At 38.7% G+C, this 144,179-nt stretch overlaps 4 protein-coding genes across 10 annotated transcripts; 1 reads left to right on the top strand and 3 right to left on the bottom strand.

Moving 5' to 3' along the window:
- Positions 1 to 34,382: 34,382 nt before the first annotated feature.
- acap2.L (ArfGAP with coiled-coil, ankyrin repeat and PH domains 2 L homeolog) lies at positions 34,383 to 91,245 on the bottom strand. Of its 4 annotated transcripts, XM_018261769.2 has the most exons (24): positions 90,365 to 91,239; positions 79,967 to 80,024; positions 77,925 to 78,044; positions 75,128 to 75,181; positions 74,888 to 74,946; positions 72,644 to 72,827; positions 70,960 to 71,004; positions 66,876 to 66,971; positions 65,592 to 65,666; positions 63,999 to 64,111; positions 63,302 to 63,322; positions 58,170 to 58,221; positions 56,619 to 56,719; positions 55,889 to 55,994; positions 54,097 to 54,299; positions 52,353 to 52,422; positions 50,740 to 50,834; positions 50,314 to 50,498; positions 45,133 to 45,225; positions 42,144 to 42,349; positions 41,562 to 41,671; positions 40,626 to 40,736; positions 39,917 to 39,978; positions 34,383 to 36,520 (listed from the first exon to the last, which is right to left on the bottom strand). In XM_018261769.2, the coding sequence occupies exons 1-24, from the start codon at positions 90,415 to 90,417 to the stop codon at positions 36,417 to 36,419; spliced, it is 2,376 nt and encodes a 791-aa protein (XP_018117258.1). In that variant the 5' UTR covers positions 90,418 to 91,239; the 3' UTR covers positions 34,383 to 36,416. The 4 variants fall into 4 exon arrangements, with proteins under 4 accessions (XP_018117258.1, XP_018117260.1, XP_018117259.1 ...); XM_018261771.2 differs by lacking the exon at positions 45,133 to 45,225 and having other exon boundaries at positions 90,365 to 91,241; XM_018261770.2 differs by lacking the exon at positions 63,302 to 63,322.
- A 13,103-nt stretch (positions 91,246 to 104,348) lies between these two features.
- On the bottom strand, positions 104,349 to 113,877 carry ppp1r2.L (protein phosphatase 1 regulatory inhibitor subunit 2 L homeolog). Of its 2 annotated transcripts, none has more exon segments than NM_001097667.1 (6): positions 104,349 to 105,815; positions 107,756 to 107,909; positions 108,645 to 108,739; positions 109,269 to 109,349; positions 110,112 to 110,219; positions 113,669 to 113,877. In NM_001097667.1, coding segments are annotated over 6 exon segments (567 nt in total). In that variant the 5' UTR covers positions 113,788 to 113,877; the 3' UTR covers positions 104,349 to 105,805.
- Positions 113,878 to 116,338: 2,461 nt separating this feature from the next.
- bdh1b.L (3-hydroxybutyrate dehydrogenase, type 1 B L homeolog) lies at positions 116,339 to 129,632 on the bottom strand. 2 transcript variants are annotated; one of them, XM_018263636.2, is made up of 5 exons: positions 129,414 to 129,632; positions 126,740 to 126,850; positions 119,942 to 120,083; positions 119,299 to 119,451; positions 116,339 to 117,461 (listed from the first exon to the last, which is right to left on the bottom strand). In XM_018263636.2, the coding sequence occupies exons 1-5, from the start codon at positions 129,630 to 129,632 to the stop codon at positions 116,992 to 116,994; spliced, it is 1,095 nt and encodes a 364-aa protein (XP_018119125.1). In that variant the 3' UTR covers positions 116,339 to 116,991. The 2 variants fall into 2 exon arrangements, with proteins under 2 accessions (XP_018119125.1, XP_018119126.1); XM_018263637.2 differs by lacking the exon at positions 129,414 to 129,632 and adding an exon at positions 127,485 to 127,736.
- Positions 126,003 to 137,365, top strand: LOC108716988 (D-beta-hydroxybutyrate dehydrogenase, mitochondrial). Of its 2 annotated transcripts, none has more exons than XM_041563302.1 (7): positions 126,003 to 126,083; positions 131,357 to 131,449; positions 132,926 to 132,998; positions 133,399 to 133,506; positions 134,692 to 134,830; positions 135,452 to 135,604; positions 136,830 to 137,365. In XM_041563302.1, exons 1-7 carry the CDS (start codon positions 126,007 to 126,009, stop codon positions 137,297 to 137,299), a joined length of 1,113 nt encoding a protein of 370 aa, XP_041419236.1. In that variant the 5' UTR covers positions 126,003 to 126,006; the 3' UTR covers positions 137,300 to 137,365. The 2 variants fall into 2 exon arrangements, with proteins under 2 accessions (XP_041419236.1, XP_018119127.1); XM_018263638.2 differs by lacking the exon at positions 126,003 to 126,083 and adding an exon at positions 129,675 to 129,799.
- Positions 137,366 to 144,179: the final 6,814 nt, after the last annotated feature.

Genomic DNA, 144,179 nt, shown 5'->3' with positions numbered 1-144,179 from the left:
GAGTTAGTCAGCAATGTTAAGGGGGGGGGGCACGTAGGACATAACTGTTCAGTGAGTTTGCAGTTGATCCTTAGCATGCAGTTCAGACTCAAAAGCAACAGTTATGGCCCATGTGGCCCCCCTCAAGTCACTGATTGGTTACTGCCTCGTACTCAATCAGTAGAAACCAAGAGAGCTGAAAAGCAGGAAGTAGTGTTCTGGCTATTATGTTAGACACCCAGTCACTCCAGCCTTTATACATTACATTTTTGGCTAACTAACTATATTAGAAACATTTCTTATTTTACATGGGCTATCTATTTTCCCAGTTTTATTTTTACACTGAACAATTCCTTCAAGTACTTGCCGTGGTTTCAGTAAATTAGACTGGGCTTTTTTGTGCTCATTAACAAGCCAAGACAGAACCTCTTTCCCCACTACTGACAACAATCATTTTCACCATATTATTACTATTACTGCAGTTCCACATTTGCACATATCTTTCAAATAATATCTACAGTTTGCTTAGCCACAGGGCCCAGGCAATTGAAAATAATGTGTGTAATCAAGCCAAAAGCCCTGGAAGAAAATGATGGCAGTGAAGATAGATTACCATTGCACGTTTCTCTCTTTATGTTGCCTTGTGCTTGTCTGGTTTTGCTGTGTTACATATACAGAGTACATTTGGCTGCCAGTGATTTATCATGGGAAATGCCACTAACCAGATTTTTATCCACCATGATAAATTCAATGCATTTAAAATGTGTGATAAATATGTATATCTTGTCTGTTGTCTTTTTTTTGGCAGCTCTCCTTTCTAATGCCATACCCTATTATTTCTGTAGCACTCCACCTGACCACTGGGGACAATTACTCTATTCATTAAAACAACGTATTCACTTTTTTTTAACAGGTGTTCTTTTTATTGATTTTGTTTCAACAGGGATGGGGTACAGAAGAGAAAAAGGGGGGGGGGGTTGTATTCACATTTTAATGACATTTGGGCCAGGTTGAAACTAACCAGAACAGTCACAGTGGGCAGAAAATCAGGCAGGTATGAAAATTTAATTGAATACGGACCAGGCATTGGTCTCAGGTCACCCACCAGATCAGCCCATTTTCTACCTGCATGTTGGAGGCCAAATTGGGCCCAACCTCATCAAAAAGTGGAACTGAAAAAGTATGACCATCTTTACAGTGCTTGATGAAATGATAAAATTGATGATTAAACTATAGTTAAGTAAGTAGTTCTTCTCCCCAGAAAAAATTTGGGCCAGGTGGGGAAAAATAAAATGTGTGCTTTCTACACTAAAATAACAGTTATTTTTATACACACTGTGTGCAAACACAACACACATTCCTACTGGCTTCAATACAGAAATACAGCAATGTGGGGGCACAGAAAGAAGCCAGGTAGCGGGGGGAAATTAGCTGGTGATGTGCATGGCCAAAACAGGGAGAACACTAGATTTAAATGTTTACTCATATGAAAACTGATTAGCCATAGAAAGACAATGGAAATCAATTTAGTAATTATGTTTGTTACACTGATACGTTTGGTATAAACTCAATGTAACAATTTCCCCCACTTTCTGTTTGTAAAGAATCTGTTTGTCGCTGTTACTTAATTCCCTATTCCTGCCATGTTTTCCTTGGAAACTTCACAATTACATAATTTTTTGCATGTTCATCTCATATCATTAAACCATCTCAATTGCTTTTTCCGCTAGCTGTTTTTACTGTCATTGTCATATTAACACAGGCTGCCATTATCTCTCTACCTCCGAACGTTATTTGTTCAGTTGCCATTATTTAATAAATGATATCTATAACAACTGCATTGCATTGCAAGAATTAGCCAGTCAGTAAACTTGCTGCTTGATGACATCATAATGGGTGTTCAGAAGTATTGCATTCTGTTGCTGGGATTGGTCACTCACTCTGTGTAACAATGGTTGCATTGTATGATTGAGCTTTATGGATTGCTTTATGCCATCATAATGAATTGCACTCTAACCATGTCACATGACATCCAGTGATTGTTATCAAGGTGTAGTCATCTGAGTTATTCAGTTGTCTACTGATCTGCAAATTGATCCGTCATGACGACAAAAATGAAAACCAATTTTATGATTTTATTGTTGATATTCATACTACCAGTCTATCTATCTGCAAATCAAGGTAACTGGTTTTATTGCCTTTATTGACTGGTTAAATTACTTTACCAGCAAAACAAAGCCACCATTCCAAACTTATACATGGGTTCTTAGTGTGTGTAACTAACTGTTTTTTTCTCTATACAGATTTGGAAAATAAGTTTTTAGAGTATGATGATGATGTGGATACTACTACTGCTGCTAACCCTGTGCCTGGTAAGATTTAAATTGTACCTACTTACTTATATGTTAGTTTTTTTTGCAGTAATCTACTGTACAGTTGCTAGAATATTCTAAATTAATATTTTCCCCTTTTTTTCTTTATTCCCATAGAAATCTCCAGTACCACTTTATCCCTTCCAATCATAACTCGGTATGAAGGTAAGCTTAAATCAGTTATACACCTTAAATCCCTGCTAGCCATGCACTACCCAAATATGCTTGAGGTATCTTCAAGGTATGTTTTCTTTTTTATTAAATGCAGAAACACATGGCATTACAGAGAAGGAAGGTGAGAACGAGGAGGAGGAATATGTGCCAATACATGATGCTGAAGATGAAGAGAACTATGACAGCAAAGAGGATGAAACTCAAAACAGCAGAATCTTGAGTTGTAAGTACCTGTTTTGTGAAAAACGTTTTAATTTTTTTTTTTAAAACGACCCAATTTTCATATTTTTGTAATAAATAATTTTCCTCCTTACTTTCCACAGCATCTGATGAAAGCACCACTCCAGCAATGCTTACAGACAGCGGTAAGCCCATTTTTATATTATGTTACAAACATAAGGGGATATTTACTAAACTCCGAATTCAAAAATCATGAAAAATTTGATTTTTTTTTTAAATAAAATCTGACTTTTCAAATTTTTCTGAATTTATTAAACCCTGAGGATAGAAAAGTCAGAATCTGAAAATTCGGCATCTCAGATGTGTCGAGGTTGCATATAAGTCAATGGGAGGAGTCCCAATGATTTTTTGATGTGCACTGGGTTTCATGCAATACCCTGCAGTTTTCGGGTGACAATGCAAAAAATTGTGAAAATCAGATAAAAAAAATTAGAAAACAAAACTTGAAAAATATATAAAATATCTGAAAAATTGGATTTTTTTTCCTGCAAAGCAAATTTTCTGGAAAATTAATAAATAAGCAAAAAAAAACCCGAGCGGATTCGATCAGAGTTTGTAGCAGAAAATATTGAGATAAATTCAGACATTGATAAATAACCCCCATAGTAACCCACTAATATCCCTTAGATTTCTTGACATAATTATTGTGCTGATGCTTTGGTTTATGAAGGATTTGTTTAACACTTTCTCATCTTATTTCTCTTCAGAAAAAAAAATAAATGTCATCATCTTCGGTTCAGTTTTGGGCAGTGTATGCCTGTTACTGATTCTGGGACCATGCTGCTGTGTTTTGTGCATCACCCGGTTAAATGCGTATGTATTTCATTCATCTATGTAGCTGAAGCACTTTTCTTGAGTTTTTAGAATCATTTGTTCCCCTTTCTTTTTAGTGAAAATGTATGTATCTATGTATGTATCTATGTATGTATGCATATTTGTATCTTAAGCACTTTTCTTGAGTTTCTACAATAAATTTGTCTACTTTCTTTTTAGTGAAAAAGATGAAATGATCCAAGCTGAAGAAGGTAAATATCTAAAAAAAAAGTATATTGTATATAGGGGTTCTTATTTGTAGGAATTAATTATAAGCTCTGTTATACAGGGCCCTCATTACCTCTTGTAGTAGATATGGGTTGTATTATTATATATACTGTAGTTTGTCTGTTCAATGTATAGACCCATTTATTTTATAGTGCTGCAGACTATGTTGGCATTTTCTAAATACTTGTTAATAAAAATACAGTAATTCTAATGAAGTATTTTGCTATCCAGGAAAAATAGGTGATAAGAAAGACCAAGGAGAAACAGAGAAGGAATGCTCATAGAAGATTTTCAAACAAAGATGTCTCCCAGATATTGGCCAGCCCCTCTATGCTGTCACACTGTGAACTCTTGTGAATCATCCAAGGAAACGGAGATAAACTTCTGGTGATCTTGAACATCATTACAATAAAGAATCACCAGCAGACACCTGTCTGTTTTAAGAGGGACTGAAACCACACGATTACACTTATACAATAAATCTGCAACTAGATTTAAGAATGGAATTGGATTATTATCATTATTAGTATTTTATTGCATATCTTTTGTTGGCCAACATAAAAATAAAATGAATGCATACACAAAGCTTTTCAAAATATTCCTTAAGTTAATTCCAAAGTGAATTTTTTTTTTTAAATCTATAAATATAAATGCAAAATTACTGTCCCATATAACAGAAATAATAATAATAAACTTTTCAGCTGTACGGTGATATTGACTTCTTGTTTTTTTTGCACAACATTGAACCTTTATAACAGTAGTGACAATAATTAGATTGGGTTTCAGTGGGTTTTTCTTTTTAGATTCTACATTCTAAATTGCAGAATTTACCGGGGCAACTTACAGCATGGGGGGAGGTTGCAAACATGTGGGACATTAGCAATAATCAGCATAGTTTAAATTTAGGATAGAACATGTTACGCAAATGTACATTTAATGCTTTAAAGGGGTTGTTCACTTTTGAGCTGACTTTTAGTATAATGTAGAAAGTGATATTCTGACACAATTTGCTGTTGGTTTTCATGTTGTATTATTTCTGATTGTATTATTTAGCAGCTCTCCAGTTTGCTATTTCAGCAATCTGGTTGCTACAGTTCAAATCACCCTTGCAAACATGCACTCATTTAGATAAGAGACTGGACAATGAATAGGAGAGGGCCTGAATAGAAAGATGAGTGTTCAAAATTAGCAATAACAATACATTTGTAGCTTTACAGAGCATTTGACCCCATCTGAAAGCTGGAAAGAGTCAGAATAAGAAGGCAAATAATTAAAATAAACTATAAAAATGTATGAGAACAATTGAAAAGTTGCTTAGAATTGGCCATTCCATAAGTGAACCACCCCTTTAACGATGAGGCGAATAGGAACCTGGACAATACAGTCACAGCAGATGTGGTCTACATAGGTTTTTGATATACAGTGACACGGACATATGCTTTTTAAACAAAGGTCTGTTGATAATAGTAATGCTGGTTTCACATGGATAGAAAACTGAGGATTGTGGTGTAGGGTTCTTAGTGGGGGTGCCACACGGTTTAGTATTGGGCCCATTTTTATTTAATTAGTTCCACTTAGGGAATTATCTGCTTTTGCAGATGAAAAACTATGGCCAATTAATTCCATCCAGTATGTGGCATCTTTTCAGGGAGCTCTGCACAAACTGGTAGGCTGGGTGGCTAAGGGGCAGATAAGATGCAATGTTCATAAATGTAAGGTTATGCAAGCCACTTAAACATTCAATTGGATTACGTTAGACACATCTTTGATTGAGAAGGAACTAGGGTTATTTGTGGATATTTAGTGTCAGAAGTTGAAAAGACCAAAAGGTTTTCTCCTGTATTAAAATGGGTATAGATTCACAGGAGTGGAGGGTCATACATGCTCTCTTTACAAAATACTGGTAAAGCCCCATTTAGAATATGCAGTGATGTTTTGGTCTCCAATCCTTAAAAAGGATATTGATGAAATAAGTCACAACAAATGCTACTAAGCTGATAAAGGCAATGAAAGATCTCAGTTATGAGAAAAAAATGGCAAAATAGAGGTGTCTGGGGGGTATGACTAGTTTGTATACATATACAAGACTATCATACAATAAATGGATGCTTTATTGATCTATTTTGACATTTGATATTTTTAAGAAAGGGTTGGATGACTTTTTAGAAAGTGAGACAGTTGATCCAGGTACTGGTCCAGTTGCCCTCTTGTAATCTGGAAGGATTTTTTTTTCCCCATTTTAGGCAAATTGGAAAGGCAGCAGAAGGTTTTCTTTCAACTAAGTCAATTAGCAGTTAGGCAAGTTTCACTCAGGCAAAAAGGTTGAACTTGATAGTTGCGGAAGGATTTGTTTAACACTTTCTTATCTTATTTCTCTTTAGATTTATTTCTCTTCAGAAAAAATAATACATGTCATCATCTTCTGTTTAGTTTTGGACAGTGTATGCCTGTTACTGATTCTGGGACCATGCTGCTGTATTTTGTGTATCGCCGGTTAAATGTGTATGTATTTCATTCATCTATGTAGCTGAAGCACTTTTCTTGAGTATTTTCAATACATTTTTTCTCCTTTCTTTTTAGTGAAGAAGATGAAATGATCCAAGCTTTATAAATAAGGGTTAATAATAATAATTCTAATTAAGTATTTTGTTATTCCGGAGTAATAGGTGATAAGGGAGACAAAGAAGAACCAGAGAAGGAAAGCCCATGGAAGATTTTCAAATTAACAAGGTAAATAGAAAATGAAAGTATTCTACTTAAGAACAGTGAGAGTTACACTATTACTATCTAGTAGTCTTCACAATGCCACCCTGAAACACTATAATGATTTACATGTCAGTGCTTAGATAAACCAGCACCAGAAGCATAGAAATTATAGGCATTAGAAACCATCACAGATGCTATCTTAGTTGCAGTAGCTTTTCTGCCATGCTACTACCAAAGACTGAGACATGCACAGCCCAGGTACAGATAGAACTGCCCATACCCAGGGTCCTTGGTGCCAGCTCAGACAAAAGGATAGAAATGAATGTCATAATGGTGCGTGAGAACACACTTATTTTCAAAGCAGTTATGAGAGATTCGATAATTGAGTGGTACCATTCCACATTAATAACAATATTGCTCCCTTGTTCGTTAGAAGACCATTTTTTAATTTTGCCTTGTCCTTTTAAGATATTCTTTAATGTACCAGCACCTAGTCCAAAATATGTCTGTCTGCTGTTCTGGTGCACACATCCTTTCATGAACTCTATGGGGCAAATTCACTATGCGCCAAAGCGCCTAACGCTAGCGTCAATTCGTATCGTTGGGCATTTTCATTACTTCGCAAATTCACTAATGGACGCTGGCGTAACTTCGCTAGTGTAACTTCGCACCCTTACACCTGGCGAATTTGCGCAACGGACGTAACTACGCAAATTCACTAACGCACGCATTGTTCTGAACGCTACCTTTTACGCTAGACTTCCTTCGCCACCTCAGACCAGGCGAAGCGCAATAGAGTAGATAGGGATTTCTTCAAAAAAAGTTTAAATTTTTACTAAGTCCCAAAAAATGCTGGCGTTTTTTCTATATTATGGGTGATAGGCTGAAAAAAATCGAAAAAAATTTTCTCCTTCCCCCCTACAGTGGGCAAAATAAAAATTTTATTTGATGTTTTGAAGGTTTCCCAGGCATTTGTAGTCCTGCTACATATTCTTCCATTGAAAATTGAATTTCGCGCTGTATGCAAATTAACCATCGCTAGCGTAACTTCGCTTCGCTTAGCGAATCAACGCTAGCGCAACCTTACGCTACCCCTGAGCGCAACTTCGGATTTTACTGAATTTGCAAAGCGCTGGCGAAACTACGCCTGGTGAAGTGCGGGGAAGTGCGGCGAAGTTACGCCTGGCGCAACTACGAGTCTTAGTGAATGTCCCACTATGTCCGGATCCCTAACTGACTTCTACAGCAGTGCTTGTTATTTCATTGTGGTTCCATACTGTGCACAACTCCTTTGCCTTTTTGCTAGCATAGACTGCTGACTGATGTTCTTTTGTCATTCCCAGAACCCAGCTGCCTGTCTGACATCAGCCTGTCCTGTAGATAATCACACTCAGAATTCCTTTGGATCATCCACCAAACTGAGATAATCGTCTGGTGATCTTGAACTTCATAGCAAGAACTCCTCAACAGAAACCTGTTTTAAGAGGGAATGTAAACACATGATTACAATTATACAAAAATTCTGTCTTTCTACAGCCTCAGCAAACTAGAAAGCAAATAAAGGCTGGAATAAAATTGCTGTTATTAGTATTTGTATTACTTAACTCTTGTTAGCCACCACTCCGCTACATGACTAAAGCATGAACATGTCTATGGACATACACCAGTCAAAAAAGAGTGCTGCACCCCTTTCCTTTTAGATCTGGCGCCAGTTGTCAAAGCAATAATTTGGCAATGGTCTTAGGACTTTCTAAATATTTCGGAAAAATAGTTTTTACTATATAAGCATCTGAATACCATTTAACATAGCTCTGGCTAAAATGTAATTTTAAGGTAAACTTGTGGATTCCTCTATATGTAAATGCAATTTTTCACCACAATGTTGTAGAAAATAATCATATATAAACGTTTTAGATGTTTAATGACATTGGCTTCTAGTGTGTATTGTTTAAAGTGGTAACTAGAGGGTGCTGGGCTACTAGCTTCTAGGCCCAGTGTTAGCAAGTTATCTATGAACAAAACTGCTATTTAACTAAATTAAACTTTATTTTATTAGCTGCTAATCTCCAGTTTAGTTCTGTAATGTAATGTCATAAGAGAAAGTAAGGATCCCAGAAAATTGTTCTTGTATTATGGTGTTAATGCATTCCATGTACCTGCTGTGGGCAGTTGGGGGATGACTGCCTCCATCTACTTGCAAGCCTCCAATAAGTTACACTGGGGGAGTTATTTAATAACGGTCAAGTTTGTGAGTTTTTTTATACCTTGAATAAACATAACTCAAATGTTTTCTAATTCATGAAAAAACTTAAAAGGAAAAAACTTGAATCTGTGAAGTGGTAAAAAACCCAAATACTCTAATCGAGTTTTCAGTATTGAAAAAAAACTCACATTGCTCGAATCAATCAAGTTTTCAAGCAAAACCCACAACAACAAAAAAAAATATCATGAAGACTACAAACATCTTCAAATGTCTCAAATTGACTTCGACAGGTTTTAGCTGTAGTATTTTCAGATTCAAGCTATTTCTAGCTTCGGGGTATAATAAATCTCGTTTTTTAAAAAATAACCCTATAAATTCGCCTGAAAAATACCCTTGAAAACTGAAAATTTTCAAGTAAAAATCAACTCAACGTTTAATAAATAACCCCCAAGGTGTCAAACACTATTTTATCAGTTTTTATATCTCCTCATTATATTGCTGCAATACACAAGGTGCCAAAATGGCAATAGCAAAACAAGCTTCATCTCCTGTCTTACCAGCTAAATAAACTCCACTGCCTCTCAACTTCCTATTGTACTGCCCTCTCGACCCCTGGACATCCAACTAGCATCCTTTCCAGTTCCTTCTCTATCTTTCACAACTCCTAGAATTTACACTGTAATACACATGTTTTTGTAGGTTGTGGATCATTAGCAAATCTTTTGTTACGTTAAAGGAAACCTATCATAGTAAATCTTTTTTCCCCCACCAGAAAAATGCCCCTGTGGTGCTTACCCTATATAGGCGTTTACCTATGGTGGCTTAGCAATGTTGTCATTATAAACTAAACTATCACTATAAACAACTATCTTTGTGCAAACACAGGCACTTGCACTGACTAACTGGTGAATAAAACACAGGGCTGGGAAATATGCATTGATCAATCCCCCTAATTTAAATAGCTCTGTAATTACTCCATAAAAATAAATCTTTTAAGTTTAGAAGAAAGGAGATTAAAAATAATGTTGAGCAAACAGAACTATTAATAGTTTGGAACGCAGGGCCACATCTGGTACCTCAAACATACCAAGGATTTACAGACATTTTTATGGAAAAACTGGTTAGCTAAAAGCAAACAAGCCAAATTAATTTTCATACTGCAATAACCTAGGGCACAACTTCATTAGACAAGATGGCTGCTCCTATTTCTTTCTAAATATGAAGAGCCAACTAACTGGCCAGGCTTTCATCCAAAAGCAGAGAAGCTAGTATACACAGTAAGTACAATACATATATGCTATATTTTAGCAGTTTAACAGTTGTGCTATTTACTAAGTCAGTGATGCAGATACAGTAAGACCTTTTTGCATAAAGGTGTGGATATCAAATTATTTTCTTAGTCTTTCCCTTCTCCACAGGGAGAAATACATTCATATATTTCTGTTAAATAAATATATAGCGTGCGTGACTTCAGAAATCCTTATACATTATGGCCTATATATTGAAGATTATATGTTGAAGCTATTCACGGTCAGAACAACTAAAGACTTATTTACATGATCTTACGAAAATCCTTTGTTAGATGGTTCATTCATTCATGGGACTTTTGCCCAATCAATAGACTACAAAGAAACAGAACCAGGCGAGAATACAGCAAAGTGAGGAAGACATGGTACTAGTAAAAGCTGCACTATATAAGAAGGAAGATAACGTTTAAAAAATGCATTTCTAAAAAAATATGTATTAAAGGGGTTGTTTACCTTTAAATTAACTGTTAATATGATGTAGAGCAGGGGTCTCCAACTTTTTTTTACCCATGAGTCACATTCAAATGTAAAAAGAGTTGAGGAGCAACTCAAGCATGAAGAAAATCCCTTGGTATGCTAAATAAGGGCTGTTATTGGATATTTGGTAGCCCTATAGGTACTTGCAGCCGTCAGGAGGCTCTGTTTGGCAGTACACCTGGTTTTTATGCAACCAAAATATGCCTCCAAGCCTGGATGTGAAAAATAAGCATCTGCTTTGAGGCCACTCAGAGCAACATCCAAGGGGTTGGTGAGCAACATGTTGCTCGTGAACCACTGGTTGGGGATGACTGATGTAGAGAGTGAAATTCTGAGACAATTTGCTATTGGTTTTAATTCTTTATTTTTTGTAGCTTTTGACTTATTTAGTTTTTTATTCAGCAGCTCTCCAGTTTGCAATTTCAGCAGTCTGGTTGCTATGGTCCAAATTACCAGGCAACCATGCATTGATTTGAATAAGAGACTGGAATATGAATAGGAGAGGGCCTGAATAGAAAGATGAGGAATACCCAGTAAACGATAATAATACATTTGTAACTGTAACATTACAGAGCATGTTTTTTAGATGGGGGTCAGTGACCCTCATTTGAAAGCTGGAAAGAGTCCGAAGAAGGAGGCAAATATTAAAAAAATATAAAAAAAATTAAAAAAGTATAAAAAATAAATAATGAAGAGCAATTGAAAAGTTGTTCAGAATTAGCCATTCTATAACATACTAAAAGGTAACACTACCCCTTTAAAAATGTAATTCGGGGAGGCTCAAAGTATATTGTTTGTATCTGTGTTCTACGTGAATGCAGACAAGAACAATGTATATCACTGTACAGGAAGAAAACCATAAGCTTGTTTCCAGCCCCATATTGAGTTTTATACGGTAGACAGAAGTGTGCATGTGACATTGGCAACGACATACATCACCTGTACCCAATACACTTGGCTACTTCTTTGAAATGCCCATTTACTTGTACATTTAAAGAATGTCTGGCATTAGATAGGTCTTCAAACACAGGGCTACATTGGAGGTTTTGCAATAAAGGTGCACAGTTTTCTACAGGTCTAATCACTTTAAGCAACCAATGAAGTGGTGGAATTTACTGGTCAGCTGTTTAAAAGCAAACATCTCATTGGTTGCCATGGGTTACTGCTCCTGGGCAACATTTGTGTCTTTTATTTGGGGTAGGTTAATGTCATATGTCCACTGAAAAAAATCACAGGAGCTGTCTCAAGCCTCAGCACAAAGACCATCAAATGACCTTTCTGCCTAAAAATATGTACAAAGGAAATATTCAGTGACCTGATCCAGGTGGAAATTAGTTATAGAAGGGGAGCTGAACTCAGCGTAAGTTCAAGTTCACCTGAACAAGTGTCAGGTGTATCAGTTTGAACTAGGCTAAATAAACACTTTTACTAGTTGACCATTGATTAGTGTTCTTACTATATTTTTGTTGATGTATTCAGGAAAGTAGAGGGACTATTTCCAGCATTTTGCCCATCTGCAAAAAGCCCAGGTGGCAAAACACTCAGCATGGCACAGACATTAGAGTGCCATAAGCCATAGTTCTCCATGCCATACCTCCCAACAGTCCCAATTTTTGCAGGACAAGGACAGTCCCAATTTTGACAGCTCAACCCGCAGTCCCAGGTTTGTTAATGAAATGTCCAGACTTTCTCTTTGATCTGCTTCACCGAGCAGCCAGTAAAAGATACAAAGTTTCTAACTTAATTGGCTTTTGGCAGAGAGCCCAGAATAGATACTTTTGTAACAATCTGAAATAAGCAGGTCTCTTGGGAGAACTATGTAGTTTAAAGGGCAATTCACCTTCATTAGCAAAACTGTAATAACACATAAAAACCACAGAAATGTCTTCAAACTTTCATAACCTGCCAAATTTTGTAAAATGGACATGGTAATTAGGGGGTGTGGGCACAAAATGGTCAACAAAATTTTTGCTCTCAGCAACTCTTTCTGTTTCCAAAATGTTGGAAGGTATGCCTTGTTCCCTATCTTGCAAAGATCATCCTGTAACCCTTTACATAGTGCTGCATTATAGAATCACACAGCAGTTATGTACTATAGTTACAGCATCCTATATCTGAAGTACATCACAGCTTCAGAGCTGCATGATGTAATAACAGTGTTTCTATCATAATAATATAAAATATTTGTGGCCACAGTAATGCAAGGATTTACCTTTAGGCATTATCCAGTGAAGTGCCACAGACAGGAAGAAGATTGAGTCACTGTAATAGGCCCCAGAGCCCAAAACGAAGTGTTTCTGCATGGCTTCCACTATAGGAAACAGTTTCTCTGTCAGGGTAGTGACATCATGGAATATGACCTAAGGAATAAATAACATGTACATGAGGCACTGAGAGGTCAGATAAGCAGAGTAATGCCTAAAAAACATGTAATGATGAAGAAGTGCAGATAGTACTAGAGTACATAGATTAAGCAGGCTCAAAGGGGAAAGTCAACATAAAATGAACCTTTACAACAATGCAGACTACTTGATGGGGGTTACTGACCCTGGCAACCTGACAGCATTTTAAATTTCAGGCTAGACAAAGACACTGAAATCACACATACCGTAACTTTTATACTTAAAGTTAATTCTAAGGTGAAAATGTCAATTTCATTGATGTACATTGAAGAATATATGGCTCAACAAAGTCAGCACATATGTTTATATGTACAATATATGTATATTCTGGTTACCTGAATGTAGTTATAGGGGCAGCAACTGAAGGGTTAAAAAAATGACAAGGTATCAGTGAGTTTAGGAATGAAAAGCGACAGTTTAATAAGCACCAAGTTGGCAATTACTAGTCAGTAGCTAGTAGATAAGCCTCTCTCTCTCTCTCTCTCTCTGAATTACAAGGGTCAGCACAGTACAGAATAGTCCTGAGGAACAAGGAAAGTCACTTTAATAGAACTTATTTGGCACACATTTAGCCTCAGACACGAGGATGTGGAAGGAAGTGGAGGAAGTGCCTTTGACAAAGCCTCTATTCTGAGCCAACCCACCCTCATATGTAGATCTATGTTTGTCCAGTTGCAGTAATTCGTAGCAACAAATAAGATGTTTAGTTGTAAACAGGTGACCAGGAAATGCTGATTGGTTGCTATAGGCGATAAGGACAGTAGTAAACATTGCACCTCATATCACAAACCCCCAGTGCCACTCACTGTAAAATTCATGGTATTGTTATAACAGTAGCATTGCGCCAGTACACTAAGGAGCCTATTTATCATGCTGTGTATAACAGTGGAAAACAGCTTTCTTATTATAACTTCTTTGTGACCATTGAAATTGCTGATCGTTTGATATGGGCAGGGTTGGAATGGGCTAGAGGGAGACCAGAAAAAAACCCTGTAGGCCCCAGCCCTCATAGGCCCCACTGGCCCAGACACACTTATCGGCCACCTAAGTCTAACAGCGCCCTCCTCCCCCGTACGTGGGGGGGCAGAGGGACTTGTGGCATCAGCGTGTGGAGGACATGAATGGGGCCCCCCATACATCAGGTGGGTGTGTGGGGGGCCCTGAGATAGGAGCCCCATTGTGCCGTGGACTCCCAGCACGATGCTGGCTATGGACATTATTAACAATAATGGTTTTCTCCAATGTTTTACACAGCATGATAAATAGGCCCCTAATTCTACAGAACACTTGTTCTAGTGATACTGTAAATGTGCTGTACAGATAAGGGCCAAATTAATTAGGTACTCAAAGAGTACTAGGAGTATTTCAGCAAACAGAGAAAGGAAAGCCACATGGAAATGCCAAAAGCTACCCAACAGGATTGGCTATAAATCAACAACGGAAAGGAATTTCTGCAACCCTTTCCCAGAATGCACTTACTTTCCTTTCCTTACAATAGCGATGGCCTTTATCTCTAAAATGTTTATCTTGGCTTGCAGCACAATCATACATGTGATGACCATTAACTCTATTTCTCACCTTTGCTAAGGAACAGGATATGGACACAATTGGAACACACACATTTATCTAACATAAAAACAATAAAGCAAATGGCTCGTCATTAAGGAAGCACACGTCATAGAGAATGTGCCCACGGCCTCCCTGAGCCATTAATGTAAGCACACTGTCTATCACATCAGAAAGGTCATTTAAGAACATGAAGATCATGCAAAGCTACCTGGTAGTTTTCTTTTAATGTAAAAACACAGCGCCTCGCTCACAAAAGCTTGAGAACTAAAAGTGATTGTGCTTGAACAAGTGCTTCATATAATGCCACTCGAAATGCAATTGAAACAAGTCACCAAACAATCTCATGGGACAGGCAGGATCTTCTGCTCAGTTTGTACAGCAAAAGGAATAGCTGGCATTTTATGATTTCAGTCAATTTTACAAGAATACTTGGAAACGGTTTGCTGCATTTCTGCAATCCACTATACTCCCCAAAACAATGATATATTATATTTAGGGGCATATTTATCAAGGGCCGAATTTAAAGTTTATGGGAGTTTATAAAAACTCCCATAAACTTGACATACTAAAAAAAAACGACCAATCTAAATTTATTTTAAAAAATCAAATTTGGGTAAATAGGATCGACCCGCAAACTCGAATCAAATTCGTTTCAAGTTTTAAAAAAAAAATTCAAACATTTTTCAAAAGTCCACCAAACTACTCTAAATTCCTTCTAGGAGGTCCCCCATAGGCTAAAACACCAATTCGGCAGGTTTTAGATGGTGAATAGTCTAATTTGAATTCTTAAAGAGACAGTACATGATAAATTTCAAATTGTTTTTAAACTCGAATCGAATTTGGACTATTCCCTAGTCAAATTACACTAAAATAAACTCGCAATTCGAATTTTCAATTCGACCCATGATAAATATGCCCCATACTGTAAAAAATAAAAATATTATATCAGTCCTGTAAATTACATCCTTAGCGATGTCATCAGTTATAATTGGTGCTTAATGATGTAATTTCTGTCACATGACTTACTGAAACTTGTGTTATGTACACCCTGTTGTAAAATAGCAGGATATTAGAAGCCACTACAGAGTTCCATGACCTGTATAAAACTTCTTGGCTGTGGCCCTATGTTTTTGTATGATCATGAAAGTCTTCAATAACTTCTAATAGCCTTGTACTTTACAACATGGGGTAAAAGATTAGTCGTCATTTCTCTTAGATGTTTTTTTTTCTCATAGATTTGTTGCCTGCTGTCAGAGCACATCTCAATGAGCAAGCAGGAGTTTTCCTGTGCGTTCCACTTCATTACATGCAGCAAGTCTCAAATGAACTGGAACACTTGAGAAAACCCAAGCATGGTACCTGGTGAGACTATTGGGCATGTCAGGCACATGCTGTAAAGACTTCTCAAACATACTGTATCAGCCAGTTGCTTTCAGCAGCATAAAGGGAATGGCTATATTGATCACCATGAAGGGATTTACACAAAACAATATAGAAAAGCACTTGAAGAACTAGAGAGGTGCTTTCTAAATAACAGTCTACTTATTGTTAAAGTCAAAATATGGGTCAGCAATAATGATGATCACAATGCAAAAGATATTAAAAGGCAGAACCTAACTTAGAGCATGACCCATGTGCTCCAGTTTTATTTTGATTTTTAATATTAATTTTTATATTATTCTAAAGAAACACATATATTTGCTCTATTGCTGAAAAAATAATCAGTACATAAGAGCCATTGATTTGTAAACTACATTCTTAGAAACAGTTCTTAGAAACAGTGCTTAGTGATGTTATTTGTGTCACATCTTTAAGGCTTGTGTATAGTAAAAAAATGACTAACTACCATCTTCAGAATATAAAGATATCAAAAGACCCATTTTGTCTCTAGTCTCCAGTACATGATTATTATCTACTTTACTGGGTTTTTTATCACCTGGGCCCAAATCTTTGCTATGCTAACATTACATTACACATGCCTCCCTGACACATGGGTTCCCACACTCATATAAAAGTGGTATAACCTATCTTGGCCACCCTCATGTGGCTTAGGATATACACCATTAATTTCTTACCATCCACAGGTCCTGAATCCCCTTTGCGAAATGAAAGGGTATTGGGAATTTACCTCTCATGCCAGTGCCTCCGCCTAGTGGGATCCAGGGATACACCTACGGGTGGGCCCCACTAGGAGCAAATGATTAACCACATTGTTGCAGTAAAACAATTTTATATAACTGTAAAAGTAAAATACAATCACATCTCAATACCCTTCAACCATGTGGGGAACTCGTGTGGCAGTCCAACCCTGGCACATCCATAACAGGCTCAGTCCCACACTCCACTCCTGGTGAATCAAGAGAATCTCAGTCCCTTTTCCCCAAGAGCTCTTGAACTTTCCCCAGGTAGCGCTATCTGCCCAAATACCTCTTCTGCTGGACAGGGGTATTGCACCCACGTAGCAGGCACAAGAACAATGCCTGTTTTCTCAAACAGGGGACACATTGGAGCCTTTTACTACCATCCCTCAGACTCACCGGCGGCTCACACAGAGCTGGCACAGACATCCACAGCAATTCAGTCCTGAGACTGGGTTCCAAAGCTTTCCTAGCCGAGCACACAAAACTTCTTAAATCTTTTGGGCATGCTTCAACACTATCCACAGTGTGAACACAACAGAGTCCCTTTTACTGGCATCCATCTCCAGGCATCTCTTATCGTGGTCTGTTATCCCCGAGCCCACACAGGGCATCACCGCCCATGTGGTTTCTCTATAGTTGAGCTCACAAAACTTGGGGTCCCATACCCCAAGCCCCTTAGGGCCATTCAAATTACTTAGGCCCCTTATATCTTGGCTGCAGTCCTGTACTTCTGACTGGAATGAAATCAGGAAGTAAACTGACTGAGCACATGGCTGTTCAGCTATATAAAAAAGTTAAGCAACAGTGACACCTTCTGGCCAAACCAGGAATCTGCCAGGACACTCTGCATTAGGGTCAAAGGTAATCACTCCCCCTCCATTACCCAATTTAGGTCCAGCACTCAGCTGGCCTAGCAGGGGATTTCCAACCATGTGGTGCTTTTAGGACCATAGGGGAACTTAACCTTATGGGTCCTTACATTGGCCATATATGGGATGACATAGAACAGTGCTTTTCAGCTTCTGTAGTACCTACGTGGTAGAGGGCCTATAATGGAAGCCAGTGTTCACCACTCTTTTAAACCACACCTGTTTTAAACCCCACCTATTTTACTACAAGACTAGTCCATATTAATGATGGTAGCACACCCCAAAAAAAATCAAAGGGTTGGTGCTCACTGCAGGAATATCACTCATCATTCACGCTGATGTAGCACACCCTTGGGTGAAGCTAATATGTATGAATAGGTAACTCCAGCACACTCAGTGACACCCCGTATCTTTCTCAGATTAACCATAGCAAGGTAAATGGTGTTTAAACAAGAAGATCCCTTTTTATTATTTAAGAGAAGCAAATGGCAGGGATCTGAATATAAACAGCAATATTTAACATCATGAATATTATAAAACAGTAGCAGTTGAACACTATTATGTACCATATACAGCAAACTATAATGTTGTGTTAACTCCCCTGTCACAGTCCCACATGATTTTTGCACGTTGGGGCCCTTTGGTATTAATCCTCACAAAATCGATGTCTGTTAGTGCTGTTCCTTTAGTTTGTTGGCCAGCAATATAACTCTTGCCACTTAAGTGAAAAACACCATCCTTCCTGGTTAGGAATCACTTGGCAGATGATATAGTTCAGCAACAGCAGGGTTAATGCCTATGGGTTTCACAGTTCCCCAATAGGATAGGGTGATGGAAGTTTTACTCACAGTTTGTGCTCCTAAAACACTGGATCACTTGAGTAACAAATATGAGCAGATATTGAGATGACGCAGGCAGCTCTGTCCTCCAGCAGTGTAATCACCTGGGCCTCTGTGCAGCCTTTTAGGTTGGGACTTTCTCAGCAAACAGCTAGACAGCTTCCTGGGTTCAGGATCTCTGCAGGTGACTTTCTCTCTCTCTCTCTCTGGCAGATTTCTCTCCCCCAAGCAGGAGACACACAGCAGTCAGAAGTTCCCTTGTGTCCCACAGCTCTCTCCTTTACCCCTCAGTCAGAGGGCGGACCCTCCTCCAAAAGCATTTTGCGCTCTTTCTTCTCATTGGTAGTTGCAAGGCCCTTGCATGGTCCTGAACTCTGCTGCATGCTGGGAAAAGTTCTGTTACTGTCCTTGCAAACTCAATAGAAATCCAGGCTCTTATGTGGTGAGTTTCTGTTTATATGTCAGACTTAATTAAGGGTGTTACACGTAAATACATATGCCTCCTACATATGGATAACACAGCACCCTCAGTACATGATTAAACACCATAGGGACCCCTATCAACAATTTCCAAATGCTAACAAACCCCCAGAACAAACCCTACCAGGTTAACGTCCCACAGGCAGCATAGGGCAGGCATGGTATGGCACACACAGAGAGCATAGGACAGGCAGTGCATGGCACACACAAGGCGCATAGGGCAGGCAGAGTATGGCACACACAGGGAGCATATGACAGGCAGAGTATGACACACACAGGGAGCATAAGGCAGGCAGAGTATGGCACACACAGGGAGCATAGAGCAGGTAGAGTATGGCACACACAGGGAGCATAGGGTAGGCAGAGTATGGCACACACAGGGAGCATAGGGCAGGCAGAGTGTGATACACACAGGGAGCATAGCACAGGCAGTGTATGGCATGCACAAGGGGCATAGGGCAGGCAGAGTATGGCACACAGGGAGCATAGGGCAAACAGAGTATGGCACACACAGGAAGCATAGGGCAGGCAGAGTATGACACACACAGGGAGCATAGGGCAAACAGAGTATGACACACACAGTGAGCATAGGGCAGGCAGAGTATGATACACACAGGGAGCATAGGGCAGGCTGAGTATGACACACACAGGGTGTATAGGGTAGGCAGAGTATGACACACACAGGGAGCATAGGGCAGGCAGAGTATGGCACACGCAGGGTGCATAGGGCAGGTGGAGTATGACACAAACACAGGGAGTATAGGGCAAGCAGAGTATGGCACACAGACAGAGTATGATACACACACAAGGAGCATATGGCAGGCAGAGTATGACACAAACACAGGGAGCATAGGGTAGGCACAGTATGGCACACACAGGGAGCATAGGGCAGGCAAAGTATGGCATACAGGGATCGGGCTGCCAGTTGGACAGCACTGACATAGTACAAAATGCAACTGATAAGCCAGTAGACAGACAGATTGCATACAAGGGATAATACATGGTAAGGTTGACCTTTCTATTGATCAGATGGTTCAGACCAAACATTACAAACAGCAGGAAGTCAAGAGGTGTTCCTTATCTATATATAACCCTAATTTGGTTACTGTCTCTTTAAATAGAAATTAACCCTTGGAAATCTGGGGCCCTGAGTCCCTTTTGCATATAAAAAGTACTGGAAACTGGGATTTACAGCACAGTGCCTTGAACTAGGGAACACTGAGGAGCACACCTCAGGGGGAGTTTACACTAGGAAAAATAAATCACACAGTTTGCAGTAAAACAAATATAAACTTTATGTAAAAAATGTATGCAATAACTGTAAATGTAGATCAAACAATATCACTTTGCTCTGAGAAACCTGTGTGGACTATCAACACCTGGCACAGTCTCTCAATGTCACAGTCCCACACTCAGGGTGGATGAATGTAGAATTAATCCAGTCAGTTCAATATCCCTTCCCCAAGAGCATTCCCAGGTAGTGCTATCTGCCCCTTTCCCTTTGAAAGTAGTAGCCGCTCCCATGTGGCAGGTACACAAGCAAGACCTGTCCTCACCCTGGGGAAACACACAGTGGCCAAATTATCCACAGGTAGGAGATAGAAACTGGCTCTCACTGATGCTCAAATATTTTCTCAAAGCAGAACAAAACGCAGCCTTTTCCTTTTTCTTTTCCCTGGAAAATCCTTTGAAGCAGCACTGTCACTCTACACAGATCTGAATCTTTCTGGCTGCTAGAGCATCCCTTTATAAGCTCTGTCTGTAACCCTGTACATTTGGCTCCAAAATCAGGCACTCCCCCTCTCCTATATATATATATATATATATATATATATATATATATATATATATAATATCAAAACAGGGGGTTGTGGGAGCACTCTAAAGGCTTTAAAGTATATATATAAGTATAATAAATGCTATTGCATATGTACCCAAAACAGGGGTTATTTTGTTACAAAGTTATGATCATAAAATTGATAAGCCACCATACCACGTCAAGGTAAACCCCGAATGGCTGGTTGCTGGCTGGGGAGGATTTAGCCCTTAGTGAAAAAACAGCGTTCAACGGACATTGATTACAGGTAATGCTAAAATGCACATAAAATATAAAACAAGTTAGGGACCGCCATTCGGGGTTTACCTTGACGTGGTATGGTGGCTTATCAATTTTATGATCATAACTTTGTAACAAAATAACCCCTGTTTTGGGTACATATGCAATAGCATTTATTATACTTATATATACTTTAAAGCCTTTAGAGTGCTCCCACAACCCCCCTGTTTTGATATTGTATATTTAGCCAGGAGCTGTGGCATAGCTTCAGTGGTTGTAGCACCCCATACCCCCCCTTTAAACTAGTGGTGATCCTATGCTTTTAAAATTGGGCGTTTGTTTTGGGAATATCTCTCCTTTAAAAGCCTGATTGCTGGCTGGGGAGGATTTAGCCCTTAGTGAAAAAACAGCGTTCAACGGACATTGATTACAGGTAATGCTAAAATGCACATAAAATATAAAACAAGTTAGGGACCGCCATTCGGGGTTTACCTTGACGTGGTATGGTGGCTTATCAATTTTATGATCATAACTTTGTAACAAAATAACCCCTGTTTTGGGTACATATGCAATAGCATTTATTATACTTATATATACTTTAAAGCCTTTAGAGTGCTCCCACAACCCCCCTGTTTTGATATTGTATATTTAGCCAGGAGCTGTGGCATAGCTTCAGTGGTTGTAGCACCCCATACCCCCCCTTTAAACTAGTGGTGATCCTATGCTTTTAAAATTGGGCGTTTGTTTTGGGAATATCTCTCCTTTAAAAGCCTGATTGCTGGCTGGGGAGGATTTAGCCCTTAGTGAAAAAACAGCGTTCAACGGACATTGATTACAGGTAATGCTAAAATGCACATAAAATATAAAACAAGTTAGGGACCGCCATTCGGGGTTTACCTTGACGTGGTATGGTGGCTTATCAATTTTATGATCATAACTTTGTAACAAAATAACCCCTGTTTTGGGTACATATGCAATAGCATTTATTATACTTATATATACTTTAAAGCCTTTAGAGTGCTCCCACAACCCCCCTGTTTTGATATTGTATATATATATATATATATATATATATATATATATATATATATAAATGCTATCTATAATACTAGCTGCTATGGTGCATTTGCAGATAAGAGTTCATATAGGGCCTAGTCCCTAAAGCAACCAATATCCATACTACTTGGATATTGCTTGGTAATGGTGGGTCACCATACAAATCCAAAAATCCTACAAGAATGACAGAACTAGAACAGTGATATTGCTTCAATATATAAGTGAAGCAGTGTCTAATTTCATATAACCATGAAGATAACCATCAGAACAGGGCCTTAGTGCTAGAGGAAGAAAACGGTGAAGTCCAAGATGGTGGCTGCAAATGATGGAGAAAGAGATGCTTATTGATGTAGGATATTTAGAGTGAGCGATAGAATTTAGAAAAATTAATATATCAGTTCAGCTTGAGCAAACTAGCAGAACAGGTTGTATAGGTACCTTTCCTTCCCCTTTTATAAGTGCTTGTATAAATTTAAACATGGATGTCATCCATTAAAAAAATGGCAATCACCGGGAGGCTTCATTTTTTCCAGTTGGATGGAGTGGCACTATGTGACCCTTACAAGGGCTATGCGAATAAATGTTCCATTTAACTTTTTAATATTTATTTCCTTGCCACACATTCATATTAACAATCTCAATTCCCTGTCTGGAGATATGCAATAGTAAAGCAATGGGTTTATAATAAACAGGTATACACTCAGTAAGTGACATAGGGGGGGTGATGTGGGGAGGTGGGGCTGTGTGATGTTAGGGGCAGGACTGATGATGTGGAGATCAGTGATTGGCTGATCGCCATGTCATTCACTTCTATGTCCTGTCCGGATTTGGATGTGGCAGCCCTAATATACATAGAGAAGAAAAATTCACCAGACAATCAACAGCAAGTGAAGCGGGGCGGACCCCTGCGTGTTTATTCAAGTCTTGTGATGTAACGTTTCGGGGGCGGGCCCCTTCGTCAGACATCTATTGGAGAGGTGCCGACCTCTTTTCCAGACACCACGCTATTTGACTGGAGAGGCTGGGGAATCAGGAATCCTTTTTGTGAGCCCTAATATACACACATATTTTCAAAATATGATTATTGGTGGTTAAATGCAGTCATTTCCAAAATGAGAACAGTTAAAGTATAATGAAATGGATTGTATGCATTGCACCCTTTATGGCAGTGAAAGGCCTGGCAATCTGAAGATATTTAATGTCTGCTCAATCAATCATGGAATAGATTATTTTAGAAATAGGGCATCACCATAGTGACTAGGCAGTGACATACAAGTTAAGGAGAGGAAAAAGCATGCAAGTGAAAAGAGAATCCTGCTCAATAACAATCTGCAGAAATAACAGCAAAGTGCAAATGCAGGCACCATGCATGTCTGTGTGTGGAGCATTAGAGACACCTATTGGTGGCTTCCAGATTCAAGGTGTCAAAGTCTACAGAAAAAAATGGGCCCATCAACTGTAAGGTGTAAAGGTGGATAATCCCTTGACTCTTGTAGTTGCCTCAGTCCCAAGATCTCTCTCTCGCTCTCTCTCTGTCTCTTCATATCTGAAAATAATGTAGGACAGGTACTTAATATGTTTAGGGCAGAGGCACATGCGAAGATCCGGGGAGATTAGTCTTCCAGCAAAAAAATCGACCTTTCTTCGGGGCTACTAATCTCCCCGAAAAGCCTTCCTGCCGGCTAGAATCTAAATCGCCGGCATGATGGCACTCGGATCACTTCATTTTCCGATGTCGCCCGAAGTTTCCTTGTGAGGCAACTTCGGAAAACAAAGTGCTCCGAGTGTCATCCTACTAGCGATTTAGATTCTAGCGGGCGGGAAGGTTTTTCCAAACCTCACAGTCTCACAGACTTCCTACCTCCCCTCATCCTCAGTTACTCTCTTCCGGGCCTATTAATGTGTGAAAATACATATTAAACAATAGAAGGAAATAGGACTCAGCAATTCAGCAATGTATCTCTTATTCTTGCTGTCACACACTTACTGTAACATGAAAAGGCTGGTCAGTGCACAGAGATAAAGGATGTGGCAAGTACCTAGCTCTCGCTCCAGCAATACAGCCAAGCAAACAAACAGTGCATTATACTATGGCACAGAGAGAGTTCCAGTGTTCTGTATTTTCTTAAGGGATTAACCAGCAATAATGCAGCAGATAGGTTTGGTTTAACTGGCTTCCTATCATCACATCCTGCCCCTCCCAGCATTCATTAGATTTAGGCTTGGCTTGGCTGCCACAGGACACCTGTGTGTGACAATGTGCTGCTCATACAGAATTAACTCCTGGGCAGGAATTAAAGGAAGGATACAATAAAGTGGAGAAATATACTACTTCCATCACATTCACACATTCTGTAACGATACCTGGTGGGCCATTGGGGAAGTGGGGATGCCAGCGATCTTTTGATTAATCAAGCTTACATTGTGTGTCTGACCTCATCATGCTTGGCACGAAATTCAAATATTTAAAGGTGCCTTGTCCTCTTTTTTAATTGACCAAAGTAAGTCTATTGTTAGATAGTTTCTGGGTGCAATTCTGGTTTGATTTACTGTTCCTAGACCCTTGCCCATTCCTGTCTGCTGCCTGAACAGACCATTGCCTGTTACTGACTATTCTTCCTGATCCTGATTCTGTACTGCACTTTCTGACTGGGTATTGACCCCGGAATGTTTCTTCAACTATCATCATCATTTATTTATATGGCGCCATGTTACACAGTGCTTACGCTTACGCTCAACTGCGCTTTGCTTTAACCCAGTTACTCCTGTTACATGTTCGAGTTCCCTTTCCTACCCAGGGGCACCACCAAGTGAATGTATTGACTTACCTGAAACCCTGGAAGGTGCTCCTATCAGCAGAAAACTGCACCAGTCCGGGGTTATACCAGTGAGCACCACAGAGCGATCCTCTTCCGTCTTCCTCTTTCTTCGCGCATCTGCGCATTTGCATTAGGGTGTTACGCTGAACTTTAACTAAAAAGTCGGCTATTTTGTTCAATTGCGCATGCAGCAGCCCCTGGGAATTTTGAAGAAAGAAGAAGCCGGAAGAGGATCGCTCCATGGTGCTCGCTGGTATAAACAACTGCCGGTGCAGTTTTCTGCTGATAGGAGCACCTTCCTGGGGTTTCTGGTAAGTCAACACAATCACTTGGGGGTGCCTAACATTTGGCACCCCCAAGTGTACGAAGCCTTTCCTTCTCCTTTAAAGTGAATTTTCTTTTGAAAACATTAATCTACATTAAAAGTTACCCATAGCTCATGTTGGTCGTTTTTGCTGATAGTTCTGCTTTTGTAAGTAATTGTCACTTGATGTTCCTAAACCTGACTGTTTTGCCAACCTGACTGTCCCTTCTCAACTTGTCAGTTAGAGTTTCTAATGTTAATTGACTCCTGCTGCACAAATATGGCAGCCCCCTCATAGAGGAAAATTATAAACAGAATTCAAATGTTATGATAGATATTAAAAAAGGTTATTTTCAGATGTCAGTATCTCTTTAAGTTCTGGTGGCATAGAGTAGAGAAGGTTTCCTCCCAACTTGAAAGGCAGCTGTTATAGGCAGAAGTGTTAGCCATGAACAGAACCTTGGCATCTGTTCTGGGCTTTGGGATACCGAACGTGACACTTTCTTTATACCTAACAGAAAAGCCAATCAGCGCTGGATTTCTTTTCCGGCCGCGCGGTCCTAGCGCCCGCCTTCCAAGTGCGCCGGCGAAAAAACGCCAGGGCAGCTGGTATAGTTGAACGGGGACGCGAACGTCCCGATAATGCGGCCCCTATTTTTTGCCGCCCTAGGCCCGGGCCTATGCAGCCTTGCCGCAAATCCGGGCCTGAAGCCAATGGTGGTAGATGAGTTAAGGGTTGCTTTGCTGTGTACATAAGCTTTGTAGAAAGGCCAGAACATAGAATGGACTTGTGACTTAAGAGCAGAAAGGATATAAAGAATGAAATGAAAGGGCACTGGCTGAGTGTTATGTTACTGTAACTTTAGCAGCTGAAAGGTGCAGTTGTCTTTTTGTGTGATGCAGCTGAATCACTGCTCTGTTTTATGCTTGGTGGGCTATGGGAAAGCATTCCTGAATGGGGTATGAAGCAGACAAATCACTGTGCGTGCAAGTCTTAGGGATCCATTGCTTAATAAGGTTTAATTTTTCCCAACCTTGTACTCCTGTGCATACAGTATGTAAGGACACTTAATAACTTTTTATACAGTAAGGAAATTGGCAGGAACAAATAAAAGTTTTAGTATATAGTCCACAATAATCTTATAAGGGTATGGAATCTGTTGTCTTGAAACCTGTTATCCAGAAAGCTCCAAATTACAGAAAGGCTATCACGTATAGACTCCAGTATAAGCAAATAATTGTAATTTTTTTTAAATAATTACCATTTTCTCTGTAATATTAAAACAGTAGCTTGTACTTTATCCAAACTAAGATATAATTAAACCTTATTGGAAGCAAAACCAGCCTATTGGGTTTATTTAATGTTTAAATTATTTTTTAGTAGACCAGGTATGGAGATCCAAATTATGGAAAAATATCTTATCTGGAAAACCTCAGGTCCCAAGTATTCAGGATAATAGGTCCCACGTCATTACAATGTTCCAGAGGCTGCAAAAAGGGGCAACGGCAGAGATGTAAGGCCCACTGACTTCTCAGGCTCAGTATAACGAGGGTGATAGGCTATGGCCCAGGTTCCAAAATGCATTGCATCCTGATGAAATTTCTGGGGAAAAGTCACTACTAGTTTTTGGTGTTCGTTGGTCTAATAAAGAATCCAAACTTAGAAATAGTTTGTGTATTTTGTTATGTATATTCTTGTGATGGTGAGATGTATGCAATGAAATTGTGATGTTTTAAACAAAAGGAGACAAGACACATGTATGTACACAGATACACCCAGTTGGGCCGGAATATCTGAGGAATGCAACTAAACCAGAATGTACTACTTGCAACACAAGGCTGAAGCTGAGCAGATGAGCAGTTTTAAAATAACATGGACATGTTCTATCCCTAATATATATAGTGGAATATTTCTAAAAGTAAATAAAATGGTGTAGGGAGGAAATGTGACAAAACAGAGACATCTTGTGGCATTCTCCTGCCATAACAGTATATATAATGTATGAAAATAGTATCTCGTAAAAATATGTATTTTTATATAGGAATATCGCACTAAGGGAAACTTTTCTTTTAAATTGCTGTAGATACTCTCAGTCTGGCATTCTTAATAATCAATCTGATTTTTCCATTCATTCATCTACAACTATTTCTAAAATTCCAATTTTATATGTGAGAGGTTTGCATTGTACAGTCCTGTAGAGGGGCATGAATGGAAGTGGATCCCTCTTTATAGTAAGAATGACAAAATCATTGGAGCTTATCTGATACCTGCCTTATAAACACATGCCCTACACACCAATGTCAGCTTAAAGGGATTCTGTCATGATTTTTATGATGTTGTTTTTATTTCTAAATTACACTGTTTACACTGCAAATAATTCACTCGACAATATAACTTTTCATCCTGAACCAGCAAGTGTATGTTTTTTAAGTTATACTGTTGAAGTGTAGGCAGACATCTCAGGTCATTTGCCTGGTCATGTGCTTTCAGAAAGAGCCAGCACTTTAGGATGGAACTGCTTTCTGACAGGCTGTTGTTTCTCCTACTCAATGTAACCGAATGTGTTGCAGTGGGACCTGGATTTTACTATTGAGTGTTGTTCTTAGATCTACCAGACAGCTGTTATCTTGTGTTAGTGAGCTGCTACATGGTTACCTTCCCATTGTTCTGTTAGTTAGGCTGCTTGGGGGGGGGGGAGTGATATCACTCCAACTTGCAGTACAGCAGTAAAGAGTGACTGAAGTTTATCAGAGCACAAGTCACATGACTGGGGCAGCTGGGAAACTGACAATATGTCTAGCCCCATGTCAGATCTCAAAAATAAATATAAAAAAAATCTGTTTGCTCTTTTGAGAAATGGATTTCAGTGCAATGCATTTTGAAAAAAAAAGTTTTTTTTACCATAACAGTATCCCTTTAAATGGCTGCCCCTATCTACAGCAATTAAGCTTTTGACATCCCTAGTGGTAACTTAAAGAGCCGGATTTCCAGTTTTTAAACCAGAAATTGAGCTTTTCTAGTGCAAGAGACCACACCTGCAGTCTCTGCACTATTGGGATGCAGCCCCCCCCTCTCCGCCTGTTGTCCCCCTCCAGCACAGGAAAGGTAAGCGCTGGGGGCAGCAATTGGCCCTGACGGCATCTTATTTATAGAAACTATAATATTGTATTTAAACTATATAAAACATTTTTAGCAGTGCATTTTCACAGTACAACATACATAACCCTTTCATTTTGTGCTGTTACTGGTCCTTTAAAGTACCCATGATCAGATCAGCTTGTTGTAATTCAAGGTTTTACAGTAAAGACTTTTCATTGTTAATTAATTGCAATTCAACAAACACTCAAGCTCCAGGGGCAAAGCAATGGAACTATAAAATGCTATTATTTCCTATTTGAAAATTACTATTGCCTTTAATATAGCCATTTAGTTAAAGCAAAGATTTATATTCCTAACTTCAAAATTTCTGTTACATATTAATGATATATTTTCCAATAAAAAAAATGAAAATGGCTGCTGCATATCCAGTAAAATGATGTCCCTCTTTTGTCTTTCACTCAATGCCTCAATGTGCACTTACAATCCATCTTAAAGGACAAGGAAACCCATAATAGAAATGTTCACCGGAAAGAGCACATAAACCAATCTGTGAACAAATTCCTTAGTAGCTTAGAGCTAGGTGATTTTAAAGGGGGTTGATCTTGCTCATTTCTGTTGATATCTCATTTCCAGACACTAAAACTCAGACCTGACCCATGTACAGAATCAGCATATATGAGAATTTTTGAATAACCATCGCCTTTTGCAAATGCTTGAGTTAAGTAGGCAATGGGGGGGGTGCTATCCCAATCTTCCCTACACCTGCTTTCCCCACTAATCCCTTCTTTTGCTCTGCACATGGACTTCCATCCTTCTCATTAGTCTTCTTTCAGCAGTGGTCTCTTCTACAACAGAGCTACCTTTTACTTAGTTGGCATTGGAGGGTGTGAGTTGAAATTGCTGTATATTGTGTTTGAAGGTCAGCATGATGCAGACAGTTGATTTTACCCCATCCTTGACTAAGGTTTCTCACATCTGCATTCTGGAGATCAAGACGCATGACACTTGCCAAACTCTTGATAACATTGTGCACAGTAGACACAGAAAAAACATGAAGGTCTCTGGAAATGAACTTGTAGCCTTGAGATTGCCCATGCTTTATTACAATTTTCTGTTTCTTCTCCAAATAGAGTGCTTTGCTTTTTTTTCCCTTTTCTCCATGTTTTGTGTGGTGCCCACAGACTATGGGGCAAATTCACTAAAGCGTGAAGCGCCTAACGCTGGCGTAAATTCGCTAGCGAAGTGGACCTACTCTAGCGATACTTCGCACCTTTACGCCAGACGAAGTTGCGCTTTGGCGAAGGGTCAATGTTACTACGCTAATTCACTAACTTGCACATTTTACTGAACGTTACCTCTTGCGCCAGACTTGCCTTCACCACCTCAGACCAGGCGAAGTGCAATAGAGTAGATAGGGCTTGCTTCAAAAATAGTTGAATTTTTTTCTAAGTCCCAAAAACGCTGGCGCTTTTTCCTTTTTTAAGGGTGATAGGCTGAAAAAGATCGTAAATTTTTTTGGAGGTACCCTCCTTCCCCCCTACATTTCCTAACATATGGCACCTAAACTATACAGTGGGCTCATGTAGGGAAATATAACAACTCTATTTTGTTTTATGAAGGTTTCCCAGGCTTGTGTAGTGTAATGTATTTGCTGCTACATATACGTCCATTCAAGTTTAACTTGGCGCCGTATGCAAATTAGGCATCGGTAGAGTAACTTCGCTTTGCTTGACGAATTAACGCTTGCACAAATTCGCTACCGTTTGCCTCCCTGAGCGCAACTTCGGATTTTAGTGAATTAGCGGCACCCTGGCGAAAATTCACCTGGCGAAGGCGTCGCTAGCGTATTTTCGCCGCTTAGTGAATTTGCCCCTATGCATACTGGTTGAATGTTTAGAATATTGAAGGTACTTGCAACTCTTAAGAGATGACTTTTCTTGCAAACTTCTAACACATGTTGCTCACCACCCCCTTTTGATGTTGCACCCACTGACCTCATAAGCAGGTGCTTCTTTTATATTCTAGACTTGGAGGCATAAAGACACTAGTTTACGCCAAACAGAACCTAGTGCAGTCTGGCAGTCTATCTGGGGCCGCCAAATTATTGATTTATTTTAAATACCTTTAGAGTATGTACCACAGTTACTATGTGGTGTGGTCCTAATTCAGTCCACCAACTTACTCGCTCTTACTCAAACCTGTGGCTCTATAACGACAAGGACAGAAACCAAAACTGTATGTAACATAGATTAAACCCTATGGTGTGTGTGTGTTTGGTGCTGGTTTTGGGTACAAATCACACGAACAACTGAAAAAGATTATACTAAATCAGGCAGATATGATTAAAAAGAATCATAATATCTGAATATTTGTTTAATTGAAATTGCATATTTTTCCACTTTGCAGTGTACAAATTCTTAAATCAAGTATATACAATTCTTACATAATGTACATTATCATTAAACATACATATGTCCTTTTCTAAGCAAAAATAACACTACATTCAGGTTTTAGATACATGGGAACAATGGATACGCTTGACATTTTTTATTGGATAGGGCAAAGGAGGAAGGATTCTGCCTTTTTCAGCAGGATTTGAAATTTGTCCGAATCCTTGTGCCTGGTCGAACCCGAATCCTAATTTGCATATGTAGATTAGGGGCAGAAAGGGATATCACATGACTTTTCATCACAAAACAAGGAAGTACAAAAAAATGTCCCCACTTTTTTCCTCTCCCAGACCTAATTTGCATATGCAAATTAGGATTAGTTATTCAGCCAAATCTTTCAGGAAGGATTGGGCAGAATCCCAAATACTGAATTCGGTGCATCCCTAACAGTAATGGAGAGATATTACAGAATTGTAGATAGAATTGACCAGAATATACTGCCATGAGAAGTAGCACATCTATAAATGCTGTGTTCTATAGACCAGTCACAAAATACTGAAAACAATAAGGAAAACAATTGCACTTCAAGCAAAGTATTTTACAGTCTTTGATATGATTCCTTGTCAAGATACTCGAGATAAGAGTCAGATGTAGTCCCAAGTGCAATTTCTTTATTTTCTTCTTCATTTATTTTTATTTCTTCTTTTTTATAGTTCTGTATTTTGCGGTTGAGAACATTTGCAGTTAAACCTCCTTTCTTTGGGCTATGGCAAAAGACATTTAATTCTATTTGTGGTTTTTATAAAACCAGCACAACTTCCCCAATATCATTTCCTATGAGTGTCATTGAAAGGTGCAGTTGAAAACTCAGCACCCCACTAGCACCAGAAAATGCACCAGTGTTTATTATGGCTTCTGGCCAAGCTGCAGAGCTTCTGGATAAGTAGTGATCATTTCATTGTGATAAAAATCTAAAAGGGTCGTTTGACAGCACATTTTTAGTTCAGAAAAAAACAGAAGAACAGCAATATGCCCAAAGTAATTGTTCCATAAGCCTAATAGTGTGCCACCCTCTTTATACCCTGTATAACAATCTCCTCTTCATCTATTCATTCTACCTTATAAAAGCAAGAAGAACATGTAAGGCTGAATCTGTTACCTCCAGAGCTGTGATGTCAAGAGTCACCAAAAAATGTACCAACTACAACTCCTAATAACTTAAAAGCACTGAAAATAATCAAATCAGATTTAGGAGCTTCTATAAGAGGTTATGGCAGAAGTAATTCTGTTTCTAAGAAAAATACTTTGGATTGTATTTAACAGCTATTCTACTATATGCCAGGTTCAATCAATATAGAACTTGTTTAGGTTTTCCAATTGTTTTTGGTTTATGTAGTTTAACTTTGATTTTGCTTTAGAATTACCAAAGGATATGGTTTATATTTTTGAACTTTGGCAGTGATAAAATGCCTTCTATGTTGTGTACTTAACTTCTTTCAACATGGAAATTACATTAGGAACAGTAACACCAATAACTGAAAGCATTTTAAATAATTAACATACAATATACTGTTAGCATGCACTGGTAAAAGCTCTGTGTTTGCCTTAGAAAGACTACTACAAAAAGAAGCTGGAAAAAAGGAGGAAAGGCACAATTTACACAGCACATAACAGATAAGCCCTGTCCAATGGTGTTTTATCTGTTATCTGCTGTGTAACCTGTGCCTTTTCTCCTTTTCAGCTGAAATGGCTGCCCCCATGACTACACAGCATCTTGTTTATAGAAACGATACTAATCTTTCTGAAACATACGCACAGCTTTTACCAGTGCAGGCTAACAGTATATTGTATGTTAATTACTTTAAAATGCTTTCATTTATTGGTGTTACTGTTCCTGATGTAATTGCCATGTTAAAAGAACGTTTTACCAGTGCAGAGCAACAGTACATATATTTTAGTTACTTTGTTGCGCTTTCAGTTTTTGGTGTTGTTGTTCGTTTAAAAACAGAGGAGTCGAAGTTTGAGGTCCCATAAATTGAGGATTTGTGCCCTGAGCACCTGTCTGTACACTCCTCCTATTTCTCACCACTATTACAATGAACATTAGAAAGGGTCCTGCCAGGGTACCTGAAATGTTGTGCAAGCCGTATGATTATAAAGTGAATACTGAAGAAAAGCCAGGGGCAGTCTTCCATCTGTTCAAGCATATTTGCAAGTGTGGCCTTGGGCACAAAACATCAGTAAGGTCAGCAGTGCTACTCCAAGCAAGTACTACTGTTGCAAGTATTCTTACATTGACCCTGTTACTCTCTACCTACAAGGAAATCACTGGTATACAGAGAGGATGATCAGGAGTTAAGTTTGTGTGAGCTACACAGCCTACTGTTTCAAACAAATAGGAGGGAAGTTGGCCTTTAAAACAGGAAACTATTTCAATACAAGGACCATTACAGGCCACATGTAGAGAGAAAATTTGAATAATATAAAAGAAATCACAATATATGGCAATTATAGTTCCACTTAAGTTTCATTCTATTCTATCTGCCAGGTAACTCCAACATATGGGCAGTATAGCATTTGCCATAAGATAAATGTGATGAAAGCTTTTTGCACGCTTTGGTTTGGGGAGTATATAGGAATTTTATGTTGCCTAATAAATATGCTCCCTTATAGCATAAAGCAGGTGTTCTTACAAATTTCCCAAGCTCCCCGTAGAGGTCAGAGCTTTGATTATGGCCCCTTTACCACACAATGAGCTAGCATTTCTTCTTTTAAACTGATGTAAACCAATAAAGGATGATTTTTTAACCAATAATCTATCTGAGCGATCCTTTTGACCTTGGAGTGCGCTGCAACGACTTAGATGTGAACCCTTTACCACATAAAAAGCTAAACATATACAAAATATATTTGTGTTTTTTGTATCATTAGGCCTCAGTTCCACTAAGATAGCAACATTTTTTCATCCCAAATATCATCCTAATTGTCTTCAAGCTGAACTTTCTGGTGTATCTAGTAGAGAAAATAGTCATTCTCCCCAAATCTATCATCAAATGACATTCAGACATGGCCTCTACCACTGTTTCAAGCCGCCAAGGGGCCCACGCCACAGTTTGGGAACCACTGCCTGAGCGATGAATTAGTACTGTAGATTGGCCAGACAAGTGTCAGACTATAGGAAAGTCAGATGCGGCCTATTGTATTAAACCTTGCTGAGATGTCTTTATTGCCATTTCAGGGACTATTCTGTGGCCAACTCACTGCCTGCATATAGTCAGTATGATCACATATCAATGTAGTTGCACTCCTACTCGGAGCAAGCAGGAACAATTAGGGTCATGTCAGGAGACCTGACTAAAGCAATGACTGAAATGCCAAAGAAATTAAATATCACTTGCACAGGAAAGGCAAAAATCTTAATACTTAAGAGGATACTGTCATGTATCAAAATGAATCAGTTAATAGTGCTGCTCCAGCAGACTTCTGTACTGAAATCCATTTTTCAAAAGAGCAAACAGATTTTTTTATATTTAATTTTGCAATCTGACATAGGACTAGACATGTTGTCAGTTTCTCAAGTGCCCCCAGTCATGTGCCTTGTGCTCTGATAAACTTTAGTCACTCTTTACTGCTCTACTGCAAGTTGGAGTGATCTCCCCTCCCCCCGCAGCCGAACAACAGAACAATGGGAAGGTAACCAGATAATAGCTGCCTGGTAGATCTAAGAAACAATAGCCTGTCAGAAAGCAGTTCCATCCTGAAGTGTCGGTTCTTTCTGAAGGCACATGACCAGGCAAATATACCAGAGATGGCTGCCTACACACCAATATTACAACTAAAAAAAATACACTTGCTGGATTAGGAATGAAGTTTTATATTGTAGAGTGAATTATTTGCAGTGTAAACAATGTAATTTAGAAATAAAAAATACATCATAAAAATCATGACAGAATCCTTTTAACATGTTTTTGAAAAGTGGTTACAATAGGGATGGAGCAGAAGCTTGAGGTTGTGGGTAAAAGCTTTTGACCATATAAAAAGGTGGACACAGGCTCATCTAAGCTGATCTCAGCCGGAGAACAATGAAAGCAATCTTGACCACTCCAACTGGATTTCCGCTAACTGCGTGTTCTTATTGTCGAATAGTTCCATCATAAAACTATAGAACTATATTTACAATACAGGCTTGACATGGTTGCCAACCTTATATAAATCCTAACAGATTTGTATTTCTCTTATATAGTATAATACAGAATTGTCTGGCTGCTCCTGTCTGTGAAGCTTTCAGGAGTCCTGTTTTTTTCACAATAGACTATTAAACAACATATTTGCATAAGAACTTTTCACTAGGAAAATTCTATTCGTTATTTGCATTGTTCCATAGATTTCCTACAGTCCGTACATGTGCCATGTTAATGCTTCAGTGGATTGTTGTACTACTAAAATGCATCTACGTCACTGCTGTCAATAACAGATTTGCAGCTTTTAGCCTATTTTTATACAGGTATGGGAACCATTACTGTTATCCAGAAAGCTCCAAATTGCGGAAAGGCCGTCTTCCCTAGACTACATTTTATCCAAATAATCCCGATTTTTAAAAATGATTTCCTTTTTCTCTGTAATAATAAAACAGTACATTGTACTTTATCCAAACTAAAATATAATTAATCCTTAGTTTGTCGACCTTGCCAAACATGTCGATCTCCATATGTATGGCCAGCTTTAGAACTACAACAACTAACATTATCTATAACATGAACAAGGTGCGTTACACATAATCATATATTCAGAGGAGGAAACAGTCATTAGAAATAAGGCATTGTGTTCATTTATATTGCAATTATAAAACAATTTGCTGCCAGTCAGCCTCCCACAGAAAGAATGTGAGATGTAAATATGCATGTCTCTTTGCAGTAAATACTTGTGTTTAAAAATAGGTGCATTCGTAAATTGCGGCAATGACACACAGTGATAAAAATACTTTCCATCATATTGCCACAAGGCATCAATAAAATGTATATATCTGATTATTCCATCATAACTGACATCAATGTATTGCCTATAGAAACATGCATTAATGCTTGCCTCCCCACGTATTAGCAAGTAGCAGATGCACGCAAGGATGCAGTATTCTGAAAAATCTTATATAAAGACCCCCAAAGTGATTTTTGGAGCATTCCTATAGGCTGTCAGTATGTGTGCGCATATTACATATGCAAGAAAACAGCGGTTTATTAAAGGGAAGAGGATGAAAAACAGAATCTAGATGATAAGAATTGGGCATATAGACAAGGTAAGGCCAAACTAAAATATTTTACATTTACTACATTTCTCATGAAATAAGAACTGCTAAATGCGTTACATATAAACATACATCACAGCTTCCATAAAAGAAAAAGACGGAAACAAATTCTGGTGTTCCTTCCCAAGGCTCTAAGCAGAAAGAATGCAGTGGAAATATACTGACTGCCCTTCTGTAGGTAATGTCAGTGCTTCCATTTTAGTCATGCCATTTCTACATGATATGTGCCAGACATATCTGGAAAGCTGTTAATTACACTGCTGACTTTCACTGACAGGGTCATTTATTGAGTGTGCAAACTATTGGTCTGCTCTGTACCTTAATAATGCTAATCTGTTTAATAAAATGCAAGGTAGTTTGATTTTACAAAGTCACGGGCCGTATTAATACACCAAAAGTTGATTAACAGATGTGCCTTCCATGTGATTCTATAGCACCCTACAAAAATAATTTTTACAGACAAATGATCTTGTCGATACGAGCTACCCAGCATTTGCACCTACCCCCAAGTCCCTTTGCTGCCACTTTAGGAACATGTGACCCCTCCCAATATAATGACATTGGAGTATACAGCATATTTTGAACACCAATCAAGATTTTGGAGAATCTGACTGATGGAACCGGTTTAATTTTTCAGGGTTGTTGGACGCCATGTGGGAAAAATCTCTGAAAATGTCCTGGTACGTTTCATCCCCTGTAGAGAGAAAAACAAATACTGAAATCAGTTTCTAGGAAAAAAAACACATAAGCCCACAGTTATATGAAATGTGGATTCAGGGTACGGGTTCAGAGTACAGATATAGGATTTGTTACCCTGAATGCTGGGGACCTGGGGTTTTCCAAAGTAAGGGACCTTACCAGATCATAGTGCTTCATGCTGAAAGGTTACTAGAAAACATTAATATTATATAACGTGAATTTATGCTATCCTAATTACTTTCAAGTACAAGATACTTTTCTTACAGAGAGAATAGATCCCATACCTGTATTATGCTGTGCATGGAAATGACTCCTGATTCAAATGGAATGTTACGAAGCATAACAACAAAACTTAAAGGATAATTAAACCTTAAAAATAAGTGAATGTAAAATTGATGAGAGGGCTATTCTAAGCACTTCTGCAATGTACGTTCATTATTTATTTTCTTTTAATTCCAAGATATTAAGGGATACATGTACTGTTAATATGAATGAATTTTGTTACAACAGCGCCACCTGCTGGTCATTTTCCCACCAGTCTGACCAGCAAGTAGTCAAGGAAGTTGTCAGGAGAAAGAAAGAGGCTGCTCTAATGTTCTTCTGCTTAGGAATAAAATTAGAAACCTCTCACATCTTTCCTAAGCAGAAGAACATCAGCCTCTTTCTTTCTCCCAACAACTTCCTTGACTACTTGCTGGTCAGACTGGTGGGAAAATGACCAGCAGGTGGCGCTGTTGTAACAAAATTTATTCATATTAACAGTACATGTATCCCTTAATATCTTGGAATTAAAAATAAATAATGAATGTACATTGCAGAAGTGCTTAGAATAACCCACTCATCAATTTTATATTAACTTATTTTTAAGGTCTACTTATACTTTAATAAAGGTTATTGTAAGGCACAGGCTGCCATAAGAAATGCTTGGGCCCTGTACAAGTTGAGTTATGTGGTGCCCCCCATGAACACAAGCATGCAGTGCCAAAATGCTTTGCCATTTCCCTTGGGTGTGCTAAACAAATGATCGACTAGCAGTTAGGGAGATTTTGCTAGGACAACAGGTTGAACTTGCCGTCACAACTACTATGATACAATCCCACCAATCATTGTACTAAAAAGCAGAGGTGTAACTATAGAGGAAACAGACTGATAGGGGGCCCAGGAACTATAGGGGGCCAAGTGGGACTGAAAAGTAGATGCAGTATAATAAGTTCATAGAAAATGTATAGTTCCCAAAGTAATTTAGAGGCCCAAGGGTCTTGCTGTGCGGCCCAATTACTAGTCAGTAGTAGCTCATGTAAATAGTAAAAATAATGAATTGATAAGCTAATATGTCAGTCAGTTAATTGGAAAGCAGTGAAATTTACATTACATTTTTTCATTCCTTTGGGGTCAGTGGAGATTGCCCTGAGTTAAACCCTAACCACCTATATGATCCAGTCTCACTGCTCTGCCCTGACAATTGCATACCTCACAACTCAAATGTGTGCAGGACAGTATCGTTTTTTACTACAAAAAACACAGTCCCAGGATGCAGATTAAATTCCTGCCACCTTGACGATTGGCCGCTGATGGGGGAGGAATCAAAGATGGCTGTGCTTTCCATTATTTTTACAAGCCAGGCAGACAGAGGGAGACAAGCAGCAGGAATCACTTAGAAAGAAGAACTATTTTGTGGTATTCTGCTTGTGCAAGTGTAGCTAATTCATTTATGCACTCACCTTACTGCATGTCTCGGTTTTTGGTAAACAGTTGGTGTGGTCAAAATGTTGCTGCCACATTATGCCCAGTGGTCAGCTGTGTCCCTCTTTCTAGTTTTCAAGTGTTGTGAAGTATGTTATTGGAATAAACTAGCACTGTTTATTAGCACGCCATAGTTTACAAGTAAGGTATTAGTAAACAGCCTTAGGTATTAAAGTTGTTATAAGCACCCAGTTGCCAGCAGAGAAAACCATATACATAAATACTGTAAAATTCAAGGGAAGTTGCTATCTTTACATGGATCTAGCACAGCTTTACCGCACACTTCATTTAAGAACATAAATAAATCTTTCCAAAGCTTCTCTGAATCATTTCACATGAGATTTTAATTTTAATTCTAAGCAATAATATATTTTCCAAAGCATAGTTTACAGTCAGCTGGATTCTGCTTGTTAACCCAGTGGGATTAAAGAACAACACAGCAATAGGACATTTTTGAATCAAGTCCCAAACTGTGATTAATTTGAGAATACTACAGATTAACACAATGTCTGTTCCCAAGGATTGCACTGGCACTGGTTTTGTAACGAACAGGAGACGGTTTGTTTCATTGTGGATGTGTCAAAGGTTAAGTGACAGATTTCATTTCTGTGGGTTTAACACTGAAAGAATTTCAGCTAAATTGCAGAGTGATCATAAGAGCAAGGGCACACGGAGTGTAAGCTCTGCTAAAATAGAAATGCTCACTCATGTGTTGCACATGCAGCACTATTCCTAGAAGTATAAACCATATACCAGTTGTTTATGGCAAATAGACTACTGTGTCACTACCACAAGCATCTGCTCTTGTCACAGATTTAACAATCACTTGGATAAGCAAATAGCAATATATATATATATATATATATATATATATATATATATATATATATATATATATATATATATATATATATATATATTCAACATATTGCCTACTTTAGACCCAATAAACATAATTAACAGACAGGAACATTTACCAGAAGACTTTTTAAATCTTACAGAAAGCCATATTTCTCTGCAAAACAAAATTAGCTCTTAGATCCTCCTACGTAGCATACTACCATTTACCAATACTACCAATAACATTTATCTACACACCTTTCATACACAGGAGTACCCTTGTTTTAGTCATCAAGAAGAGCCATGCAAATGATTAATTGTTTTGAATACCCTAGTAAGTATGACAATTTAATAATAGCAAGCAGCCATTAAACCCTTGCCAGTGGTAAAGTAGACATACTAGAAAAAATACTGCTGCAGCAACTCTGTTACAAAAAGTGAAAAGTTGAATGTATTAGGTCAGATAACCAGGCTGGTTATTTGACCTAATAAATTAAACTATTCACTTTATGCAACAAAGTGGTGCAGCAGCAGTATTTTTTATAGCATGTGGGACATTTCAGCATACCAAAATATGCCAACATAAAAACCACCAGGTGCCAGGTGAATTCTACCTAACTTTTTTTTGGCTGTAAACACACTCATACTGTGAGTTGCTGACAGATTTGCCAAGCTCTAATTGGCTGATTCAGTCATTTGCAAAGCACCACTTACACCAAGGGCATTATAACTCCAAGTTGTATAATAATAAATTCTTGCATGGATTTTTTATATTGCATTTAAGTATGGCTGTATATGCAATATTGACCTGGTTGTCCGTAAAGTCCTTCTGATTCACGCATTTCTTCATTCATACGTGCCAACCGCAATCTGTGTACAGAAGAAACACAAAAATGACTGCTGTATATCATAGGATAATATTTTTATCTTCTGCACATAAAAATGAAATCAAAATTTTTTAATGAGGAACATTTTTAACAAGGAGCATTTTGTTCCTTCCACAAGACAACAAGAATGGCAAAGGTCATGTGTAAAATGGACTAGTAGTCCAAGCTGCTTTCTGTCTGCCACCTACAAGTGATGTAGTAATAGTCATGGGATCATTAACATGTTTGATACTATTATTATTCTTGATTCATATAGCTATGCCAGTCAATACGTTATAAGGACTAGCCATTATTTTAGCATGCAGTATATGCATAATACAAATCCTAGAATACCCTGCTATGCTGATACATTCTACTCTGTTAAACACTATCCACCCAGGACTCATTTGTATCATCGTCATTATTATCATAAACTTATCACAGGCAGAGAGGATGACAACAGAAATGTATCTCACTGCTTAGGTCTGGGGTACTTTAGCTGAGGCTTCTTGAACATTATAGAAACACCATTACGCAGCATGAAACACATTTATAACCACCTACAATTAGGAGTTACTAATATCTCTGTGTAACTAAAACATTGTGTCCTAAAACATTTTCTGTCCTTGCTTCCATAATCCATTGACTCACAGTGTTACTATGTCTGCATTAGCTGCCTCTATGGCAATTTTTAAAGGGTCTTTCCCATCTTCATCACTTGCATGCTGGTTTGCTCCTCGCTTCAGAAAAAGGCAAACTTGCCTAGGAAAAAGATATAAGTGTCGGATTAACAGTGCATTTTATATAGAAAAAAAGGATCACGAGTAAATTGCAATTACTTCGAAACACTATGAAAATATTTAAATTGATATTAGTTTATAATTATTGGCATATGGATACTTTTGGACACCACTTATTTAAATAACCCAAAGATGCAGTGGCAAAGCACCTCTAGACACCCTTCACAGACTTGCTCTTGTAAGACAAAAATTAACTAATAGTATACTGACACAACTCAAGCAACTATTGTCTTACAAGTGCTGGCACAAATGCTTTTCAAGTGGGATGCAATTCTACAGTGGGAGGGTGGTATGGGCGTAGGTTACAGGAGCTTCAGTACATCATTTCTACTTAAAGGAAACCAAGAAACACTGAGGTCAATATGTTCCCTGGTGAATCCAATCACTTTTTCCACTGCCTGGCGCTCTAATAGAAAAAAGTGCACAACCCGGGAAAAATAAATGAAAACAGCACATCCATCTAACTAACCTTTCCCTGGAATCCTGTTCCAGACGTTTCAGGTTTTATTTTTTCTACTGCACAGGCACAGTTCTACGTCTGCCCACCAAAATATATTAGAATAGCCCACCCCTTGAATCTGGGTTTCCTTGTAGTTCAATAATGCTGCAATGATAGTGCCCATTTGTGCTACTGCCCTAAGGAGCCACTAGTTCTGTAAATCATGTTTTGGAACACTTGGAATTAAACTGGCTTGTCCAAGGTCACACATAAATGACATTCTAGAAGGACAAAACAGTACAAATGTTCCAGGCTGAAAAGGAAGAGAAAAATTAAGTAAAGACATACCCTGTGTGGCCAAGCAGTGTTGCGTGATGCAGTGGCCCTCTTCCTTTAATATCACGAATATTAACATTGGCCCCATTCTGAAGCAGGAACTCGCAGGTTAATAAAGAACCCTAATAAGAACACAGGGAAATAAGATAATTAGCCAGTGTGGTATGGGTTACAAAGTTGTTTGATCTGGCTCTGCTATGTAGCATTGTACTACTGGAGATTGCCGGTTTTATTTTTTACAATAAATGGTTTTTGATTAAATCATTGCACTGCATGCGCCCCTGTCTTCTATGGTTCTACTATATATTTGCTCTCTTTATGAGGAGGTGACTATGGAATTACTAATAATACTGATTTTGTATAAACAAACCACCAATGATATACTGTTTTTCTTCTCACTATCTGCCTTTTCTACCACAAAATTGAACATCTCAGCCTCAGAAAGATAAAAAGTCACAAAGAGAGAACAGTGAGAACCTCACACCATTGTTATGTAGCATTCACACTCTTAGTTGGTACAGTAACTAAATTTTAAATTCAGAAATGGAAATTTTAATACAAGTTTGTAAAACAATTATGGGCTTAAGTTCATACCCCGCGCACAGCTTGTATAAGTGGTGTGGCATTGTTTTCTTTTGTGTTCACCCAGTTTACTTCAGCCCCATGAGCTAATGCCTCAGCCATGCCTGGAAGATTTGCCTCATAGGAAGCTTCGTACAACTGAGGCCCAGGCAGGAGTTTCTTAACATTTGATTCCTGAAACACTGAAGAATCTCGCTTTTCTTCTTTCTTCTCCCCATCTGGAATACAGATTTAAAAAAGTAGTGTTAAGTGTTTAAGAAAATAATTCTATATTCTATTAATTAATTAAACAACTGCGATACTAAATTAAAGGCATCAAGAGCTACAAAGTTTAAAAAAGTAGGCAAGTCCTGTGCCCATTTTTAATGTAAAAGAATCTATATTCATCTATTTTTTGCCATTCTAGAACACTAATTGGGAGGTTGGGCTATTTTCACGGACCTCACAGCCTATATACCTTTATGGCAATGACAGACGGAGCTACTAGAAGCAGCAACTTGTAGGTAGAAAAAGCCCCAAAAAAATACCCTACTATAGACAATAGTGAAAATTGTCTCTGCTAAAACAGACATTGGGGCAAATTCCCTAACTGGCGAAAACTCGCCAGCGACTGTTTTGCCGCCATGACAACACTTCAGCAGGCGTAAATTCGCTAGAACAACGCCAATTCACTAAAGTGCGATGTTGCCTCCAGGACGCTGGAGAATATTTGCTATCGTTACTTCGGCAATCAAAGAGAAGATGCGCTAGCGTTGCCTAATTTGCATACGGCAGGAAATGATAAAGTTCCATGGATGTATATGCTGCAGCAAATACATTACATTATACAATGCCAGGGAACCTTCATAAAGAAAATAGAGTTGTTATAATGCCCTACACATGATCCCACTATATAGTTTATATGTTATATGTATATGTTAGAAAATGGATGGGGGGACCCAGTTACACAAAAAAAAAATTTGGACCTTTGCAGGCTATCACTCCAGAAAAGGAAAAGACACAGCATCTTTTTGCACTAAAAATTGAGGAAGTCGTTTGCACTCCATTGCAATTCGCCAGGTCTGAGCCGGCGAAGGCAAGTATGGCGAATGAGGTATTGTTCAGTAAAATCCGCATCTTAGTGATTTTTCGGAGTTACGTCCATTCGCCAGAGCGAAAATTCGCCTGTCGTTAGAATGCGAAGCTAGCGAAGTGACGCCTGCGCCCATTAGGGAATCGACAAAGTCCCTGCAGGCAGTAACGCTAGCGAATTGATGCTAGCGTTAGCCACTTCTCCCTTTTGGGTAAGGACACACTGGACGATTTGTCACCAACGTTTTAAAAAAGTAAATCGCGGCGACAAGACGATCGTCTTTTTTGAACAGACGATTCACAGCGACTATTGGCACAGAGCGATTTGTATCCCATTACTCTGTGCGGTACGTGCTCCACCCAAACCGGAAACGGTTTGTGCTTCCCGCTGTAACCTGGCGTCTTTACGTTCTTGCGTCATTGCGTTCGCATTGTAATTTGAATACAATTGCTGCTACTTATCTGTATGTGTGTGCGTGTCTAGGAGATTTCAGTGCTTTTCTAAGTACATGCTATTTCTGATAAATCGCTCCGAAAAGGGTCTCAGTGCGTTTTGGAGCTACAGGCGATTCACAAACGCGCTGTGGGCACAGGAGCTGGCGTCTTTCATTTGGTTTTGTTCAGAGACAAAACGAGCGATATGTCGCCGCGATTTGCTTTTAAAAAACGTTGGCGACAAATCGTCCAGTGTGTCCTTACCCTTAGGTAATCTGCCCCATAGTGTTTTAGCAGAGACAATTATCACTATTGTCTATTTTGTAACCATAGTAGTAGTAGTAGTAGTAGTAGTAGTAGTAGTAGTAGTAGTAGTAGTAGTAGGCTACTAGTAACTACATGTGTCCTAAAACAAACAAACAAACCTCTCCCTTATCTAAGCAGCAGCCTTAAGCAGCTCATTGTCTGGGGGCTTCTTAGCTCCTTTTACGTTCTTTGGGACCAATAGTGACAAGAAGTACTAAAGTACAGCTGGCTTCATATTCTTGTTTATTGTCAAAACAAAAATATAATTCTTATTAAATAGCTTGAAATCCCTACCCTAGAGGGAAGAGGGAACTCTCTCACATTGTGCTGTATCTGCCTTGAGTGTACTGTCAGTATTTGTAAATATTTCCTGGATTTGTGGGTATACAGAATAAACCATGTCGAGCTGCAATAAAGCTTGTTGCGCTTTGTTATTTGCAAGAACCTTCTGACATCCTTTACTTACAATACAACAGCATAAAAGAGGTGTAGTTGCTCAACACATTCCCTTCACCCTACCAGCGAAGGCACATCCTTAGAAAGGGGGTCCAATGCAGGCAATGTTCTCTATCATCTAGCTGGACAAGGCCTATTCTAGCCAAGATAGGGTTACAAGTATGTTCAATATAAGCCCTATTCATTCAGCTCATTTGATGTATACTGTCCCTTCAAAGGGGTTGTTCACCTTTGAGTTAACTTTTAGTATGGTGTAGAGAGTGATATTCCGAGACAATTTGTAATTGGTTTTCATTTTTATTATTTGAGTTACGTATTTAGCTTTTTATTTAACAGCTCTCCAGTTTGCAGTTTCAGCAATTCAATTGCTAGGGTCCAGATTTCCCTAGCAACGATGCATTGATTTGAATAAGAGACTGGAATATGAATAGGAAAGGGCCTGAATAGAAAGATAAGAATTAAAAAGTAGCAATAACGATACACGTGTAGCCTTACAGAGTGTTTGTTTTTTAGATGGGGTCAGTGATCCCCTTTTGAAATCTGGAAAGAGTCAGATGGAGAAAAAAAAACTATTAAAAATAAATAATGAAGACAAATTGAAAAGTTGCTTAGAATTGGCCATTCTATATTATACTAGAAGTTAATTTAAAGGTGAACCACCCTTTAAGAACTGTATAACTGTGTCAGTACACTGAAATAATGTGAAGTTAGTTAAGAAAAGGGCAATACCCACCTTGATCAAACAGACTATTGCAAGATGTTGTCCCTGCTAAAGCTTCACGACTACACTCAGCACTGAACTGTATCCCACTGTCATTGCTTTTCACTGATTAAAAAAGAAAAGCGATTAAGTTGGCTGATATAAAGAATCCTTTATTAACTGCATTCAATTCACTGTTCTCATTGCACTGTAATTCCATCACATGCAGAAGGTTAGTGCCATAATGCAGCATACAATAACAGTAAACCCATAATTATATTAATAAAAAGTATTCTAGAAACGTGTATTAGTAAAATTAACAATTAGAATTTGTGCATTATTTGGTATTATGCAGTGCATAAAAAATGGTTTTGTCCTGAACAATAACAGCCTGAAATGAACATGGACTTGCGACATGCTAAGCACATATTCATGACCCCTGGCTTTGTACAATATCCATGCACATGAAATTAAAAAATAAGAAAAGCTGGTTCAATATGTCAGAATCCGGGGAAGGAAACAGAGTTCTGCTCCTAAAAAGTCCTTTTTAATGATGAATACCCTAAAGCTGGCCAAACGTGTAACTACAACATTGTTTTGTGTTAATATTGATACCTGTATGGTGATATTAAATTGGTGCATCAATAGATTAGTAAGTGAAGAGAAGCCACAGCCACTTCACTTCCTGCTTTTTTTTACCATTCATATGCTTTTGTCTCCTTGAAGCAAGAGAAGCATGGTGTCTGTGTGCAGTCTCTCCTCTGTCTAAAAGAAAGCTGCAGGCTCACATGAGATTGAGCTACCGGTTATCCCAATGGCAACAGTCATGGCCACAACATTTATCTAACAGACTAGCTAAGAGCAATCTAGCATATAAATGACAGAACTAGCCATCAATGCTGCACTCTTAAAGAGGCCAGTCTTGATTAACTGTACTGGCCATCAATGAATGCATTTATATACTACCGATACGCTACACTTTTAAAAGCTGCATTTCCTTGCTGTAAGGACGTTGTTGTATGCTTAACATACACATGTGGATACGCAAGAAGCCATTCAAGCTTAGGGCTCACAACTGCAAAAAATGCAAAATGGGTCAAATGGTTGTAATGGCTCTCTTGAAATGTACTGGATGAAAGCCTTTATATACAATTCCTTATTTATAAAGTACCAACCTATTCTGCAGCGTTTTACATACATTACACATCATTCATTAAACCCTGCTCCAGTGAGGCTTCCAGTCTAAGGCCCCTTCATCATATCCACACAGTATGGCCAGTTATTCTGCCTGTATGTTTTTGAAGAGTGTAAATAAACTCATGCAAGCACAAGATATACATGCAAGCTCCTTGCCTTAGCTGGAACTGAAACTAAGCTCCAACACTGCAAGGCAGATGTGCTAATCAATAAAGCTACCCATTATTATGTTGGGCTGATACTGCTATGAAAAATATATTTGGCGATGCAGGACAGAAGTAAAATACTTAAATATAAAACACGCATTACATTTTCTTGTGTTATTGCTCCCCTTTAAATGTGTGTGTGCCCTACCTCCCAACATTTAAAAAATGAAAAGATATCTGTATATTTCCAGAGGAAGTAAAAAAAAAAAACATTTTTAATCTCCTACAAGAAGCAGCAAATAAACTGTGTGAAATGACCTTTACTAAAAGTTGTGCTTATTTTATGTACAGGTTGTGTGTATGGACTGAACATGTTGTTACTATCACAGATGTAATGGTAAGTCCACTCTGGCAGGACACATCAAATGAGCAGTAAGTCAACAAGAAAATGACAAGAAGCTACAGATCACTAAAGCATGAAATGTGAATAGAAGGGAGAGTATACTCTATAAATAAGGTTTTATAATGAATCGGGGAATGGCTTACTTTATTTGACTAAAAAAATCCCTTAGCCTTCGTAGACACAACCACCTTTTCAACTTACCGGAGTGCCACCTTTTTTGAGCAATTAGTAGACTCAAGTCTGAAAACTATTTTGAGAATTTAAGCACCGTGCCAGTTCACATGAGCAGGTGTAAACTCACAGAGGTTTGAATCTACTCTACACAAAGTAAACATATACTTTACAGTATACCCTTGCCTAGTCTATGAGAAACCCAAATTAAAAATAGAGTATATTTTCCCTTTAACGAAAAAGAAAGTTGAAAAGTAGGGAATACCTATTTAACAGAGATATCTGATCAACAGAAAAGAAACAAGGAAGCAGCACCTAAAGCATATAAAAAATGAGAAAACAACTTTGCACACTCAACTAGAGTAGTTACTTACTACTACGCAGTTTTGAAGAGGTGTCAAAGTAGGAGAAGAGTGAGACTAGCTCATCAGGACAGAAGAGAGACTCTCGCTTTGCTTCGTCACTGCTAACAGCAACCGCTGGGGACATGCAAGTTAGCAAAGCATAAAGCAGGCAGTAAAAGAGGAAAGAGGGTCAAGATAACCAGACAACTCTCTGGTGAAAGAAAAAGTGTGACGGTTTGAGATTAGACACAATCAGTAAAACACCACCAGTCACCTATTCATGAATTTTACACAAAAAGAATAAACATCTGGACAAAATCTTAAAGGGATACTGTCATGGGAAAAAACATTTTTTTCAAAATGAATCAGTTAATAGTGCTGCTCCAGCAGAATTTTGCGCTGAAATCCATTTCTCAAAAGAGCAAACAGATTTTTTTATATTCAATTTTGAAATCTGACATGGGGCTAGACATATTGTCAATTTCCCAGCTGCCCCAAGTCATGTGACTTGTGCTCGGATAAACTTCAATCACTCTTTACTGTTGTACTGCAAGTAGGAGTGATATCACCCCCTCCCTTTCCCCCCCCAGAAGCCAAACAAAAGAACAATGGGAAGGTAACCAGATAGCTCTCTAACACAAGATAACAGCTGCCTGGTAGATCTAAGAACAACACTCAATAGTAAAAACCCATGTCTCACTGAGACACATTCAGTTACATTGAGAAGGAGAAACAGCAGCCTGCCAGAAAGCATTTCTCTCCTGAAGTGCAGGCACAAGTCACATGACCAGGGGCAGCTGGGAAATTGACAAAATGTCTAGCCCCATGTCAGATTTCAAAATTGAATATAAAAAAATCTGTTTGCTCTTTTGAGAAATGGATTTCAGTGCAGAATTCTGCTGGAGTAGCACTATTAACTGAGGCGTTTTGAAAAAAACATGTTTTCCGATGACAGGATCCCTTTAATAAGAATATTTATCAAATGCTAAAGGGATACTGTCTTGTGAAAACATGTTTTTCCAGAATGTCTCAGTTAATAGTCCTGCTCCAGCAGATTTCTGCACTGAAATCCATTTTTCAAAAGAGCAAACTGAATTTTTTTTTATATCTAATTTTGAAATCAGACAGGGGGCTATACATTCAGTTTGGGTGCCCCCAGTCATGTGACTTGTGCTCTGATAAACTTCAGTCACTCTTTACTGCTGTACTGCAAGTTGGTGTGACATCACCCTCCTTCCCTTTCCCCCAGCAGACTAACAACAGAACAATGGAAACATAACCAGATAATAGCTCCCTGATAGATATAAGAACAGCACTCAATAGTAAAATCCAGGTCCCACTGCAACCCCATTCAGTTACATTGAGTAGGAGAAACAACAGCCTGTCAGAAAGCAGTTCCATAGTGCAGCACTGGCTGTTTCTGAAAGCACACGACCAGGCAAAATGACCTAAGATGGCTGCCTACACACCAATATTACAACTAAATAAAAATATACGTTGGATTAGGAATGAAATGTTATATGGTAGAGTGAATTATTTGCAGTGTAAACAGTGTAATTTAGGAATAAAAACTACACCATAAAAATCATGACAGAATCCCTTTGAATTAAGGGAGATGGGGTAACGTCTAATATTAGGCTTACGGCTCAGCAGTGGGCTGCCAGAGAGAGACAGCCAGAAATTACTACAGGTATGAGACCTGTTTTGCAGAATTCTCTGGAGTTGGGGTTTTCTGAAAAATTTATATTTCCGTAATTTGGATCTTTATGATTTATTTTACTAGAAAATCTTGTAAACATAAAAATAAACCCAACAGACTGGTTTTCCTCCAATAACGGATAATTATATATTAGTTGGGATTAAGTATAAGGTACTGTTTTATTATTACAGAGAAAAAGCAAATCACTTTAAAAATTTGGATTATTTGGATAAAATGGGGTCTATGGAAGACGGCCTTTCCGCAATTCGGATCTTTCTGGATAACGGGTTTCCGGATAACGGATCCCATACTCGTACAAATAAAAAATAATTATGTAAACTGCAAAAGTACTCAGAAGACAACTCTGTGAAAAATTAATTATTTTTTAGATTCCCTATAAGGTTATTAGCCACATAGCCAACTCATAAGTGCAGGCTTTCAATGTCTTTGTAAAAAAAAAAAAAAGAAGCCAAGACAAAGAATTCAACACTGGTCAGCTGGTGCATCTGTTTTTAATATACAGGTATGGGACCTGTTATCCAGAATGCTTGGGGCCTGGGGTTTTCCAGATAATGAATCTTTCCGTAATTTGGATCTTCATAACTTAAGTCTTCTAAAAAAAAATCATGTAAACATGAAATAAACCCAATAGGCTGGTTCTGCCACCAATAAGAAATAATTATATATTAGCTGGGATCAAGTACAAGGTACTGTTTTATTATTACAGAGAAAAAGGAAATAATTTTTAAAAATCTGGATTTGGATTATCTGGCTAAAATGGAGTCTGTGGGAGACTGCCTTTCCGTAATTCAGAGCTTTCTGGATAACGGGTTTCCGGATAGCGGATCCAATACCTGTACTATGAACAATAAATTACGCAGTTACCTGTTTGAAGGTGTATGTTTTTAAAAGAAAATGGATAACACCATCTCCCAATCTCTTCCCAAAAGAAATAATTAATGGACAACCTTGATCTTTAGTCCAGATCCACCACTCAGTATGTAACATGGAGTCTTATGCTCATGTTAGTACATGATATAATGCTAGAAGTAGCAGGCAGATTCTCACCACAGTAGCTGCACTGATAACTATACTACAATAAACTGATTTGCTAAGAAAATGAACATGTCTCTGCCCTGAAATACTGTATCTTATGTAATAAGATAGAATACGTTTGTGACTATGATGTAAATTATGATACTACAGGGATATACCACAAAAAATGTACAATCTTCATAATGCACTTGTATATACCTGAACTCCTGGATGGTGTTCTGGTCAGTGGTTCTGAGCTGAGGCCTTTATCAGCAACACTGAGACCGTCAGCCTTGTTGCTCAGGGAAGGGCTTTTCTTGTAGACCACTAGTGAAGACTTGGAGTACTTATCCACAAACTTTTTTTCCACGTACTTTGCCTTGATATATGCTTCTATCTCCTGTCTTTCACACACAAACACAGCAGCATAAGCAAATGGTCTGGTTAGATATTGCAACTCACATTAACACTTATTTTTATCCTTGATATTTACAAAAGGGTATTTGGTATATTGAAAACAGCAGGTATAAAAGTGGAATACCACTGCAGCTGTCTTAGACAAAACAACGGGTACTGTTAGAATTGAATATGGCATTTGAATAAAGTTTAACGTTGATGCATGACATGTAATACAACTTCATTTACCTTTGACACCCATGCTGAGGTTTTTTGATTCCCATTTTTTCCACTCGAGCTTCATATATACTGTTTATGACATCATTTCCCAATTCACACATTAACTATATCAAACAAAGGGAAAATGGTAAGTTCTTTATGTACTACAAAACTGAGATACATCATACACATTAACCTGGCAACTGGAAAGATGCATTTTATGGGATGATCTTCTCTGATCAGTATTTTGGCACATTCACAAATATGTGTGTAACCAGATGCCTTTTCAGCACTGCGCTAACTAGATTCCATTGTTTCTTAAAGGGATCCTGTCATCAGAAAACATGTTTTTTTCAAAACACATCAGTTAATAGTGCTGCTCCAGCAGAATTCTGCACTGAAATCCATTTATCAAAAGAGCAAACAGATTTTTTTTATATTCGATTTTGAAATCTGACATGGGTCTAGACATTTTGTCAATTTCCCAGCTGCCCCTGGTCATGTGACTTGTGCCTGCACTTTAGGAGAATAATGCTTTCTGGCAGGCTGCTGTTTTTCCTTCTCAATGTAACTGAATGTGTCTCAGTGAGACATGGGTTTTTACTATTGAGTGTTATTCTTAGATCTACCAGGCAGCTGTTATCTTGTGTTAGGGAGCTACTATCTGGTTACCTTCCCATTGTTCTGTTGTTTGGCTGCTAGGGGGGAAAAGGGAGGGGGTTGATATCACTCCAACTTGCAGTACAGCAGTAAAGAGTGATTGAAGTTTATCAGAGCACAAGTCACATGACTGGGGGCAGCTGGGAAATTGACAATATGTCTAGCCCCATGTCACATTTCAAAATTGAATATAAAAAAATCTGTTTGCTCTTTTGAGAAATGGATTTCAGTGCAGAATTCTGCTGGAGCAGAATTATTAACGGATTCATTTTTCCCATGACAATATTCCTTTAAATTAAAAGCTAAAAAGGGTTAAGATACTGGAATTCTATGTTAAATACTGAGTACGTTTTGTTTTACTCAAATTCAAAAACTCTCAGATTAATGGCATTTTGTCATTTACAACGGCCTCACAACAGAAGTGCAGGTACAACTTGATATTAAGTAAAATAGAGGTGATCGTAATACACACAGAGAAGAGATTCACAAAATGTGGTGGGTTCAATTCAATTGGTGGGGGTTTGGTAGCCTCAGAGTACATTGTCAATTGGGGGGGGGGTAAATTTTTATTTAAACTACAACTATAGAAGGGTTACTGTTATACTGTAATATGGTGTATGGTTTTCTAAATAATTATAAATAAATTAGAAGTCTTAAGGAAAGAAGGTTAGAAAGCTGTTTCCAGCCCAGCATCTAAACATATACAGCCCTTAGAAACAATTACGATGTATTATGGTTACATGGCACAGTAAGATAGTTGAAGAGGCAGAAAACAAGCCCAAGATGTACAGATTAAATGGTATGTGCATACGCATTCATAGTTTAGGGTTACCAAACCACTAAAAAATTCAGGGACACAAGTAGAAAATCCAGCTAGAGGAGTTATACTGATTGCAATTTAATATAAATGTTATATCAGCACAGCACTGCAAACCAAGTTTATTACATGCACCCCATGCCCTATCGCTTCACTCGAGTGGTACCTTTAGAAGCTCAGGTTCCCATATGTCTAGAGTTAGAGATCTCACTTTGGAGAAGTGCACCCCAAGACTCCTAAAACAAAAATATTAAAGAATCAGTGCATAAACCATTGCAAATCAGTTCCAGTATTCAGCAACAGCACATAGTAACTATTTAAAGGAGACATACCGAACTTTATAAATAGAGTATATGGGGATCATGCAGCTAGAAATATCAATGTGGGAAAGGGTTTGATATCCAGGGTGACCATACCATGTCAAATTTCTTAGGGCAACCACTTTTATACATTTGTTAATTGGTATAAGGGCTCTGTATTAACAACTATTTAGATCCATATTTTTGGGGGGGGGGGTCTTCTGACTTCCACTTCACGGTAGTGAGTCTTTTATGCTTGTATAAACACAAGGGGCTGCAGACACTTGATTTAGTAATCCATTTTTAGGAGAGAGTGGGATAATAAGAGCAAATATAAGGCCAACTTCTGCCATAGCTTTTGTCCACTGGACAAATTTGCACTATGATGTAAAAAATTTACTGACTTTGAGTAATGGAAAGTCATAAAGTCATCAACAACAATTCATGAACTAATCTACTCTGAGAAACTACACTTTTGCATTCAAAATGTGAAATGTCCACTTACACTGCAGATTTTTTTCTGTTTGTGGTGGCAGGAAAAATGCACGCAAAAGGTATTGTGCACACTGGACCTCCACAGACTCAGATTTTGAGGTGTCCTGTTATTATCACTGAATTCTGTCCAACACTCTTTACTTTCTAAATTACCATTTACCTACTTTAAGGGGCCCATTTACTTAGCTCGAGTGAAGGAATAGAGGAAAAAAAACTTTGAATTTCGAATGTTTTTTTGGCTACTTCGACCACGACTTCGAATCGAACGATTCGAACTAAAAATCGTTAATTAACCCTCGATATTCGAACTTAAGTAAATTTGCTCCAAAATCTTTATACGACCTTTTGTATACTTTATATTATGATAATCATTGACAGTTCACTTACTTGTCTGACCTTTTATATATGTGAGATTACTTTATATACAGATTTTTAATGTCTAAATATAATAATCCTTTGAAAGTTTTTTGAATGTTGACATATACAGGTATGGTATCCGCTATCCGGAAACCCGTTATCCAAAAAGTTCCGAATTATGGAAAGGCTGTCTTCCATAGACTTAATTTTATTTAAATAATCAATTTGTTTTTTTATATTATTTCCTTTTTCTCTGTATTAATAAAACAGTGCAGAGTATTTGATCCAAACTAAGATATAATTAATCCTTATTGGAAGCAAGGCAATCCTATTGGGTTTATTTAATGTTATTTAATTATTTTAAGTAGACAAAGTATAAAGAGCTAAATTATGGAAAGATCAGTTATCTGGAAAACCCCAGGTCCCAAGTATTCCGGATAACAGGTCCAATACCGGTATTGGTTTCTCTTTTTAACTTTTTTTGTTTGGCCTATCTGTGGATGTCCAGTGTGCCCAATACTTCTTGCTTGTTCCTACATACACAGTTTATCCGCTTCCCTGAGCTGAGGGCCTGGGGCTGGAGCACCTGGGTCGCGCTATCATACTGATGAGTTCTCGACAAGGGTGGATATATTTATGCTTACATATGTATTGGGCAGTATACATGTCAAGATTCTGGCACAAATGCAATCCATGCACTCCTTGTTGTTATGACCCTAATGAAAGCCTATTTTATGTAGTGCCCAATGGCCCTCTTACCTGTGTATTCCTGAACACTCAATGCATAAGGCAATGCCCAAATTAATACTGGCCCAACGGGGATCTGAAAGCCCACAGTCACAGCAGCTTGTATTGCCTGGGATACACTGAACCCGCTGAAGTGCGCTCTCCCCTTTAACTAAGATCTCTTTTGCTTCAGATACTGGAGTGGTAATGGAGACAGATGGCTTCTTCTCAGCTTTCTGCATTGAAATGAGGTTTGAAAATGTTAAAAATTCATATTATGTATAACTTCATAGACAAAAAGTTCTCTACAAATTTGAACCTATTGCCTCTTTATGTTCTTTAGTGTGTCACGGGGCAGGACTTTCGCTGAGAAACTTCCTTTCAGCTGTGCTCTGTTTACCCTGAAAAGGGAATTATCCACCCAACATGCATTGGCATCACTGACAAGCAGTACCATTACCCTGGACTTCTGGAGAATGGGAAAAGGTCCAGATACTGTCAGAAGATCTTTGGAGAAGCCACACACCACACAGACCCAAAAATTCTTATCCTGGTGCCCAGCGATAGAGGAATCGGCCACCTCACAACAAGGGTAAGAAAAATTTCACTGGCACACAGGAGTTGCGATAGCAGGGCAAGCCCTTGCAATTTTATTATGCGATTGTGCAAAGTTTCGGGACACGCCCCTTTGTCAAGTTTCGTGTCCCCGAAACGTTGCACAATCGCATAATAAAATTGCAAGGGCTTGCCCTGCTATCACAGCTCCTGTGTGCCAGATGACCTAAGAAATGTACTTAATTTTAGAGTTTAAAAAAGCAAATACTGGCAATGCAAGAGTATATTAACTGGTATGCACTTCATTTCAGTCTTGACATCCCCCAGCAGTACTATAACTAATGTGAAGGGTAGTTAATTATTAATTATCAGGGGCCCTGATCCAATGAGTTGAGTTGAGAAACTCAACTCAGACGGCAGCGCTTCACAAGTTACCAGGTGCAGCAAAAAAACTCTCCTGGTAACTTTAAGGGTCTGGCCACACAGGCAGATTCGGGGAGATTAGTCGCCAGGCGACAAATCTCCACTTCTTCGCGGTGACTAATCTCCCCGATCTGCCTTCCCCAGGGAAGGCACACAGATCACTTAGTTTTCCGAAGTCGTCCGTAATTGTCTCACGAGGAAACTTCGGGAGCCTTCGGAAAACAAAGCGCTCCGTGCGCCTACCCCCAGGCGATTTACATTTTAGCCGGCGGAAGGCAGGGGAAGGCAGATTGGGGAGATTAGTCGCCGTGAAGAAGAGGAGATTTGTAGTCTGGCGACTAATCTCCCCGAATCTGCCCGTGTGGCCAGACCCTAAGAGCTGAATTTCAGTTTTTTAAACCAGTAATTCAACTCTTCAAGTGCAAGAGAGTGCAATTGAGCTCCGTGCACTACTTTCACGGAGACTATGGATCTCACAGAACACCCCTGGAAAGGTGACCATTGGAGGAAAGAGGCGGCAGCACAAAGCCGCCTCGTGTGGCAGATCAGTAAGAATTGTCCTGTTAATTATATAGGTCATCATTTACACAGAACAGTCTGTACATATTTTACTTACATAATTGCACATTTAGCATCAAGAGATGAAATAGATTAGCTAAGGTAATCACCACTAAGACCAGTGAAATAACATGATATATTAATGGCCACTAATAGTTTATTACAGTGCTGCCCACTTATGGGAAAATAAATGTAATGTTACAAATAATACAATATATGCTTCCTGTGTAAAATAGTCTAAATGATCAGTGCTGTTATTTTTATTCAACATTTTAGTCTAGATGCTAACCTCTGCTTCATCTCCTTTTTCTCTATAAGCCGTGGCAATGCTGGTTTGAACAGCTTTGATCCATGTATGTCTCAGTTTATCGGAGTCGGCCTGCAGTATGCAGCTTCTGCAAAAAGAGGGGTTGAAAATAGAATACATTAAATAAAATGAATAGGCTTTTAGATAGATTTCATAAGAGGTAAGGTCCAAAAAAAATTCCATTAAGTTACACAAGTTCCATCTATTTAAAACAAATGCCCTGTGGAAATTGAAATAACCTGTTGATAATGGCGCTCAGCAGATGTCATATGCAATCACTGGAAAGCATAGATAGCAACATTTTCAGCATACAGATGTGTATTTTTGGTACCTATATTTTGAAGTGATCTATAAAAATTGACCAGGGTCCCCAGAGGGTCACAAACACATTACCCTGTGGGTGATAGGACTTTTACTACAGACCTATAATTATAAACATAAAAAGGGGATGCCTTGAGAAATTTATGAAAACACATCGAGGAGCCTGGTGCAGAGTAGCTGAGCATCCATTTGAAATAATTCAAAATTCCTGCTTAATTATGGATAACTAGGATTCTATGTGTAATAAATCAAAGCATATGGCTTTTGCTGGATATCCAAGTGTGAATTTAGCAAACCTGTACCAAAAGGGAGAAGTAGAAACTGATCTGAACAAGGGCTTGTGCAGAATAAAATACAATATAGACACACGTTTAGAAGTTTATCAGCTTACTTGGTTGGTGAAACCACTTCAAAGCAGAATCGCCTTTCTATGTCTTCGCACTGCTTCACTGTGCAAAGTCGTAAATCCTCAACAACTACAGTTGGGTTATCCTATAACAAAGCACAGACAGACAGAAGTTCTGCAGTGTTTAATGGAGTGTTGTAACTGGATAATAAGTTATATAAATACTTACTCTACAAAATGATCACTTAACATTCTACCTGAATGTGTTACATCATGTCAATTAATGACAACTAACAAAACACACTTAGATACAAGGAGAGTTTTATGAAAACTACTTCTTTCTAGTCTATTTATTCCACATGCAGAATAATTTTCTCTGCAACTCCTCTGTTGTTATAAACAAATACTTGTATGTGTATTGCAGAGAAAATCCTGGCATATACAAACTGACCAGGGTTGTCTTTTGTGTCTTTTTGAATAATTAAGAATTGAGATAACACAATACATACATACATAATGTTGTAAAAATTCTAGTGCTGACCTACTATGCACTACTTTACAGTAAGGAGCAATTTATTAAGGGTTGAATGTAAAATCTGAAATCAAATTTTCGAATTTTTTTTTTTTTTTTTAAGGTCAAAACTCACAAATTCGAATTGTGAATTATCCAAACTCGATTCAAGTTTTAATTCGAATCCATTTCATACTCTGGCCCTTTTAGAACTCCAATTTGACTATTCGCCAACTAGAACTTGCAGAGTTCATGTCTAAGTCAATGGAAGAGGTTCAGGGACCAATTTGGACGTTAGTAGCCTTCCTGACATTCGCGTTTTTTTTCAGAGCAAAAACTCAGATTGAGTTTAGTCGAATTCGATCCAAGTTTCCCAGTCTGTGAAATTCGTCCTAGTTTTAGATATTTGATTATTTTTATAAATAACCCCCAGTCGAATTTCAAGTATATTCAAATTTAATAGAGTTTCAAAACACTCACATGAATTTAAAATTGGACCTTTAATAAATGTGCCTCAAAATGTTTTATCACTCATTTCTTCAACCAGTGGATCCCCCAATATAAATTCTGATTACCACCAACGGTAAATAAACACCTAAATATACATAGATACTGAGGGGTATATTTATCAAAGAGTGAAGTTAATAGTGAAGTTCCACCACTAGAGTGAAATTCCGCCACTCTCCATTAATTTCTATGGGATTTTTATAGGCGTATTTATCAAAGGGTGAACTTTCACTTCAACCATTGATAAATACGCCTTTCAAAATCCCATAGAAATGAATTGAGAGCTGCGGAATTTCACTCTAGTGGCGGAACTTCACTCTTTGATAAATTTACCCCTGAGTCTCCAAGGCAGCAATGTAAATCACAATGCATCTTGAAAGTCATCTTTATTATAAGCATCTATAATAGCATATCCCTCCAGCTAGTGCTAACAAACATTTATCATGAGCTTGTATGTAGGAGAAGGCAGTCAACTTGCACAAAGCAGTAACCATCATAATCCAGCTAGGACTGATCTACTGTTCAGGAAAAGTCTGGCTCACTGCTAACTAATACCCAATCTCACAGATGTGTTTTACCTTAAATTTCTTCTGGTAAACTAGCTGATTATTCTGGATTGAAAACCAGCGTCTGCATGAAAAAACAAAGATAAAAATGGAGTTTGTGTGTCCAGATAAAGTTAAACAAATCAGCATTACTAGACAAAGTTTACTACAATCTTATAATGAAAACGCCACAGGGTTATATGGTGTGGGTATGACACCAGAACAATTATTAGATGGTAATTAAAAGAAGATAATTTGAAATGAATGCTTGTTATTGTGCTGCAAAGTAAATGATCTTCTCAAGCTTTTAAGATGTATAGTTTACTATTATGATTTAGTTTCATTTTTAGTTGCTGTTAAAAATCATTCTACAATAGGAAAACAAATGGCCCACAACTAAGCTGTTAAGAATCATGCAACGTGTGAAATTTCTGACCTATTATAAAGATTATGATACACATAAATTGACTGCACCTAAAAGATGTAAATTGAACCGCAATATTTCAGGGTTATGCCACATTATATAATTACATTTCTGTGGAGCAGGGTTTTATATTACACTTAAAAAGTTAAAGGGAAATTAATGCGAAATGTATTTTTTAATATGTTGTACTACGGGTCTATGAATGTCTATGTGAACATAATAAATTAAAAGTTCTTAATGGTTTTCAAGGCGGTAGCTGTTCGTGGCTTAGCTCCCACCACTGGCACAGTCTCTGGGCTCCTGTGGGAGATGAACAGAGGCAGCAAGGGCGATGAGGGATCAAGAGTTAGCAGATTATATATTTGAAACTACTATGAACTTTAATCAATTACAATTGTAATCCACTAGATTTACAAAACATCTTTAAAAAAAAAAAGAAGATGTTATCCTAGTTCCCTTCTAATGATGGGAATCAGGCTTAACTAGTACAACTTGCTTTTAACAAGGCTTAAAGCGCTAATTGAGTAGGTATGGAAACCCACCCTAAATGGCATTGGGAACCATATTTGTGCCCTGACATGAATAACATATGAACTTTAACCTTTTAAATGCTTAAAAGCCTGTTACCATCAATTGATTCCCTCTGACAGCAAAGGGTGCTCTACAGGTATTCATACACCCGTGATTTCTGCCTGTAAACAGGAATGCGAGTCTTTTTGACTGATAATTATGGGTCCACGGTGTCAAGCAGTGCCTGCCATAGTACAAGTGGTGTGCATGTGGCCATTTTGTTTTCACAACTGCTATTATAATATAAAACATATCACATCATACACAACCACCCCTCCTTTGTATAAATCACATCCATGTTGAGTTAGGGTTCTTTCTCCAGATCTAAATCCTTTCAGCAAGGAGGCTACAGAGAACAAGACCTTTACATCTGGCCTTCCCCAGAACACTATATACAAATTATGAATCAATGCTAAATGCTTCAAAAGGTGTGGTATTTTCTGCTAAAAATGTAAGCCATACTGTTGACACTGGATGGCTTTGAATAAGCCCGGTGGGAGAACAGGCGAAACACAGACCGGCTAGCTAAGATATGGCTTGCAACAACATGTTTTGCACAAATATGACATGTCTCTTTTTTAAATGGGGAGACTGAACTTATACCTGTACCCGAAGCTGCTATGGATGCTAACAACAGTTTGTTGACATGTGCCCTTTAACAACACAGGGATACGTGAATGGTCCACATGAGTGGGTGACATGATTGCATGCTGGTATTAGTGGGTTACATGTTAGCCATTATGTCCATTGGTTATTAGCAACTACTTACTGACACGACAGGAAAGAAGATGAGGTTTCAATACTGGGGCTGTCAGAAGTTTTGACTACATTTTGATGAACATAAGGTTTGAGTAAAACTCTAGCTCAACAATAAGATTGATTTCATAGCAAAATGAGGGTCAAAACTGGAGTCCACAAATAATCATCTTACTTATTAGAAATTTGCATTATTTACAGTTTAAAGGGGACCTGTCACCCAAAGAAAAAATTCCAAATTCTAATCTAGTGTGCTTATTAAGCAAAATAAACTTTACTTATACTATATAAATTATTTAAATCTTGCTTGCAGTCAGCTTTGAAATTGACCACCACAACAAGCAGGCAGCAGCCATTTTGTGGACACTGTTATTAAGATAAGCATTGTAACACCTCGAAATCTTGTTTATGCACCAGAATGGGAACCTGATGCCCATGCCTTTGCACAATTATAGACTGTGAACAGGGAGGGGCAATGCGGGGAGTGCAGCAACATGTAGGCAATGCAGAATGGAAAGTGAAAGTAATTGCCTGCCCCACCTATATGCCTAAGGCATAGAGGAGGGGCAGACAATATATGATGAAGTATGGATGTTTTAATTACAAAAAGAATTTTGGCTTCACATCTAATTTGGAAAGGACTTTTACTATACAGCTTTTTATGTTTGGCTGACAGGTCCACTTTAAGTAAAGCATGAATGGTTTTTATCAGATAAAAACTGCACTAACATTCTAGATATATAAGCCAAACTTCACAAAAGATATGCCTCATCATGAAAAAAGCTTGTTTTTAACAGCTTAACCCATAAAATACTTCACATGTTTAAAACATCTAGTCTACCATTTGCAACATGCATTTGGCACAAAACAGTTACATTAAATAACTTCAAGTTTTCCAAGAAATACCAATAACCTTGTTATTTCAAGGAAAGGATAGCTAACATGCTTAGAGTATCCATGAAAATGGTGTACAGCGCCTTGGATAAACATAGCCTGGTTTAAGAAGCCATGTCAGAAAGGCTAAAGCTACAAGGCTTAACTTCTGGCCTTATACCCAAATGTTCATGTATATTAAATAATGAAATCCAGCATGCCAATATTTATACATCAGAAGTGCAAATATAAGGAGTTTACACACAAACATAAGCAGATTGCTAGCGTGGAAGCTTCAGAATATGAAAGTTGTTGTGAATTTACTCCTGGTTCTTGGAAAGCAGTGCATATTTAATGGAATTCTTTCTGCATATTAGCCTGAAAACGTAATCACTAAGTTTGAAATGGGGAGATTATAATAAACTTGAACCCCAAAAACTGAGAAACGTAAACAAGGGTACTTATAACCCAAATGTTATATGCCTGAGAATACTTTGGAATTGCAAGCACAATTTTCCAAATGAATTATGGGGTTACAAGGGAGACATTATGTAATCTTTATAGTACCTAACACTGCCACATGGTTACTGGTGGAATGTCTGTATATGCAAATCATGTCTAATTTAGCTAGTTTACAGATTATTCTGACTACATTTTTAATATTTGAGTGTTAATTGATACTGAACAACACTGAACGCAATCTATTGGGGTTCTCTTATGGAACCAGGCAAAGATTAACCCAATATTGCAATATTTAGTAAGTAATCAATAGCTGTGACTGTGACTGCAGCCTCATAGCAACAAATCATATGCTACCTAGACTAATAGTTCCATTAATATATGGGGAACACATACACACGACCTTAAGAGTATAATCTTATAAAACAGGAAAGTACATGAAGTGGCAGGATAAGCCAGCCTAATGTGGTGATGTTTCCATATATTATAAATCACAACACCCTTGTACTTATTCAGTTATCCTAGTGATTGGTGTATATGTACAATACAGGTGCAAGAACTAGTGCAAAATAAAAAACAGTGCAAAAAGAAAGGACACTGAAATGGCATAAAGACATACTGTACATTCTGAAGTTCTGGTGAGTACCGATCTACATGCATCTTCATTATAATCCATGGAATAATTATTATCCAGTTAAATTTTTTCACTAGTTCTGGCACCCTATAGTATACATGTGCATCAGTCACTGGGAGAAACCTATTAGAACATAGTGGATGTATAAATGTAAACTTTTTGGAAACAACAAAATAGATGAGGCTATCTTGCGTGTTCTTTCTTTCCTGACCTTTTTTAGACTATTATATCCTTTGGTTGTGTGTGTACTTAGTGAGTCAATATACATTGCCTATATGACCTTAAAGTAACATACAAATATAAGTGGTGCAAAAATTACCAACAATAACCATGACAAAAGGCAAATTGTTTATTAGAACTGGACAATAAAGTGTTGAGGATTGGTAAGAAGAATACTACACCTAAGGAAAGAGAGTTTAGAAGACAAGATTGATTTTTTTCCAATACAATATAAGAAGAGGTTAAACAAATAGCCACAGCAAGCAAAGGAAGAATGGAATTAAAATATGGAAAACATGCAATGGAAAAATCTCTAGAGATGCAGCAAATGTGCTTTCCAGTTTTCCCTTTCTTGAATGTGTATAGCTTACCAATAATAGTGCAATCAACAAGTCTTATAAATATTAATGATTCTGGTAAAGGGGGCTGATAGTATTAGTACCTATTTAGTTAAAAACAGGAATGTCAAAGTGATTACCCTCCAGCTGTTGGGTGCAATAATTCCCCATACTGCTCAGTAAGATGTGCTGCAGTTTAGAACATTTTGGGCAGCTAGTCTTACACTTGACTTTAAATATTTAGCAGATCATGCATAAGGGAGTCCATATGTACAAGTGTTATGTATCCTATATTTTACAATCCTACTATACTTGCCTTGCCCACAAAAAGCATATAGAGAAGAACAGGCAATGATATTTATGGCACATGTAGCAATTCGGTTTTAAGGTGGGACCACTGTGGAGGCTGTCCAAGTATAAATAATTTTGTGGGATTAACATTAATACAAGTTGTGATGTGACATTAATACAAGCAAGTTGTGCGGTGAGAAGCACAACAAATTGCTAAGTGTGCCATAAAAAGAAAGACTAATTGCATCTGCAACTATAATTTCTTTGCCTGACGAAGGGGCCTGTGTGTTCCAAAAGCTTGCAATTGTAACTTATTCAGTTAGCCGACAAAAGGTATCACCAAACTTTACATTTCCTGCATTTTTTCAGTGGCTAACACGGTACAACATCTTAAAACTGCAGATATTTTGGAAAACTATTTCACTTGTAAGTTATTCGATAATAATCTGTAAAACAATGAAGCTTCTACCATACTTCCCATCCCCTGCAGTAGTCGATACGAGATATGTCCATTGCAAGTAATCAAAATGAATGGGTTAATATGGAGAAGAGCACGTGCCAAAAGAAGTCATTGGAGGTTACAAGAGAGGCTGGTTGATACCTGGTGTGGTCTGGCTTTTTCCTGTCATGTAAAAAAATGGGTCAGGATTAAAAAATACTAGAAAAGAGGAGAAGGAATGAAAAGGCAAAACAAAAGTAGCAGCAGAATATGAAATATGGTGGCAGCAAAAGAAATGTTGTCAGCTTTCTACCGGTAATTAGGGATGTAGCGAACTGTTCGCCGGCGAACTAGTTCGCGCGAACTTCGACTGTTCGCGTCCGCCGCAAGTTCGCGAACGTCGCGCGACGTTCGCCAATATGCGTTCGCGTCAAAATCGGTCGCCCATTCGACCATTCGATCGCTAAAATCGAACGATTTTCGTTCGATTCGAACGAAAATCGTTCGATCGAACGATTAAAATCCTTCGATCGTTCGAATCGAACGATTTTCGGATGATCGAAGTTCGCGAACAGTTCGCGAACAGTTCGCAAATTTTGCCGGTGTTCGCGAACGGCGTTCGCGAACACATCGGCGGCGGTTCGCTACATCCCTACCGGTAATATGCATATTAAGTTGCTTTCTTATCCCTTTATTCAGTTTGAAAGGGCATTATTTGAAAGGTGTTATTTGTTGAGAAGAACGGAGTGTTCACTTGAGCTGCCTAATAAATAGCTGCTGCCTAATAAATAGCTGCATCCAAGTATACTGCACAAGCACACTCTGTCCATGCAGTTGGGGAAGAAAAAACAAATGTTACCTGTTCCACGTTTTGAAGGCATTGCTGGCTCGTTTAAAGAGGTATCCTTCCATAACAATCCCACTGGTTGTATCGACATTACATTCCAGTTTGGTGTCATCATCAGCAAAATCCTAATACAGACAGAAAACATATTGAAGAAACTGGACTAGATGGAACTAAAATTGTTTTCATATAAATACGTCCACAAATAATCATAATATTAATAAAAAAGCTCAAGCCAACGCCCACGCCCGATATAAGCTCATTTATAAATAAAATAACTCTTATTTAATTGGATCACTAAAAAATTCAGTAAAATGGAGCGAAAATCAATTGTACAAATATCTGGCTTTCCCCCCCCGAGTTTTTGCCTGAAAAGTTAGGATTTTCAGGCTAAAACCAGCACAGACCACAATAACTTCAAATTGGTTAGGTGCCTCTCTCATTGACGTATACAGGACCTCAACAGTTCTGAGAGGGCAGACTTTTTTTTTTTGCAAAAAAAAAAAAAAAAAAGCTTGATCAGAAAAAATTCAAGTCTAGTAAATAAAACATTTTAAAAACTGAGAAAGCAGACATTTTCTTGCCAAACACTGCTTCATCTACCTGTACCCAGGTAGCTGTACCCAGGAAGCTGTACACAAACAGCAGGGGCAGGCTTTATATGATTGACAGTTAAAATTTTTAAGTTTATATCAGGTATGGAAGTATAAATAAAAAAAATGGGATTTCATGGTTAATTTGAAAATGACTTATTATATAGCTCTTTATGTCTGGGTGACAGGTTCCCTTTAAGGGCCAGTGTCCCAAATTATTTGCATAGAATTAAATCCATTGGTTGCCAATAGGATAAATGGTATGCAAATGAGTGATGCAGGCACCAGGCATATGCTGTAGTGCTCAAAGGGGAACTATGGTGAGAATAAAAGTATAAGATAAGCTTCATTATACTGAAATAAGAAACTTTCCAAGTATAATAAGTTAAAAATTCAGTACCATTTGTGAAATGGTCAAGTTTATCTTCACTAACTCCCTCTCAACATCTGTCTCTCTTCATCTTCTCTTCATAAAATCCCTACTCCACCCTCAATTAAAGACTGACCAACATAAACACCACTATCCAACAATAATAATTCCCATTTCTTTTATGGCCACATTATTTTTACTAGTTTTTGCTCTCACATACTAGCTAGTTCACACTTATTTTGTAAATTATAGCAAGGCACATTTTATGTTTTAAAGCATGTGCCAGGTAGGAAAAGAAAGCTTTGAGACTGTACCTGCATTTTTTTTTTTTAATTTAGGCAAACAAAACCTAATTTAGCTGCTCTGAATGACTACAATGCTTTGGTTGCGTTAATGTACAGAGCCTTAGTAATCAAATATAAATTGTGCTGTGGATCAGATTAATAATTCAGTATATGACCTATTCTATACAAACAGTCAATGATTGGAAACCCAATAGTAGCTAGCAGGAGACAGTAAGACTTATATTATGTTTCTTAGTACTAAAGCTTTGTGTATTAGGTCACTTAACTGAAAAGACAGCAAGCTTCCTGTAAACTGATGCAACATTATCATTTAATAAAACCTGCCAAGCTATTACAGTACCTTTTGCTGAATTGTTGAGTGTTTAATTTCCATATCTCTTTTCTCCTTTGCAGCATCACCAACAAGATTATTTAACTGTTAAAAAATAAAACCACATTAAGTAGTTCATAATCCAAAAACATAGAAACAATTATGATTTAAAAAACAACTAAACCCGCTTACATACAAAAGCCACCTCACCTCTCCCTCATCGCACTTTATTATCTATTACATAGAAAAGGGTTTCTATTTAAAACCCTGAGATAAAACGCAAAGCAATGCAGCAAAGTTCACAGGTGCCATCTTTTGTCCCTTTATGATACTCTTCATGTCTCTTTGCTGACACGGAGCCTGCTGGAGCATGGACAATTGAAGCTGATCTCAGACTAGCTCCAACAATGCATGCTCCGGTGAGAGAGGGGCGAGCCTATGGGGAGGGCAGTTGGGGGGGTTGTAAGTAGGGGGTTTAGTTCTCCTTTAAAAACAGAACAAAAATAAAGAAATAAAAGTACTCTGACAACCAGGAGGAATCCCCATGAGTAAAATTATGTGTCAAACACTGCAAAAAAGCAGCCTCTCGTTTTGTTGTTACTCTCAGCCTGCTGAATCCTGCGTTGTTTAGCTTATCAATGTAAAAGCTTAGAAATGCTGTATTTAATCATTTATGAGTGCTGTCTGAAAATCAAACTAGTTCCCATAACTTGCCATGGGAAGTGGCGACTTGTAATTTGAGCATTTTGATATACAGTTAGGTCCATAAATATTTGGACAGACAACTTTTTTTTTCTAATTTTGGTTCTGTACATTATCACAATGAATTTTAAATGAGACAACTCAGACGCAGTTGAACTGCAGACTTTCAGCTTTAATTCAGTGGGTTGAACAAAAAGATTGCATAAAAATGTTAGGAATTATAGCCTTTTTTTTTTTTTTACACAATCACTTCATTTCAGGGGCTCAAAAGTAATTGGACCAGGCCGGGAAACAGTTATATATATATATAATATAAATGAAAGAATGAGGGGTTATCGCATATAAGGAAAGTAGTGACATGTATCCCCACATTTCATACACTCCCTCATCTGTGCTTCTCTACATGATCGGTTCAGAACCTACCCCTTCAACATTTGCATCCCTTTCACTGTCCCAACTGGAAATAAATCCAGAATGTATCAAAATTAATTTATTTCCTTGGATGTTTACAATAATTAATAAAAGTTCTGGTGAATTGCTACAAAATGTTAATAAGTTTTGTTCTGTTCTTGGCAATTCAAGTTTTGGCAAATGAAAGAATGTAATATTTACCTGTGCACCCAGGTCCTTCATATATGGCTCTAACTCACTAAAAAGATCATAGCCCTGATGGAAGAAGGTCAGGTGGGCACACATGAATGATAACATCTATGATTAACCAGAAGGAGTACACAGTTAGACAAACAATGCAGAAATACAGTGCCAGATGTTGTGATTATATACATCAGGGTTTAATAAATGCTTTTGACCAATTCAAATCAAAAATAGAAATAAAAGGACACGTAGCAAATCCTCATGCTTATTCCTGAATTTACATGTTTGTTTCATGCGCTCCAGGTTTTGCAAAGAGGCCTATACAAACGGAAATTATGTACAGTCGAAGAGAAAAAAAAATCTAAAGAATATCACAAACCCATTCTAAAGGTGGCCATACACGGGCCGATAAAAGCTGCCGACAGACTGTGTCGGCAGCTTATTGGCCCGTGTATGGGGGCCCCCGACGGGCTTCCCCGATCGAGATCTAGCCGAAAGTCGGCCAGATCTCGATCGGATGGGTTTAAAAATCCCGTCGGATCGCGGCCGCATCTGTTCGTTGATGCGGTCCCGCGATCCGACCGCCCGTTTGCCGAATGCTAGGATCCGATCGTTGGGCCCTAGGGCCCACGATCGGATCTGCCCGATATTGCCCACCTCAAGGTGGGCATATCGGAGGGAGATCCGCTCGTTTGGCGACATCGCCAAACGAGCTGATCTATCCATGTATGGCCACCTTTAGGCTGTAAAGGAATTCATTGATATGTATACTCTTTCAGCATGTTTATTAGTTTCATAAACAAGTATGATACAATACAAGTGTAAAAATCCAAATGGCATCAGTTACATCATTCAGAGTAAACAGTAAATTGTTTCAAAGTTCAGACACAAGTTATACATTCCAAAATTGAAAATAACTTAAAATAACACTCAGAGCACACAAAAAATAAAAATAGAAATAAAATAAAAGTAGAAATATAAATAATCCTGGAATTAGACCATATGTATTCAGTGATTTGTATACTAAGCAGCATCAAGAAAGCTCTCTCAATTTTTTTAAAAAAAACCTATGAAAAAAATTATATAAGTTGTAAGAGGTGTGCTTGATTTTGTGTATATTTCACCAGCATTAGACTGGTAAATAGAGAACTCCAAGGAGAATGTCTGTTGTTGTAGTAAGCATGGCTGTGTTTGTGTACCGGCTCAGGAAAAGCAGGATAAACGGATCCCTGGAGTGAATAGAGGAGAGCAGGGTGGGCCCTCCATTCCATACTCCATTGAGTGTTTTGCAGCTACCTAGCTAGAGGTAGCTATCCGATTAGGCTGCAGATGAGCTGCAGAAAAAAGAGGTGTGTGACTACACCTCACTGCCCCTGGATACCTCCTTGTGCTAGAGGAGGGTGAGTGACCCTGAAGATTTCTTGTGCCAGAGGAGGGTGTGAGGCCATTGGACACCTCCGTGTGCTGGAGGGAGGTGTGTGTGAGTAGCTGGGAAGAAGAAAGTACTGGAGGAGGGTGAATGGCCTTGGAGACCTCCATGTGCTGCATAGAGGTGTGTGCTAGTAGCTGGGAAGTAGAATGTGTTCAAACAACTGATTAGTATACACTAATATGAGTGTAAAAGTGGGACTGCTAATCCTGTGTTAATGGTGTTGGTTCTGTTCATAATAAAAGCCATATATTTCAATTCAAAATCGGGAGTCCACACCGCTATTCAGCCAGGCCTAAGGGACTCGCCCCAGTCCAAAAAGGCAATCAACTGCAGAAAAGTTTATATCAAAAAACGATATAAGTCCCAAGGCCTCTTCAAGTAAAAAATATTAATTTATTGTTATTCACATTAAAACAGTAACTAGTACATACTACCCCACATACCCCACCTTACGCGTTTCGCACCCTCCGGCGCTTAGTCATAGGTGTATCTCACCTATGACTAAGCGCCGGAGGGTGCGAAACGCGTAAGGTGGGGTATGTGGCTGCATAATAAAAGCCAGCCAATCTTCACTGAACTCTTACTCTTAAAGGTGGCTTGGGACTTATATCGTTTTTTGATATAAACTTTTCTGCATAATAAAAGCCAGCCAATCTTCACTGAACTCTTACTCTTAAAGGTGGCATCAGACTCCTTTATATATATATATAAAAGAAAATTACAGATTTGCAATATGGAACACTGACAGCAATGTGCTTGGGAAAAGAAATTGCAAGAGACTGTAATGTTTCCCCATTTACGCATAGCAACATCACAAAAACATTAAAAAAAAAAAAACAACTGTATATCACCAAAAAGCTAAAAATGGTTGATGGGATAAAAAGGATTTTCCCTTTAAACCACAGTTGTCAGAAGAAACTCCAGACTTTGCTTTCTTCTGTGCCACAACATTAAATTTGTAACGGAGAATAAATTCGATCTTATCCAAGAAAAGAAAAGTGTGCCCCTTGGTACTGGGAAGAGAAATTATCAAACTTACTACAGAAATTGTTACAGATTGCTTCATCTCCTAAACCATCTGGGAAGCAAAACCAAACTAATATTTCTAAGGTGCAGAGGTGCTCCCAATCATTCTTGGGGATCAGAAAACTATCAATACTGCTCATGAAGATGGGTACCAATACTTGACAAGATCTGTAAAGTGTGGCCAGCTCAATTATCACAAAGACCCAGATGTACTAAAGAGCAGAATTAATTATTGCTTTATTTAATGCTTAGTATTGCTTAGTTCATATCTCTGAGATAATAATATGGTAAATAAGTATTTTAATTAAAAAAATAATAATGCCAGCTCAGACCAGGAATTATACAGGGAAAATCTTCTTTTATTTATAAAAAAGCTACCATTCTGCACACTCAGATAGATAAATAGATAGACAGATGAAATCTCAGACAGAAATTAATTGTACTACATGGACTGGGTTTGAATAAAGTTTTAATAATTTTTTTCTCACTTAAAATTTAAATTCGAGTATGATATTGTAAAGAGTATTTTAATAAAATTTGCAATTTTAGAATTATTTACATTTTAAAGTTCAGCAAGTCAAAGTGAATTTCAAGTTCAGCTTCCCATTTACACCTTTCAAAATGAATTTTATAGTCTGCTAGTAAAACTCCCTTGAGGTCACCTGGTCAAAATATGGCCTCTGCCCCTTTTCTTTAGCGACAGTATTCAGATTACATGGGGAAGTAGCAATTTTTGGTTTACACTGAGGGCAGGCAGGGGTGGCAGTAGCAAGAATACACAAAGTAAGGTGATGTCAATGTTGGCACAAGGTTTACAGAGGGAGTGTTAATGTTAGGCTTATAAAGAGTTGCAAAAGAAAGCAGGCTAAGAGGGGTGGAAGCCGTGAAAGGTTTATACGAGTGATGGCATGGTTTGCAACTCTGAGCTTAGGGGTAAAGGGAGAAATGCTTTTTACTTTATTATGATGTAGAAATTCATATTCTGAGAGAACTGACTTTCAGCTTTTATTATTTAAATTACTTATTTTGTTCAGCAGCTCTCCAGCTTGGCATTTCAACAGCTATCTGGTTGCTAGGGTCCAGTTTACTCTAGCAACCAGGAAGTAGTTTAAATGTGAGATGGAATATAAATAGGAAAGTGTATTAATAGAAAGAGAAGTAACGAAAAAGTAACAATAACAATAGAATTGTAGTCTCACAATAGTTTTTGGATTCCAAGGACAGCTTTTCCTTTTATAGCTTGAATGGCTGCCCCCATGGCTACAGAAAGCCTATTTACATATACTAGTGTTGTCTTTTTAAAGCAACACATTTACCAACGTATAGCAACTGTACATTGATTGTTAATTAGTTTAAAATGCTTTTACCTTATGGTGTTACTGTTCCTTTAAAAGGTTGCTAAGAAAAGGACAGTTTGCATTCATACCAGTCAGTTCTTGTTCTTTACAATAGGGTGCTATTCCAGACTGCCTGTGGCAACAGTGTGGTAAACCATGGAACAAAACTCTAAATTAAGTGCACAATTCCTCTTTGTGCGCTGTTTCAGTCAAACGTTGCTATACACATATATGAAGCTATGTACATAATCTATTTTGTTTAAATATACACAAAATACAGCATGGAACCTATGCTGTTTATACTTACAGACTTCAAAATTTCAGACCTTCGTTTTGATTGGAGTACATTTATCTACAAAAAAGATAATTTCAAAAGTTAAAAAAGGGAGTCTGAAGTCAATACATATATTATATATAATGCATTGAAAATTCCCTTAAAACTGAAATAAAATGTTAATCTTTCAAAACATTTAACACTATTAATTTAATTCATCCGTGGCGATTAAAAATATTCACCAAACTGTAAATTATGCTTTTATCACAAATAGTTTTTCTTTTCTAGATATACATATGTTTCATGCTTTCATTCTAACATTTTGTTTCCTAGTGCAACAAACAACGTTGAGTGTCATAGTTGATGACACATGCTGGAAGCTAGAGCAGTGGAAATCTACTAGAGACTCACATCATGACTGTGTTGATTGTAGCCAGGAAACAAAATGTTAGGTTGGAAATCTAACTAACAACTGATAACTATATCAACAACTGTTAAAAAAAACAAAAAAAAAAACACTATTTCCAAATCAGATGTATTTAACATCCACTAAAAGAAGAAATCTGCAGGCATGAATGGTAATTCCTATTTATGTATCTGTTATTTACCCCTCCCCAGATTATAAGATCTTGCCAATAGGAAACTCCTGACTGCATAATGAATTTTTCAGTCCTATTCTAGTTCTGTCAAGCCTGCATTTGTTTGTGACAATTTAAAAAAAATTGGCGACATGTTCATGCAAAGCCATACAAAAATGTGTAATTCACCAAGATACAAAAAGTTCTGTATGCAAAATAATTTTTATAATCATAAACACTGGAAAAAAACATGAATTTTTTTCCCACAGTTTTTTTCAGCAAAGCAGGTTTTTTTATCCACCTAAAATTGCCAAGATTTTAATTTAAAAAATTGCTGAATTGTATTTAACAATACTGCAGGAGTCATTTACTACCACAAGAGCAGTTTGTTGGAGCAATTTTGCCTCCTGCTGGACCCAATGATGCAGAAAAACCATGGAGCCGCCACCACCACCCACGGCCAGGTGGTAGCTCTAGTGTTCCTTTAGCACCCTGTATCAATAGGCGCAGTGCACAAGCATCTAAAGAATTGGGCACACTTTCATAATGAACACCATAAATTAAGCCTTAGAAAACATTGTTCACCTGTTCATATCTCAAACAAACTGCTAGAGGGAAACCAGCATTGTGTCACTGTATGTAGCACAGTATGAACTGTTTATCTTAAGAGTGGTCCTGATAGCTTTCACTGTCTCCTGCTGTATTCTGCCTCCCCTATGCTCCGTGTGTGCCATAGTCTGCATTCCCTATGCTCCCTGTGTGTGCCATACTCTGCCTGCCCTATGCTCCGTGTGTATGCCATACACTGCCTACCCTATGCTCCCTGTGTGTGTGTGTCATACTCTGACTGCCTATGCTCCCTGTGTGTGTGTCATACTCTGCCTGCCCTATGCTCCCTGTGTGAGTCATACTCTGCCTGTGTGTGCCATCCTCTGCCTGCCCTATGCTCCCTGTGTACAGAAGGTATGATTTAAAAGGGAGTGGTCAACATTGACTTCCATTATCTGCCCTCTACCATGTAGGCCAGAAAAATTCAGGCCCTTTGTACCATACAGAAGTTGGACAGTGCTGATATAGACCATATGTGAACCAGGTCAATTGTGTTACATTTTTTAATGTAAGTCAAATCTGTTTGTTACCTGTAGAACATAATCCAGAGCAATGTGTCTGAAGCATTTTCGTGTTGCTACCAAAATGTTGGTTGCTTCTTCTACCTCGTGTTGTTTGGTTCTTTGAGCCTGTGCATTTTTCACCAAAGCATTTTCTTTTTCTTCACTGACCTTATCAAATTGCTTTTTGGCATCTTTGAATTTTTTAAGATCCCTAAAAAAAAGATGAATTTGCTTAAACAGAGGCTTATTTACATAAAACTATGTACAACTTCTGAAGGCAAAGCACATGTTTTATTGGTGCAAGATAGCAGTTTATTATATTTAAAAGGATTCAAAACCCTTTAATTTGTTGGTGCTACTATTGCTGAATAGCAATGGCACACAATAACTACAGACAGGGAGTGTGGGAGATCACTTAAAATCACTCCCCATAAATTTCTCCAGCAAGTTTCTGACAATGACAGCACATATGCTTGCAGGTGGTCATCATAGAGGTGAACGGGGAGTGTTTATGAGCACTTTGTCCCCATGTTCATTGTTTTTTTTTTCCTGACAGGAAATACAAACAATACTGCCAGTTTTTCTATTTTCACTTTCATATTTATTGAGTCTGTAATACTACACAGAATGATGTGATTCTTGTGAAAGAGAAAGTTTAACACAAAAATCTCATGGAAATAAGAACATTTCTAAATATAATTAAATCAAAATTCTGTACAATTTCCAAAGTTATCAAGTTATTCTTCAGTATCCGCCTCTAAGAAATTTGTATGGTCCCTGCTTTACCTAGACAATGTATTTGAGCGAATAGGTTTCCTTCAAATTAAACAAGTCCGGCCAAAGCTGAATGTAAAGAGACAGACTGCTGAGATTGCAGCGAGGGATAGTGAAGAGTAACCTGATTATATCATAAATTGTGCAGAATTTTTAGAGGTCCTCCATCAAAAACTGATTGTTTTCAATTACAAAAGTATAATTTTAAGGATTTTTCCTATATACATTCAGTAATCATTTTTAATGTTTTAGATATAGATATACAACGTAGTTCCTGTTCATCAGTCAGGTCTCCTCCATGTATTATAATCAGCTTTATTTTAGCTGGTTTGCAACACTGTTTCAGGAGCCAGAAGCAGGTGTGCAGAAAATGTAAACAGTCAAACACATATTGTTTTAAATAGCAAATACATTTATAAAAAAACGAAAAACCACTGAGTTTGTAATTCATCTATACTGTAAAATATTTTATTTAACTGGGAAAGGCCCTGTTAAATTTATTTCTACGAGATAAGCGTTTGTATTAAAATATTTGTTTCCATGATAGTTCTCCTTTAAAGGGCTTTCATTGGAAAAAATGTTTATTTCAGCAGAATTCTGCACTGAAATCCGTTTCTCAAAAGAGCAAAATTTTTTATATTTAACTTTGAAATCTGACATGGGGCTGCCCCCAGTCATGTGACCTGTGCTCTGATAAACAGCTGCCTGGTAGATCTAAGAACAGCACTCAATAGTAAAATCCAGGTCCCACTACGACACATTCAGTTACATTGAGTAGAAAAACAACAGCCTGCCAGAAGGCAGTTCCATCCTAAAGTGCTGGTTCTTCCTGAAAGCATATGACCAGGCAAAGTGACCTGAGATGGCTGCCTATACACCAATATTACAATTAAAAAAAATACACTTGGGGGCCGATTCACTAAGCTCGAGTGAAGGATTCGAATGAAAAAAATTCGAATTTCGAAGTATTTTTTTGGTACTTCGACCATCGAATTGGTTAAATTCGTTCGAATTCTAACGAAATCGAACGAATCGAAGTAAAAATCGTTCGACTATTCGACCATTCGATAGTCGAAGTACTTTCCCTTTAAAAAAAACTTCGACCCCCTACTTCGGCAGGTAAAACCTACCGAAGTCAATGTTAGCCTATGGGGAAGGTCCCCATAGCTTTGCTAACCTTTTTTTGATCGAAGGATTTTCCTTCGATCGTTGGATTAAAATCCTTCGAATCGTTCGATTCGAAGGATTTAATCGTTCGATCGAACGAAAAATCCTTCGATCGATCGATCGCAGGATTAGCGCTAAATCCTTCGACTTCGATATTCGAAGTCGAAGGATTTCAATTCGAGGGTCGAATTTCGAAGTATTTTTAACTTCGAAATTCGACCCTTAATGAATCTGCCCCTTGCTGTTCAGGAATGAATTTTATATGCATTGTTTACAGAATTCCTTTAAGAACAATGCAGCCTAATCATTTTGGCAACAGTTACTACTTACTCTTTAACAAATGTTTGAAGCTGTGTTTTGATTGATCGTTGGGCTTGGTCAAAAAGCATCTGAAACAATATAAGATTGCCAAATGTTATCATAACGATTGAATGACTGATTTCAATTGAATGAGTTATTTTGAAAAACATTAGAAATTAAAAAAAAAACCAGCCAGGTTTAGTGTTTATGATGAGGCGTGTATCGCTGTAGCAAGCCAGGTTGTTATAGGCCTTATTTTATTAAACTTACTGCATGGTACTTGATCATCTCCTGTAAACTGTCTGCACACTTTGTCAAGCTGTTCTGTGGAAAGAGAATAAAAATTAACTTTTGAAAGATAATTCTGCTGACTACACCCAATAAACAAAAACTTCACTAGTGTGTTTGCATTTATTCTCATTTTATTATTTTATTATTTTTATTATGCTATAGCTTATTATTAACTGCTGAAAAAAACCATTTCCTTGAATCGAAAGTGAGGAGTTGTACAGGAAGTCACACAAAAACAAACTAAAGAATCAGACAATGGGATCCTTTATTATATTTGATCACTTGCAGGAAACAGGGACATTAATTTTCACTGCGTAGGCCGAGAACAAAACTACGGTTTCCATTACATAGTTAAATCAGGTTGAAAAAAGACAAAGTCCATCAAGTCCAACCCCTCCAAATGAAAACCCAGCATCCATACACACACCCCTCCCTACTTTCACACAAATTATATATACCTATACTAACTATAGAGTTTAGTATCACAATAGCCTTTGATATTATGTCTGTCCAAAAAATCATCCAAGCCATTCTTAAAGGCATTTACTGAATCAGCCATTACAACATCACCTGGCAGTGCATTCCACAACCTCACTGTCCTGACCGTGAAAAACCCCCTACGTTGCTTCAAATGAAAGTTCTTTTCTTCTAGTCTGAAGGGGTGGCCTCTGGTACTGTGATCCTCTTTATGGGTAAAAAGGTCCCCTGCCATTTGTCTATAATGTCCTCTAATGTACTTGTAAAGTGTAATCATGTCCCCTCGCAAGCACCTTTTTTCCAGAGAAAACAACCCCAACCTTGACAGTCTACCCTCATAATTTAAGTGTTCCACACATCTAACCAGTTTAGTTGCACGTCTCTGCACTCTCTCCAGCTCATTAACAAAACTGCACTGCAGACTCCAGATGAGGCCTTACCAGGGACCTATAAAGAGGCATAATTATGTTTTCATCCCTTGAGTTAATGCCCTTTTTTATGCAAGACAGAACTTTATTTGCTTTAGTAGCCACAGAATGACACTGCCCAGAATTAGACAACTTGTTATCTACAAAAACCCCTAGATCCTTCTCATTTAAGGAAACTCCCAACACACTGCCATTTAGTATATAACTTGCATTTATATTATTTTTGCATAACCTTGCATTTATCAACGGTGAACCTCATTTTCCAGTTTGCTGCCCAGTTTTCCAACTTAGACAAATCACTCTGCAAAGTGGCAGCATCCTGCACGGAACCTATAGTTCTGCACAATTTAGTATCATCTGCAAAAATAGAAACAGTACTTTCAATGCCCACCTCCAGGTCATTAATAAACAAGTTGAAAACAAGGGACCTAGTACAGAGCTCTGTGGTACTCCACTAACAATACTGGTCCAATTGGTAAATGGAACATTTTCTACCACTCTTAGTAGTCTATCTTTTAGCCAGTTCTCTATCCAGGTACAAATACTATGTTCCAGGCCAACATTCCTTAATTTAACCAGTAACCTTCTGTGTGGCACTGTATCAAATGCTTTAGCAAAGTCTAAGTATATCACATCCACTGCCATCCCTGCTTACCTTCTCATAAAAAGAAATTAAGTTAGTCTGGCAAGATCTATTACGAATAAAACCATGCTGGCATACACTCATAGTATTATGATTTGCTATAAAGTACAGTATCTTATCCTTTAATAACCCTTCAAAAAGCTTTCCTACTAATGACGTCAGACTAACTGGCCTATAATTTTGAGGCTGAGAACGGCATTCTTTTTTGAATAGAGGTACCACATTAGCAATTCGCCAGTCTCTCGGCACTGTGCCAGACCTAAATGAATCCTGAAAAATTAAGTAAAGAGGTTTGGCAATCACAGAGCTAAGCTTGCTAAGTACCCTGGGATGAATACCATCTGGCCCCGAGCTTTGTTTATCTTAACATGTTCTAGTCTCTTTTGAATTTCCTCATGTGTGAACCATGCATCATTAGTTGTATTACTAGAATTGGGACTATTAAGAAGGAAACCTTCAATAACTGGTTCCTCATTTGTGTAGACAGACGAAAAATATGAATTCAGAATCTACGCTTTCAATTTGTTTTCATCAACCAGCTGACCCCCTCTGAAGCTAAAGGTCCCGTCCCTTCCTGCTTCATTTTTTTTTTACTATTAACCTGTTTAAAAAATTATTTTGGATTCATTTTACTGCTTGCTGCAATATCCTTTTCCATATCAATTTTATCTTGCCTTATAGCTTCTTTGCATGATTTATTGGCCTCCTTGTACCTTATAAGTGATTCGGCTGTCCCAGCTAACTTGAAAGCCTTAAAAGCACGTCTTTTCTTACCCATCTCAACACCAACGCTTCTATTGAACCAAAAAGGTTTTGCTTTGCAACAACGTTCCTTGCTTACAAGTGGAATATACTGACAAGTATATTTATTAAGCAGCATTTTAAAGACTTCCCATTTTGTTCCATGTTTAACCCTGTGAAAAGCATTTCCTACTTAATATGTTTCAGAGATGCCCTTATACTGTCAAAGTTTGCACGAAATTTAGTGTTTTAGTTACTCCCTTATAGAATTGCTTCTGCAACAGAATCTCAAAGGAGACCATGTTATGATCACTATTCCCTAAATGCTCACCCACACAAATGTTAGAGATGAGTTCAGTATTGTTAGTTATTACAAGGTACAAAAGTGAGTTATTCCTAGAAGGTTCTTGAACGAGCTGGAATAAAAAGTGGTCATTCAGCATATTTACAAACCTACTAGCTTTTGTTATTACAAAACCATACTTACTTCAATCACAGAGTCTTTACTAGAATACTGCGCAAGGTCCCGAATTCCATTCATAAACTGCTTATTGGCAGCACAAAAAGCTTTTCCAGCATCAATCATTCCAATACAAAGTTTCACAAGCTAAAAGAAAAAGGGAGATATTAGGGGGCAGATTTATCAAGGGTCGAATTAAAAATTAGAATTCCAATTTTCTAATTTTTTTATGATCAAAACTGTCAAATTCAACTAGGGAATTATACAAAACTTGATTCAAGTTTTTTTTTTTTAAATTCGAATTCAATTTTCAAGATTTATCATACTCTGACCCTTTAAGAATTTGAATTTGACGATTCGCCACCTAAAAACTGCCGAATTAATGTATAAATCAATGGGAGAGGTCCAGTGACCAATTTGGAGAAGTTTGCAGCCTTTTTGACTTTGAGTTTTTTTCGGTCAAAAAACTCTAATCGAGTTTGGTCGAATTCTAATCAAATTCGATTCGAGTTTTCTGGTTGGTAAAGTTAGTCCGAGTTTTAGATATTCTATTTTTTTCTTAAATAGCCCCCCAGTCGAATTTCAAGTATAGTCGAATTTAAGGGAGTTTAAAAAAACTTGCATGAATTCGATGTATGATAAATGTGCCTCTAAGAGACAATATACTGAACATTTATAGATTTGGAAAGAAAAACTTTTGTATGACCCTTCTAAATTGATGGGAATCACATGCCTTATTGCTCAGCCTATGTTTTATATACCAAATATACAGTACATATTGCATTCACATACTAAACAGATACGGGAAGAAAAGATGGCTCTGCTCATTAGCAGAAGGGGATTTGAGACACAATTTGTGATAAAATCCCAAGCATAAAATCCAGTTTGTGAGCTTTAACTTGGAGTCGAACAAATCTTTTTAATGAGACACTCGAAGGCATTCTGCACATGGAGCATTTTCACCGCTATGGTGCTTGTTTGTTTGCAAATAAGCTATTATTTTCAGTCTTTTGAGTGGCACCTTTTTGACCCACTGTGTCTGCCCTAAGCAGAGTGCTTCCCATGTTTTGTGATAACAATAGTGACAGGCGATTTCAGGCATATTGATCAACACAGTTTTCAATTCAACTATGTAACAGTGAAGTGCAGAATATTTTTTTCTAATAATTGAGAGTCCAAAAACACTGTGCTTTCTGGCAACTTTCTCTGCATTTCTGGATAAGCTCATTGTTCAGCTTTCCATTGATCCCAGGAGTACAAATACACTGCAATTTATTTCTAACTGAAACTATAAAGCTTTTACCAGCGGTATTCTGCATAATGAACTCAAAGCCTGAAACATCGAAATTCCTTTTTTTTGTATAATATATATAGAATATATACTATATATGGCATAGCATTTATGTATTTTAGGGTTATAGTATTAAAGGAATTGTTCAGTATAAAAATAAAAACTGGATAAATAGATAGGCCGTGCACAATAAAAAAAAATTCTAATATAGTTAGTTAGCCAAAAATGTCATCTATTAAAGGCTGGAGTTACTGAATGTGTAACAGAACAGAACACTACTTACTACTTACTGCGTTGCAGCTCTCTTGGGTTGCACTGATTGGTTAAAAAGCAGCAACCAATCAGTGACTTGAGGGAGGGGCACACAGGTCATAACTGTTTGCTTTTGAATCTGAGCTGCATGCTAAGGATCAATTGCAAACTCACTGAACAGTTATGTCCCATGTGCCCCCCTTAAAGTCATTGACTAATTCAGAATTAAGAGAGATGAGAAACAGGAAGTTGCGTTCTGTTATGTTATGTTAGACATCCAGTCACTCCAACCTTTATAGATCATATTTTTGACCAACTAACCATTTTTTTTTGCACAGCCTATCTATTTACACAGCTATTATTTTTACACTGAACTGTTCCAAAAAACATGTATGGCTCTCTTCACAGCTATGTGAATAATAGGTAAATATTATATGTAAAGCAGCTTAATTTTTCTGCCTGGTGAAAACCTGTTAGAATAGTAGCCCTGTTTAGAAAGAGGAAGGATATATAAAAGCAACCTTACCTTATCAAGCTTAATTTCTAACTCTGACACATCACCTTCAACATCTTCTAAAGATGCCCTGTAAGATACACACAGCATTTTGTAGGAGTCAGAAGATGTTTTATTAATAATAGTACACACACAGCAAGTTTATTTCATGGCAATGTGTATGTGCAAGGTGTAGAATTTGTGACATTAATCCAATAATTAAATGTGAACAGCAATGCAGTAATTCAAGTTGAGTATTCTATGACCAGGTAGAAGATTTAAGAAAGTTGAAATGGGCATTTGAGGTTAACATGGGGCACAGCTGTAGGACAACATGGCAATGACAAGTTTATTCTGTTCTTATAGCTATGGGTAGAGACTAATGATGAGCATAGAGAAAACATTCTGTTTTTACCAAGTTTTCTATTGGTCCTTGTCCCTCTGGGTACAGACTCCCAAGAGAAATTAAAGGAGAAGGAAAGTTGTTTCACACTTGAGGATGCCAAAATCGGTGTGGTCAAAAAATGTTTGATGCACGGCAACTTTTTTGTCCCTCTTTTTAATTCAAAAATGTTGGGAGGTATGCGCTGGACAGTGGGGCACACTGGGGAAAGGTAGCGTATGCAGTTTTTTACAGAAGGTTTTTCTTAGTTATACTGATTCCTATCAGGTGCTTAATTACACATTCTGCGCATGTTCAAATTTTACAGCATTTAAAGTACTCACTCTTTGTAACCTTCATTACATTTTGGGGCAGTAGATTCCTGGGGTAAAATAGATTTGTTTTTGTTTCTAAAACACCATACTTTGGCCATATAAAAGATTAAATGGAGCAAAATATTTCCTAAAAACCACCAATGAGAGCAACACTCTCATGGGGAGGGGCACACAATCAAAGGCAGATGTTTCTCAAAACATTTTTTACATTAGTAAAGCTTTATGCAGCTCTTTTCCATTAAACCTTGCCAGCTAAAACGCAACACATTTAACTCCTTGTGTATATCGCAAAGTGATGAGCTGGCCTAAGTATGAGCAAATAAAAGAGGCACATCATTTGTGCTTTTCAGGTGCAGCAGGGAACGACTATTCTTTATTTATTGGATGTGCAAAAAACCCAGTAGCGAAAGGAAAATAAAGTTTACTCTGCAAACCATCAATCAATGGGTGTTCAATAAAATTCAAAAACTTCAAAGACTATCAAACTCAGAATTATAGCTTTCCACATCCAAACCAGGACTGAACCACCAGGGTACAGGGAAAATCCTAGTGGGTGCTGCATACAACATAATATTGCTGGCACACTACCCGCCAACTACCTGCCCCTCAAATTCATGCAGGCATTCAATTCTAAGTCTCCCAGGTTCTCTGTTGAGGCCCTGGTACTAAAAGATGAGCAGAACAAAAATGTCAGTAGTTTACCATTAGAGCAACAAAGATTGAAAGCTGGAATGGCTTATTGTTTCCGTTACAGAATACATCCTAACTAAACTACAAGAAATGATCAAAGACAGCTTCTCAGTGTTTTTAGTTTTAGCTAAACACAGTGGACCATGCCCTCTGGGTTATGACTGCAAAGGATTATGACAATTATTAACTTCAGAAGATAAGTACACAAAATAATATGTAAGCATAAAAAGATGTGGTCTAAAAATGCATGCATACAATTTATAAAACATTCTATTGGTATAAGTATAATTGAGACTGTAAGTCTGTGCTATATGTGTAATTTAGAAGATACTGGTTCTATTTGGGTAATGAGTTTGTACACAAAATAAGCAACACAAATGTTGTAGTGGTTTTTGAAAATGTTAAAACATAGAGCTATATAAGATGCAACACATATTGAGATTATTCTTAGATAAAAAGATATAAACATGAATACCACCAACAGAGGCATTATTGCAGTATGGCAAGGTGAGAACTTGTCTAAGGCGACACTTAGCGGGTCAAGATGTCTCTGCACTGCCCTGTGCTGTAAGAGGCATCAGATCTGCAACTTTATACGACAGACAGAACAGAATCTCCCACACATCTTAGGCATCTCAATCATCTCTAACAAACAAAGGCAACCCATGGATACCACATAAACTATATGACCAAAATTATCCAGGCACACCATACTGCCAAAGGTATCTGGACAACCCTTCTAAAATTCATGTCCTCAGTTGGAGAACACTGCCAAATTCCAACCTGTGGAAGCAACATCAGAAAATAATAATACATAATAATTTGTTGGGAACAACATGAGGTTTTGATGGTGAGAAGTGCACTCAAGGCCAACATCAAGGCTATGCCATAGTTCAGCTGTAGTGCTGTGTAATTGTTCCTGGTGGAGTGGCACTCTCGGAGTCTGAAGTGATGAATGATGCTTTACCACCTGGTGGGTGCTACACTATGCTTGAATGCATAATACAGATTAGGGAGTTTGGTGAAGGAGAAATAACATGTGGGCTGTTTTTAATGCTTTGTTATGGCGACAGTTTGGAGAACATACTTTCCTATTGCTCCCATACACAAAAAGTAAAGCATCAGAATGCGGAGATGGGAGTGGAAAAACCTGACTGGCCTACACAGAACCACAAGCCAGCTGAACACCTGTGGGATAAAGTGGAATGCCAAGAGCAAGCCAAGCCTGATCACTTAACACTGGGTGCCCAACCTCTCATGTATGAATGAAAGCAAATCTCCCAAACAATGTTCCAACATGTAGTGAAAAGCCTTCCCAGAGGAGTAAAGGCTGTAAGGCTGCAAAGTTACCAACTATCCTTCAGAACTATACCTTCAGAATGAATACTTAACTGTCAGATAACCGATATCATAATTGACATAAATTTGGCATATACATTTAAGTAAAAATTGCTATTTGATGATGATCTGAGTGCTGCCTCAGAGATCACCTGACAGGAAATAATGCAGGTTTTAACAGTAAAGCTGGCAATAGACGAAACAATCCCATCGTACGAAAATTTCTGTCGCCTGCCGATAATATCTCTGCATGTATTGCTGATCGTACGATTTTCAGTGGGAGACTGTCACTAGCTTTGTCAGACATAACTATCGTACGATTGCTGTCAGGGGCAGAACATTGGCTGATCTGTTCTTTTACTACTTTATTTGATTGGAATGGTAAGACTTTGATCTGAATGGTTAGTGGTGGGTCGGGAGATGGGAAAGTCCGATCGTACGTTGATTCGTACGATCAGATCTTTGCGTCTATGGCCAGCTTTAAAGGAAGAAGTGCAGTAGTAAAAGACAAGAGTGCTGTCAACTCATTGGCTGGTGTAACGTAAAATATATGTGTGCCTTTGATTTGTGTGTGAGCACAGTGAATCGCATGGGCCAGGGGGATTATCCAATGACACATGCTTCTAGAAAATTAAATTTTTGTGAAAATGCTTTTTTTTTGTGTTTAACAAATAGGGTGTTTGTTTGACAGATTCTTACAGAGGCCTGCACTGTTCAAATATGTTGTTTTCCTTTAATATCTTGATTTTGAAATGAGTTTCTGGATGGCAGGTCTCTGAATACCTTACCTTACTAAGGTGCGATAGACAACGATAATGACTTGCAAAAAAACAAAAACACAAGAGGAGTTTTACTGAAGTGCGAGCACTTCTGTCATTGCAAATATTCTGGAGCACATACAGATTAACACCTATTATTACATTCATGCTAACATAAGTTTCCTCGCAAGGTTTACTTAAGATTGCCAGAATATAGACAAAATTGTCGCCAATTTGTATCGCCTCCTGGAAAAAAGTGATGGACTCTACAACTTCATGTCCCCCTGCTTTACATAGTGGGTGGCACAAAGATTGTCTGGAAAGTGCTAGAATCCATGGTAGATAAATAGTTGCATTTTCTATGACTGCTCTCCAGGGGCAATTCTGAAGATTGAGCAACTCACCTCATTGGCGCAGCACCCGTGCTCCTCTCCGACAATACTAGTACCTTCCTTTCTATCCTATGCAATTTTCCCGGTGCTTCCCTTAACTTTTAGTAAGTGGGCTCACCTTCTTAATTGGGTCACACCATAAAGACCAAAAGATTCATCAATACACCTCCACAAAGCATCCGCAGTACTGTGCTGCAAAACTTTTATTCCAAAATACAATACATGTTTCGAGTCAGCAAGGACCCTTTCTCAAGTGAAAGGGTCCTTGCTGACTCGAAACATGTAGTGTATTTTGGAATAAAAGTTTTGCAGCATAGTACCTTCCTTTCTAGTCATGCTCCCTTCTTTTGTAGTCATAATCCAAGACCACATCCCAAAGTAATATTTTGTAAAGGAGCATCACAAATAGGTTTAGGACAAGGTCAGATGGGACTGCTTGCCTTGGACCTGAGTGCTTGTCAAGTGGCTTTAGTGTTAATTTATGGGGCAGATTTGAAGCGTGTCTTGAGACTGCTTTTACATTGAAAGAGGAAGTTTAAAAGATAAAAAGAGGATTATAACAGCAAAAAAGTACCATGGTTTCTGTAGTCACGTTAGAATCTGTAATCAATCAGAAATTCGACATACACTTAAAAAAAAAAAAACTTGCATAAGGAATAATATATCTTTCCTTTAATATTTATAGTATGGACAACAGAAAAAATGAAAACGGAGGGGAACTCATCATATTTGACACCACACATTTTTCCAGTTTTCTGTGGTAGAGAAAAAGAGCCAAGCCTTTATAAATGCAGAGTTAAAATTTGGTCTCGTGAACAGTTCTGTGAGTCAGCAGAACATGATATGGACGCTGCTAACATACTGGAATGTGGCTTATACTGCTTCCTTTTCAATTATAAGCCAATGAACACAAAGAGAAAAAAAGAAGCCTGACAATGTGAACTCCACCATGTTTGTTAAAACAAAAAACTCAGCACTCTTTTACATAGGATTTCTCGTTTTTAAAATCATGACACTGAGTGGCGCCTGTTACCTTCTTTATTAAACTGGCACATACATCGGAACCTCAATTTTACATCCCCAGATTTTGAAGCAACAGTTCAGTGTAAAAATAAAAACTGGGTAAACAGATAGGCTGGGCAAAATAAATGTTTCTAATATAGTTAGTTAGCCAAAAATGTAATGTATAAAGGGCGGAGTGACTGGATTTCTAACAGAACACTACTTCCTGCTTTTCAGTTCTCTAACTGAGTCAGTGACATTAATGGGGGGCCACATGGGACATAACTGTTCAGAGAGTTTGCAATTGATCCTCAGCATTCAGCTCAGATTCAAAAGCAACAGTTTTGACCCAAGTGGCCCCCTCTCAGGTCTCTGATTGGTAACTATCTGGCAACCAATGAGTGGAAACCAAGAGAGCTGCAAAGCTGGAAGTAGTGTTCTGGCTATTAGACATCCGCTCACTGCAACCTTTATAGATTACATTTTTGGCTAACTAACTTTATTAGAATCATTTTATATTTTGCACATACAATCTATTTACCCATTTTTTTTATGCTGAACAATTCCTTAAAGTTTTCACTCATTTTACATTGCTGTTTTATGATACCACCTATATATTATGCATAATAAAATTTCCCTGGATTTTACACCATTTTACATTTTACACCATTTTTTTCTGGTCTCCTGAAAAACATAAAATGGGGATTCTACTGTACTTTAATCCCCTTTGAATAATGCAGCTGTGTTATGCCCAAGTAGGAAGGAAGTTTTGTTTTCCCCCAAAAGCACAGCAGCCCAGACAATGCCTCGAGAGCATTAATACCGAAGATACTAGCTTTTTTATACAGTTCCATGGCATTAAGCTGACCTTACACCTGCTGAAACTGATGTACAGCTGACAACTTGGTGTTTGGTAGAGAGAACAATGAATCTTTACCATAAAGACAGTTATGTTGCAAATAAGATTAAGTTTAAAGGAAATATTTGTTGCCAGACAGGCAATGCATTCTCATTGAGGATGTCATCATCTGCAAAGATCGTACAGGTATGGGACCTGTTGTGCAGAATTCTCGGGACTTGGGGTATTTGGAACTTCATACCAAGTCTACTAGAAAATCATGTAAATAATAAATAAACCCAATATGCTGGTTTTGACTCTAATAAGGACTAATTATATCTTAGTTTGGATCAATTACAAGGTACTGTCTTATTATATGATTTTTTTAATTATTTCTGGATAACAGATGCCATACTTGTACTATTGTCCAAACTCAGAAAAAAACAATATACTAAGCACCATAGTACAGGTATGGGACCTGCTATCCAGAATGCTTGGGACCTGGGGTTTTCCGGATAACGGATCTTTCCGTAATTTGGATCTTCATACCTTAAGTCTACTAGAAAATCATGTAAACATTAAATAAACCCAATAGGCTGGTTTTGCTTACAATAAGGATTAATTATATCTTAGTTTGGATCAAGTAGAAGCTACTGTTTTATTATTACAGAGAAAAAGGAAATCATTTTTAAAAATCTGGATTATTTGGATAAAATGGAGACTATGGGTGACGGCCTTTCCATAATTCGGATAATGGGTTTCCGGATAACAGATCCTATACCTGTATCAGTTTAGATCATCTGATCAACACATATTAACAGCAGAACAGAAAAAAACATACAGCAGCATATTTATCAAAGTCTAAACTAGAGCTCCCCACAGTGAAATTCTGCAACTCTCTGTTAAATTCCTATGGGGTTTTTAAAAGGCTTATTTATCAAGAGGTGAACACTTTCACCCATTGCTAAATATGCTCCCAAAGATCACACAGAAATTAATAGAGATGGTGGAATTTCACTATGGCGAACTGTGGTGATGTGGAGTCGGACTCAATCTGGGGGCTGGTTGAAAGAGATTGGAGGGCTGATTACATCACAGTATATATTGCACAATCAGTCCCTGATAAATTTACAGATTTTGCCTGTCCAACAACGGTTTCATGTTTGTACCTTGAATATGCTATATTAGAGCTCTTCAGCTCGAATAACAAATTTTACAGATCACAAAAGTCTAAAATGATTATACATTGGCAAAAAAATGATCTATGAACCACTCAATAATCATTGTCGATTGCAGTGCATTAGATGTCCAGAAATCCACAAACAAAACTGTGAGTTTAACAAATGATTGCAGTTGTCATTATCCTTCCTGCTAAATGCAGTCGTGGTGGTTTTGCCAAATGACATGTTTCGTGAAGTGAAAAGAAGCGGACGAAAAACCGAGAACAAGCATTAAACATGACCTACTTCTGCAAATTCTAATGCGCAATTTCTATTAATCTTCTGAATTTAACTAATTGGAAAATAATAAAACATAACAATGTGGAACACAAATGATTGGCACACTTCCACCTGAAACACTATTGCTAATTTGTTTGACCTCTCCTTAATCTAGTCTATTTTATAGCCTGAAAGTCAACTCATTCCTATATCGTATCCTACATATGAGGCGCTCTATTTCTATTGTTCCGTGCATTTAAGATGACAGCATTGAAGATCAAAACAGTAGGAAGTAAGGATCTGCTGTGGCTGTCCTGGTAAGCATGCATATAATATGCATAAAATATCATCAAGCTGACTTGTGATTCGAAGTGCCCCCTTCCCATATGTCCTATAGCTAAACTACATAGCCGATTTTGACCACGCCAAAACAGTGAAACTCCAGGAAAACATAAAATCCAGGAAAAAAAAAAAAACGGTTTGTGTGACTGGAGAAAAGCGGCATAAATTTTTGTAAATGTAAAATCAGGGATCATGAAAACAAATATTTAATATAAGCTTCAGCACATTTAACTAAGGTATTTTCTAAGTATAATTAATTAAAATTAGGGATGCACCGAATCCAGGATTCAGCCTTTTTCAGCAGTATTCAGATTCGGCCGAATCCTTCTGCCTGGCCGAACCAAATCCGAATCCTAATTTGCATATGCAAATTAGGGGTGGGGAGGAAAATAATGTGAATTTTTGTCACAAAACAAGGAAGTAAAAAATGTTTCCCCCTTCCACCCCTAATTTGCATATGCAAACTAGGATTCGTTTCGGTATTCAGCCGAATCTTTCGCGAAGAATTCGGGGGTTCAGCCAAATCCAAAATAGTGGATTCGGTGCATCCCTAATTAAAATGTTTACATCTTGTTTATCTAAAATAATCAAGTCACTTTTCACTCTCCCCCTTTCTGTCTCTCTACATGCAGTTTTGTGCGGGAACATTTTTTTTTTTTTTTTAAAGCAGTTAGCTCACATCATCTTCTAGGCAAAGGGAACAAGGGCCAGCAATGTATTAGAAAGAACAGTCCATCAAAAATATAAAAAACTGACTCCAGATGCAAAGCCTGTATGCAAGAGAAATTGCTGACAGGAATTTGACAGGGAAACTGAAATGACAATAAAGTCGATTAACCCAAATTATTTTTAATTGATTTTTAATCAATTATATTTAGAAAGGTTTCTATTTTTAAGAAACAAAGCTCATACTGTTCTAATTTGCATGATAGTTCCCCTTTAAGAATGAGGGTAAAACGATTATGCATTTGACCGTCAAGCAGCTAGTGGCACAGGAAACTGAAATGTCAGCCTTTCCTCTCCCTTTTTTGTATGACTTTCCTATACTCCCAGATACACCCAGTTACGCCCCTACCACAAACCCCCTGTTTAAATTTAGTGCTGACATGTCTGAGGAAATACTGTGCGGACAGAGAGAAGAATGGATGTTACAAATATCAACAAATATTGGGAGCCAATATCCCACACTTAGTGAAGCCATACCCACGGCAGTATATCAACCAGGCAACTCACAACCCCACCCTGAAAATGTCAGAACCTAAAAATATTTTTATATACATATATATATATATATATATATATATATATATATATATGGCATACGGGTAGTTCAGTGTTAGTGCTACAGATTCTACAAACTGTGGCACAGAATAGGTGAAAGGCAATATGTCCGGTCACTCGCATGCGCATAATGAAAATGTGACACGAATTGCTCATTATGCGCATGCGTGTGACGTCACATGCGGGTAATGCGCATGCGAGTGACACAACATGGCTGCTCACACCGGGAGCTCCCTCCCGGTGTGGGTAGTTTAGCGCTGGCAGGGGGCATTTGTTTTTTAAAAAAACTTTGGTTATCCCCAACCAGAATGCGGGCTCTATTATCCCGCACCTTGTTGGGGATAACATTTTTACCCAACAGGCGCCCTTTAAAAGCTGTAAAGAGGCAGAAGAAATAGGCAAATAATTAAAATCCTATAAAAAATAATGAAGACCAATTGAAAAGTTGATTAGAACTGGCCGTTCTATAACATACTAAGTTAACTTAAAGGTGATTCACCCCTTTCAAATTGTCAGTGGTTTAAGGGCTCTTACACACATCTGTTTTTGCCTGCGCTCCCCTGCGTTGCGCTTTCTTCCATTCAGCCGCAGGGGAGCGCAGGAGTAGACTCAGTCAATTATTTTGAAGGGACTTTTCTCACACAGACGCATGTATGTGCCGAACGCAGATAAAATGCAACATGCTGCGTCCCAACCTGCGTTTGGCGCTTACATGCGTCTGTATGAATACAGTCCCTTCAGAATAATTGACTGCGCTACTCCTGCAGGTGAACAGAAGAAGCCCAACGCAGGAGAGCGCAGGCAAAAACTGGCCGTATTATTTCTAAGTGTACCTGAAAGCAGTATTCTGTTTGCTGGTTCCAACGCTTGAAACAAAGTAGCAGAAGTCAATTCTCCACTAGATTTTTAATGAGAAGGGCGCTGCTACTTTGTCTCAGTGTACAACCAGGCAGCTACAGTTTTCAGTAGTCAATACAGTCACACAGTTTTAAAGCCAACGAAAATGACGAATGCATATATTGGATTGTTGTTCAAGTTATTGAAACAAGAATAAAGACTATTTTTGGCTGGAGATTCCCCTTTTATTGTCTCTTCTTTCAGTCACATCATGCAGTTTGAGCAGGGGACACAGCAATATGACTAGGATTATGAGCACAACAGACCACAGATTTAGATCTATTTGCCTGTGGAGCTTGCAGTCTAAAGGTGGAGTGTTTAGCCAATGTCACAAATCGTCCCTTGTACAACAAAGCTGCACTCTGAACAATTACTCCAAATACATTCTGTTAGTACATCACTACTTCAAAAGTCAAGAAAAAGAACACAAGAGTGTGCCAAAGGGCGGCCCTCCAGGAAGTGAAACTCCTACCATCCCTGACCTGCGCGATGCCATTGAAAAAGAGCTGGAGGGCCGCGGGAGGCCACATGCCTGACAGTAGCTGGACAGTGGCACAGTCAGACCCGTGACCTCCCAGATACTGACACTAACACACAGACACTAACACCCAGACACTAACACACAGCGTTTAGCGTCGCCTAGGGATGCTACGACTGGAGTTTTGGGCGATAGCTTGGAATCGTCAGCTCGCATATCCCCGCCTTAAATGGTAAGCCTGCTGCTGATTCAGTTTTACCTGAAGCGGGGCGAATCCTTCAGACACTCCTCGAAATCCACTATCATCTTCATTTTTCCCAGCACAGAGATAGGGCGGCAAGCTTAAAGGGGAATAAGGCCCCACACGAAGCTTTAGTGGGCGAAGCCGGGCACAAAGTAGGCTACAGGCGGTAGTGGTTAAGGCCGCTGTGCGGCGCTCTAATTTGACCGGTCTCGCCTTTCTGTATCCCACTGCAGCCAAACTACCTACAAGTGCCAGAGACAAATTCCACTCGCGCCCCGCCCTTCGCTATAGCAACAGACATGACTGACAGCGTCATTGGCCTATCAGTAAGTGGCACGGAGACGCAAAGGGCGTATTTGGTTGTTAAGGGGCAATAAACAGGAAGTGGAACGAGTCACCCTGGAGGCATAAGAAGGGGAGCAGGCTTGGGAAGGGATATGGAGAGCTGAAACTTGGGTTACGCTGCTTCCTAGTAAAAGGCTTCCGGAGCATTACTACTTCATAAATGGCTACTGAGTAAGAAGATGTCAGTTCCCTGGTCAAGTGCAGGGCGCAAAGTTCCAAACAATGCTTGGCATTAGTTCGATTCTCACGTGTGCCTGGCAGGAGGCGGAGCTTGAGCTGAAAGGGCAGGGCTGTGGCTTGTTCCTAGTTGAAAGGACGGCGTATACCTGCAGAGTTTACAGTGAGTGTAGTAACCAGTATAATGAGCTACATACTAATGGGGACAGTGTCAGTGACACACTATACACTACAGGCTGAATACCAATAGCAAGTTCATCCCTACACAGTTTAGGAAGCAGCTAATTTATACAAATTCAACATGGAATCCTGACTGATGTTCATAAGAAGGCTGGATCCTAGTGCAGGTTATAGCACATTCACCTGTCAGACTACTAAATCCAGTTATAAAAAAAATCTACTTTTTAGCTTAAAGGGATACTGTCATGGGAAAAAAGTTTTTTTTCAAAATGAATCAGTTAATAGTGCTGCTCCAGCAGAATTCTGCACCGAAATCCATTTCTCAAAAGAGCAAACAGATTTTTTTTATATTTAATTTTGAAATCTGACATGGGGCGAAACATATTGTCAATTTCCCAGCTGCCCCTGGTCATGAAGAGGGGATTTATCATGTTGTGCATGTGTAACTGAGAACCTGGATAGAATTACATGGAACAGGGAGAGTCAGGGCTCCAGCCTTTGTTGCAGTGGTTTAATATCCAGGTGATCACGCTAGTGACATGGCAGTGACTGTGCATGATCCATACCTCCCAACTCTGTCCCGTTTTTCACATTTTACAAAGGGACTAAGTTTTACCTGCTAACTTAGTCCCTTTGTATAATGAAGCAATAGAATTCTTAATGAATCAGATGAAAATTGAGTGTAGGACTGGCCAGATATGGGATGACTTTGACGTAGTTGGCCAGCTTAAATATATTGCAATATATGGACAAACAATGTAAGTAAGCCTGAATAAGGGAGCACCACCCCTAAATCAAAGAGAAACAGACAAATGGTGTGCAGGGTTATATGGATAAATAGTAGCACAAAAGAGAAAAAGATTAACCCTTAAAGTTGCACCACCCCATCTTTAAATCCGAGGACTCAAGGTAGAGTCCTGCGCGGGTCCATTTTTTGGGACCCGAACCCGACCCGTACCCGCAACCTGCAATCCGCAACCCGCACCCGCAACCCGCATTCTTACCCGCTTGGACCCCCGACCCGACCCGCAAGTCCCTTCTCTGCAACCCGGACCCGCGACCCGCTGACCATCAAGAATCAGGAAGTGCTGTCATTATAAACCGGAAGTGACATCATCGGAAGTAGATATGATCAGAGAAAAGGGGAGTAAAACCGGAAGTGCTGTCATTGTGTACCGGAAATGACATCATCGGAAGTGGGCGTGACCAGAAAAAGGGAGCAAATATTTATATTGAGAAGACCCGCAGCCCGACCCGCAAACCCGCAGAACCGCCGACCCGCGGGTATACCCGCACCTTGAACTTCAACGAAAAACCCGCATGGTACTGCAGGTTTTTGCGGGTAACCCGCGGGTACCCGACCCGCTGCAGGACTCTAACTCAAGGAACAATAAAACTTAACTTTTAATAAATAAATTAAAACCGTAAGTCCAGAGGAGCGTTTAAAATAAGGTTAGGGACAGGGAGGCAAAGAACCCGATTTCAAATTGGCAAAAAAGTACACAGCATACAGTGGGTGTTTGGGATGTCAAAGAGTAACCCACGAGCCTACAAATGTAAATACTGGTAAGTCACATACAATCATTTAACAGCCATAAGTCGGGGTAAACCTTGTATGATGGCTTTTAGGCCTTAAAATATCCACCACCCCTTCACCCTCAAGCACACCCTCCCATAGCCAAAGAGAGAGAAGCCAGTGTATTATGGCTGTATGTCGATTAACCCTGAATTAAATCAGGTAAATTAAATACATAAACTGCCAACCCTGGCATGCGAGTGCTGGTAGGCAGCAGAGTTCAGTTAATAGCCGTATTCAATTAGTTTTAGATTTGAATGGAGGTAAAGATTCTATCCCAGCCACAAAATCACCGTCGAGAACCCACCCCTTCACCCACAGAGCTTCCCACCCGTTTCTGCTGTGAAGCGGTAGCCCAAAGATTCTTTGTAGATTCTCGACGGTGATTTTGTGGCTGGGATAGAATCTTTACCTCCATTCAAATCTAAAACTAATTGAATACGGCTACTTTGGTTGCTTACTTTGGAAAAGGGGAGGGGGCGCTTGAGGGTGAAGGGGTGGTGCACCAGACCTAATTGCGCTTTGTGTTAATCCCTATCTCAGTCTATGGCTTATTAACTGAACTCTGCTGCCTACCAGCACTCGCATGCCAGGGTTGGCAGTTTATGTATTTAATTTACCTGATTTAATTCAGGGTTAATCGACATACAGCCATAATACACTGGCTTCTCTCTCTTTGGCTATGGGAGGGTGTGCTTGAGGGTGAAGGGGTGGTGGATATTTTAAGGCCTAAAAGCCATCATACAAGGTTTACCCCGACTTATGGCTGTTAAATGATTGTATGTGACTTACCAGTATTTACATTTGTAGGCTCGTGGGTTACTCTTTGACATCCCAAACACCCACTGTATGCTGTGTACTTTTTTGCCCATTTGAATTCGGGTTCTTTGAATACGGCTACTTTGGTTGTTTATCTTTGGGCTACCGCTTCACAGCAGAAATGGGTGGGAAGCTCTGTGGGTGAAGGGGTGGGTTCTCGACGGTGATTTTGTGGCCCTAACCTTATTTTAAACTCTCCTCTGGACTTACGGTTTTTATTTATTTATTAAAAGTTAAGTTTTATTGTTCCTTGAGTCCTCGGATTTAAAGATGGGGTGGTGCAACTTTAAGGGTTAATCTTTTTCTCTTTTGTGCTACTATATGGACAAACAATCCCTGTTTTGTTTAAAGAGTAAGGCATTTTTCAGTAGCAGTATGCACAAAATGTCTCTGTCTTAAATATATTGACAATGGGTTGAGTGCAGAGGACTCTTGTATTTGTCTATATGTATTTTGTGGTCACAGCCTCATTGCACCCCCGCCTAATGGTTTTAAAAATGAGTGGTGAGCACAACTTTCCCTTGTTTGTTATAGTTATACAGGAGCAGTGACCAGCTCCTTGTTGTAGCTCCCACCCTTCCCAGCTATAGTCAGGTGATCCCACTGGTGTCTAATAAAAGGGCAGCCGAGTTTGGGAGTTTTACTTTGAAAGCAGCAAGTAAGTTGCAGGTAAAACTTAGTCCCTTTGTAAAATGTATAATGAAGCAATAGAATTCTTAATGAATCAGATGAAAATTGAGCATAGAACTGGCCAGATATGGGATGACTTTGACGTAGTTGGCCAGCTTAAATATATTGCAATATATGGACAAACAATCCCTGTGTTGTTTAAAGGGTAAGGCATTTTTCAGTAGCAGTATGCACAAAATGTCTCTGTCTTAAATATATTGATAATGGGTTGAGTGCAGAGGGCTCTTGTATTTGTCTATATGTATTTTGTGGTCACAGCCTCATTGCACCCCCCGCCTAATGGTTTCAAAAATTAGTGGTGAGCACAACTTTCCCTTGTTTGAGATGTAAAAACAGCATGTGCGTTTCAAGGTATGAATCAATATGACCACTTTGCCTGCTGATTTTAGAAATGGTGATGGACTGTATAAAATGAGGAGTAAGGAGAATAACAGCTTGATAAACAGCACTTTTATTTCTCTCTCAACTAAGAATTAACCGTACAAGACCAGTTCAACCGACTGGCCTACTAGAGCACCAAAAAAAATCTCCCAGTGCTGCCCAGCCTAGAACAGATTGTAAAATTGTAAATCTAAAGTTGGTTATATTCCTAAATATCCTTCACTTTTATCAACGGTCAATAAGATTTTTTCCCATAGCATCATCATTTATCACTTACTATGTGTAACGTTGGTGAGAGTGTGCCCTATGGTGCCCAGTTTCTCATTATCTTTCAGAATGTATTCAGGTTGTTCTACAGCTATTTAAAGTAACCACCTTGAGAGCTCAGTAGGCTCTTCTCCTTGGCATTTGTAACCAATGTTTATTCTGGTCCACCACATTGTTTCAGCACCAAGAGTATAGAATTTTTTAGATTTGAGTGTAAACAACAGGCACTTGGTACTGTACATAGAAATATTTGGTAAAACAGCATTAATAGTACCCTAGTTTACCCCCTCCCTCTTTTCTCCCCTCCCCCTAACTTAGATAGCAACAGTATAGAATCACTGAAAAATATTTAGAAGGAAAAATGACAGAAGGGCTTCCCAGTCGGTCTAACACAAAAGACAAAAACAAAAGGGTATAATTTGAAGGAATAGCCTGAGGATGAATGTTCTATACTGTATGCTATATGTGATATGTGTTTTCAATGCAATATTGTATCCCTCACCCCCCTTTTTTCTCTTCTGTACCCCCCATAAACTTGAAAATTAAAAAATAAAGACTTACAAAAAAAAAAAACAGCATTAATAGTAATCAAGTCCTATATACATTATAATACATATTCAACCTAGAGACTTGGACATTGGGGGGCAGTTTATAATGTTCTTATAGTTAAGTGTAAGTGCTGCATACACCCGTGTGGCGTGCTTCACCAGTGTGCCCAATAAATGTTTGCTAAGACATTAAGCAGCAGACAGCCTACTTTGCTGCTTTTGTGGATACCTACCTGGCTTTGGTACTATCATGGACAACACAATGCTACCCTGGTAGGAGCAAAGCACAAATAGTGTGTTACTTGCTGTTGGTGGTATTTGCAGTTTAGCTGCAGCAGGAGACTGCAAGTTGGACTGCACTGATATAAAGTATTGATGATTTGATATTGCCTTACACTTCTCATGACGCTACAATTGCAGCCCTTTCTTGTGACACCATCTTGCCTTGCTGTAAACACTCTTTCCCTAACACCACCTGGTCTTACTATACACAATATCAAGTAAATTTAAAACAGTAACATCACTCCTCAAAGTGTATATGTAAGAGCCTGATCACTTAGCCTTCCATTTTTTATGTATGCACAAAATTATAAGTTCAGTGCAAGTGCTGCCTTATGTGTTTCAATATATCTTCTGTGTGCCGCCTGTACTGGTGTCATCGATTGTGTAAATTTTCATGAGTGCTTGAGTCCAAACCCACCAGTTCATTACTGCTGCCCCCAACCTTCTCCCTCTCCCCGTGTGTGTTGTTCATTTTTTAATGAATCACCATCTATACACATAAACGTTTATAAGAATTTTATTGAAAAAAGATCTGTATGTTGCAATAAAGCAATTTATGTCATCTGTGCTACTTTTTCCTCCATAGTAGAAATGTACTTTTTTTAGAATGTACTCAGGTCCTCCTCCTTATTTTGTTTTTAGAAGAAGCTTATTTCAGACAATCATGTGATTTGGTTCTGCTTTCTCCTTTTCTTAAAATAGTTGCCAGGTTATGTTTTTTGTCTAAACATTCACCACAGGCTTTATATTGTTGCAGTAGAGGGAACAATAGCAAAAAGATAATACTGTATTGTATACAGAAGTTCACAGTACCGAAAGTCAATTGAAAAGGTAACGTCTGCTTATAGGGGGGGGGATATTTTTTCTAGTTGCTGACCCTTTCCTCACCCGAGGTTGACATTACTCATCTTGTTCAATTTTGAAGTAATGGATTATGGGATTTTAAATTCCTCTGCTTTCCAGAGAGTCAGGACACTGCCAACCATGGAAAGCAGAAGAACTTCAAATCCCACAACACATCACATCAATTCCAAAGAGAGGGAAGGTGTTGAATAAATATACACACTAGGATTGCCACCTGTCTTAGTTTTGAACCTCATGTCTGGGTTTTAGTGCTGTGAAACACGGACAAAAATTGTTCACACCCCTAAAGCCCTTTACTATTCACATATCAGACCCAGACTAAAACTGGCAACATTGTTCACCTGTTCACACCTCATACAAACTGCTGAAGGGGCACCAGCATTGTGTCACGGTATGTAGCACAATATGAACTGTTTATTTTAGAGTGGTCCTGATATGTTTCCATGTCTCCTGCTGTATTCTGCCTGCCCTATAATCCCTGTGTCGACCATACTCTGCCTGCCCTATGCTTCCTGTGTGTGTGTCATACTCTGCCTGCCATATGCTCCCTGTGTGTGCGCCATACATTGCCTGCCCTACACTCCCTGTGTGCCATATTCTGTCTGCCCTACTCTGCCTGTGTGTGCCATACTCTGCCTGTCCTATGATCCCTGTGTGTGCCATACTCTGCCTGTCCTATGATCCCTGTGTGTGCCATACTCTTACTGTCCTATGCTCCCTGTGTGTGCCATACTCTGCCTTCCCTATGCTCCCTGTGTGTGCCATACTCTGCCTGCCCTATGCTCCCTGTGTGTGCCATACTCTGCCTGCCCTATGCTCCCTGTGTGTGCCATACTCTTACTGTCCTATGCTTCATGTGTTCCCTACTCTGCCTGTGTGCGCCATACTCTGCCTGCCCTATGCTCCCTGTGTGTGCCATATTCTGCCTGTCCTATGCTCCCTGTGTGTGCCATACTCTGCCTGCCCTATGCTCCCTGTGTGTGCCATACTCTGCCCGCCCTATGCTCCCTGTGTGTGTCATACTCTGCCCGCCCTATGCTCCCTGTGTGTGCCATACTCTGCCTGCTCTGTGCTCCCTGTGTGTGTCATACTCATGGGCGGATTTTCATTAAGGCTTGGGGAGGCTAAGCCTCCCCAAACCTGCCTGACACCTCAAAGAAAAGAGAAATAAAAATCTCCCCTACTGAATGCCGCTGTTTAAACATGGGGAAAACTCCTGCCCTGCGTGTCTGCAAACTCTGATGCTGTAGAAAATCAGCTACACTCCGATTGGGGCTTTCCCCTTGAAGCTTTTCCAATCAGAGCACACCTCTCATAACAGACCAAGCTATAGACCAATCAGCACACAGAAGAGGGCGGGCCTGTGGACACTTTAGGAACTGAAGGAACGGCAGAAGAGAAGGCAGATGCAGTGATAAAGACAAAGATTCGCAAGTAAGGAAATTTGGTAGTTTGAGGTTAAGGAATTTACAGTCCAGGGGTAACTATAAACTAATCTGCATTTTCCCTGACTGTGACACCCATGCTTTGGTTTGATGCAAAGAAAGTAGATGAGCAGCCCTAAAATGAGTGTCATTATAAATCCACTTGTGTTGTTACTGATCTTTCTTAACCCTGAACTGGCTTCTATGGTGTTAAAACAGCACATCTGCCAGGAGTTCTAGTTTGAGAACCAGGGCCTGAACTAGGGGTGGGCAGAGTAGTCACGTGCCTAGGGCGCAAAGGTGGAGGGGCGACAGGCACGTACTTACTCCTACCCCTAGTCCGGTCCCTTCTCTGCCGACCGCCCACCTGTGCGAGTACGCGAAAGAATTCGTTGATTCGCGCATGCGCAGAAGCGTCTTTGCACTGAAGCGTCTTTTCGCGCATGCGCAGAAGCGCGCAACTAGCCGGCGCAGCAGCCAGGCAGGCTGCCTAGGGCGCCTGCCCGGCTTGGCCCGGCTCTGTTGAGAACCTACAGTATGTTCCCACATCTCTGATAAAATGTTTCTCCTAATGTAATACCCAAAGATAAAGGCACTGATTACTATATCAAAGTGAAGGAAGGGATATACAGAGGCCTATATGTTAATTTTTGCGGTTCCTTGCACAGCTTTATCCCATTGTGTAATACAGTGCTACGTCTCAATGACAGGCTTCCTGTGTTTCATTAGCTGTTTTTATCTTTATCAACATTTGCAATTTTGACTAAATATATTACTGCTGTCCTGATCCTATGTCTGCTCTGGACTATTTTAGGACAGAGACACACGCTCAGATTTGGGGAGATTAGTTGCCCAGCAACAAATATCCTCTTCTTTGCGCAACTAATCTCCCCAAACTGCCTTCCCCTGCCTTCGTTTCCGAAGTTGCCTCACAAGGAAACTTTGGGCGACTTCGTAAGATGAAGCGCTCCGAATACCATCCCGCCGGTGATGTACATTCTAGCCGGCGGGAAGGCAGGGGAGGCAGTTTGGGGAGATTAGTTGCCCAAAGAAGAGGATATTTGTTGCTTGGCAACTTAAATCAAACTGCTTCATTAGCTGAAATACTTCTAGTAATCTCAGTCACCCATGTCCCAATCCTAAATTAACCCTTTCACTGATTTTTGCTTGAGGGGCTGTATGCACATGTAGTTTTTATTTATTTTATTTGTTCTTTTCATTTTGTGTTTGTTCAGGGGAAGCACTTATGACACTATGGCTGGGAAACATATATAGCTAAAATGGTTAAGATTGGGCTGAAGGGAAAAAACAGTGCATAACAGAAACAAGTGGAGTGAGAGGAAAAGGCAAGCTATAAGGAAACAACATGAAGAAAAATATATGAAAGAAGTGAATGTGATGAGAGTGGAGTGACAGAAATGGAGGAATAACAGAATTCTAAAGAGGCTTATAAGGAAAGGGAAGTGAAGGGAGTAGGGTCAAAAGACAACAAAAAGGAAAGAGGAATATATGTGAACATTTTTGTTGGAAAAAATACCTAAGTTGGAGATTAGTGACCATTTATGTGCATTGGGACTTGTACATGAAACTGGTGTGTGAGGCGACTGTATGTAAAATTAGCATTTAATTATTCTGCTATATTATGTGTTTTACTTTTACCCTGTCTTTTTGTTTTTACACCCTTAATATTTTGATGTCACTGACCCCGGCATCTAAAAATTATTGTTCTGTGAGGTTCAGATTCAGGGTCGGAATGGGCTGGCAGGACACCTGGAAAAACTCTGTAAGCCCCAGCTCTTTTGGGCCCCATCAGCCCAGACCCGCTCCCTACACAACCACTTACCTCCATGACCACACGGTGTGTAGAAAACGGTACACTCGCATGGCGGTAAACGGCAGTGCAGGGAGCGGGTCTGGGCCGATGGGGCCCAAAAGAGCAGGGGCTTACCCTGGTTTGCGGCTGGGATGGGGGTAGAGAGGGTGTATTGTGGCTGGGGGGGCACAGGGGATGGTTTGGGGGGCACTGAAGCTGCAGACCGGTGGGCCCTGGTGCGATTGTTACTTTTTATTTCTATTTAGACCCTCTTTTACTCATATTTCCATCTCTTGTTTAAGCCATTGCCTGGTTGCTGCAAATAAGACTTTAGCAACCCGATTGCCGCTGAAATACCAAATTCAGGAGCTGTTGAGCAAAACTCTAAATAATTTAAAAAAAACACACAAAATAAAAAATGAAGACTAATTGCAAATGATCTTAGAATATTAATGTCTGCATGATACTAAATGTTAATTTAAAAGTGAACAACTATTTGAAGGCCTCCCATGTATGGGCAACTTTAGCCTTCCCAACAAGAAAAATCACCCTCCGCCTATGGTCATACTCTGCCTGCGTGTGCCCTGCTCTGCCTGTAGAACATACGCCTGGTAGTGGTTTGTTCTGGGGGTTTGTTAGCATTTGAAAAAAACTTATTAGGGGCCCCTAAGGTGTTTAATTATGTGCTGGGGGTGTTGGGTTATCCACAGGGATGAGTGATATCCCTGCAGTGAACACCAACCATTTGTTTTTTTGGTGTGCTACCACAATTATGGACATGTGGACATGGTCTTGTGGTAACATGGGTGTGGTTTAAAAACAGAGAATGGTTAACACTGGCTTTCATTATCAGCCCTCCACCATGTAGGCCAGAAAACTTCCAGCCCTCGGTACCACAGAAGTTGGACAGCAGTGCAGAACTGCAGAACCCATTCAATGTGTAGAATCTGTATACCATTTATTGTACTTCCATTTAGTGTGATATGTTCTGTAGCTCAACATTTGTTAGAATTAGGGATGCACCTAATCCACTATTTTGGATTCGGCCGAACCCCCGAATCCTTTGTGCAAGATTCGACCGAATACCGAATCCTAATTTGCATATGAAAATTAGGGGTGGAAAGAGGAAAACATTTTTTAATTCCTTGTTTGTGACAAAAAGTCACGCAATTTCCATCACTGCCCCTAATTTGCATATGCAAATTTGGATTTGGTTCGGCCTGGCAGAAGGATTCGGCCGAATCCTGCTGAAAAAGGCCGAATCCTGGTCAAATCCCGAACCAAATCCTGGATTCGGTGCATCCCTAGTTAGAATACTGGGTAGAAAATATGGCACAATGTGCCAGATATTTACAGTTTTTTACACAATGCAGGATAGAAAATGAACCCTTAGGGTAGAGGCACACAATGCTATTTGGGGGAGATTAGTCGCCCATCGACAAATCTCCACTTCTCCGGGGCGATTATTCTCCCCGAACTGCCTCCCCTGCCTTCCCGCCTGGTAGAATGAAAATCGTAGACGGGATGGCGCTTGGATCGCTCTATTTTCCAAAGTCGCCCGAAGTTTCCTCTTGAGGCAACTTCAGACAACTTTGGAAAAGTGCTCCGAGTGCCATCCCGCCGGCAATTTAGATTCTAACCGGCAGGAAGGCAGTTTGGGGAGATTAGTCGCCGAAGAAGAGGTGACTTGGCACTGGGCGACCAATCTTCCCTGTGTGTCTCTGCCCTTAGGGCAATAGCACCAGGATATTAACCGCCAGAGATAAATCTCTGCTTCTTTGGGTAACTAATCTCATTTAAAAGCTTTCCCACCGGCAATAATGTGAATCACTGGTGGTAAAACCCATGTGTCGCTTTACTAGAAGTTTCCTGTTGAGGGCAGTGTGCGACAGGTAGGTTTTGCATTTTGTTGGTTTTACCGCCATCGGTTTCAGTTATTTCCAATGGAGAAGCATTTTTGGGAGATTTGTCACCTGCAGTCATGCATAAATAATCACAGGCAACAAATCGTAAAGTCACCCGAAGTTTCCTCACAAGGCAACATCGGTGACTTCAGAAGAAGAAGCGTTTGTTTTACTGCTGGCTATTGCAATTATTTCCAATGGAGACGCATTTTGGGGAGATTTATCGCCCACATTCGTGCAGTTATCGCGATTAACAAATCTTCCTGTTGGCCACTGCCCTTATCACTAGCGATTAATCTCCTGGTGTGCCATTGCCCTAAAGAATTCCACTTTTTGGATTCAAAAGAGAATGGAATAAATGTTTTAGAAACAGTAAGAAATATCCTCGGTAATGTAACAAAAGGTTCAAAGTTTGCTCCGGGTCTACTTTGCCATAGCAACTATTCAGCAGGCAACTACTGTATTGAGCAGGCAGGATTTTACTGGAAACCCTAAAAGAAAACATTGTTTTGGTTGCTATTAGTAGTGCACCTAGGCAATGGTTATTGATTATAAATAATGCATATGGGGAGTGGGGCATAGACTCTGATCCCAGAAAAGAAACGTTTGTCCTATATTTTGTTCTGTTTTCATCCTTAGATTTGCTGTTGCATGGCAAAGGGCTCATCAATTATTTGTATTATATTCATTAAAATCAACAGTCTTTCCAGGGAGATATTATCTCATGAGACACAGATTTGTTTTGGCAACCATAGGGCATATAACATCTAAGTGCATAATGCGGTCACATTAGTTTAAGATTGTGGATTGTGTTCAGAGGATCCAGCTCTTCCTCTCATGAAAAATGAATAAATACAAAGACCACAACCCTTTGTTGTACCGATATTGTAAATAATTCAGCACCAATCAATGAATGTTTACAGGTAATGTGCTGTTAGATGGAATACATGGTTTGTGTTATGAATGCGCTTCCACTAACAAAATGTAATGAATACATTTCTGTTTAGTTTGCAATATACCTAATTTTTATGTTCTGGCCCCTGGCCAGTATTAAAAGCACTTTATTGTTGGCAATACCTTTATCTCATACTCTCAGATTAAACAGACTTGCATCAGGGAAATGATTACGTTTGTATTTGTCTGAAAACAAAGCACATCGAAATACCAGCACCACCAGCATCTGCCATAAGCGAGGCCTTGCTTCTCAGTGCAAAGAACTTATTCACCCTCCCATTGAGCATCACAGCTTTAAAATCACCTGGTCTACTTACTGTGTTATTATGCTATACTTAATGATAAAATCCTATGACTGGAAAAAGGACTGACTGAAAGACTTTAATACATTCCCTTATGCAACCAGAGTAAAGCACAGTTATGCTTATTTATTTATGGAGTCTATTGAGAAGTATGTACAAAAAGTACTATATGTGAGACCCCTCACAATAGCTTGCCTGTGGAGTTGTGGGCAAGAGCGCTAATACATTGTCACTCAGTATTCTCAAGCAGAAATTGCCTAAATCTTTCTTATCTTGCGTATGAAATAGTCAGTAGGGTACATGTATTCACAAATTGTTGGTAGAAATTAAATATGAGTACAAATGGATAATGAACACATAGTTTTAATGGATTACTTTATTTATTTTATGAGGGGATTAAAAAAGTCTGATTTAAGGGAAGATACCTTTGTTTTTAAATTTGTTTATATCTAGTATGAAATGTTTTTCCTGCAATCTGTTCTGATCTCTCTCGATATAACAGCAAGGTTATAGAGAGCTATTTTTGCAATGTGAAACTGTAAAATCAAGATCAAATAACTGTCACAGGGTGCTCTTTAAGGCGATTCGGGGAGATTTAGTCGCCCATCGACTAATCGCCTCTTCTTTCTCTCCAAACTGCCTCCCCTGTCTTCCGCCTGCTAGAATCAAAAACCGCCTGCAGCATGGCACTCGCGTCGCTTCGTTTTCCGAAGTTTCCTCGTGAGGCAACTTCAGAAAATGAAGCGTTGTGAGTGTCATGCAGCAGGGGGAAGCAGTTTGAGGAGATTAGTCACCCCAAAGAAGAGACGATTAGTCGCCGGGCAACTAAATCTCCCTGAAGTTTCCAGGTGTGACCTTACCCTAATACAACTTATTTACCTTCCCAGTATCTTATCTGGCCACAAGTTGTCTTGTGTATTGCTAGCCCTTATAAGGGTGGTGACACATAATAAGATTCAGGGATATTTAGTCACCCAGCGACAAATCGCCTCTTCTTTGGGCTACTAATCTTCCCGAAAAGCATTCCCGTCGGCTAAAATCTAAATCGGCCACGGGATGGCACGCAGAGCGCTTCGTTTTCCAAAGTCGCCTCACAAGGAAACTTTGGGTGACTTAAGAAAACTAGGTTTCTGCACCCAGGCATACTTACTAACTTTGTAGTAAGTATATAACATATCTGTGACATGTGGCCCACCTTGAATGTATATTATATATTCTAATATCACTATAGCTATGTATGAGATATACATACAGAAGCAAACAGTTATAAGTAAGGGGTAACAGCATATATTATATATTTTAAATGGATTTTAAACAAGATCCTTTAATACTTTGGAGTTACGGGCCCTTTAAATGGGATACACATATGTCTGTGCAATTCTAGCTAAAATAACAGGGTAGTTTGTGGATGTTACTTCTCCACCTAGTGGTAAAAAGACAAATGAATAAACAAAACCCTATAAACACACATAATCCTTCTTATCATTTATTGACATCATACAGATAACAGAAACAGGATGTTTCAGTAGTTTAGCAGCACATATTCACGCAACCTTTTAGGTATCAGATACCTGCAGAACTGTATTTCAAACCAAAAAATATAATAAGGAAAACTATGCAACTATAATTAGATAGTTCTTCTTATACTTTGTATACCTTGACTACATAGAATACAGACAATGTCAAATTTAACATATATAGTCAATGATGCAGCCTAATAAGTCTTTCCAATTGTATGCTACACATCCATATGTAATAGAATTTGTTTAGCCCTCTTCATTATCTTCTGCATTTTGTAACAAACACGCAATATCCTAATTGGCTTGTGTTGATTGAGTCAGGTGTTTTGGATTTTTGCCAGATAGAGGCAACATCTGCCATAAGTGCTTTGGGATTGGTTATTAATGGTCCAAACCATATTAACAAAAAGTACTTTTATACATACTGAAGGATTTTGTGCATGGCATTATACTCTTAAGTACTCGGTTCATTGTATAGAAAGTTAAAGGCTTTGAATCAGTGTGATGGTAGTTAAAATCATGTTGGCCAAAGTTCCCTCTCTATGACACCAGATCACACAGCAAATTGTGGCGTGCACAGAAAATGTACGAATACACTTTTGCACAGTAATTAGAGGGGATGTTGCTGGCCATTTCCGTTCATAGAAACAGATTTCATTTAATACCTGTATTTTAGAAATTCTTCACGTACAAGAGCAAACATGACAATCTTTGGATATCAGTATGGGTAATACTTAAATGAGAGTATCCTATACTTAATATAAAAATTTGGCCAATATTTCAACTTAAAAAACAAAACAAATTCTCTTTAAGGAAAAAAGCAGGAAAAAATTAAAAGAAACTGTGCAATATGTGATTCAAGGTGTACTTCCTGTCTTCAAAAATGATGGTTTGCCGATAAACAGCATTTATTAGATACAATCCAAAAACTTCACAAAAATACATATATGTTTTTATTTAAATAACATTGATCTTAGAATCTTATACGTGTGTTGTGTTTTTATTTGTTTTATGTGAAAAAAAAAAAAACGAAAAAAACCCCCACACCTATAAACCTAGTGGCCAACATGCACCAAATACTAAGCACCCTGATATTATTATTTAAATGGCAAACAATAGTGTGTGTAGTAACTCTGCGTGTGGAAACTCGTTCTCTTAACCAATACTTTCTGATTTCTTGGGCAGTATCTGTCAGACAAACCATTAAATCAGTAATGGAACAGAATTTGTTTCTAAATTAAAGAGTCTGACAAAACAACATTGGCAATTGTGAAGTATCTTTTCCCCTCTATGCTTCATTTAAGTCCATACAATTGCAGATCAGTGCACTGGTGTTGCAATATAAAGGCTTCAGCAAGCAATGCAGTGCAGCCTCCACTTAGATGATGATGATGATTGATCCATAGCTGGTCAGGATGAGCTGAACACAAATAGAAAATTGGGTAAATAGTTCTGAAAAGCAGCTTGGTTCAAAGAATATTATACAAACACAGTGACAAACCACAGACTTGATTTAGTACATAACCAAGGCTGAGTTGCTTCCCCTTGAATTAGGACAATACTGTCCAACTGGAAGCCATCTATTCAGAGGCGAGGAACACCAAGTTGGGCTCAAAAGATCTGTTTGTATTAAATCATAATTTTAATATGAATATATTAAATCATTAGCTCATTAGAGTCTTAGGCCATGGCAAAGCACCAAAATCACCACTGTTCCCAATATTGGCCATCCATGAAGATGGTCAGCTAACAGCAGGTGTACAACCTGTGGGTTTGTGGTCAGTAATGCAGATATTTTCTCATACAGTATATGTATATACAACAGCCTTAAATTGGATAATTCTGGATCAGAATTAAGATTAGAATGAGAGTTTCAGTAAAAAAAATATATACCTATATATGCTGTGACAAAATGACAGGTCGGCTGAGGCAATACCAGAAATCCAGCGTGCAATATGTTGTTTGCTCCAGGTTTGTTGGGTGATATAATCATACAGTAGTTTTTTTCCAGTGAATTAAAACTTTCGATAATGTTCCTATTGTATTTGGTTTCTCTATTAATAAATGAATGACCTTTTCTTTGTTTTAAACCTCAAGGTTGTTGCAATAAGCAGTAATATGATGAGCAGTAATTATGTGAGAGATGATTTTGATCAGAAGTCCCTGTATCATTGTCGAGTGAATATTTTTATTTACACTAAATCAGACTCAGAGTTTTTTTTACTGTACAGGGTTAAAATGCTAATGTACTATACTCCCGAAAGATTACACAAACTATTCCCACAGCATTCACCCCAATGTTGGAGTAACTGTGGAGCTCAAGGTACTATGTTACACACTTTTTGGGACTGCCCTGTAATCTAACCACTTAAATAACTCACCTCTTGGGTCAATTACTACATCGGCCAATACTTATGGATCCCATAATCCTGCTTTTAGGCAAACCTATACCAAAGCTGCGTAGATGTGGACAAGCCTAAAGGTGGCCATACATAGGCCGATAAAAGCTGCCGACAGACCAAGTCGGCAGCTTATTGGCCCCTGTATGGGGGCCCCTGACGGGCTTCCCCGATCGAGATCTGGCCGAAAGTCGGCCAGATCTCGATCGGATGGGATTAAAAATCCCGTCGGATCGCGGGCGCATCTGTTCGTTGATGCGGTCCCGCGATCCAACCGCCCGTTTGCGAATGCTAGGATCCGATCGTTGGGCCCTAGGGCCCACGATCGGATCTGCCCGATATTGCCCACCTCAAGGTGGGCATATCGGAGGGAGATCCGCTCGTTTGGTGACATCGCCAAACGAGCGGATCTATCCATGTATGGCCAGCTTTAGTTAATCAAGTGCTAACAGCTACTCGTCTGGCTATATCAACCCACTGGAAGAACTCCACACCACCGACCTTGACTGAAATAGTTAATAGAATAAATGCAAACAGAATTTTCGAAGCAGGCATTGCACTGCTATCCAACAATATGGACCTATATACCAATATTTGGGACATATGGGAACTGAGAGGTTTAGTTGCCAATGTGTCACAGGGAATCCACCCCCCACTTATAAACCAGACATGAGAGACTTAGTATACCGTTTAATAAATTTAGTCAGTTAAAGGGATCTATACCACAAGAGCAATCTGCTCAGGAAATAATGTACCAGTTTTATTTCAGCTTACTACACACCTAGATACTCAGAAGGTACTAGGTAGGGTCTCAAACTTGGTTTCATGTTCTTACTTGTCTAATACTACTTGCATTCATTGTTTACTCTAACCTACAGAAATGGAACATTGCAATGTTCAGTGTGACTTTTGTTAAACCAATAAAAAATAAGTTACAAAAAAAAAATGCTAATGTACAAACCTTCGGTCTGTCATATCTTGCATCTCTTCATCTTCATCTTCTTCCTCATCAATTTCCCCAGCCAGTTCCTTTGCAATCAACTGTCTGGCGAGTCTAATATTCATGCCCTCATTATAATGATATTTCCTTTTTGTTTCAAATTCCTTTCTTTTTTCTGAGTGAGAAGCATAACTACTTTACTTTAAAATAATAAAAAAAAAAAAAGTAAAAAAAAGATATATTAAAAGAATGCCACCGCTGCACTTCCACTCAAACTATGGGCACGTGGACCTGTAGGTTCTGCTGCTCTCAGACTGCATAGTTTTGCATTTATAAACATGGATATTGGAGTGCAAGACCATTATTGTGTAGCTCCCCTCTAGGAAAACAAATTCCGACAATGCCTTGCATGCTTCCATGATACTACTTCTACATAGGCCTGCTTTGTATGGTCAAAACGAATTTAGCAACTTTCTCCCTCTCTAATTTAGCAGAAAAAAAATCTATTTACCCTGAACCTCATTTTATTTAAAAAAATAGGAGTTTAGTGATAGTATAGTGATTAGGTGATCCATTTAAAAGTTCTCAATATAAAATCCTCATTCTGAACACCTGATAAGCATTTAATGTATTCCTAAATAAGGAACAATGTAAAGTTGCCATGGCTGGAGTACAAGCATCACCAGCTACTCTGAAGGAAGTGACTGAGGCGTGGCTCTTTAAAAAAGGAAAGCATAAATGTAAACTTACCATATTTACATATATTACAAATATGTTTAAGCTTAGCATTTATGTTATGCCACGTTAAGTACACCTTATTATACAATGTAGATGTTTAACTACAAAAGATAAAATCAGTGCCTGGTTTTCTACATAACTTGCATAGGAATAATAGCTGTTTTCCCAGTACCTCTCTCCTCTGGTGTCAGCTCCTCATCCTCCTCCTCATCACTGCTGTCACTCTGAGCCAAGAATTTAGGATCTGTTCCTTCTGCTGCTGCTAACCTGAAAATTATTGGACACATTTTTTAATTCAGAAATTGTTGCCAATAAATTATATGTTGATTTACTAGTCCAAAGCATGGATCTATGATGTGGTTAAGAGATGTGTATAATGTTAAATTAAGAATCCACGCCTACTCTTAAACGATATAAGGTAATACATAAACCCAGCGGTGTAAATCCTTAGTCAAATTTGGTATATGTGCCATTTAAGTTTATAACCACTACAGCAAATGCATTAGGTTCACCATGCCATTAAATGACATAGCCTGGGTGTTCTGTGTTTTATTTTCCTGTTAGTCTTCCTGGTGAAATCATATTTATTATTGATGATCCAACTTTTAAACATTCATTGAATAGGGTTGATCTTATATTTCCCCAGCAGAGTGGAACATACATTCAACAGAATTACCCCAGCAAACAGAATTATCCAAGCATAAAAACACAACAGATGATATATGGTAAAATGCCACCATTGAAGTTATAAGCAACCACATTTTATAATGAAATATTATGTGGAGAATTGCCTCACTTTTTCGCTAGAACATCTGCAGTTAGGTCTTCATTTGATTCTGAATCACTCATTGCTCCTTCATCATCATCTCCGATCATCCTTTGAAACATAAAAAGAAATCCGTCACTTAACAGATATGCTTCAACATTAATTCAACATTTGCAATTAAATTAATATATTTTAAAGCTTTTCTTCAGTACACAAGACTGATGTCATCTTGAAGTTGTCCATAACAGTAAACCATTTGCCTGCTCTAGACTGTAAAATCTACAGTGCCGACTGTCAAGGACCTGAATGGCAGCACTACAGTTTAGATTTATAGGTTGATGTTCGAATCTGCTGCACAGATCAAAGGCCCTTGCAAATTGGAGTTAAAACACAAGTGCATACGGTTGAATACAAAGATTTTCAGCATTCATCTTACCCTTGCCCTACAAATATTAAAAAGATTTAACCAAAATGTGGGAGTGGAAGGGCGGTAGCCAATGGTAATGTGATTGCAGCAATGCATGACAGTTCACAATGCAAACTGCATGGCCTAATCACTGTGGGTCTGGCTACATCAGGAAAAGATAACCGAAGAAAAGTGAAACATTGAAGCAAAAAGAATTTATAAACCATCTAAATCAGCTTTATGAAGAGGATGGCATTTTAATGAACTAATAACATTTTATGCACGTTTGCCTACGAGATTTACTTGTTTGTAAGCAAGGGTGTTGCTATGAAGGGGTACTATTAGGAGGAATCGCTGCATATTATACACAGAGATGTACAGTATTTTTAAGTAAATCTTCCAGTATTTCCAAGTAAACAAAGTATAATAATTATTTTTGTGGTAAAACATTTGATTGATTATATTACCTGTGATATGGGGTGCTTGGTTCATCTATTTTCATTAACCCATAGTCTTTGTCAGAAGGGTGATAAGTAGCAAGGATATTCATTTCATCCCATTTTTGGGACTTTTTACTGAAACAAAGCACAAATATATTTTCTGATTAGTACAGTTTAGTTTTTAAGCACTCCCCTTCCTTTCAAACAATCCCTAAATACCCACCTGTTTAGGGAAGCTCATTTAATGTATCTTGATTATTCAGACATTAATGTATCATAAATCACCAATTCGCTTCTATAATCCTCATGTTTCAATTGAACACAACCCTTTTAGATTGTAAGCACTCTGAGAAGGCCCTCTAATCCTATTCTTCTCTTCCCATTGTTTGTTTACATTGTTGTTCATTAAAAATAAATGAAAACCCTGCGTAAAATAGCCGGTGCTATTTAAATAAATGATGATGCTGCTGCTGATGAAGCCGTTAATCAAGCAAAATATCAATGGCTATTGTGATACTAAAATCTACAATAAGTACAAGTATGGGAAAAAGGAAATCGTTTTTTTTTTTTAAAATGTGAATTGTTTAAAGGAACCATAACATCAAAAAATGAAAGTGTTTCAAAGTAATATAAATATAATGCAGTGTTGTCCTGCTCTGGTAAAACTGCTGTGTTTGCTTCAGAAACACTACTATTGTTTATATAAATAAGCCTCTGTGTAGCAATGGGGGACAGCCATTCAAAGGAGAAAAGGCTCAGGTTACACAGCAGATAACAGATAAGCTCAGTAGAACATAATGGTGTTATCTGTTATCCATTATTTATCCTGTGCCATATAGCCTTGTTTCAATTTCCCCCATTGCTACACAGCAGCTTGTTTATATGAACTGTAGTAGTGTTTCTATAGCAAACACACCAGTTTAACCAGTGCAGGGCAACAGCACATGATATTTTCATTACTTTGGAACAATGTTTTTGTCATACTGTTTCTCAAAAATGGACTCCATGAAAGTTGGCCTTCCTGTACTTCAGAGCTTTCTGAATAACAGGTTTGGTATTGGTATACATTGTTTATATATGTGAGGGTATGTGTAGGCACTTCACATAGGGTTTGAACGTGATAGACTTTTGGTCTTTTTGTCAATCCAACTTAACTACACAACTATGTAATTTTCACTTATAGGGGAATTTAGATAAACATTTAGCACTATTCTGTAGGAAAGAATCTAAACACCCCTGCAAAAGGAATTTTTTTTTTTTCTACTTAATTTCTTGATATCTTTCATTCATACTCGGAGGTTGGGGTAAGAAGACTGGACAAAATTAAATTGGAATTTTGCTAGCAATGTGGAAAAATGCTAGGTTTTAAGATGGCCATAGACATGCAGATATAGCCTTATGTCAGACAAAGATCGTGCGGTGCAATCTCCCGACCTACCACTAAACATTCAGATTAAATAAAGTAGCAAAAAGAACAAATCAGATGATTTTCTGGCCATGAATTCACAGACAGCGATCATACAAAAGTTGTCTGATAGATATGCAGAGATATTATGGTTAGCTGACAGAAATCTTCAAACCTGTCCCATTAAACGACTGATCACCATGACATGAAAAATGTCTGGACACTCCACACATTGTCTGACAATTGTACCAAAATGAAGATACTTACCACTTTATCTTTGCATCTATGGCCAGCTTTACATAAATTGTATATTGTGCTACAGACTAGCTAAACAGGTGCATTAATTAAGATGCATAAGTCAAAAGAATAGAACCATGAGCACTTTTAACAGCAAAACAAAACCGCATTCTCGAAGCCTGATAAAAACAACACAATATATATGGGTAATGTAATAAATTACACCAGCAGCTAATCAGCATATACTTTTTACATGTCATCTAAAACATCAGAATGGTTTCTATGTTTGGAGGAAACCCTAACATTTGCATTGCCAACCTGCAAATTAAATAAAAAATTACGTTTGCATTTTCGCTTTAAGGGAAGGTGTTAACAGCTTCTTGCACAGTAAGTGGAAATAGTGCATGCAGAGACACCGCAAAAAAATTAATACTGTGTGAATGTATCACTTAGGCAAGTCTAACACTTCTGAAGGTGATTTAGTTGTGCGAGACTTTCTCAGTGTTCTTGCCAAAGCAAGCAATAACCACTGAATTAGGAATGGAAGCAAAACACAAGAGGGAGCAGTAAGGTTTACATCCTACATTTTATTTATATAGCACGGTTGATAATATCCTACACTTCAAAAACAGACAGTATACCCCCTTTTAATCTCCATAAAAACACTACTTGTTTTTGAAGTGTAGGAGGCAACCCGTGCAGCTTATTACCTGACTGGGTCTGTGAAGTTAATTATTTTTAGTGTCAGTAGATGTCTATGATAATTGGGATGCAGCGAATCCACTATTTTGGATTCGGCGGAATCCTTGGTGAAACATTCGGCTGAAGCGAACCCGAATCCTAATTTGCATATGCAAATTGGGGTGGGAAGGGGAAACCATTTTTTACTTCCTTGTTTGGTGACAAAAAGTCACGTGATCTCCTTCCCTGTCCCTAATTTGCTAATGCAAATTATGATTGGATTCGGTTCAGCTGGGCAGAAGGATTCAACCGAATCCTGCTGAAAAAGGCTGAATCCCGAACCGAATCCTGGATTCGGTGCATCCCTAATGATAATCCCTATTTACAGAAGCGATTTTAATTGTGAGCCTTGCACATACAATAAAAAAAAATCCAACTGGATTCAAAAGCACAAGTAAGCAGTGAACCCAACTTTTAAAACACATACCTCTGCTACTGAGAGGGATGGCGTTCAGATGCAATGAAACTATTATATATATATATATATATATATAGCATTTGTTGCTTCTATTATTCATTCTATGCCAATAACATTCAGTTGGAGTGCTGAAGGACAGATGCAGCAACCAGTACCTGATAGAAATCATGTGATATTAGCGTCAGATTTGCAGGAATGAAGTGCCCTACATACAGTAAAGGTGCCCATTGAGAGGTTGGAAGGAAAAGTCATGCTCTGAAAGCTGAGTGCAACAGGGAGCATGTGTGAGGACGATCTTTAGCTGATGTAGGAAAGAATGAAGAAGGAGATTACACTGAAAACAGCAGCATCTTTGGTTGCCTAGGGTAACCAGCCCTATATTAGTCCCAGCACAGGCCGGTATACTGCGCCAGATAGTGGGAAACCAAACCTCACGGTGCAACGCCTACAGCGCACACGGATACGCCTTAAGAGATCGCAGGCGTTTTCCCTTCTGAGGATACCCTAAATGCTTTCCGTACGCCACACGAGAAGCATCCATACGCACCATACCTGCACCTCATACAAGCCATCAACAAGAGCACAGGTATTATCGGTTGCGAACTACAACTCACAGAATTCCCACGAACCCGTCAGCTGTTTAATTTTAAAGTTGTATTAGGGCATAAACCTATGCGAAAGAACCGTAACATCCCATATTCCGATTGGTGGCAGAGAGAATATAAATGTATTGCAGTGTAGTGTCACCAAGCTCTGGAAACCTACAGTGCCACACCTTCCTACCTCTGGTCTTCGTCCCGGTCTGCAGCCGTCTCTGGCTTGCTAATGACACGCACCCCATGCCTCTCAGGGCCTTTATTCTTTAGAATGCCTTTAATGGGCCTCTGGGTCTGAGCCGCCATGATCCCAGAGTTACACACCGGTACTGAGTACTCTCCCAGTACTAGATCGCCCCCACCTACTTTCTGTCACCGCCCGGTGCGTCATTATCGTCAAAACAACGTCACTTCCGCTGGAAATCGATTTGTTTTGAAACGCCTAAGCTTCTTCCGGGTGTACATTAGTGGTTGTTTGGGAAAATAAAGGCTATATCCCGCCTGTGGGTGTAAAGCGTGTACCAGAGTGCGTCTGAACGAGCAGTCTGTAGTAAAATCATATGCAATAGTGGGAGAATTATAAAGCTAAACAAGGAAAACGACTTTCAGAAAATACGGATCACTCCTTAGTCACACAAAAGAGTTTTAAAAAGTTGCATCAAAATGCATTTATAAAATACGCTGCAACTTTTATAAGAGTACTGTGAAACACCAAATAAAAAAAGGAAGACAATTTATTTGGTGGATATTTTCAGATTTTATTGTTGGAAGGTTAAAAAAAACATTTAAATAAGTAATTTCACTCACAATAAAATAAGATTATGCAAGATTTGGTCATATTAACACATTGTATACATTAACCTGGCTGCAGTGTTAAGGGTAAAAGTGATGTATTTTGTGTGTTTGTGTACATCCATGAAAGATACCAAATAAAAACAATAATCACTTCCAGTATGATCTCATGTAATGAACAAATGTTACTGTTTCTTATTGCATGTTATTAAATTGCATTTATTTCAATTCACACTCATAAAACTTTTATATACAAATACCTCACAATCCACAATAATCAATATCTCACAATCCAATAACATAAGTAAACACTGCCAGGCTGTGACCAAACACCAACAAGGAGGCAGCATCAGCCACCATTCCATAGTCTCCAAAGAACTTCTGTCTGAAAAATAAAGGGCAATTCTCCATACTAATACTCCTTCACCTCTCTGCTGCTTTTGACTTTGTGGATTATCAGCTCTTCTGCAACACCCTCCTCTACCATGCTCCTCAGACCTGCACCTGCACCTCTCTGCAAATCTTTTATCGGTCTACCAATACATTTTTGCATCAAGTTTTCACTCCTGAGTTCCTGACACTAACCTACAAATCTCTCAGTAATAATGCTCCACCTTACATTTCAAGTCTTAGCTCCATCCTCATCTCCTCCTCCCTAGTAACCACCTCTTATGCAGGCCTACATGACTTCACAGAGCGGCTCCCTATCTATGAGACACTCTTCCTATAGCTTGGATTGCAAATGTGAACAACACTCCAGCCTATAGTAGGATCTTGCCTCCATTTCAGTGTCACAGACAGAACTAGCTCTCAGTAAAATGCTGAGTTTATCATATGGGATATTATTGTAGCAGCGGGGCAACAATGTTTATTTTATATTGCAATGTGCTAATAAGTCAGTTATGCTATTCAAAGAGTTAATCCTGTGTGTTTGGCTGACACAGAAGGCCAGTTATAAAACTGAAGGTATTTCTATGGGACTTTTAGGAGACTTGATATTTTAATCCTTCAGAGTTTGGCAGATGAAAAGTTAACCACCTCCTGAAAGCTGATGAGTAATTGAATAAAACTATATCATAGGATGTGTTAGGAAGAAGGAAGTACGGGCACCCAGACACCTCTGATATTTGGTATGTATGTATAATTTGGTAAACTAATGTGTACCAAATACATGTTGAAAGTTGGGAACTGCTATTTATTTATTATTATGTTTGCTGATATAGTAACACTTTGCAGCAACACCCACACAGGTACTGGCTGAGAAAACCAGTGGTGGGATTGGTGCGTTAACTGTGCTGCAAGGGCCTGATAAGAAGGGACAGATTACACTAAAGTCAATAATCCAATACCCTAAAAATTGAGATTGGTTGCACTTATTACCCACCCACCTTGGTTCCTTCCTGTTGTGTTAATTCATGTATTTGTTTATATTATCTATTTCTCTATGACTGGACTATTATTGTACAGTAAGAATGCCAAAGTTGTACTTTATTATATACATATTTTAATGCACACACCATAATTTTGGAGCAGCTGGAAACAGTTTCACGTTGCAGTGATCTTTGCATGGCAACCTTGCATATTCAAATATTGAGAGGATGGCATTGGAAGGAATTTCTTCTTTGAGTAAGAGAGCTTTTTCAAGTCTCACCCTGGGAGCCAAATACTCTTTATAATTGCTCTGTTGTTAATGATCTTTTCATTCATCAGTCTTTAATAGTTTAGAAAAACAAGGCACTTTCTCACAGATTTTAAAACAATGCATCCAAAATTGATCCTCTGGGAGCATATTTGGCAGAGGTGAATGACAAAGAAGGAAAAGAAAATAGGCTGTCTTATTTTGCCAAGCATAGGGTGAAAACAAAGTTGCTTTGTTCAGCCTTCTTGCAGTTATGATTGTGAGTGTCTGTCTAAGTTCCTTCCTCCTTTAATCAAGAGGATAAGCTTAGCATACAGGTAATAGGGCCATTCAGCCCCAAGCTGGAGCTTTTATCAAGAGAAATAAATTAACATTTTGTATTATTTAATTTAATAAAAAAATAGTCAGAAAGACACATACTACAGATTCCAAGAATGAATCCACCTTTACTGCATAACAAATGCACATTATAGGACAAGAAAAGACTAAATATTCATCCATCTTAACAGGGGCTTTACGTCCTACCGCTGTCAAGCAATTAAGGCATGAAAAACCTTCATTAATGTAAAAAAGCAATTCTATAAAAAGACAATAGTAACAGACAGAGGGCAATTTAAGTACAAGAGTCAATTGGAAACTGGGATAAGCTATAAGGTGCTTGTGCAAAAGCAGAGAAATATAGTTGAAATTTTGACTTTCTTAAACTAATTTGCAGATTACGTCTGCACAGCCAACAATGTGAGATGATAGCCAGATTCATTCCACCACCTGGATGGCTGAATTGGCCATAGATCCACTAGCACTGTGATCCTTCCAAAGCTGCATTTTTTCCCCATGTATGTTTTCCACCCCAAGACAGTCATGAACTACAATTTATTTTCTCCATATGACTTCTGAGAGATACTGGGGGTTGAAGTTCAAAAGGAGCTGGAATACATCAGACTGGATGGTACCTTATGATTACATGAAGCAGAAAGGGACTAGAGAGGAAGATTCCAGGGAAAGCTGGCCACTATAGAATAGGAAAATTCTTGTGGTCAATAAAAATAAATAAATAAAAAAAACACACCAAAACTGTGTCAGGAAATGTAAATCCAGTCTGCAATGGCGGTGGGAAGGTGAGCCATAATTTGGAACTCTATCCACGAATAGGTGTCTGCGAGGGTGTAGTGTGTGTATGGATATTTAGATCTCAAGGCATCTGTAATTGCATTTAGAACATCAGTTGTTTGCTTTGCACCACAGACAACAATGGACTTCATCCTGGTCACCTGATGAACGAGAGGAGTCTTTCCATAATCAGCACGCACTATGTCCGAGGCCTCCTCCCACATCTCGTCTCCTCGTCTCTCTACACCTTCCTTGGTGAAAAGCTCGGTGGCAGCAATGAAGTTCCCAGCTTCAATATTAATGACCTTTACACCCCATTGGTACATTTCCTGTCTCAGGCAACCTGTGAAAGCTTCAACTCCAATTTTTGATATGCTGTAACAAGACCGCGATGGCTTGCACATCCTTCCAAGTGTACTTCCCACACAAACCACCCGCCCTTGAAAACAAAATCAGTGTTCATTAAATAAATAGCTATTCATACACTCCCTCAAATGACAAATGATCATTTTATCAGTGATACATTGATAAAAGTTGGATGTGCATGTGAACTCTTATTCACAGTTGGCAGTTAACTCCCTGATTCACTTACTAAGCTAGTGATTAACTTAGCTGCACTCAAATAAAGCAATCCTTGAAATCTCGCCAATATAAAGTCACCTATGACTGCAGTTGAAATCAATTTTGACCTTTGTATGGTAGAATTTTATATTTAGTGTTAAAAGACTACGTAGTCGCTAATCTAGAGGTGGGCCTGGAAAGCAAAGTATTCATCTTTACAGATAATAAAAATGCGTCGAGAAGTAAAAGATTCAGAAATATAATAGATTTATTTACAGAAGAATTTGTATAAGTTAAAAATAAACACAAGAACAGTATTTATGAATTAGAAATAGTGAATAAACACCATATCTTAGTGTCAGATGTTGCTTCCCCCCCCCCCTGGCATAAATACGCCAGAGGGAAAAATGCTAATCCGCTGTGAAATCATGTATTGTACCATAATATGCCCCATTTGCACCGACAGGTCGCATATTGTCATTCAACATGGGTGTTCAAAAGGCATGGGTTATACAACACTTTTAATAACAGTGTTTTTTGGTTATGATTTTGAGTCACATGGGAGGTTCAGAATTAATTTATTAATATGGTTTATACGTTCAGAATATGTGTTTGCTTTGACTTTGTCTCAGACTTTTCTTTTCAGTCATTGATTTAGCCACATGCATTCCAAACAGTAGTGTAGTAAATCATAAAAGGCGATTAATGAGTTTTTATCTATAATCCCTGCTATAAAGATAAACAGGGAAACAAATAGTCACATCATTACCAGAATATAGATTTCTCCATGCATGCATGGAAAGTGCCAGTAATCTTTCCAGCAGCAAAGAAATAAAATAACTCCAATACTGCGTTACTTTACTAAAGTTTGAAAACAATGTGCAATAGGGCATAACCACTTTAAAGGACACCTATTGGTGGAAAATGGTTTCTCCGGCCGAAAGTGTGGCCTAATATGTCCCCCAATAAAGGTTGCCAACTGTTTAGTTTTGACCCGGCCAGCCTGGTTTTCAGATGGGCTGCCCAGGTTAAAACTGCCTGCCCTGTTTTCCAAATCAGGAAAACCAGCAGGACTCCCCAAGATTGACGTTGTAATTGATCGATGTGTCACCACGTAATAGCCCCTGAAGTTATCACCCTGCCATGTCACAACAATGCCCCAGTGACATCACCTCCTGCCCCTTTAAGAAACCCTTTAATAAGAGAGACTTCAGGCTTGCTCATTAGCAGCATATTTTGAACAAAAAGCAACCTGCTCTATAAGCCTGCTCCTCCAGTAGGGAAATGTATTTAAAGGGCACTTATCACATCAGTGAAAAATCATTAACTAATTGCTTATGTGTCCCTTATGTAATGCTATCTGGGTTTCTGCTAAATGCTAACCTGCCCTGTTATCATGTATATTTAATGTTGCTTATATAGGATTACTTATCTGTACATAGCTGAAACTAGAAACTATCAACTATGAAGTTGGGTCTCTAATTATTTGCCCATCTATCTCATGTGGCAGAGGGTTTAAATATTCTGAAAACTTGGTCAAAGGCAATTTGTAGGCAAAACAGATTATATAGTTTCTTTTTTTGGGATGGACATTGGTGCTTATACTCCCACAACTAACAGCATCTCTTTATGAGCAACCCTTTAAATAACATAAGAAACCAAACAGAATGAAGTATTGTGGCCCACCTGCAGTCGTTTTGCTAGATTACACTCACCTTTAGCTCGACGAATAAGAGGCAAGAATGATTTTGTTATTCGCACAGTTCCCCACAGATTAACATCCATCACCTCTTTATATTTATCCAAAGTTGTGAATTCCACATCTCCAAATGTAGAGATGCCAGCGTTATTAACCACTCCCCACAAACCTGCAGGGAAGAAAATGAGACTCAGCTCCTCTAAAAGACAGAAAAATCTGGCAAAAGTGTAAAAATTTTGATGGGGATATTTTTACTTGATTTGATGCATTCGGAGTAAATATTACCCCCCTCTATGATGCAAATATATATTTATTCATCCATTAGTATATATGAATCTTCCAAATGAGAGGAAACTATATAAGTGGGGAAGTGCTTGTGGACTATATCACCCTCATTAAAGGGTAGTGTCAAGAAGTGCCAGCACACTCCCTTACCCCTTGGAAGTTGGCAGAAACATTTAGGCAAATCTATCATGAATATGGAATGAAGATATATATATATCTTAATATGCTCAGTTTATACTTTATGTTTATTTTGATCTTCTGAGACTCCCTTGTTATGCAAGGTACAGACTGCAGAATGTATGTAGTTTAAATATTCCAAATGGGAATACAGTTTCAACCTACAAACTATACACCAGCGAGTACAGCACATTTACCTTTTTCTGGATTCTTTAGGTGCTGTTTGACAAACTCCACTGCTTTGGCAACCTCTCCCTCATGGCAGACATTCAGCTGGAAAACATGCATGCGATCAGACTGCATTCCTTGTAGCTCCTCGGCTCCATTTCCATTTGTATCCTGTAAGTACACAAATGGCCGCTGAAACCTAATGAGCTTAACCCTTTAAGTGCCAGCAGAATTTCACATTTTGGTTACGCGAAATGCCAGCCGTTTTTGAAACATTTTGTGCTCTCTCACTTTAGGGGCATTTTCTGAGGGGAAACCTATAGTTTACCTAGGAAAACTATACATTGTTTTTTTCGGTAGAAACTGAGCTTTCTAAATCTGCCTGAGTTTTCATGTATTTCCGACCTGTGCAAAAAAATTTATAGTGCTAAATACCAAAAAAAATGAAAAATTACCATTTTTCATCGTATATCAATTTATACCAGAAAAATATTTCATTTTAGGGATGAAAATCCAACTGATTTGGAAAGCCTTATGTCTCTCGAACGTGCCAATACCAGATATGTATAATTTTAGGGAGATTTAGGATTTCTGTACAGCAAAAACTCCCGGCAGTATATTACCGAATTTTGAAAGCACTAAGGCAGAAAACGGCATGCTTTAGATTCCAAGGCAAAAAATCCTGAAACCGTAGGTTTACCCCAGAAAACCATACATTTTTGAAAAGTACACATTCTGCCGATTACAAAATGGGTAACTATGTCTCTCTACTCCCAACTACCAAACATAAAAGCTTGTCTGAACATAGCGGTTTTTCAAAAAAAAATAAATTCTGAAAAATCATTTCAAAGGTTTTATTTTGCTGCTCCGCATATCCCAAACTATATTAGGTACCAAGAAAAAGCACCTGAAATATGATTGCCAGGGGTCCACTGAATACCCATTATGCATAGGTTTACCAAAGTATCTGGCATTTAGAGACACCAATATGAAGTTAGCACATCCAAATTGTTCAGGACTTTACTTCAGCTACTCAGAAATCAACACATTGACTGCATTTTTTGTGGGGTAAAAACACAGAAATATATGTTTACCCCCAAACCCATATATTTTTGGAAAGTACACATTCTACTGAATCTAAAATGGGTACCCATGCCTTTCTGCTTCAAACTACTGAGTCGCAAGGCTTTCCCAAAATTGTCGGTTTTGGTGAAATATCTGAAAATTGCCTCAAACCTTCAACTTCCCAGCACCATATCGCCCATGTATCATTACGTACTAAGAAAAAGCACCCTAAATATGATTGCCAGGGTTCCTCTGAACATTTTGGTGGTCATTGTTCATAAGTTTACCAAAGTATCTGGCATTTAGAGGCCCCAAAATGAAGTTAGCGCATACAAACAGTCCCGTGGGTAACTTCAGCTAATGAAAGATCAACACATTGACTGCATTTTTGTGGGGTAAAAACACAGAAATATATGTTTACCCCCCAAAACCCATATATTTTTGGAAAGTACACATTCTACAGAATCTAAAATGGGTACCCATGCCTTTCTGCTCCAAACTACTGAGTCGCAAGGCTTTCCCACAATTGTCGGTTTTGGTGAAATATCTGAAAATTGCCTCAAAGCTTCAACTTCTCAGCACCATATCACCCATGTATCGTTACGCACCAAGAAAAAGCACCCTAAATATGATTGCCAGGGTTCCTCCAAACAATTTGGTGGCCATTGTTCATAGGTTTACCAAAGTATCTGGCATTTAGTGGCCTCAAAATGAAGTTAGCGCATACAAATAGTCCTGTGGGTAACTTCATCTAATGAAAAATCAACACATTGACTGCATTTTTGTGGGGTAAAAACACAGAAATATATGTTTACCCCCCAAACCCATATATTTTTGGAAAGTACACATTCTACTGAATCTAAAATGGGTACCCATGCCTTTCTGCTCCAAACGACTGAGTCGCAAGGCTTTCCCAAAGTTGTCGGTTTTGGTGAAATATCTGAAAATTGACTCAAAGCTTCAACTTCCCAGCACCATATCACCCATGTGTCATTACGTACTAAGAAAAAGCACCCTAAATATGATTGCCAGGGTTACTCCGAACAGTTTGGTGGCCATTGTTCATAGGTTTACCAAAGTATCTGGCATTTAGAGGCCCCAAAATGAAGTTAGTGCATACAAATAGTCCTGTGGGTAACTTCAGCTAATGAAAGATCAACACATTGACTGCATTTTTGTGGGGTAAAAACACAGAAATATATGTTTACCCCCCAAACCCATACATTTTTGGAAAGTACATATTCTACAGAATCTAAAATGGGTACCCATGCCTTATTGCTCCAAACTACTGAGTCGCCAGGCTTTCCCAAAGTTGTCGGTTTTGGTGAAATATCTGAAAATTGCCTCAAAGCTTCAACTTCTCAGCAGCATATCGCCCATGTATCGTTATGCACCAAGAAAAAGCACCCTAAATATGATTGCCAGGGTTCCTCCGAACAGTTTGGTGGCCATTGTTCATAGGTTTACCAAAGTATCTGGCATTTAGTGGCCCCAAAATGAAGTTAGCGCATACAAATAGTCCTGTGGGTAACTTCAGCTAATGAAAGATCAACACATTGACTGCATTTTTGTGGGGTAAAAACACAGAAATATATGTTTACCCCCCAAACCCATACATTTTTGGAAAGTACACATTCTACAGAATCTAAAATGGGTACCCATGCCTTATTGCTCCAAACTACTGAGTCGCAAGGCTTTCCCAAAGTTGTCGGTTTTGGTGAAATATCTGAAAATTGCCTCAAAGCTTCAACTTCCCAGCACCATATCACCCATGTGTCATTACGTACTAAGAAAAAGCACCCTAAATATGATTGCCAGGGTTCCTCTGAACATTTTGGTGGCCATTGTTCATAAGTTTACCAAAGTATATGGCATTTAGAGGCCCCAAAATGAAGTTAGCACATACAAATTGTCCTGTGGGTAACTTCAGCTAATGAAAAATCAACACATTGACTGCATTTTTGTGGGGTAAAAACACAGAAATATATGTTTACCCCCCAACCCCATATATTTTTGGAAAGTACACATTCTACGGAATCTAAAATGGGTACCCATGCCTTTCTGCTCCAAACTACTGAGTCGCAAGGCTTTGCCAAATTTGGCGGTTTTGGTGAAATATCTGGTAATTGCCTCAAAGCTTCAACTTTCCAGCATCGTATTGTCCATGTATCATTACCAGCATAAATCATCCTAAATATAAACATAGGGGTCTACTAAACAGTTTGATGCCCAATATGCATAGATATACCAAACTATGTGGTGCACAGAGTCCCCCAAATGACAATATGTATAGACATTTTCACGGTTGACGCGCTGGCTGCTGCAATATAACCACCCGGTGTGTGTATTATGCGACATTAGACCACCTAACAGTACAGAGACCCCAGAAAACCATATATTTTCAGAAAGTACACATTCTGACGAATCCAATATGGGTTAATAAGTGTTTCTACTGCATACTGCCAAACTGCAAAGCTATGCTGAACATAACGGTTTTTATCAAATTTCTGAAAATTGTCACAAAGCTTGAATTTTACCCCATTATATGCCCCACATTTCGTAACTTATCAGCATAAAACATCCTAAATATGAACGCCAGGGGTCTACTAAACACTTTGATGCCCAATATGCATAGATACACCAAACTATGTGGCGCACAGAGACCCCCAAATAACAATAGTGTATATACATTTTCACGGCTGACGCGCGCTGGCTGCTGCAATATGAGCACCTGGTGTGTGTATTATGCGACATTAGACCCCCCTAACAGTACAGAGACCCCAGAAAACCATATATTTTCAGAAAGTACACATTCTGATGAATCCAATATGGGTAAATAAGTGTTTCTACTGTAAACTGCCAAACTGCAAAGCAATGCTGAACATAACGGTTTTTATCAAATTTCTGAAAATTGTCAGAAAGCTTGAATTTTACCCCATTATATGCCACACATTTCGTAACGTATCAGCATAAAACATCCTAAATATGAACGCCAGGGGTCTACTGAACACTTTGATGCCCAATATGCATAGATATACTAAACTATGTGGCGCACAGAGACCCCCAAATGACAATAGTGTATATACATTTTCACGGCTGACGCGCTGGCTGCTGCAATATGAGCACCTGGTGTGTGTATTATGCGACATTAGACCCCCCTAAAAGTACAGAGACCCCAGAAAACCATATATTTTCAGAAAGTACACATTCTGACGAATCCAATATGGGTAAATAAGTGTTTCTACTGCAAACTGCCAAACTGCAAATCAATGCTGAACGTAACCGTTTTTATCAAATTTCTGAAAATTGTCAGAAAGCTTGAATTTTACCCCATTATATGCCCCACATTTCGTAACTTATCAGCATAAAACATCCTAAATATGAACGCCAGGGGTATACTGAACACTTTGATGCCCAATATGCATAGATATACCAAACTATGCGGCGCACAGAGACCCCCAAATGACAATAGTGTATATACATTTTCACGGCTGACGCGCTGGCTGCTGCAATATGAGCACCTGGTGTGTGTAATATGCGACATTAGACCCCCCTAACAGTACAGAGACCCCAGAAAACCATATATTTTCAGAAAGTACACATTCTGACGAATCCAATATGGGTAAATATGTGTTTCTACTGCAAACTGCCAAACTGCAAAGCAATGCTGAACATAACGGTTTTTATCAAATTTCTGAAAATTGTCAGAAAGCTTGAATTTTACCCCATTATATGCCCCACATTTCATAACGTATCAGCATAAAACATCCTAAATATGAACGCCAGGGGTCTACTGAACACTTTGACGCCCAATATGCATAGATATCCTGTCTCTGTGCTGTGGGGGCGGAGATCGACGGCGCGGTGTAGGCTGCAGCAGCAGGACACGTAAGTAACACGTGCCTGCTGCTGTTTTTGGGCCCCTGGGCGATCGCGCCCCAGGGGCCACTCGATCCCCTGCTCTGCTCGTTGCCTAGGGGCAGGGGATCGAGGAGGAACGGAGCGAGCGGCTCTAACAGCCGCTCCTCGGCTCGAGAACCAGGAAGTGCTGCAGAACGTAGAATCTACGTTCTGTGGCATTTCAAGTACCTTTGCCACAGAACGTAGATTCTACGATCTGTGGCATTTAAAAGGTTAAATACTGTGGAATTCACAATACAGCAGCAGTGACCTACACAATTCAGTCTCTTTATTACAGGTATCCAGTAACACAGTATCCAGAAAGCTCCAAATTACAGAAAGGTTGTCTCCCATAGACTCCATCAAATAATGAAAAATTTTAAGATATATTTCCTTCTGCTCTGTAAAAAAAAAACCAGTAGCTTGTACTTGCTAAGATATAATGAGTCCTAATTCGTGGGAAAACAATCCTATTAGATTTAGTTATTTTTAAATATTTTAATGTTTTTTTTTTAGTAGCTTTAAAGTATGGAGATCCACATTATGGAAAGATCCCTCATCTGGAAAACCCCACGCCCCATGCATTCTGAATGACAGGCCCTACACTGGGTGAAAATACAAACATTGCAAAAAGAGAATCATACAAAACCAGAAAAGTGCCCTGCCCTCTGTGAGCTTACGGCTTGTGGCAGGACTGCAATGATTGTGGCAGATAAACCTGAAGAACAGAAGCGCTCAAGGGCACATGAGGATTGTGCACCCTGGGATTTTCAGGGCACAAAAAGGAGAGTTGAACAATGAAATTTATGGGCAAAGCCTAAGAGAATGTTGCAGATTCAAAAGGTTAATCTGTACTATTAAAAAAATAGTTAATCTGGATCAGCCTTCTCAATAACAACACTGCAGTCTGACAATAATTCCCTTTCTTCGGTGTTCTTTTAATTGCCAGGTCACCAATCACGGTGTCCTTTGCACACTTAGGAGCAATGAGCTAAATTTTACTGGATACTTATTCCACAGTCCAGTAGTCAGATCACATGGGGGAGAGTTGGTTGCAGGTAAACAGAACAGCCAATGCAGCCCCCAACTGTTGGTATTTTCCACTCGGACAGATGAATATCTATTAATTATGATCTGTTCAGATAAAGCAAGGCAGTCAGCTGAAAATTCTTGTCAAGAGAGGCCAAACCAGCAGGCAATGTCTGAGTAAGTATCATTATCCTATATTTTTACAGCACTTTAAAGGGGTGGTTCACCTTCAGGTTAACTTAGAATGGCTAATTATAAGCAACTTTACAATTGATCTTCATTTTTTTTATATATAGTTTTTATAGCCTTCTTCTTCTGACTCTTTCCAGCTTTCATATGGGGGACACTGACACCATTGAAAAACAAAATTACATGTAAGACTACAAATGTATTGTTATTTCTACTTTTTATTACTCATCTTTCTATTCAGGTTGTCTCCAATTCATATTCCAGTCTCTTATTCAAATCAATGCATAGTTGCTAGAGTAATTTGGACCTTAGCAACCAGACTGCTGAAATTGCAAACTCGAGAGCTGTTGAATAAAAAGCTAAATAACCACCAATAATAGAAAATGAAAGCCAATTGCAAAAGTTAATTTAAAAGGTGAACAGCCCCTTTAAAGAAATGTATCAACCAATGTAGCAAGTTCAGATCCTGCACCTGGATTACTAAACTGCCAGACTGAAACACCAGAGACAGGAACATTACACTTTACACTTCAATTTTGGAGAAACTGTAAAAAAAAAAAAGTTTATTTCTTGTGAACGATCAGAAAACAACTGAAAAAAGTGTTTGGGACCCTTTTAATAGGACTCTCCACCCAGAAACCTACCTTTAACAAACACCCTGCAAATACCGTAAATCCTAATTCATGCAGGTGTTTTGCCAAAGCGAATCCAAATCCAGTGTCACACCCTGTGATGAGCACCTCCTTTCCCTCCACCTGGAGAGCAGAGCAAGATATCGGATTAGTATACTCTCCAAGAGAGAATGTACGGGATTATAGGTATAGTGACACAAACATAAATCATATTAGGCAAACCATAGCAAGAATAAATGCAATATTCCTTCACATTATATTATTCAAGAATCTCTGATCTTTTAAGCCTGCAAATATGCCTTTTTAGGCTGAACACTGTCTGGCCAGGCAGCTTCCACTTATACCAATGAGAGAGACACTTCATTCTTCAACTTAGAATTAACTTATTTGCTCTTTATTTCTTACTTAGTATTTAAAGAGTTATGGCCTAATGCAGGAAAGGCAACCTCTGGGCTGTTACCTTCCATTATCTTCCAGGTTTGTTAAAAACACCCATCACCAGGCTTGTCTGTCTGTGGCTACTTAGATGTTTAACTTCAGCTCCCATTATACCAGCCTGTCCATGAGTTAAGGACCTGCTGCTTTGTTATCATTTATATATTGTGATCAGGACCCCCCCCCCCAACTATCAAGTGATCTTGAACTCCCTCAGCTCCTAAAACATTTCATTTTGGCTGTGCAGTTTTGTTACTTTGCAAAACTACGATTTGTTCAAAGGAAAACAAATATGAAAGCAAAAGTGTACTGAAAGCCTCACCTCTTTGTAATATGCAACGTTCTGAATATAATCCATTACAAATTCTGCTGTTTCCGAAATACCATTCAATATTACCCTGCCAGTAATCTCTCTCTTTCCATGTAATGCTTTTGATAGCTTTGATACATCACTGATCTGTTGCCCGGATGATATATTTAGAGACATGTCTTAAATGCAGTAATCCCCAACCAGTAGCTCGTGAGCAACATGTTGCTCTCCGACCCCTTTGATGTTGCTCTCAGTGGCCTCAAAGCAGGCGCTTATTTTTGAATTCCTGGCTTGAAAGCAAGTTTTAATTGAATAAAAACTAAGTATAGTGCCAAGTAGAGCCTCCTGTAGGCTGCCAGTCCACATAGGGGCTACCAAATAGCCAATCACAGCCCTTATTTAGCACCACAAGGGACTTTTTCATGCTTGTGTTGCTCTTTTTACATTTGAATGTGACTCACAGGTAAAAAAGGTTGGAGACCCTTGTCTTAAAGGGGTGGTTTACCTTCAAGTTAACTTGTAATACGTTAAATTGTCTGTTGTAAACAACTTTTCAATTGGTCTTTATTATTTTTTTTATATAGATTTTGAATTATTTGCATTCTTGTGACTCTTTCCAGCTTTCAAAAGGGGGTCGCTGAACCCATCTAAAAACAAATGCTCTGTAAGGCTACAAATGTATTGTTGTTGCTACTTTTTATTACTCATCTTTCTATTCAGGCCCTTTCCTATTCATATTCCAGTTGCTTATTCAAATCAGTGCGTGATTGCTAGGGTCATTTGGACCATAGCAACCAGACTGCTGAAATTGAAAACTGGAGAGCTGCTGAATAAAAAGCAAAATAAACAAAAACCTCCAATAATAAAAAAAAAACAAAACAGAAACCAATTGCAAATTGTCTCCGAATATTACTCTCTACATCATACTAAAAGTTAATTTAAAGATGAACAACAAATTTAGCCCTGACATTATTGCAGAAATAGTACAACATTTTTAATTGATTATAATCTGAAAGTTCCCAATTTCCTTGCAACGAAGTTTCTATTCATTATCTTGCGATCATGGTAGCGCCCCTTTAACACCAAAGAACTATATTCAGATGAAGCGAATACATACAAGATGATAGTAATGTCTGTGGATGCGTTAGTTACACACAAAAGTTGTTACACACAAGAGATACACACAAGAGTTGTTACACACAAGAGATACACACAGGAGCTGTTGCGCACAGGAGATACACACAAGAGCTGTTACACACAAGAGATACACACAGAAGTTGTTACACACAAGAGCTGTTACACACAGGAGCTGTTGCACACAAGAGATACACACAGAAGTTGTTACACACAAGAGCTGTTACACACAAGAGCTGTTACACACAGGAGCTGTTGCACACAAGAGATACACACAGAAGTTGTTACACACAAGAGCTGTTACACACAAGAGCTGTTACACACAGGAGCTGTTACACACAGGAGCTGTTGCACACAAGAGATACACACAGAAGTTGTTACACACAAGAGCTGTTACACACAAGAGCTGTTACACACAGGAGCTGTTGCACACAAGAGATACACACAGAAGTTGTTACACACAGGAGCTGTAACACACAGGATCTGTAACACACAGGAGCTGTAACACACAAGAGATACACACAGAAGTTATTACACACAAGAGTTGTTACACACAGGAGTTGTTAGTAACTTGTTACACACAGTATTTACACTGCATGTAGCCGCTGTGCGACAGTTAGCGGAGACTGAGCGATTAATGAAGCATGACACACAGAGAGTGGCTGTGCCAGTGCAGCTATATGTAATGTTACTGATGTGATTCCTCCTCACTAGATACAGATCTTTATACAGTCGGCAGAATCTATAATAAGCCGTATAAGAGCGCTATGTCGGTAGATGACAGTAGGACTGAGCGACATGACTCACTGGCAGCGTGCCCCTAGGTATAGTTGGCATAGCAACCCACAGCACAAACAGCGCGTAGAGCAGCACAATCCCATGTGACACACTATCACTGGGGAACCCCAAAAACCTGAAGAGCAGCTTCAGCGCCTCCGGGAGTCCAAAGCCAAGAGTCAGGGTGAGCCCGAGGGACAGGAGCACAAGCAGCAGCGCCCTGACACGGGTAACGCGGAAGCCCATCATTGCGCCGCTCTCTCTCAACCCAGCGCTAGTGCTGCCCCTGATATAGAGCGGAGGAGTGGCCAGGGTCTTCTCATCACTTCCGAGGCAGCAGCGTTCCGCCTCTTCCAGCCTTGGGCTCAGCCACTGTGCGCTGTCAAGGGCAGGCGGGAGCTGTACGGAGACTTCGGGTAGGCTTTTGATACGCGTTATTCCTATTCGTATGACATCGCTGCGTTATACATTTAGCGCCAAATTCTACTATAGCAACGTCTGTAGCACGAGCAGTGTAAATGTTAGCGCTAGTAGTAGTAGTAGTAGTAGACAGTAGAAGGCATCCTCATTGCCGCTGCCAGTAGAACTCTAGTAGACATATGGCCAATGACTTGCTGACTGCGCTATCACCGAATCACTCCGCTCACACTGGCCGCACTCTCTCACTGCCCATAGGCCGCTCTTTTTATCATTTCATTCATGTGCCCCTAACATCCCAAATACACGTGATTAGATTTCCCTCTGTGCTCAGCTTTACTTTAATGCCCTTTGCTCTGGTTTATTTCCACCCCATACAACGTAGAGTAGATCATATCACTTCAAATTCTGCCTATTTGGACTGGTTATTATAGCTTATCATAAGTATATGTACTTATGGTTTTTACATTCCAAATGGCAACCTGACTAGTCCCTGGATCAACTTGTACTATGAGCTATCTTCCATAACCCTGTATTCCCTCACTTGCTAAAAAGCCCCTTCTTAAAGGAGAAGGAAACCCAGTCAGCGCAAAAACCCTCCCCCCCCTCCCCTGTGTTGCTTCCCCTCCCTCCTCCCCCCTGGGCTACGTGTCTCGCTTGGGAAATGCCCCTAACTTGTTACTTACCCTTCTGCGCAGGTCCAGTCTACGGAGTTTACCGACGCCATCTTCTTCCAAGCGATCTTCTTCCTGCTTTGACCGGCATTTTGGCGCTTGCGCAGTAGGAGCATTTCGCCGGTACGGATCTACTGCACAAGCGCCAAAAGTCAGGAAGTTTTCCGATTTCACTTTGTGACTTTTGGCGCATGCGCAGTAGATCCGTACCGGCAAAATGCTCCTACTGCGCATGCGCCAGTCAAAGCAGGAAGAAGATCACTTGGAAGAAGATGGCGTCGATGAACTCCGTAGACTGGATCTGCGCAGAAGGGTAAGTAACAAGTTAGGGGCATTTGCCCAGCAAGACAGGTAGGCCAGGGGGGAGGAGGGAGGGGAAGCAACACAGGAGAGGGGGGGAGGGTTTTTGTGCCGACTGGGTTTCCTTCTCCTTTAAAGCTATCTAATGTATCAGCCTGTACAACTGATTCAGGGAGACAATTCCACATCTTTCAGGAAGGAATTTTTCTCCCTCTGAGGTAAATTGGAGAGGCTTCAAATGTGTCATTTCCTTCTTCTAGATCAACTAGCAGTTAGGCAGGTTAAAATAGAGTAAAACGGTTGAACTTGATGGGCGTGTGTCTTTTTTCGACCTAACTAACTTACTATGTAACTATGTATTCTTTTAGAAATCCATGGAAGCCTGTGTGCTGTATCAGCCAGAAAGAACACAAGCCAGAGGCAGTCTAATGACATATTACTAATTATAATTGTGTTACTAATTACATATTTCTGGGAAATTAGGCTTCTGGAAAATCATGTACTAAATATATCGACAGAAGTCCCACTCCCAAAGTAAAATGAAAAGTTGAAACTGCTGAGCTTGGTTGTTTGTGTCGGTAGGTGTCAAGGTGAATCGACAGGAGACATGCTGTGTGCAGGGACAGTTATGGCAAGCAGCCATGTGCCAGTGAGAGCATGTGCAAGCCATCTGAGGTATGTTATCAGTACACATGACTCTGTGCCCTACATAACGCTATAGACAAATGCAGAGGTCACTGCTATGTCATGGAAGCAGGTCCGGACTGAGAATTAAAATAGGCCTGGCATTTCAGGTACACAGAGGCCCAAAACAGCCCCCACCAGCCCACTAAATAGTGACTGTCTCTGGCATCTTATAGCAGCCCCTCTGGCATTTGTCAGAACCCACAGATTGCCAGTCCAGGCCTGCATGGAAATAGATGGTTAGTTATCCAAGTTACCTTTTGCTCAAAGGCTAGAGGAGAATAACATTTTATGATACATAGAAAGCTGAGAAACTCTTGAGCAGGCTGTGGGTGTCCAAAAAAATAACCATATGGAGGGTTACCTTCAGTTGGACAACGCTGCCCTGAATAACTTGCCTTGACTATCACGGGATTACACATACATACAAATGGCATTGCCTGCTTATAGATAGATAGGACACGCACCCACAGATAGACACACACACATAAACTCATGTAGTCTAGTAGTATTTAAAAATAAAACAAGAATAGGAGCGTTTCAGAAAGAGACATTTGTCACAGAAAGGGGTATAATATAATCAAGTGACCATCAGGGGCACTCATCAGCCTACCAATACATAGGATCATACGAATGTGCACTTCATACACACAACTTGTCATGTCATTTTGTAATTCCCAGTTGTAATTAATGTTTTGGAAAGAGAAGAGCTGGCAGACACACTGTTATATGCAAACAACAGTAGACTTTGCCCCCAACCTGGTAACTCAAAGCAACTGAGCATACAGTATAAAATTGTATTTGTTTTTTTAGGATCGGTATGTTTTGTAACATTGTAACATAGAACAGTTGAAAAAAAATTATAAGTGAATCACGTTCACCTATCACAAAAAAGACTCAATCATTCAAAGGCCTTTGATAAGATAGTAATCATATTAAAAACTACTGTCATAAGTCACATGGTTGATTTTGTTGTGAAGACTGCACAGAGTTTTATATCCCAACTCTGTATGAAATGTTCCACTAATGTAGTATATAGGGATGCTCAGAATCCACTATTTTGGATTCGGCTGAATCCTTCGCGAGAGATTCGGCCGAATACGGAACCGAATCCGAATCTTAATTTGCATATGCAAATTAGGGGTGGGAAGGGGAACATTTTTTACTTCCTTGTTTTGTGACAAAAAGTCACACAATTTCCCTCCCGCCCCTATTTTGCATATGTAAATTCAGATTCGGTTCGGCCAGGCAGAAGGATTCGTCCGAATCCTGCTGGAAAAGGCCGAATCCTGGATTCGGTGCATCCCTAGTAGTATATACTGAATATTCACTCTGCATAATATTAAATATCAATTGGTATCTGAGCTTTATGAACTCAGTACAGCTTGTGCATAAATGCTTGGCAAAGACAGTTTGTTTAGCAAAGACAGTAGTATTCATAAGTTATCATTTTTTGGGGTCCACCAGGTTTATGCAGAAATGGTCCGTCCCTCTACAATCGGCAGTTGGGAATCGTCCCTTTGCAAGCCATTCAGCTGAGGTATGTAAAGACACTAACATACACTTTTGTAAACATAACAAAACTCCACCCCCAAAACCAGTTTGAAGTACAGGTATGGGATCCGTTATGAGGAAATCCATTATCCAGAAAGCTCTGAATTACAGAAAGGCTGTCTTCCATAGACTCCATTTTATCCAAATAATCCAGATTTTTAAAAAATGATTTCACTTTTCTTTGTAATATTAAAACACTACCTTGTAATTGATCCAAACTAAGATTATTGAAGGCAAATTCAGCCTACTGGGTTTATTTAATGTTTAAATGATTTTCTAGTAGACTTCAGGTATGAAGATCCAAATTAAGGATAGATCAGTTATCCGGAAAAAAACCCCAGGTCCCATACCTGTATATGCTAATTATGTCATGTTGTTCTGAACAGGAAAGTAAAGCTGTACTTGTCACAGGATGTGATTCTGGATTTGGATTTTCACTGGCAAAGCATCTACATGGCAAAGGATTCACTGTGTTTGCAGGATGTCTGTTTAAGGTAATAAAAGATAACGTGAGCTAGCACCCAAAATACATTATAAACAGTAAGAAGCAGCAGGTACTTGTACTCCAAACTATATTAGACACTGAGAGGCAGTAGGTACTGTCAGTCAAAGGGTTTTTTTTTGTTACAGTGAGAGGAGGTGGGTATTGGGACTCCAGCTAGGTGGTATACAATGAGAATCAGTGGGTAATGTCACACCCATCTCATTACATACAATATGAAGCAATGGGTGCTGGCATTCCAAGTTCATTATATATATATATATTTATATATATATATATATATATATATATATATATATATATATATATATATATATATATATATATATATATATATATATATATATATATGTGGTAGGTGGCATTCCAGGCACACACACATATATATGCTAACAAAGAACTGATACAAAATATGGATAATGAAAGCACTCATGGCAGAAGTAATAATTGTAGCAAAAACAATGCTCTACTGCATTATAATTGCATATGCAAATTCAGTCGGCTGGGCAGAAGGATTCGGCTGAATCCCGAACCGAAACCTGGATTCAGTGCATCCCTAATATACAGCGAAGTACATACTGGCACATGTATTATATCATGTGACTGGTAGTGGGTAGCAGTAAGTCCTAGCTTATTTCAGTTAGACAATGCCAATCGGAATACTTCAAATGTAACAACAACTAAACTGGCCTTCCTGCAGCCCATACCTGTCAGCCACTGAAAATATTTAGCACATTATGAAAGGAAAACTGTGACAAAGGAAACCCCAATCTGTTGAGCATCTGAAATCTTGTATCAGGCAAAAATGGGACAGCATTTTGTTTTCAAAACGATGAAGCAATTAGTTTACTCGTTTCCTTGTTTCCAAAACGGTTACGGAGTGTTGTTAAAAGAAGAGCTGCACAGCACAGTTGGAAACATGCCCTTATTGCTGGCATCAAATTCAGAATAAGCATATATTTGATATATTGTCTTTATGCTATTTGCAATTAAATATAGGTTTTACCCTATATTTATAGGTCCAATTCTCTTTTTTATTTATATTTTACGCAGTGTCCCAACTTTTTTGAAAACATTTTACATGTTGATCACATGATCATATACTGAACCAATAAAACTTGGGTTTCTTGGTGCATGTTATGTTTGATTGCATTTAAAAGCATTAGTTCCCACACAGGACAAAGGGGAAGGTGTTAAGGAGCTGGACAGTATGAAGAGTGACAGAATGAGAACACTTCAGCTGAATGTTGTAAAGCCGGATGAGGTGGACAGGGGTGTGGAAATCATAAGGGAAAACTTAAAGGATCCTGAAAAGGGTAAGTATCTTCCCAATATCTAAAATGAAGTAAATGTAAAATCAGTGAGTGTTGATTAAGGATGTAAATAAATGATCTGCATAGGGCAAGAGTATTGCAAAGGGGTCAGTTCCAAAGTCAGGCTAGTCATGATAATGGCTAAAGAATGACATTAATACAATTACCACCTTCTGTTTATGTTATGTAATGTTTAGGGCAATATAACACAATGTGATTGCCAGTGATTTGCTACCTTTAAATCTCCAACCAGCAATTGCACCTCCATTCACCTAAATAATAATAGCCTGGCCCTGCAGGTCAGGCAATAATTATTCAGAAAATCTTGTTCCCAGGATCTGGGTGATGCACAAGTTCATATTAAGCAAATGCCATGGCTGCTTGCTGAGTATACACAGGAATGTGATCCATAATCGGTCCCTCACTGAGTGTAGGCATCTGGAGTGGAGTGTGTGGGCAAGGGGGGCTTTAGATTTTTAGATATAGGTACCCTTTAACTGGCATGTTTTCATGTTCTAGTCTCCCACAGCGACTTTGATTGTCCTAAAAGATTGATGTTATTTTGTTCTGATTAAAGCAAAAAATAGTGTTATTTTGTTCTGCATTCTTTTTGTTCATTTTCAGGCTTGTGGGGCGTCGTTAATAATGCTGGAATCTCTACCTTCGGAGAAGTAGAATTCACCAGCATGGAGACATACAAAGAGGTTGCTGAAGTCAATCTGTGGGGTACAGTCCGTGTTACCAAAGCTTGTCTCCCTCTTATCCGAAGGGCCAAAGGTACAAATATAGTGGTTTGTGTTCTGCATATGCTTCAAACTGCATCAACACATTTATGCTCTGTATTTACTGCATTTTTCTTTGTGGATCTGTTAGTTATTTACAACTTGCATCAATGTGTGCATGTATGTGCATATAATAATTACCTTTCTAGTAAAAAATTACTGTAAAAGCCTGTTTGTAAAACGTATAGCCCTCCATCTGTGCACTTATTATTTTACTACTACCCGACTCCCTTGCATCCATGCTTCACAGAAATTGGGAGCATGAAGAGTTCTGCAGTCTAGTTACAGGTCATACAGGTTATAGTTACCTTACATTTCTATTCTAGCAGTTGAGCCTTATGCAGCACGGTAAGTGGGTAAGCAAACAGGAACCTGCAATTTTTAGATACATTCACATTCCTTTATTACTAAGTCTTTTAGTACCTATCAGTTTAGTTTACATGGAAATAATCTGTGTAATGCATGAGAACTGACGTAGTTATGGACATTTACCTAAACTAAACTGAATGCTTAATAAATCTCTTTCACAAATAGGTTTATTATTAGCAATTAATTCTGCAATACCCACTAACTGGCAAATTTCCCCAATGTAACCCTGACACGTCAAGCTATTGTTGTCAGTCTGGGACTGCATGATTGAGTTGTGTGCAGAATAACAAATAAAATATTTGTAAAATAGATTTTAAGAATTGTAATCATATGGCCCACTTGATTTCCAATCCCAAGAAGAGTGTCAGTGTTGACTGAGGGTATTCTGATTGGATCTCACAGTGGATTAAAAGACCCAGACATAAAGTCACAGGAAATTCAGTAATGCGCCGGTAAACGCTCACACCCTAATCCAGTTTTAAGGTACTGTGGGTGCTGGGTCAAAATTCAAGCATGTAGCAATTAGACAGGGACCCGCACTCCAATGTTCAGTGAAGAAAATTAATATTTATTCATACTTGTGCGTCCAATGTTTCGGCCCATGCCTGGGCCTTTATCAAGGTGATAAAGGCCCAGGCATGGGCCGAAACGTTGGATGCACAAGTATGAATAAATATTAATTTTCTTCACTGAACATTGGAGTGCGGGTCCCTGTCTAATTGCTATATATATATATATATATATATATATATATATATATATATATATATATATATATATATATATATATATATATATATATATATAAATGTACTTGTGTATCTTTTAATACGTAGATCTTGTCTTCTCAGGCCGTGTTGTGAATATCAGCAGTATGTTGGGTCGTATGGCCAACCCTGCTCGCTCCCCCTATTGCATCACCAAATTTGGTGTAGAAGCTTTTTCTGACTGCCTTCGCTATGAGATGCATCCCCTTGGAGTAAAGGTCAGTGTGGTGGAGCCAGGGAATTTTATTGCTGCCACCAGCCTGTACAGCCCAGAAAAAATTAAAGCTATTGGTGACAAGATGTGGGAGGAGCTCCCTGAAGTCATAAAGAATGATTATGGCAGAAAGTATTTTGATGAGAAAATTGCCAGAATGAACACTTACTGCAATAGCGGATCAACGGATACCTCTGAAGTCATTGATGCTATCACTCATGCCCTTACTGCTTCTACACCCTACACACGGTATCACCCCATGGATTACTACTGGTGGCTCCGAATGCAGATTATGACACACATGCCTGGTGCTATATCTGACAAGATTTACATTCATTAGTGTGCCTTGATACTGTATTGGTACAAATGCAGCCAAATTTCTAGAAAATAAAACGATGCCTCCTTGGCTACCTGTTTCATGTTATTAATCGGGAAAATTTAAAAATTAACCCCCTTCAGAAAGATGTACCGCTGTGTATATCTCCCTGACTAACAAGCTGTGAATGTAAAATTCTGTGGTCTTTGAAGTACAGCATTGTCGCAGGAGTTCCTTCAGGTATATGCCTCAAGTACTACCTCAGCTCTCTGATGTCTTTCTCAATTCAAAATGATAAAATCTTGGATTATATAGTAGTAAAAAAGCTTAGTAGTAGTTTTGTGTCTAATAGCAAAATATAGGGAATTTAGTTTAAAAGTCACAAAGAGCATTCATAAATACTCTAAACATATCTATATAAAATAGAAGGTTTTCGGGTACAAATATACATGTGTTTTTATTACACTATTCATACAGACTTCAAAATTCAAGTGAGTAAGCAGAATGTAGGATAAAACCCCCAACAAAAATAAAGCATTTTTATTACCTGAGAGAACTGGAAGAACCACTAGCAGCTTTGTATTGTGGGCATAAATTGCCCACAATAACTGTAGGGTTAAATGGTCAGTTGCAGAATGAATGTGTAATAATTGCAATCATTAGAAATAGATGATACATGATAGAGATTTAATGTAGATTCTGACTTTAGTTATTTCGGTGCTATTGCTTGTAACATCCACATGTATTTCTGTATATTTCCACAAGCTGACGACAATGCTGGGTTACGGGGTACAAAGTAACGAGAATAATGTTTTGAAAAACTTTGCCCTCCCTTTATAGAAACTGTCAATGTTCTACTAAGGTGTTCCATGCAAGAAGTGGTGTCCATTTCATAAGAGGCTGCATATGTGCTTCTAGTGAGTTTTAGTCTACTGCGTATGTCTAACATTCCATCCATAGGGAAGATCCATATTTGGATATTCAAGGGAACTGCTAGCAGATGTATAAAGGGCAGTCCTTTAAACAAATGCATTGAGAAGGGAACGTAAGCCCTTGAAATAGATTTTTTTTGTTTTACACATAACAGATTGTGCCTATAGCTCAACCAAAAGTAGGTTGTGTTGGTAAGGTTAGATTCAGGCTAGGTTAGATTCAGGCTAGGTATCCATTTACTAACTGCTTTAGAGTTTAATATTGACATAAAGCCATCACAGTGTTTCATTGTGCTTAGTGACCTTCTCACTCCAGTAAATGTCTCTAGACTACTACTGTTGGACAAACCTGTACCAGTGCTGTTACCCATATTAACCAATCAGAATGAGATATTTGTCTGGCTGTGATTCTAAACTTGCCAGGTTAGGCACATATCTCTGTTAGTCAACCGAAGTAGACCGGCAAGGGCCTCCATGAAGTCCTACCTTTTCAGATGCATGAACAATACAGTCACATAGAATCCTACCTCCTTTCAGTAACAATGGTCTCATGTGGTTTCATTTGTTGGACCCATATTGCTTTTTATTATAAATAGAAATGTTTCCAAGGGGACCTATACACTTTTTTGGAGCTTGGATATAATGCTTTTATTAGTAAGATTCCCCTGCACCCAGTTGCACTGTATATTAGTGGGTACAGGAAGATGCCCTAGTGCTATAGCTGACTGTATGTGGAATGCCCCTCCTACCCTCTATATTTCTATATCAGCATACCAAATACATTCTTACCATTCTTGCAGCACTAAAGTTTGCCACAGTCTTACCCTCCTCCAAAGAAGCTACAACAATTAATATGTAGGTGTGGAATGCTGAAGTTCAGTACTATGTTGTACTGAGAAAAAAGTGCCATTTATTAAGAAAGCCCTACTCTTATCAGATCCAAATTTCAGACATTTTTAAGCTGCTATACTTTTTATTGGTGTATAAAGAAGCACAACATATTTTTGGACCAAAATCCCTTTCTCAAGTGATAACAACATAGTAGTTATAGTGCACATTTATAAGCACTGCAAGAGATGATGGTGATATAAACAATAACAATAAGACTTGTCTCATCCTACCATTTTAACTAGCAGAAGACCAATTCTTTTTAAGTAAAAGTGCAACCTTAGAGGCCCTATTAAATCCAGTCTTGAGTATATTGTCAAAAAATTCCAAAAAGACAGAAATCCAAACTATTTAATTGAGAATAATCTTTTTGTTCCAAAGGCTCCGTTATCAACTAAACTTAATTCTACAGAACAGCAAAGTAATCATGGCTTCAGTAAGTTTGCTTAAAGGGAAATTTACACTGAAATAATTATGGTTAAGGATTTAAAATGAAGGTCGATTATTCTGCTAGTTATGTTTTTCCTTTATCTCTTTAAATCAGGGATCCCCAACCTTTAGAACCCGTGAGCAACATTCAGAAGTTAAAGGAGATGGGGAGCAACACTAGCATGAAAAATGTTCTTGGAGTGCCAAATACAGGCTGTGATTGGCCATTTAGTAGCCCCTATGTGGATTGTCAACCTACATTGAGGCTTTGTTTGGCAGTACACCTGGTTGTAATGCAGCCAAAACTTGCCTCCAAGCCTGGAATTAAAAATAAGCACCTGCTTTGAGGCCACTGGGAGCAACATCCAAGGGGTTGGAGAGCATCATGTTGCTCACGAGCTACTGGTTGGGGATCCCTGCTTTAAATGAATTGATAACTGTGCATGTGTCTCTCCTTTACACTATCACTATTAACATGAAATAGATTTAGAATTAAAAGCTGTATGTATTATTGTCTCACTTTAACAGTGCCTGATTTACCTTGACAAATATTTTTCTGTGCCATGCCTTTGTAGTAAGGGGTAATTGCCTGTATATCATATTATTACATATATAACTGCTAACCATATTTTGGTATATTTGTTAATAATTACTTACATGTTATCATATTATATAAGTAACAAAAAGCAATAATAATTCATGTTTTAATTATTATTAAAATAACCCTAAACTCTGCATATTTTATACAGTTATATTTGTTTTTATGTTTAGATGTATCGGGGGGGGAAATAAATAAATATGAATTCATAAATGATCCATATGGTTCAGCCTGGTTAATATGAGTGGATTCTGGTCTGCTATGAGAAAATCACATCCATTTGCATAACAAGACTCGGTCTGGTCACGCAGGAAAAGGTTTTAAGGGCTGATGACACTACACAACTTAACATATGGGAAGCCAATTGATGCTGGTGCGGACAGCAGTGTGGTGTGTGTAGTAGCTATGCTATTGAAGACATCCAGTACAGTCAGTTCCTTGCCAGCATAAATTGCTCTTCCATTTTTTGTTGCAAAAGTGTTTTCCCTGTTCACATGCAGCGTGTGCATATATGCATGCACCAAGTGGCTAGCATGTTCTGCTCATGTGCATAACCAAGGATATTGCATAGAATTGTGGCTCTAGGCTACTGTTGTAGATTAATGAGTTAGACTTACTTCCTAGGGAAACCAGGTTAGCGATTGGGTCAGACTTAATTCCCAGGGAATCCAGGTTAGAGATTGAGGTCGAAGGCAGTAGCCTTACATATTGACACCACCAAAGAATTGAGAGGTGACATCTACTTTAATTATTTAATCTCAAACATCTGATTAGGCATTGCAAAGTACATGGTACAATGGAAGAAACTTCAGTCAAAGGGGTGCACCCTCACTGGTCAGACAACAAATCTGTGGAGCACATAGCACACACACACACCTAGGCAGACAAAGGCAAACTCAATTTCCTTAATAGTGGACTATAGTAACTATGTTTAATAAAACAAGATCATACATAACTAACTCTAAATTGTGAAAGAACTTTAATTATTGCTAGGAAAAACATTGTCATGAACCTTCCGGCTTCATTTTTCCAGTACATTATACTCACTAATACTTAGACATTAGCAACAATCAAGTGCCGGCACTGATAGGGGGGAATTTACTAAAACTCAAACTTATCTCATTTTTTTATTACCGTAAAACAAATTCAACCTAATTCCAATCCACAAATTTAACTCAGTTATCAAGTCAGTGCGGGAAAAGTCTCGACAGAAGTGTGTGACAATTTAAATTTTTCGAGTCTGACGGCCTGAATTTTTCAAGCTGTCGCCAAAAAACCCCAACTTTTTCGGATTATCGTACAAAAACCAGCACAGATCACAATGTCAAGAAACATCTTCAGGGACACTGACTTTTATATAACCTCGACAGGTTTTAGCTGAGTAGAGTATTTTCGGATTTTTAGCAGCTTTGGGGTATAATAAATCTCTAAGTGTCAGACTGGGACACCAGAGGCCCACCCAAAAGCCTTAGACCAGGGTCCCACCAATTAATCTTAGACCAGGGGCCCACTCTTAGTACTATTTTTCTTCCTCTCCTCACTCAACCTCTTTTCTCCTAGTCTCTTTTCTTTACATACTATACTTTTTCATCTATTTGGCCTTTGTTCTCACAGAAATAGGGAATGGCCATTAAATAGGCCAAATGTTTAGTTGAAATTGAAATTATCCAATTACTGAAGACAGATGCTGGCTTCCATTAGTAAACAGATTTGTTCATCGGATTTTTTGTGTGGAACCTGTGGATCAGAATGCTTGGTAAATGGTGTTGTGGAAGCAAAAGTTCTGTTAAATGTCATTACTTTGTTGGTCAGCAGGCCAATGCTTTTCATAATTGGAACAGCAGCTAGTCCAGAAAGCTTTTGGTGGATGTAATGGGAGTGGGACTAGAGTAACCTCAATGCAGATCTTAACACGGTAACAAGCGATGGACATAAAGTCATACTGACACCTTCCTATGAAAATTGATAGAAATAAGTCAGAATTACTGAAAAATAATTATGGATCAAATACATGAATATACTTTCTCCTCAACAGTAACATGGTTTACACATCCGGGAACACAAAGAGCTGGCAGCCAGAAATCCACTTACACCTAACTCTGCCTACAGCTGGACAGCATAGGGGTGACCTGCCAGCAAAGGTGGGTAATCTAGTTGAAAAATATCAAATAGAGTTGGGGGACAGATAAGGAAGCTATAAGGTGTCATAGAATTTGTTGTATATTACAGTTGAGATCTAGCCAAACAAAGTGTGTAGGCCTGACCCAGATTCTATAGGGCTTATTTACTAACACAAGCCCAAGTGAAAAATGCTAGAATGGATGCATAACTAAGCACACATTCACAAAGGTACTTACGCATCTACATTCTTCTAACCATGGGTAACAATGCACTCTTTAGTCTGTGCAGTAGTGATGTGCTGGTTGACCCAAAACCTGAAGTGACCCAAGAGTTGACCACGGTTGGGGTTTTTTTTTTTTTTTGAGTTAAGGTCAGGTGCAAATTAAGATTTGGGTGCAGCTTAAGGTTTTTCCTGACCTACACATCACAAGTGCATGGCTTAGAGGGAACGATGATGGACACTAAAGGACTCTGGAACTACCACCAACCTGAACCTGAAAGTAATTACAGGCGTCTCCTGCTAAGGTCCATGGATGCAACTTGTGCCAAATCAATTAATGCCGATAATGACAGTACATGCATGGCTGCGAATTAAGTGGTGCTATCCTCAAAATGGAATTGTGCACCACAACTTGCACACACACAAGAGGGCCCTACTTAGTGTCCATATAATAGCACAAATTACAGCAGATGCTACTTAGCAGGTACCTTAGTTATGCTGGGGTTTTTGGAAAAACATTACTGAGAGTAAAACATTGATTTGCATCTGATTAGTGCACTTTGCACTTGCTTTGTAAATGAGCACAGCACCAAATGTACTTTCAAACAACTGTGTAAAGGTCTTTACTGATGTGTTCTATACTTTCAGCTGACTATACTACTACCAATAGTGTTCTGCTTTACCACTAAATGTACACCGCCATGGCTTACTCATCAAACATGATGCATATTATTTTCCCCAGGATGTCACAAGGTTTAGCTCCATTTTATTAGAAGCTGTGTGTGTTGTAAAAGACAAAATGTGATGAATACTAGCTCATGAAATGTTAGGTGCGGCCTGTTTACTATTCACTGATACTGCCATGTTAATTTATTCTTATCGTACATTTCACTCTGTCACAGCTAAAATTAACAACATTTCTTGAACTCACCAGTTTTCTAAATCCTCTCTATGCCCCCCCCCTGTACCCTTACCTCCATTCTGGCTTCTATGTTTTAGCCCTTATTCCCTTTTGAAGGGGTTGTTCACCTTTGAGTTAACTCTCAATATGATGTAGAGCAGGAGTGCTCATAATTTACTAATGAGAGGTCTACTGCTGGAGATGTTGTCCTATTATGATCTACATCTATAAAAGCATTGTTAGCATTCTATTCCATGGAAAATATTACTTAAATATTGATTTATGAGAAAATTTATATTGCTATGTTTAACAAACAACTATTTCTTAAGTGACATAAACATAATAAATATCTGAATGAAAAGCATGAAATAGGAGGGTGGTATAGACAAGCTGTTTGTTGACAGTGTCTTGAGATCTACTAATCGCCAGCTAAAGGTCTACTGGTAGATCCCAATCTACCTTTTGGGCACCCCTGATGTAGAGATTGATATTTGCAATTGGTTCATTTTTGCAATTGGTTCATTTTTAATTATTTGTGGTTTTAGAGTTATTTAGCTTTTTATTCAGCAGAATAAAATGGTACAAATTACCCTAGCAGCCATGCATTTGAATAAGAGTCTGGAATATGAATAGGAAAGGGCCTTAATCATAAAAAATAACAATAAAAATACATTTGTAGCTTTACAGGGCATTTGTTTTTAGATGAAGTCAATGACCTCCATTTGAAAGTTGGAAAAATAACTAGGCAAATAATTAAAAAATCATAAAAAAATAAATAATGAAGACCAAACGAAAAGTTTCTTAGAATTGGCCAT

The sequence above is a fragment of the Xenopus laevis genome, chromosome 5L, assembly GCF_017654675.1.
Source record: "Xenopus laevis strain J_2021 chromosome 5L, Xenopus_laevis_v10.1, whole genome shotgun sequence".
NCBI classification, from domain to species: domain Eukaryota; kingdom Metazoa; phylum Chordata; class Amphibia; order Anura; family Pipidae; genus Xenopus; species Xenopus laevis.
The sequence above is the reverse complement of the archived record's forward strand: the minus strand, read 5'-3'. Positions and strand labels throughout refer to the sequence as shown.

What these genes read in the sequence shown, in the direction of transcription:
- acap2.L (XM_018261769.2), bottom strand. Translation starts at nt 90,417, where the DNA reads ATGAAGATGATAGTGGATTTCGAGGAGTGTCTGAAGGATTCGCCCCGC. An exon ending in CCTCAGCATGGGTGTCAAAG is followed by an intron (nt 50,499 to 50,739) that starts GTAAATGAAGTT and finishes TGTGTGTGAAAG; the next exon opens with ACAGGAGATAGAAGCATATA. An exon ending in AGGACTTTACGGACAACCAG is followed by an intron (nt 36,521 to 39,916) that starts GTCAATATTGCA and finishes TTCTCTCTACAG; the next exon opens with GGGATGAAACGTACCAGGAC.
- ppp1r2.L (XM_041562016.1), bottom strand. Translation starts at nt 113,787, where the DNA reads ATGGCGGCTCAGACCCAGAGGCCCATTAAAGGCATTCTAAAGAATAAA. An exon ending in GCTGACACCAGAGGAGAGAG is followed by an intron (nt 107,910 to 108,644) that starts GTACTGGGAAAA and finishes CTTCTCACTCAG; the next exon opens with AAAAAAGAAAGGAATTTGAA. An exon ending in CAAGATATGACAGACCGAAG is followed by an intron (nt 106,016 to 107,755) that starts GTTTGTACATTA and finishes TAATACAAACAG; the next exon opens with ATCTTTTGAGCCCAACTTGG.
- LOC108716988 (XM_041563302.1), top strand. Translation starts at nt 126,007, where the DNA reads ATGATCTGTTCAGATAAAGCAAGGCAGTCAGCTGAAAATTCTTGTCAA. An exon ending in AACCAGCAGGCAATGTCTGA is followed by an intron (nt 126,084 to 131,356) that starts GTAAGTATCATT and finishes TTGTGTCGGTAG; the next exon opens with GTGTCAAGGTGAATCGACAG. An exon ending in GCATGTGCAAGCCATCTGAG is followed by an intron (nt 131,450 to 132,925) that starts GTATGTTATCAG and finishes GGGGTCCACCAG; the next exon opens with GTTTATGCAGAAATGGTCCG.
- bdh1b.L (XM_018263636.2), bottom strand. Translation starts at nt 129,632, where the DNA reads ATGATGGGCTTCCGCGTTACCCGTGTCAGGGCGCTGCTGCTTGTGCTC. An exon ending in TACCTAGGGGCACGCTGCCA is followed by an intron (nt 126,851 to 129,413) that starts GTGAGTCATGTC and finishes TCTGCTCTCCAG; the next exon opens with GTGGAGGGAAAGGAGGTGCT. An exon ending in TCTTATTCGTCGAGCTAAAG is followed by an intron (nt 117,462 to 119,298) that starts GTGAGTGTAATC and finishes TTTGTTTTCAAG; the next exon opens with GGCGGGTGGTTTGTGTGGGA.